The 144,179-nt window shown below is 35.6% G+C and overlaps 4 protein-coding genes, 1 long non-coding RNA gene and 1 pseudogene across 7 annotated transcripts; 2 read left to right on the forward strand and 4 right to left on the reverse strand.

Annotated features, from left to right (window-relative positions):
- Positions 1 to 17,800: 17,800 nt before the first annotated feature.
- LOC116126942 (ras-related protein RABA5e-like) lies at positions 17,801 to 20,120 on the reverse strand. The gene is made up of 2 exons (XM_031412612.1): positions 19,790 to 20,120; positions 17,801 to 18,439 (listed from the first exon to the last, which is right to left on the reverse strand). Exons 1-2 carry the CDS (start codon positions 20,118 to 20,120, stop codon positions 18,126 to 18,128), a joined length of 645 nt encoding a protein of 214 aa, XP_031268472.1. The 3' UTR covers positions 17,801 to 18,125.
- A 12,911-nt stretch (positions 20,121 to 33,031) lies between these two features.
- On the reverse strand, positions 33,032 to 33,746 carry LOC116127010 (the record flags this gene model as incomplete). The annotated part of the gene is given in 5 exon segments (XM_031412675.1): positions 33,032 to 33,141; positions 33,144 to 33,282; positions 33,320 to 33,402; positions 33,405 to 33,467; positions 33,470 to 33,746. Coding segments are annotated over 5 exon segments (612 nt in total), but the record flags the coding sequence as incomplete, so codon positions are not given.
- A 13,702-nt stretch (positions 33,747 to 47,448) lies between these two features.
- Positions 47,449 to 51,121, forward strand: LOC116127039 (GDSL esterase/lipase At1g29660-like). The gene is made up of 3 exons (XM_031412708.1): positions 47,449 to 47,818; positions 48,020 to 48,150; positions 50,381 to 51,121. The coding sequence occupies exons 1-3, from the start codon at positions 47,575 to 47,577 to the stop codon at positions 51,107 to 51,109; spliced, it is 1,104 nt and encodes a 367-aa protein (XP_031268568.1). The 5' UTR covers positions 47,449 to 47,574; the 3' UTR covers positions 51,110 to 51,121.
- A 23,766-nt stretch (positions 51,122 to 74,887) lies between these two features.
- Positions 74,888 to 99,313, forward strand: LOC116127011 (annotated as a pseudogene).
- Positions 99,314 to 104,978: 5,665 nt separating this feature from the next.
- LOC116126930 (pentatricopeptide repeat-containing protein At5g12100, mitochondrial-like) lies at positions 104,979 to 107,720 on the reverse strand. The gene is given in 4 exon segments (XM_031412603.1): positions 104,979 to 107,079; positions 107,081 to 107,339; positions 107,342 to 107,497; positions 107,500 to 107,720. Coding segments are annotated over 4 exon segments (2,394 nt in total). The 5' UTR covers positions 107,702 to 107,720; the 3' UTR covers positions 104,979 to 105,302.
- A 15,166-nt stretch (positions 107,721 to 122,886) lies between these two features.
- On the reverse strand, positions 122,887 to 125,369 carry LOC116127049. 3 transcript variants are annotated; one of them, XR_004127564.1, is made up of 7 exons: positions 125,283 to 125,369; positions 124,788 to 124,841; positions 124,484 to 124,639; positions 124,236 to 124,315; positions 123,705 to 124,130; positions 123,268 to 123,354; positions 122,887 to 123,006 (listed from the first exon to the last, which is right to left on the reverse strand). It is a non-coding gene; the product is annotated as an uncharacterized LOC116127049 (long non-coding RNA). The 3 variants fall into 3 exon arrangements; XR_004127563.1 differs by lacking the exon at positions 122,887 to 123,006 and having other exon boundaries at positions 123,173 to 123,354; XR_004127565.1 differs by lacking the exons at positions 122,887 to 123,006; positions 124,484 to 124,639 and having other exon boundaries at positions 123,173 to 123,354.
- Positions 125,370 to 144,179: the final 18,810 nt, after the last annotated feature.

A 144,179-nucleotide genomic window follows, 5' to 3' on the forward strand; every position in this document is an offset into this window, starting at 1 on the left:
TTTCCAGCATCTCCAGTAACTAACAGCACCTTTAGGAGATGGACATTTCCCTTCAACAAACTAACTTTTGACAAATTATCCAATAATATCAGCGGAGGCTTGTCAATGCTCACCTAAAATATGTCCCAACCCACATGTGTGCTCATAGGTATATGTGCTAACAATAAATTTTCCAGACTCTGCCGACCTTCTACAATAAACCCACCATTTGCACTTTCAGTCATGACATTCAACCGTCACTATCGATGAATTAGACTTTTTGGTGACGAACTCAAAATTACTCTCACAACAACAAGTTTTAGCTCCCTCACCACTTCCTCTTTGTTGTCAAATAAATACGTTATACGCAAGTCTGATCCATCAGTAAAAACATGAGCTGATTCATTACTACTTGCAATTGCCACCTTTGAACCTGCATAAAGGACCATAGTGTTCTCTTCCTGACAAACTACACCTTTTGCAAAATCTATATTGAAAAGAATCTCTACATTTACAGCATCATGTACGGCATCCTCCTCGTCAACATTTTCATTCTGCTGCACATTACCAACCTCTTCTACAGTGTCCTCCTCACCACCCAAATCACCGCCTACTCTTGATTTTTCAACTAAGAAATCAATGCCCTCGTAGTTCAAATTAAAACCAGCATTCTCTCCACCAACTTCATCGTTGTCCCCTTCCTTTGAACCAACTTCCAACGGTTTATTTACAAAAGAAACCCTTAAAATCGACCTCGAACCGTTATCGCCCACATCAATCATATATAACTTCACACCTTCATCGACTTTAATATAACAAGAAGTACCTTATAATGTTCAAGAACTCTGCTTAAAACATACTCCACAACTATATCACTACATAAGCAACTCAAATCACCTCTTTAATTATTGCATCAATCAACTCATCAAAACTAACCTCTGTGCTCATAGTAACTGGTATAACTTATTTGCTCTTCCCAATCCACTTCTAGCAACTTTCTTCTTCCACCCACTCACCAAAATATTCAACACCTAAAACAACTTGTCCCATGTCTAATAATAGCCAAGTACCTTTAATGCAAGAAAAAAAAATTATTAACTGATGTATTAAGGGTTGACAGATTTTAAAAAGCATCTGCAGAGTCGCTTGAGTGATCTGGTGTATTACTTAAGCGATCTGGTATAAATAAGCCTAATCGCTTAAGTGATCTTCTACCATATACCTGATCGCTTAAGCGATTTGCGATTTGCTGTATTATACCAGACATACCAGATCGCTAAAGTGATCCATCATATCTAGAAGACATTTTCAGTCATCTCCACCTACAATTGGTGCTACCACTCCCAGCTACTGACAATGTTAGAAAATATTCAAAATTTCACTCCTTTCAATTTGAATTACTTCAAACACAACTCAATAACCTAAACAACTAAATCAAAATCATAATCCAAACCCAATCCATCATTAAATCTTCGTAAATCAAAATATAAAATGCAAAGAGGAGATACACATACCAGGACGAAATGTTAGGAGGAGGAGGAGGCGGATCTATGGCGAAGCAGATGTTAATGGCGAAGGAAGAAGAAAGTGTTAATGGTGGAGGAAGAACAAGATTTACAGGAAGAAGAAGATGTATACGAAGAAGAAGATGTAGAAGAAAAAGAAGATATAGATAAAGCTTAGAAGAAACAACAACTTGGGGAGGGATGCGTTAATGGCGGGAGGAAGAAGAAGAAGGTGTTTGAGTTTGTTTGCAAGAATTTAAGCTCTTTGGGGACATATTATAATTTTTAAAAGATTACACAATACTTCATTAATCCTAATTAACCACTAATCATGTTTAATTAATCCTTAATCAATAATAAGGCTATTTACTTAACACTTTCAAACTACATGGTCTTTTAATTAAATTTGAACTTGATTTGGCCTTTTAATTAAATGCCCCGAATATTCAGGTACTTCATCATAACATTTAAAGAAGTACTTTTTTGGCTCAACCTGCAACAATCAAACAAATGTATTATCTTCTAAGTTAGATAGTTGGAAACTTGTATATCTTTTGAGAGTGGTTTAAGGCATACTTGCTAACCTATTTAACTATTCATTTCTTCCAGATGTGTGACGCATATAGCAATCACATCAACAAAGTTTTGGAAGTTGAATTGAGCTTGGATGGATTTTGACTTGAAGACCAAATGGGCACAAAGCGTAAGGTGGTCAGAATATTTCCTATATTAGGATAGTATTTTTGACACATAATTCATTCATCTCCTACACATTGGTTCTTTAATAACTGCTAATGTAGTATGGGAGTTCTAATTTTGCTAATACAGTATGTCCGAACCCACTTCCCATTCACATTATTGCAATTGGGACTGTATTGTGGGCTGATTAAGTTCACAATGCGTCTGTAACTTGGCCAAGCATTGGGCCATGTAATATTAAAGTTTTAATGTTGTGCAATATAATGTAACAAAGACACCCTAAAGGCCCATCTGAAAGTATGTATGTCTAAATTAGTAATGTTCTAAAGTTCAAAGAATTAATCAAATTCTTGTTCCCTTATACAACAATATGATATGCATCAGCCTGTTCTTATTGTTTATCTAACATCTTATGCATGATAAGCTAATACTATAATTGTGCTTTGAGGCTCTAATGCATTTGGAGTAATTTTTGTCTGTTACATGATTTGAATGTCTTGAAAAAGTTTGTAAACATAGGTAGACGATTATGGATGTGTTGACCTTAGTGGCCTCTTGAAAGTAACGGTTGGTTATGGAAAAATGGTATGTGTCTTTATCTAATTGCATTTTTTTGTTTTGGATATTCACTTGCAAGGACAGAAAAGAAAATGATATTTTTTTATTACTAAAGCCTAATATTAGTCCAGTGAAACAATAACATATTAAAAGCTTAGTGCTATCTAGTATTGGTTATCTCATATTTTACTGGTGTTCTATAATTTCAAGGATGTAGACATTGGTTGATGGAAAATTCTTAGTCACTCATTACTTTGTAGCTTTTGGTTTTATTTGCCTAGCTAAAAAGGAAAAACATTTGACTTTTTAATTTAGCCATCTCTAGGAACAATCTTTAGATTTTGCTGTTGTGGATGATTTGATCAATCATGAAAAGTTAAATGTTACAATCGTTAATTGTATCAAAGGAAAATTTTTAAAATACTGAGAACATAATCATGAACAGTTAAATGTTACAATCGTTAATTGTATCACTGGATTTAGGTTTGTCCAGTGATTTCATTCTAACATTTCTTGCCTTGTAGTATCAATTTCTATTTTATCTGATAATGAAATCATTTTCAATCAAGAGTTTAGAACTCAAAAAAGGGAACTGAGAATTGTATTCGGGTTTAGTATGCTTTACTTTTGCCATCCCTTTGCATGATTATTGGAAATTTAAATGTCATTTTTACTAATTGTGTATAGAATCAGGTGCCTGAATGTTGTCCAGTTGGTTCTCAACTTGAAAATATAGTTTTTGAGGTTGTTGATTGCAATGGTGATGCTGATGCAAGTATCCATGATAATGAGGAAGATGGCCAATCCTACACACTCACAATAAGGTCAAAATCTATTGGCACAGAAGATTCAGTTCGGTATGCTTTTAGGCATGGGCACTGCATTGTTCCTGCTATTCCCCTTCCTTAGTGTTGGGGATGCTTTTGCTTTGTAGCTGTGCATTCTCGTTACACCGAGCTACGTCTCAGCATCAAGGTTGCAACAAATTTTATGTTAGTGATTAAATACTATATAGTTTTATCTATTTATGAATGGGTTAGAAAATAAAAACTAAAGAAATCGGGACATAGTAAGAGTCCTGAAATCCACCAAAAACACTTAGCAAACTTCTTTAATTGAATGACTGTTGGATCCACTGTTGGGCGTCGATATCTTTAGAGCTTAGCTTTAGTATTAACACTTTATGGTGGTCATTTTTCAGTTACGAATAGTACATTGTTAACTATTGGTTTGCATGTGCAGGTTCCTCTTTTGCAAAGTCCAAAAACGGAGTCCAGTGAGATCTCTCATATTGTGATGGAAAGTTACAACTTCTCGAGGGCTCAACTCCCCTTAAACATCTAGGAAACCTTGCGGTATCCATCATGAAGACTAAAAAGGTATTGTGTCAAATTCCATCTCTACATTATTTCTAAGATGTAAATGCATTTTTGATGCTAGAATAGATGCTTCATTGTCTTTGATATATATGTTCCAGGTAGAGATTCTTTTCACTTGTTCTCAATGCCTCAGTCAAAGAAGACTTGAATTTTTCAAATTTCAAAAAGAACTTCTCCTACTGTTTTGAGTTTCAGTGTCCCTAGCTAAGTTGTTGTCATGTGCCAAATGTGGTGATGATGCTTACTAATTGATAGTTGGTTTTAGTCCGAGCTTTGTTGTTTAGACTGCTTTTGTTGCAGGAACTTCAGCATATAATTACAAATATGGTTCTAATTTGTAAATGCTTTTTGATGATGAAATATTTCTAATGTACATGTTTCTATTATGCAACTACATTTTTTATGCTGGAATAGGTGCTTCATTGCCTTTGATTTAGTTGTTCAGGCTAGAGATTCTTTTCACTTGTTTTTAATGCCTTGGTCAAAGAAGACTTGAATTTTTCCATATTTCATTCATGTAAAAGAAATTTTCCTACTGTTTTTGTGTTTCATTGTCCCCATTAGTGTTCAACATTACTACTTAGCTGAGTTGTTGTCATGTGCCAAACGTTGTTTTGTTGTTTGGATTGCTTTTGTTGCAAGAACTTGAGAGTGAAATTTGCAAATATGGATCATGTATCAGGAATCATGAAATGGTATTGAAAATTGTTAATGATCAAATGCCAGAAGTCGAGCAAGTCTTGTCTCAATTGCAAGGTTTTGACTGACATAATTTTCTTTCTCATTCATTAAAAATAATATGAAAATGAATCCTGCTCAGTATGCATGATTGAAGGTGTAGAATGATAAATTTCACTAATTATTTGTCCGTTTTAAGAAAACTGTATGACCCAAGAACTTTAATGTAACACATACTAGCTATTATTGTGTATCTTTATCAAGTTCAAGATCCAAAATAGTAATTTGCTCAATTTGGTGATAAGATTACACAATTTTAGGCAGCGATCATTTAAAGACGTCACTACTAATTTGGTTTATTTGTCATATAAATCTGTTGGAATCATATGAACCATATTGTTTTAAGATTTTCAACATTTTTTTGTCCATTCTATTTATTTGCAGCTGTTAAAATATTTTTTTGTCATGATTAATAGGTACATATTTACCTTGCAACTGTTTTAAGATTTGGTGTAGAATGATAAATTTCACTAATTATTTGTCCGTTTTAAGAAAAATTTATGACCCAAGAACTTTAATGTAACACATACTAGCTATTATTGTGTATCACAAGTTTCTTTGTTATTTTGAGGTCCTGAAGGCACATTTTGTCATTCTCTGCCATGCCACAATAGTAGGTGGTCATTACAACATTGATGAAATAATAATATTTGTTTGAGAAAAGTTAAGTTCTCCAGTAATACTTTTAATAATGGTACATGTCTATGTCATGACTTATTTGTGATGAGAATGCAAAAACATTTTCATATGATTATGTGGCAATTAAACTCTCTACGACTTGCAATTTGCAGAATATTTGTGGTACTGCAAAAAGTTGTTGGCAAGATACTAAGCTATTTAGAGTTCTATGTTGAAATTATTTAACTCTGTTCCACATGATATAAACTTCATTGGAGGAGAAAAGAATAATGATCTAATTTTAATCTTCATGTTCATGTAAAATCAAATAGTTAGAAATTTGGTTTTATTTTCTACTTTCTACTTAAATAAAAGCACTACCTTCAATGTATTTATAAATGTGGCTCCAACAACATATGCGGTGGAAAACTGAAAAATGGATCTGTTGTTGATTTGTTTACCAGCTTCAACTGAACCTCACATTTTGACTGATCCATACACCAAATAACAAGACAGATTTAAAGCGGGGGTCAATCTACCACTGTTGTTCTCTGTTGTGTTGGTAAGGAAATTCCACTCCACGAATCAAGGACTGATTTCATTGAAGATACTGTCGGCCTTGTAGCAGTTATCGGAAAAACTTGGACTAGCAAGCTTAGCAGGTCACCATTCTGTTATTTTCTTCAAATTTCTTAACTGAAATGATAACTTGCCCATTAGTCTTTTGAGGTTTATCAATCTTTAGGATGTTCGCAGAGTACTTGGGTGAAGATCAAATGCTTGTTTTGGTCTGTAGATCCTTCAGAGTGAACGAAATAGAGGCAACAACAGGAACAAAATATAACAGTAAAACAAAGCAAACAATGAACAAAGAAAATAATACGCGCGATTTACCCTGGTTCACCCAATGTGGGCTACGTCCAGCTGAGTCAATATTATTGCAATATGTCTCACCTCTCTCATTTACAATGAATGAATTACCCTATGATTTGCTATCACTCCCATAACAAAAGAAAAGTATGTTTATATATTAGGTTTAAGAGACTAAACCTAGTTTTACAAGGATTCCTATTCCTAAGCCCAACCCAATAAGGAATTAGTAACTTAAAAGAAATCCTACAGCGGTTATACATGGAAAAGCCCAAAACCGCCTACTGGCTCGAGGGCGCTGCCCTCGCGACCCCCGCCCTCTCACCGGGGAGCGGGGCACCTGCCCAAGACCCCCGAATGCGTCTGCATTACTCATTAATGTTGAAGTAGTCGACAACTCTAACACAGAGCAACTTGTGCTCTTGAGGAGTAGAACAAAATGGAGAAGTTAACTGTGCACTTGGATTACATGGAAAAGCAAGTGAACGTGGAAAGTCTATAATTGGCTGATTTCTTGTTATATGCCTTGAGGATATGAGGTGCTATGTACAGTGTCCTAGTTTCAATTTAGAAATGGTATATTGTTTTGCTTGTTGATTTTAGGTAATGTTATGCCTCAAAAGTCAAGCCTATGTCAGCACAATTAATGTCTCTCTGTACCAGCTGCTAAGCCCATATCTCCAAAGATATTCTCACCAACTTTATCTCATTTCAAAGAGATGAATGGACGAGAGCCTTCCATGTGTCAAGACAGCTTGCAAAACACTCATTGCATTGAGTGCAAATGTGAGAAAATGGGCATTTCTCTTCTCGAAGAAGAGAGGCTGGTGGCTGGGCTGAGATTTGAACTTCAATTATTTCTCTCTGTAAAAAACTGTATTTCTTCATCTTTGTATGCCTTACGGGCAAAATCATAGAAATAGTCAGAGATCAATAAAATAACAGTGGATGCAGGAGTCGCTTGTTGCATCCGAACCACTATAAAAATCCCCTCTTGCCAATCTTTTATTTATTTTTTCTGCAAAATATATAATCTCAGCTCCATATTCAAATCTCATGGATCCATCACGTATGTCTCCTGAGTCAGCTCAGCGTTTCCCACGTGCGAGTCGTTGGCGTCCAAAATCAAGCGTCAACAGTTTGGTGGCCCATGCAGGTCCGATTCTCAAGCCTGCATCCAAGTTCCCTGATGGCGTGCTCAGATCTCAAACCTGCGTCAGAATTCTCCAATCGTGTGGCCAGATCGCAGATCGCACACGTTAGAATTCTCCAATCGCGTGGCCAGATCGCACGCGTCAGAGTTCTCCGATCGCGTGGCCAGATCGTAGATCGCACGCGTTAGAATTCTTCGATTACGTATCAGAATTCTCTAATCGCGTGGCCCGATCCCGATCGGCACGCATCAGAGTTCTTCGATCGTGTGGCCAGATCGCAGATCGCACGCCCATGCCATCCTGATCCTCAGCTTCAGATCGCGATCTTTAGCTTCAAATGCGCTGGCCAGATCGCAGATCGCATGCATCAGAGTTGTCCGATCGCGTGGCCAGATCGCAGATCGCGCGCCCATGCCGTCCTGATCCTCAGCTTCAGATCGCTGATCTTAGCTTCAAATCGCTTGTTCAAATCGCTGATCACACGCTGAGATCGCTGATCTCTGTGCTCTTAGGTAGAGCCCGCTATGATCTCTCAGTTGAGCTCGTTTTGACCTTTTTAGGTCGAGCTCGTTTTGACCTCTCAGTTGAGGTCGTTTCGCTCATTGAGCTCGTTTTGACCTCTCAAGTTGAGGTCGTTTTGCTCATTGAGCTCGTTTTGACCTCTCAAGTTGAGGTCGTTTTGCTCATTGAGCTCGTTTTGACCTCTAAAGTTAGGTCGTTTTGCTCATTGAGCTCATTTTGACCTCTCAAGTTGAGGTCGTTTTGCTCATTGAGCTCATTTTGACCTCTAAAGTTGAGGTCGTTTTGCTCATTGAGCTCGTTTTGACCCTCAAGTTGAGGTCGTTTTGCCTCATTGAGCTCGTTTTGACCTCTCAGGTTGAGGTCGTTCGATCATTGACTCGTTTGACCTCTCAAGTTAGGTCTTTTGCTCATTGAGCTCGTTTTGACCTCTCAAGTTGAGGTCGTTTTGCTCATTGAGCTCGTTTTGACCTCTCAAGTTGAGGTCGTTTTGCTCATTGAGCTCGTTTTGACCTCTCAAGTTGAGGTCGTTTTGCCTCATTGAGCTCGTTTTGACCTCTCAAGTTGAGGTCGTTTTGCTCATTGAGCTCGTTTTGACCTCTCAAGTTAGGTCGTTTCGCTCATCGAGCTCGTTTTGACCTCTCATTGAGGTCGTTTCGCTCATTGAGCTCGTTGACCTTCAGGTCGTTCTACCAGATTTATGGTCGCTCCTAACAGATTTCTGGTCGTTTTCCTAACGATTTCTGGTCGCTCCTAACAGATTTATGGTCGCTCCTAACAGATTCTATAGTCGTTTTCCTAACAGTTTCTGGTCGTTCTCCTAACAGATTTCTGGTCGTTCTCCTAACAGATTTCTGATCTTCCTAACAGATTTCAGTTCCAGCTCTTCAGTTCAAGACTGCAGCAATTCAGATCAAAGACTTGTTTCTAAAGTGCAACACACTTCAAAAACTAGGGGGCTTCTGTTATGCCCACAAGTCAAGCCTATGTCAACACAATTAATGTCTCTCTGTACCAGCTGCCAAGCCCATATCTCCAAAGATATTCTCACCAACTTTATCTCATTTCAAAGAGATAATGGACGAGGATTTCCATGTGTCAGGCAGCTTGCAAAACACTCATTGCATTGAGTGCAAATGTGGAGAAAATGGCATTTCTCTTCTCGAAGAAGAGAGGCTGGTGGCTGGGCTGAGATTTGAACTTCAATTATTTCTCTCTGTAAAAACACTGTATTTCTTCTCTTTGTATGCCTTACGGGCAAAATCATAGAAATAGTCAGAGATCAATAAAATAACAGTGGATGTAGGAGTCGCTTGTTGCATCCAACCACTATAAAAACCCCCTTTTGCTAATCTTTTATTATTTTTTCTGCAAAATATATAATCTCAGCTCCATATTCAAATCTCATGGATCCATCACGTGTGTCTCCTGAGTCAGCTCAGAGTTTCCCACGTGCGAGTCGTTGGCGCCAAAATCAAGCGTCAACAGGTAATATTGGTTGATTTTTGTTGTTGATTTAGATTGAGATTTATGTTGTTGGGTTGGTTTTTTTACATGTTGATGTCGACGACGGTGGTAGTTAGCAGATCTCATTGGAGTTGGAGCGTGATTGGAGCCCGGCTTGGAGAAGAAAGGGGTGTAGAGAAGAGAGAATAGATTTGAAGGAAGTAAATGGTATTTTCGTCTAGCTCAGCTACCTCATAACATCCTTCCCTGTTCTTTTTCTGCAACTCACTTAAAAAAAAAAAAAAAAAAAAAAAAAAAAAAAAAAAGGGCGAACTTACAGCTTCACCTAAATACCAAACGTGATCCAACAAAGACAAAGTTCACAAGAAAGTAAGCTACTTTGATGAAGGAGCAACGAGCCAGAATATATGTTCTTCGACGCTGTGCCACCATGCTTTTGTGCTAATACATTCAAGGAGATGACTAAAACCCGAATCTCTCATTTTCTTTTCATCTCTTTCAGTTTTCCCTGCATGCAAAAATGGTTTTGGCTCAAAATATCCCGAGGTTTGCAAAAAAGAATAATTACTAATCGACGCAAAAATTGGGTCGTTTTATTATCAGGAACGGAGATGTTAACATTGAACAATATTCAATGTGCCAAGAAAGTACGGCCCCATGTTGCGTCCGATGATTTTATTTTATTTTTCAAGCTTTTTGTGGGGGGTTATATCTCTGGTTATATAAGCTTGATGTGGTCTTCCAATTCACATTCTCCTGTGTGTTGAATTCAAATTTTTTTTTTTTTACCTCAATGCGGTTTATGGGCAGAGGAGAGGTTATAGGTGATCGCTCTTGCTTTTTGTTCAAACAAGAGTGTGAATGGGTTTTTCTCAACTTAATTGTGAGAGTTGCATGGCTGTTGATGGAGGATTTTCTTCTACTTTTCGTTTGAACATTTGCATGAATATAATATTGCTCAATTACTTTTATGTCAAACCACTTGTACTTGTTTCCATTCTTAAATTCAGTTATTCTATGTATTATTTAATGCTATTTTACTACGATTACATGAATAAAGAATTCTTTTTATAAATTTATTTACTACTTAATATTATATTTGGTGTGATTATATATAACCTTGTTTATGTCAATTAAATTTACATTTGTAAGTGCTTAGACATATAATTAATGTGAGAGCTGGTTTAAGAACTTTACATTGTTTTAATATAAGAATAATTCTAAATGCACAAATTTTTTATAAACTCTTTCATATAAATTGATGTGACACAAAGTGAATTGATGAATTCATATACAAAACCAACTCAATAAATAATATAGATGAACGATGTGATAATAAAAGAGTTATGTCACATGAGTATATATACAAAAGTTTCTATACATAGTATATACATATAATACCACTCTTAATATAATTTATAATACAATTTTTAAATCATTAGATCAAGATAATGGGATGGGTTTTAATCCGGTTAAAATTTTTGACATTAAATTCAATTCGTGTAGTGGAAAATTGAATTGTTTACTTGGTTCATTTTAAAATTAATTTTTAGAGATAAAGAAAAAGTCTAGAATACTATTCGGATGCGTTTGGAAGATAGGATTAGATTGGATTAGTTTTGGGGATCAAGATTGAATTGAATTATCTATAATATAGTAAAACCTCTTTATAATGATATTCTATATAGAAATAACTTCTATGTAGTTATAAAAATTCTTTAAAGTTAAATAAGAATAAATTTCATATTGTAATAAAGTTATAATTTTCCAAGGTTTCGTCTTAAGAAACTAACCTCCACATAGTAATAATTATCTGTATATTATAAAAAATATAGGCTCCGTTTGGTTGGTTTTTGGGAATACTATTATTAGATATTATCCAATATTATCCAATATTATTCAACCTTTTTTAAACCCCCTAAATTTGTTAATTTAATTAAATACCCCTAAATATTTTTTTCGAAATTGTAAAAACACCCCTAAACTCACATTATACCAGATTCCGGCCACCACTGCTAGAAGTTGGCCGGAATCTGATATAATGGTGCACTACCGGCTGAATCTGGCCGGTAGTGTGCCGATCTAGCCTTTTCTGGGCAGATCCGCGGTGGATCTGGCCAGAAAATGTCAGATATAAGGCCAAAGATTTGGCCGTTGAAGCCAGATCTTTGGCCGTAACCAGACGTCAACGATGGCTAACATATGATCGTCGTTGACCATCAACGACGGTCTTATCTTTGGCCGTCGTTGATGAGCAAATGCGGCCAGATCTAGCCGTCAATGACCAGATCTAGTCGTAGATCTGGCCTTTGCCGGCCATATCCACCGTGCATCTGGCCGGCAAAGGCCATATCGGCATACGACCGGCAAGATCCAGTCGATCATGCATCGATACGGCGACTCCGGCCACCCTCCAGCGGTGGTGGCCGATTGTGATTATTCAATGGGTGGGTTGGGGGTGTTTTTGTTAACTTTCAAAGTTTTATTATAGGAGTGTTTAGTAAATAAACAAACATAAGGGATATTTTTATTAATTTTTAAATTCTACATCATAATACCCGCCCAATTCAACTTTTTTTAACTTTTTTCAAAAAAATTTTTTTAAAAAATTCATAAAAGTGAATCAAACGGAGTCATATACATTACTTTTTGAAACTGTATCTATCTCTTTTATCAATGTATATATCTTGGATTTGACATTGTTCATTAATTAATTATTAATGTAATGCATACTTTACTTCCTTTACCACTTGCACTAAGGGTAACTAAGTCAAAATATAATATTTGTAACTATAATTTTATTAAGTTATAATCTCCTCATAGTAATAAATTAAGTTTGATTATACCATTATTACTATATAGAGATTGTATTATGGAACTGGACTATGATTTTATCAATAAGTTCTCATATTTTTGTAAAGTAAATATAAATTCGTTTACAACTGAATTTTTATAGTTAATTATTATCAAATAACAATGTTGTAGTTTTTATTTGTACACAATGATACTTTAAATAAAATGAAAATATATTTTATTTTCATTAAAATAACTAAAGAAAGAATTAGAAACAATTGATTCTAAGTCAAATATAGTTCCGTAGTTAAATTTTGGAGCTTTTTTTTTTTGGCAATCCCAAGTAAACCCTGTGTATGTGTAGGATTTTTAATGCCACTCTATCAGGATTAGTTTTTGGATTTGGGACCACTAGTAGCACCACAAGAAAAAGTTTTTTTTATAACTAGGCAAAAATAGTTGCCGATATCCAACATTTAGTAACTAAATTCCAATTAGTCGGTCAAAGGGAATAAAATTTTAGGGCCTATTTATTCCCACCTTTAACATCTAAAATTAAATATTTGCGACTAAGTGATTTGTTGCCAAATATCACATCAACGACTAATTTATTTGGTTGCTAATCTTTGCGCGGACACAATTGGCAAACAAGAGATTCTGCAATAAAATTATGGTACAGAAACAATTATTTACAACAGCAATAGTTGCTAATTAGATGCAAATATTTATTAATTAATTTGTAATATTTTTTATTAGTTTACAAAATAATACAATTACCGAAATCCAAGTTTTTGACAATAATTACAAAGGGCCCATGGTACATTGGCAACGAATTATTTTGTGCATATTACAATTAGTTGCAAAACTCTGTATAGCAACTAAAATGTATTTAGTCGCTAAATTGATGAATTTTTTTTAACCAACTTTCCCGTAAATGAAAAAATATTATTTTAATTTGTGACTAAAATTACTGTTGCGTAACTAATTAGTAGTTGCATATCTTCTTTGGCAACTAAGATTTAGTTGGCAAATGTATGGTAATTTTGAGCGCCCCAAGTTCCCGCTTGAAATAAATTATCTTCTTTTGGCAACTAAGATTTCATGCCAAATGTATGGTAATTTTGAACGCCCTATGTTCTTGCTTGAAATAATTGAAATTTTGGGTATGTTATTTTGGGCAACTAAAGTTATAGTTGTTAATAGATTTTTTTGCAACCACAAAGTTAGCTACTATAATTGTTTATTAAAATAATATACTACTAGTAACCAAATCAATTTTATTGTTTGATTCTACTTTTGTTGCCTACATTACCCCATGAAGGTAACTTTTTTTTTATTTTTAGCAAGTAAAGCCATTCTTTATAGATGGTATTTCAATTTTATATTTGATTTTCAATCCATTTCTTCACAACATTTGCTTTATTTGTTTAAGCATTTGTTATTAGTGACGTTCTAATGGGTGGCTTTAATTCGTAATGGGTGATTTTATTTTTGTCTTCTCTTTCATATACACTGACACATGGTATTATAATTATAAGAGTGCTTTAAATTCGTTATTGTTATTAATAATGAATTGTGTTTGATTTTTTTTTGTCTTCTCTTTCATCTGACATTACCATTTTTCCCTAAAACTTTTGCTAACTGCTATTTCACTCATTTGTACAAACCCTCATAAAAAGTAACAATTTTTCCTTAAATTTAAAAGTAAACCAAATTGAAAAGTCCCTAAATCCTTACAATTAAAGAAAACAAAACCCCAACCCGGTTTTAGGGAACTAACATAACATAAAATCAAAAATAAAATAAAATAAAATAAAAGGGTAAGCAATTTTGCACAAAAATTTTTGAAACTTAAATTAAAAAAAAAAATTAAAAAGATGTAAACCCACTTATACAATCCCAAACCATTTTACCTAAAACGCAAACACTCTCTACTTCTCCACTCCGTCGCATCTTCTTCTCCATTTTTCCAACACATATAAACATTACAAAACCTACTGCTTTACTTCTGAACCAGAAAAGAGGCAGAGAGTTTTAGAGATTAAAATAGGTGATAAATCTTAAGATTGGTGTGTGTATACAATAATGTTGTGTTGATGAAATCTCTGTTTCTTTAACCAACAAAGGCTGATTTTCTTCAAAGAAAGATCCAAAAAGTGCTTTTGCTTCTGAAACCACAAATGAAGACCAGGAATTTGGTGTTGCTGATGTTGTGTAACGTTATAGCTCCTATTGTTCTTTATACTAATATATCTCTGCCTCTTTCAAAGCTTCTTCTTGTATGTTCTTTTTCTCGTCACATTAATTTATTTCCTATTCAATCTTCATACCTTGCTCTTCTCCTCAATTGCATTTTTCTGGGTTCGTTTCGTTTTTGCTGCTAGAAACCAATTTCTTGAAGATCTTTCAGTTTTGTAGGTTTTTTCAACTTTCCTTTTTCACCCCTCGTCTTTCAAACAGATAAGATATTAAGTTTCAATCTTTCTTCAATTTTTCTCTTCACCTGTCGGTGGTGATGCCAGCCATCTAACTCTTCTTCCCCAGGCTTGTATCCTTGTTGCATATAGGAATCTTCCACAACCCGTATTGAAATATTTGTTCAGTTGCTTTTTCATTCTTTCTCATCGTTTGTGTGGTGAATCTAGAACTGTGTTGGGAAGTTTTCAGTACTTGTATCTTATGGATTAAATTTGCTGTATGAGAGCAATCAACGTCAATAGCATAAATTAGCTAGTTTTGTCCTAGTCAATTATAAATTAGCATCAATTTGCTGTATTGCAAACTTGCTAACTGATTAACATTGGATAAAGGGAACTGAAACACAAGTAGAACTACATTTTCCTTTGGCTAAGATGCTAGAGGAGATATGAGAAAAAAGGGAACTGAACAAACAAATGGAAGAATCGAATACTGCCGCAAGATGAGAATGATGCTGAGTGAGAAAACGCAAGAGGTAGCAATTTGAATTGTATATGCTAACTTATGTGCATTATAGCCTAACTAATATGGCCTCTGCTTAATTGCTTTTATGTGGTTCACTTGATCAGTGAATTTCCTTCTATAGAAGTATATGTATTCTGTCGAAGATAGGTGCACAAAAATTATACTTTGTTGATGGCGAAAGGTGTTATTTTTACATTGTGATGAGAGAGTACACTCAATTTGTGCCCCGCTGCCTTCTGTTTACCTCTTCTTGGCAAGAGCTTTCGCCTTTCTACTTCTGCATTGGACTACTTCTGTTGCATTCTTACCTACGCATTTGGCAACATGTTTGTCACTGTGAGGCATTGATGATCTGATCTAATTATGGCGTTTCAAGTTGTGATCTTGCAGTTTACTGCTTCCTTGATAGATGACATTTTATGACGTTACTAGATCTAGTAACTGTGTTCAGCGTTAATTGATCTTGAAGGTGAGACTATGACTGTGAATCTTGCAATAACCAACTCAAAAGATATTGAAGACAAGGGTGAGACATTATGACTACTAATAGCATAGATTTTGTTTTTTATTATTACTATTGTTATTAGCTAATCTTATCAGCATTAACTGAAATGTTTTTGTTTAATTAGAATAGTTAAAGTTATAGCAAGTTTAGTGCTAGTTGCATGTCATTGACTGAGGATAAATTATTATCTTGTTATATATAATGCAGTGTAAATTAAAATGTTGTTATTTTTGGATATCTTTTAAAAGTGTTGTGATATGAGGAAATGTTGTATATAGCAGTCGGAAATGATTCAAGTTGCAGGTACCCTTTATCAGTGCATAAAAATATCATTTCTGTTGTATGTTGTGTCATGTGAGCCAACCGAATAGAATTATTGAACTTATTTTTTTAATTTTCAATATATGTGTCCTTGCTCTAACAAATTTTGGTCACCGAAAGATACATTCGTCCACTAATAAAATAGTCACGAAAACCTTTTAGATTTCATATTATGGTCTAAAATGATAGTATTAACCATAAATTTGGTCATCAAAAGATACATTCGTCCACTAATAAATAGTCGCGAAAACCTTTTGGTTTCACATTCAGCGTCTAAAATGATTAGATAACCACTAAATTTTGGTCACCAAAAGATACATTCGTCCATTATAAATAGTTGCGAAACCTTTTGGATTTCACATTCAACGTCTAAAGACTATAATAGTCACTAAATTTTGGTCACCAAAAGATACATTCGACTACTAATAAAATGGTCGCGAAAACCTTTTGGATTTTACATTCAGTGTCTAAAGTATTACAATTAATCACCAAATTTTGGTTACAAAGATATATTCGCGACTAAAAATAGTAGTGCGAAAACTTTTTACGAAATTATCCTTACATTTTAGCATCTAATTTTTGTGGCATTCGCGACAAATATTAGTCACTAAAAGGTACATTTTGCAACTAATTGATTAGTCGCGATAACCATTTTACCAAATTACCCTGAACAATTAGCGTCTAAGCAGGGGACTATTTTAACCAGCAATTAGCGACTAATTGCTAGTTGCTAAAAAAAATTTTCCGCGTCTAACCAAAATTTAGACATGCATACTTTCTACGACAGCAATTCCGCAACTGTGGCGACTACGAAATTTAGACGCGAAATAGTGTTAGCGTCTAAATTTTACTTTTGCGTCTAATTTTGCTAGACCCGGAAGGCATTTTTCTTGTAATATATAGTCCTTAGAAATCTAACCAAACATGGGACCAAGACAAAAATCATTTAAAATAGTTCAATCTTAAACTTGTCTGGACCCCAAGGTAATCCAAATGTTACCTTAGGGGCCGTTTTGTTAGCGATAATAAAAAATTATTCTGGTAATCTATTCTAAAATTCGGATATTACCAAGATTGTCGCCCCCGTCAGTAGTCGCCAAAAAGTTGCATGACTGGCCTAATCTGGCTGACCATGCTCCAATCTGGTAGTTTCCTGCCAAATCCATGTATCTGGCCCAAAATAAATGGCCAGATCTATAGATCTGCCGTTTACGGCTAGATCGACATACGATCGACCAAATTGACTGGTAATCATCCTAGGTGATTGGGGGTATTTTGTTAAATTTTAAATTTTTATTGTAGTTAGGGTGTTTTAGCTAAATTCTGAAATGTTAAGGGGTTAAAATAATAATCTTAATAATAAAATAATAATATTATTATTATTATAAAAAGGGCAATTCAGTAAAAAGATCTCCTCGAATTTTTTTATTCCACCCAACCAAACATTAGTTATTTATACTTACTAATCTAACCAAACATATATAATATAACATTTCTCTTAATCTTCAAGGTAATTTATCTCACGAGTAATTTTATATTTTTAACAATATAACATTCTTTGAACTAAACGGCCTCAAAGGGTGTAATGTTATCCATACAACTAATCAATTCATTTACAACCCCCACTTATAAGTATGTATGAATATAAATACTTATTATCAACATAATTAATATTTATTAATTTAAAAAATCATTTGACAATAATATGCTAGTTAGTGGTGCGTGTGAAGTAATATCCCCATGGTATCATAAATCTTATCTGAATTTACAACTTCATATTAGGAAGAAATTCAATATTTTTAGATTCTACAATTTTTGGTTTAATTTTCTTTCCTTTTAGAAATGCATGAAAATGCCACTAAACATATATCACATGACATGAAAAATGCTACCATAGTTTTCCGAGCACAATAATTTCCTTTTTGAATTTTATCAAAAGGGGAAAAAACAAGTATACATATATCTTTTGGTGGTTGCTAAAGAACCCCTCAAATGCAGTCACTGACTGAGGGGGCAGATATGACAGCACTTTGAGGAAGCCCTTCTTCGACTTTATACCAATTTGGAGAATTAATATCTAAACACAACATGAGTATTTGCTCTGAGTTTGCTTTGAACCATTATTATTCACAAGGCTTACCCTGTTGATACTTAAATCAGCTTTGTAGGAATCTGAATTCAAAACTTTCCTACTTACATTGTTATAGATCTCCCAAATCACAATCTCGAAAGCCGTTTCAACGTTTGTAGAATCGAGTGCAGATGTCTCAATAAAGAACAATCCCTCTGCTTCCGCAAGACTCTTTCCTTCTTCCACACTCACTTCCCTGATGCCCTCCAGATCACATTTGTTTCCAACCAACATCCTTGCGACCGTTGTATCCGAATGAGCTGCATTATCATTCCAAGAACAGTGCAACAATATTTAGAATGCCAAACAATTCAGGTTAGTGTGCTTCACAATAGGACACCGAATACACATTTGGTAAAAGCTATACAAGAATGTGAAATAGTTGTCGACAAGTATACCGAGAGAAACATGACCCTAACAAATCAATGGATGGAGCAAAGAACCAGATTCTCATCAATCAATCATTGATTACCAAATATTCAGCACTAACCACATACGGTTGTGCATTGCTATGAAAGGTTTAATAACAGAGAACCTAGCTATATTTGTTATTAATTCTGCTCCAGGGAAACAACCATCTCCTTTGACAGACCCTAAAAAACAATTAAGATTTACAAGACATAAATTGTGGCTAATCTTGGAAATGTTTTCAGACTTGCTCTTCCTACATTAATTTTCACTTCCTTGGTCAAGTTGAATATCTTTATTTTAACTATAAACCGTGCCTATATAATATATTCTTGGGAATTGTCAGTACTTGGTTTAACATTTTCATCTTTATATTGCCATCAGCCATAAACTCAGTGACAGGTTCAGCATAACAGATTCCATACCTAATGCTTCAATGTCATCAGGAATTACATACGCACAGAATCTTAACCTTTAACTACGCGAAATCTAACTTTTTGGATGTAAAATAATCTAGGATCATGATGCCTTTTCAATACCTGTTCATTATTGGACCGAAATGGAAATTGTCATTAGTATTTAGATTAGAAAAATTAATAGCTTAGGAAAGAAATTGTCCCACAAAATTTAGTTATGTTACTCCTGCCCCTGCCAGCATTGACTTTATTTAAAAGCAATTCCTGTTTCTTTAAGTTCTTACTTATAAACCGTAAACATAATAACCTTTCCAGGTTTGTACTGATTCAATTACAAATCCAATTAAAGAGTGAGAATATGCATATACTTAAAGTGAGAAAGACTTAATGCACCTTGAGCTTTTGGCCCAACGCTGTCAAGATTCCAGCGTTTCAAATACCCTCCTCAAACTAACAAATGCTAATTAAATTCTAACTTTGAAATGACATTTTTTTACAAATGTTAACATCTATTAGAATCAGGGGTCTATCCTAGTAGTTTAAATTGCAGGACCCCAGCCCCGGGGGGTAAATGCAATATCTACATACTACTCAAATACCCACCTGTCTTCCTCAAATTAGAGCATATAATTCTTACAAAACAAAATTTAAACTTGAGGCACAAAGTCAAAAACAATAAACAGATTCTTTTAACAATCCAGCGGAAGACAACCTAGTGCAGTTTAAGATGCTAAAGTTTACCAATTTGATGTCCTATAAATTCGCAGAATTAGAAGAATCACTTACTGCTGAGTTCACCAAGCCACCTGGAAACACTCTGAAAGGTAGAGCGGCGACTGATATCGTAAACAAGAAGAGCGCCAAAAGCTCCTCTGTAATAAGCAGAAGTAACGGCACGAAAGCGTTCTTGTCCAGCAGTATCCCAAAGCTGAGCCTTGACTTCTTTGCCATCAATTTCCAAGCACTGCGTCTGAAACTCCACGCCAATGGTGGCTTTTGAATTTTGATTAAACTCATTGCGTGCGTATCTGGAGAGTAAATTGGATTTGCCAACAGCAGAGTCTCCGATTATTACAATCTTGAAAAGGTACTCTTCTCCTCCTTCCTGGTCTGTCATTTCAAATGAAAATGGAAGCCTAACACTAACACATTTGTGGACGTCTTCAAATCACTGCAAATACTGGTTGTGCCAGTAGAAACTACGTCCTTCAATCCCACGCTTGCTGTCTAGCGCGTAACTCCAAACTTTTTTTATTAAAATATAACATCACTTAATTATTATTAATTATTTGAGTTTAATAATAAATAATATTAAGTCCACAATTTAATCTCATAATCTGTAACATGTGATACTGCATCTTTGGTTAGTTCCCAAAATTATAAACAAAGAATTTTTGAACAAAAAAAATTATAAGATTTATAAAAGGAAAAATAGGTATCTATTTAGGATTTTATAAAAAGCGTAAAAAAAAAAAAAGTTGAAAGGCGCGTGGTTGGGAAGTTTGAAATTTAGTAGAAACATAATGACGCGTGACATTGCGAAAACACGCGTTAACATGCAGAGGTATAGACAAACATATCACTATTCATGTCGCGCATGTAGTGCTTAGTGCTTACTTTGATTATGACTTGCACGATTTCCTTAATTATTTATTTAACATTATTAATCAGATTATGTGTCATGAAAGGAATCGCAAAACCGTTCTTTGAAAAAAAAAAATCCTCATTGTAGATAGAGATAGAACAAATAGGTCGGGGTAAATGGGTTAATCCTAATCTGATCCATAATAAAGAGGGTTTAAATCGGCCCACCTTGATGGTGGGTTAGGTTGAACCCAACCTGCCAGCAATCCCTGGGTGGACTGTGTTACAAAATAGCAACCCAACGGCCCGCAGGTTGCTATTTTGTCCTCTCAACAAGAGGCCCGCCAATCCGGTGGGTTGCATGCAGGTTGGCCCGCTAGGTTGCCTGTTGCCAACCTGCCTAGGTTGACCCGCAGGTTGGCCGAAAAATAAATTAAAAAAAAAAAGTAAAATTAATTTATTTTTTTAGATTACCCTTTTACCCTTGAATATAGCCGTTTTATAGCCGTTGGAGGAGTCTTTTTCGTCATTTTCTTTCCCCATTTTTTTCTATAAATTGGCCCTAAACTCTCATATTTTTCTCACAACTCAAATTCTCTCATTTTCTCATATTCTCTATTCTAATCTCTATTCTCTCAACTCTCAAGTCTCAATTATTCATTTATTCTCTTAATATTTTTGTTATCAATTTGCTCTTATTTTAATTTTTATTAGGTTTTGCAATTTTCAATTCATATTTCCAATTTCCATATTCCAAATCTCTTTCTTTAATTTTTATTTCTTCTACATCATTTTTTTTTTCAACTACAAGTCTACAATGGATAGATATTTCTCTCCCATCAATTTCAATGAGGAAGAAAACTATTATCCTAGTCCTAGTCCCGCTGATTTTACTATGAATGCAGGAGATTCAAATAGTCCCGCTGTCCCAATCCCAGTCTCAGAATCCGATACACCTCAAAATATGCCGTCGATTCCAACAGCGCCCGGTGGTTCTAGAAGTCGTCCTCGTAATCGTCGTCCTCGTCCAACTTCATCTCAAGCTGAGGCGGGATCATCAACTGCCGTCGAAAGCGAAGACAGACACACATCAGACGTTTGGGCGCATTTCGACAAGTTTTACGAGACAGAAAATGGCGTTCAAGTCAAGAAAGCAAGATGCAAATATTGTGCAAATGTTTATAAAGCTGATTCAGGTAATGGTACTAGTACTTTAAAAAGGCATGCTAATAAACATATTAATCAACATGGAAATAGAGAAAGCAATCAAACTCAAATAACTAATATGGGTACTACTTGGCGTTATAATTCTGATGTATATAGGGAACAGTTAGCTTTATATATTGCTGCATCTGATCAACCTATTAATATGGCAGAAGATAAATATTTTGAAAGATTTGTTCAAAATTCATTTTTTCCAGGATTTAAAAGTTATTCTAAAACTGCAACTAGAAATGATTTAATAAAATTGTTTAAAAAAATGAAATTAGAATTAAAAAATAAATTTCATACTTGTCATATTAGTGTGGCTTTAACTGCTGATATTTGGAGTGGTAGAGCTAAACAAGATTATATTTGTGTGACTAGTCATTATTTTGATAATGAATTTAAATTAAATAAATCTTTATTAGGATTTAGATTAATGGATGTGGATCATAGTGGTTTAGAAATCTATAATAAAATTATTGAAGTTTTAGAAGATTATGATATTATTGATAAAGTGATAAGTTTAACTTTAGATAATGCAAGTTCTAATAGTAAAGCTATAGAATTTTTTCAAAATAATTATCTTTTATATAATAATTTGAAGTTTTTTCACCAACGTTGTGCATGTCATGTTATTAATTTAATTGTGAAAAGTGGTATGAAAACAATTAAAAAAAATATTGATAGAATTAGGGAATCTTTAGCTTGGATTACTGGTAGTAATAAAAGAAATGCTGAATTTCAAGAAGCTTGTATAAAATCAAATATGTCTCCTAGAACTTTTGCATTAGATATGCCTGTTAGATGGAATAGTACTTATTTAATGCTTGATTCATGTTTACCTTATGCTAATATAATTAGTTATTTTGTAGCAAATAATAGAGGTCCTCATCATTTGGTAGAAAATGATTGGAAGATAGCTAAAGTATTTCATTCTTTTCTCAAATGTTTTTACCAAGCCACTTTACAACTTTCTGGTGTGTATTACCCTACTAGTCCATTGGTAATACATGCAATTATAAAAATTTCCGAGTTATTTACAAAAAACAAAGATGATGAAATTTTACATGCACCAATAAAGGCAATGGAAAATTTTTTTTTGAAATATTGGAGACCCGTTCCTTTTCTTTATTGTTTAGGTGCTATATTTGATCCTAGAATTAAATTAGCACGTTTAGAAAATGGTCTTGACAATTTAAGTGAAAATTTACAAAACGAATCATATATCAATCAAATAGGAGAGGTAAAAAATAGTCTTTTCGAAGTATATTTCCAATATGAAAACAGGTATGGGAACCCGCAGTCGCAAAGAGGCGAAATATCCAGAGAAGCTGTAGCAGAAGAAACAAATGAAGACTTATTCTCTTGGAATGCACTGAATAGGCCGAAGAGGACCCGAGTCCGAAGCACAGCCTCCTCTTCAGACGCACCACCACCACCAACAACAACAACTAATATGCTGTCCTCCATGGAGTCGCAGAGTAATGAACTTCAACAATATTTGGCAACCCCCGAAATGTTTTCAACAGGTCACTTTGATCTCTTAGAGTATTGGAGAGCCAGAAAATGTATTTTTCCGGTATTATCAAGACTTGCCTTGGATGTTTTCGCTGTTCCTGTCTCAACCGTCTCATCCGAACAAACATTTAGTGCAAGTGGAAGGATTTTAAATGAAAGGAGGACTAAACTTGCTCCAAAAATGATTGAAGTCCTCACATGTCTTCGAGATTGGGAACGATCGCGCCATCAAGATCAATACGAGGTTATCGACAATACTTTAGTAGAATCATTTCAATTTTGTAATATAGATGATACAGATGAGGGAGGTCCTAGTGAACCACCCCCAAATTAGTTGTTTTGTAAAATGTAATTTGTAAATTAATTGTCAATTATTGCACTCTTTTTTCTTTACCAAGTTTTTCTCCCATTGGGTTTTTCTTAGTGAGGTTTTTAACGAGGCAATAATTGTTGTAATTTCTTATTTTATTTTTTGATAAATGAATAAGTCTAATTTTTCTTATATTACAATTTTATTGTATTAAAATTGAATTAATATTTGAAATGTTAACAAAAAAAAAAAAAAATTGAATTGAATTGAATTATTAATATTTGAAAAGTTAACTAAAAACAATTATATTTATAATTATTCGTTTGAAAAGTTAAATTAAAAAAACAAAAAAAATAAGAAAATCGGGCTAACCTGGCCTAGACCGCCGCCTAACCTGGCGGGTTAGGGTTGGCGGGCCGGGTTGGGCTAGCCATTTTCTCCATAATGGCAGGCCTAACCCGGCCTGCCTTTGTTGGCGGGCGGGTTAGGCCCGGCTCACCAACCTTTATAACCCGTCGCGGGCCGGGCCGGGTGAGTTACTTTTCCACCTTTAATTGTGGAAAACTCTAAAAACTCATAAATGAGTTTCTTTAAGACACTTCGCCTTCAAATAGCCCGCCTTTTAGAGGTGGATAGTGGACACATGTCAGCCATTCGATTGGACCTTGAAGAATGAAACCTTTCATTTTCCGCCTCTTGCATGCCACATGTGCATCAGTGGCAGACTCAGGGTTTTTGCTCAAGGGGGACCCCATGGCTCCGCTACTATTTGTCAATCAACTAGTGAAAACATAAGAAAATAACATCAAATTCACAAGAAAATATAAGAAAATTTTTACATGGAAAAACCTCTTTAATATGAAGAGATAAAAAAACCACGGGAATCTAACAATCCACTTAAATCCAATATAATCAAAAGAGTTTACAACAACCACAAATCCACCAAAAATATTCTACACAAATTTAGAGCTCAATCACAACTCTAACAAAAGTAAAATACACAAAGGTTTATAAAGAAATGGATTACAATCACTCCAAATCCAGATCCAAACGTTAACATTCTAGCTCAATCATCTAGATTAAAGATTCACACATCCTCTGCGTATTAACCCAAAAATCAAGTTAGAATGGTATACCTAAAGATCTAAATAATATGAATATTGATTATTTAAAGATGAAAGCAAGTTAGAATAGTATACTTGAAGATCTTTAATTTAACACAATTTTCCGCTTCATTATGTTCTGAAAATGTTTAATGATATCTTCATTTTGAATTGTAGCAAAAACTTTCTTTTCAATATAAATTACTAAGCAATTGTTCATCCACTCGTCTCCCATTAAATTACGTAAAGTAATCTTAACAAGATTCATTGTAGAGAACACCCTTTCAATTGTTGTAGTAGCCATGGGCAAAACCAATGCTAATTTAATAAGCAAGAAAACTTTGTCGTAAGCAACATCCTTCTTAAACTCAACCATTTTTTTTTTGCAAGATTAGCAATCCCATCAACATGAGTGAAATTGGCGTTGGTGCTAACATCCTCATAATAGTTTTCAAGTTGATTATCAAACAACCAAATATCATGTTGAGGAAAATCGGCAGGATAGAACTTTGCAAACTCAAGTAATATGTCTTTGTTAAATGCAGGACAATAGTTACTTGGATCATGAGATGCCATACACTGAAGCAACCTCATATTTACTTTATCAAAACGATTATTGACTTCTTCTTGAATGTTATCTAAAACTTTGTACATCAATTACATCTTAAAATGATGTTTATTCGTAATTGGCACAATCCCCCGTTTTGTCCTCCCAAAATTATCTTCCATGTTCTCCGGGATTGGTATGTCATTATCTTTACACATATCATAAGCTTCTTTCAACAATATGTCGAAGCAAGTATCTTCATTTCTCAATTTATGCAATCGACGCTTTGAAATTTGTACAAACTGCATGGCATCAAGAAGATCTTGATCTTTTCTTTGTAATGCTTGTGACAGTTCATATGTGATTCCCAATATTTTCTTCATCAAGAATAACAAAAAAACGAATTCAAAATTCTCCATGATTCATAATAAACTCCTTGCTTGATTTTTGTTTTGCCAATCATCTCTTTCAATCTCAATCACTCTAAGCACACCAACAATAGAAGAAAATAAGTTTATGACACTAGGAATTGTGCCTATGTGTGAACCCCAACGTGTATCTCCTGATCATTTAATAGTGCATTCTTGATTCAAATCGCGTCTCGTCTGAATATCACCATTAGAAATCAAAGATATCACATATTCATACTGTTTATCACGTAGAAGATCTCTGCCCTTGCAAAATGTTGCTACTAGGGGTGTTCAAAAGAACTGGTTTGAACCGGAACCAACGGGTACCCTGGGTTTGGTTCCGGTTCCTAACCAGAACCAATCGTTAATGGGTAGGTTCCGATTCCAAATTTTTGGAACCGTTACTATACGGTTCCGGTTCCTATAGTTAGGAACCGGAACCGGAACCAGGAACCAGGAACCGAGACTTATATAAAATAAAATTAAATATTAGGGGGGTTAATAAAAACTTTTGTAGAAAAAGTAATGTGAATACATTTATATTTATATTTATATTTCATAACATTTAAAGTAAGTTGGTTTGACTTTTGAGAATCTACCTTTACAAAGTAATGGAGTTTGTCATTTTGAATTTATAATTTGTAATTTTATTTGTTAACAAGTGTCAAGGGGGTATTTGTAAGTTTTTAAGGGTTTTTTTGTCATTTTAAAAACTTTTGGGGGGTCAATGTAATTTTATAGGGTACCCAGAACTGGAACCGGAACCGTTGTTATAGGTTCTGGTTCTTGGTACCTAGGAACCAGAACTGTTGGTTCTAGTTCTGGTTCCAAATTTCAAGGAATCGTCGGTTCCGGTTCCTGTTCAAAAAGTGTAGGGTACCCGGAACCGAACACCCCTAGTTGCTACAGTGTTTGATAACATAGAAAGAGTTTGAAAAAATTCACCCAATGCCGAATGTTTACTTACAACTTTGACTAACCCCAGTTGGGGTTGATGAGAGAAATAATGAATGTAGAAAGTGGATTTATTTTTTCTCAATAACAAAGTCTTCAAACCATTGAACTCACCCCTCATATTGCTTGCTCCATCGTAACCTTGCCCCCATAAACTTGTCAAACTCAATCCATATTTTACAAAAAAAGGTATCTATTGCAATTTTCAAAACTTTGCAGAAGTATTCTTAACATGCACAATCCTAATAAAACATTCAATAACACAACCTATTTTGTCTACATAGCGAAAGACAATAGCCATTTGTTCTTTCACTGCCACATCCCGAGATTCATCAACTAGTAAAGAAAACGGTTGTTTATCTCTCACAATTTCTGCAATAATTTTCTTGGTCGCCAAATGAGTACAAACACTAGTTAGTTGCCTCTGGATTTTGGGGGCCATCATTTGATGGTTTTTCGGAGCTTTTCCCAGTACAACTTTCTTTATGTCGTCATTGAGATTAGATAGAAACTTCAATAGTTCCATAAAGTTACCTTGATTTTCATATTCAATCGACTCGTCATGACCACGAAATGCTAATCCTTGATGTAAAAGGAATCTAATGCAATCAATTGATGCATTCAAGCGAATACGATAGTCCAATTTGCCTTTTTTCGACACACAAGCAAGATTCGCATCGATGTGTTGCCTTTGGTTCATCAAATCAACACACTTAGCATGACATTGGTTATGAGTTCTAGAATGATCACCAACATGTTTTTTCACTTTTGCTTTATCTTTCTAATTATTAAATCCCTTATTCACAAAAACTTCACCACCTGCTTGGTCACCATAATCAGGTTTGAAAAGATAACAATTCAAACAGAAGATTGCATCTTTTGCCACTCTATATTCCATCAATGTGACCTTCTTTATACCACTCTGATGTAAACCTACGCTTTTTATCTCCAAAAGGAGTGAAAGGAAAGTTATGATCTTTAGGTTGGCAAGGACCTTTCAACAAGTAGGTTCTTTGAACTTCCTCTTTTTGTTTGTTAGTATAACAAAGCTCGTTAATTGGATTCCTCAATCCTAGGTCAATTTCAAGCTCAACTAAATTGAACACCTGGATTGAAGGTTGAGCTTCTTTTACTTAGTGTTGTTGTCACTGTTGTGGAGTTTCTTCTTCTAATGGGGTTTGATTTAACCTCAATATCAGTAGAGTCTCCATCAATATTTTTTACTGGACTTTTCTTATGTCTCTTGAAATAATTGGATATCATAATCTTATTTGTTAATGCTTTGGATTTCAAATCCAATAAATATATAATGAGTCAGTACCAAAATGAGATCCCAAAAATAAGAGACAAAGAGATTCCTAAAAAAAAAAAAAAGAAAACAAACAAACTAATTAATTTAGCAACTTAGTTAACTTTTTCTTGAATAAGATAAATGAACAAACCAATACATGTAAACAATTAAAACAAATAACATAGTTTTAGCGAATTCAACCCATAGCCCAACAAGGCAACAACTATAATGTAGATGTGATCATTAAATGCATATTTAATACGTTAAAGACATATTTTAACACACCTATCTTATTCTATTTGGTAAACTATAATAAAACTGTGTCTCACTAAAACTTTTCACCCAATACTCTAAAACTGTAGGCGTATGTCATTTTCTTGCATATTTTCCTACAGTTTTCAATATAATTTTTGTTAGGATTCATGCATTTTGGATATAGAAATGGTGTAACATGGATGAACAAGATGATGGATGCAAGGTAGAACACAAACGTAACACATAAGCCCAAAAAAATTTCAAGGTAAGGATGAAATATTACCTACTCCTTTGCTATTCAACACTTGAATCTTCTTTCTTGGAATCTTAGTTCTTCAAGTGAACTTGAAGTATCTCAAAATGTGATTCACACAAGTCAAGGAAGAGAGAGCCGAGAGAGTGAGAGAGAAAATGAGAGAGTGATTTTGCTTTAATTGATTCAATTCAATTAAAATGGTATAAAACTTAATTTATATACCATGGGCACAAAGTGTAATTTTAAATTGTTTTGGGAAGGCCTCAAACAATTTAAAATTAATTGAGAATAAACATTTATGTCAAGTCCTTGGTTTTATGGTTAATTCATAATTAGACCAAATTTTAATTCCATTAAATATTCTAACCCTTTAGAATAAAACCAATGCACTTTTGCCCCCATCATTGAATCCAATTCAATAATAATATTTAATAAATTCTTATTACCCTTGGTTAGTGCTAGCTATTCATGGATAATCATTTCTCACCAATACATTAATTCGGATGCAACCGTTTACGTCTAAACATCATTAATCTGATTAATGATATGTATTACTCTCTCTCCTTAAGCTTGGTTTTATGTGTAACCATTTTAGTTTACTGTGATCTAGCCATGGGCCCAATATCTGATTTTGATATGTTTCGTTATAATTCTTTATAATCGAAACTCCCACTGATTATGATAGACGTCTAGCAATGTTCCATAACCCCTAAACCACAATGAAGTGTAAACTCCAATGAACCTATTCTAATCGTACGTACCGTGTAGTCAAATCCCTCTGTTATCTAATCCCGATTAGGAATGGTTCATGGTATGTCAAAACCGTTAACTTAATCTTTAATCGAATTGTTAATCGATACAATGGAACTCATCAACATGAAACTACTTTTCATTTGACATTCATTATACTCTGGCCAGAGATTTCCCTTTTCCAATGTTTATTGACATTCATCTGGGAACTTGAGATTAGACTATTTTGAGTTAACAGATCCCATCTTGACCATCATTTGTCCTCGCATATGGATAACATATGACCAAACCGGTTTATTACACAAGACATGACTAGTCTCGTGCTTATACATCATATGAACCATATGCATCCTATGTTGAATCCAATTGTGATGTCTCAGGTCTAAGAATCAGTGGTACACTAGCACAATCCTACGATGCATCATTGACCATATCCATGTGATTCATCGTAATCGATCGTATTCGATAAACAATTCACTAACCGTTTGTCCATGCTAATGCCTTAGTGACATACCTCTTATAATCACCCACACTAATACCATCACATGATATTCAATGGAGACATTCAACATGCCTACTATGCAATGTTATTGCCCAATTAACATTACTTGGGTAGAGAATTCTTTGATGATTTGATTTTCTGAAGATCCGTTCATCTGGACATTTCACATGCAATATTAAATATAATATAATATAAATGAAGCAGAAAATCAACATGTGAAATAAGAACACTTGCTTTTATTCATAATACATTTACAAGATATAATGTCCTGAAACTGACAACACGATTGGTTCCTAGGGCATACACTAACAATTTTAACATCAATCTTACATACTTATTCCCTTGCCTTTTCTCCGCAATTTTATAGCTTGAAGCACCCAAAATGATTAGCAGCAGCAGCCAATTCTTCATCTTCTTCGCTGTTCATGCAAGGCTGCAACAATATAAATATACATGTTAAATTATGGATTTAACCATCTAAGGAGCTTATTTAAACTTAAAACTTCAATATTTTAGTAGGCTAACCTTCAGGAGATGTGAGTGAGAGAAGTTGAGAGGGGGATTTTTTTAATTTTTGGTTCAAATGTTTGAGCCTCGGCCGTCATGTAAAAGGGAAGATAGGAATTGGAGAACAAAAAGATGAAACAGACAAAATATAACTTTTTAATTTTTTAAACTTTTAACTTTTTTTTTAACCTTTTAAAAAAAACTTTGCAATTTTTTTTTAAAGTTGAGAACAAGTCTGTGCCTACCTTCAAGGGGCCTGGGTCGGTTTTAGATATATGTATTGCTCATTTCAATTTAGTTTATTTTAAGGTTGAATCATGGGTTTTTTTTTTTTTTTTTGAGGGTTTTTATTATAATTTGAGGGAAAAAGATATGGATCTTGTGAGTTTATTTTGTATTTTATGTCCAAGAATGTTCCTACTTTCCCAAATTAAAATCATAACTATATTTTAAAAGATATTATTCTTTACCCTTCACCCACCAATTTCCTACATTTCAAACGTTACCGTTCAACTGCTCAAAATTATTAAAGAAATTTGAGTTATTATCTATGTTCATATCAAGAAAAATCCCCCCTTTTTTAACTAATTCATATTAAAAGTCAACATAATATTGACATAATTTAAGTTTTAGTTGCCCTTAGCTTAGGTTAGGTCTAATCAAAATTATGAAAATTTATATCATAATCTTTTAAAGCCAAAAATTAAAAGAAGGTTTTGCTCAAGGTTTACTTGAAATTTTACTTCTCATAAATTTATTCAAGTAGGAAAGTAATGTGTTATTATATTCTTTTTTTTTTCAAGTCTTGATATTGTATTATTATTTTTTTGCTTGAAGTTTAGTGATTTTTTTTAAGTTTTCATTAGTTGTTTGACAAACAATGGCAGAGCCGCAAAGGTCACCTTGGACAAAAATCCTAGGTCTGCCACTGGCTGTTGTGCATGTGCTGATGTGATTTCATGGGAAAATCACATTTTTGTTTATTGTTGTTACTGTATCTTGAATTATTTGCTTTGATTGTGGTTATTGGATTTTATATGGATTTACCATTTGGTTATATTGGATATCTGGATGAGGGTGGTTGAGAATTTCTTTATGCTTACTCTTTATTAAATTTCTAGTGGATGATTAGATGATTACAAACCTCTAGGTTCTTTATGCTTGATCTTGTGAATAAAAATTAATTCCGCTTGGTTCTTTCTTGCCTCTACGTTAGTGTTAAATAATTAGTCAATTGTATAACTAGGCGGCTGAATTTCCTGTAAAAGTTTTGAGCTCTTGAGATAAAGGTTTCAAAATATTCATAAAATGGAGAAACTCAGTTAGGTTTCAGACAAGTGTCGTTGTGTATTTGGATTTGATGAATACAAATTTTACTGATTCTGCATATTCATATGCATGGGATGTGGGATTTGTCACATGCAGAATGAGGAAGTATTAGTATTATAGAGTAGTGCATGCATATGTAATTTCCTCTTCTCCTTGGGGTTAACACTCAACTTATACACTCTACCAGAAACTAGGGGTGTTCAAAAGAACCGACTGGAACCGGAACCGGTGAGTACCCTGAGTTTGGTTCCGGTTCTTACCTAGAACCAGTCGTCAATGGATAGGTTCCAGTTCTAAATTTTTGGAACCGTTATTGTGCGGTTTCAGTTCCGGTTTCGGGAACCAGGAACCGAGACTAATATAAAATAAAATTAAAGATCAGGGGGGTTAATATAAACTTTTGTAGAAAAAGTAATGTGAATACATTTATATTTATATTTCATAAAATTTAAAGTAAGTTGGTTTGACTTTTGAGAATCTACCTTTACAAAGTAATGGAGTTTGTAATTTTGAATTTATAATTTGTAATTTTATTTTTGTTAACAAGTGCCAGGTGGAGGGGTATTTGTAAGTTTTTAAGGGTTTTTTTGCCATTTTAAAAACTTTTGGGAGTCATGTAATTTTACAGGATACCCAGAACCGGAACCGAAACCGTTGTTACTAGTTCTGGTTCTGGGTACCTAGGAACCGGAACCGTCGGCTCCGGTTCTGGTTACAAATTTCAAGGAACCGTCGGTTTTGGTTCTGGTTCCTTCAAAAAGTGTAGGATACCCAGAACCGAACACCCCTACCAGAAACCCTATACTCTGATTGCTGTAGCTTATTTCAATCATCGGTTGGGTCAGTCAAAATCAGGTAAAATCTAAGGATCTGTTCTCTAACTCCCTTTTACAAATTTTAAAAATCTATCACTTATTTTAGTAATTTAAACCATGTAGTCAAATAAAAAACAAAACCGCATTTCAACTTGATTAAAAATACTGCATTATAAATCCAGTTCACACAAAATGGTTTTTGAATGTTATTTTTTTTATTATTTTAATAAGTTGGGTTAATTAATTCTTACTGATTTTATTTCTTTTTAAAGATAAAGACGTCTTTTGTCTTTAGAGTATAATTAATACATGCTTTTCTATTTTGTTTTAATTACTAAGTTATTAAGTATTCTTATGTTTATTTGTTTTTCTCTGTTACTTATGACTCATATTTCATATGTTTAGCACACAGTACAGGTTTTTAATTAATTAATTGATATTATAATCTAGAATGTATTTATCGGTTTTATGTGCACTTATAAGGTTTATTTCTATTATATAATAACATTACATTAACGTAGCATATTTCAGGATTTTAAATTTGATAAATGCAGTTCAAACGGCTCTTAATTATCTGTCTAGAATAATAATAATAATAATAATAATAATAATAATAAAGTTAAATATATTTAAGCCAACCTTATGTAAAGTAACAATTTCATTTAAAGTCATTCTTAACAATATCAACTCCAAAAATTTCATCCTCAAATTGACACATTTAGTTAGAAAATCACAAATCACTGTTACATATTTACATAAATTTCTTCCGATTAAGCACTTTCTTCAACAGTGCTTCACGTCCGGAAATGGATTGGTAATCTCCACCCTCAAATCTTTATCATCATCCCTCTCACTCTCACCGTCAATCTTATCACCATTTCTAATCTCCGTCTTCTCTTTCGCTCCATTCTCGACCTCTCTTCCTTCTCCTTTCTTCACTCTCTGTCAACATCCCAACTCATCTCTCTTTCTTCTTCACTTTAAACAACTCTTTCTCCTCATCTTTTTCACTTTCATCGTCCAAAATTCTTGGTATTCTTCCGCCTTTACTCGTCCCCAAAGCTCAAAATTAACCTGACTCCAAGCAGCCTTATTTTCATTATCCCAGCCAAACCTTTCACTCAACCTAACAACTGAGAAACTGCACCAGTATTCTTATCATTGCCTGACAATTTGACATTATTTACGTTATTTCCAATCAAGACGCTTTCTGCAAACTCCCATTCTAGTCATCTTTATAACGGGATCTTTGAGCACGTGTCGGCGAGTTTTGCCCAGTGCTCGAAGTCTCTGGCGCGGAGGTTCTTGGAGACCCATTTGAGGTAGATTGAAGGGATGGTGCCAAGCATTTTGCCTTTGTACTTGCCGAAGTCGATGACTGTGTCTCTTGGAGAGCGTTTTGGTGATTATTAGGGGGTTTCTGTGGGGTTTGAATGAGCATGAGAGAGTGGAGAATGTAGGAGTAGTGGTAGTGGTGGAATTGTGTGGAAGAGAAAGAGAGTCATGGAGGAAGAGATGGATGATAAGGTGGAGATACTGAGGAGAGAGAGACGGTGAGAGGGGATGTGTGGTAATATTCATCACACGTAGGGTATTCTCACTTGGCTACATTTATTCACTGAAAGTAATAAAAATTAATAAGGGAGACTAATTTTATAATCTTTACCGTAATTTATACAAAGTTTGTGAGTGTGTTTGGATTGTTGTAGATTACAAAATAATCACTTTATCTTTAGCTATGATATGAAAAATATTTGGAATTGATTTTGGAACCGAATTATAATCCAAGCTAATTATTTTAGAATCAAAGAGTTGATTTTCAACAAGACAATGCCAATTATACCCTTATATAAGAATAAAAATTATTATGTTTGCTTATGTTAATCTTAAGTACAATAATTAATTTTAAAACCATTTTTATAAAATAAAAAAATTGGTATTATTGTCGCCGATGGCCAAAGCCAAACTATACCTGGGCAAGGGACCGGTCCCTTGCGGGCCCAGGCCTGGGCCCGTTTGGGACTGGTCCCAAATGGTACCAGTCTCTCATGTCCCAAGCCATGAGAAAAATCAGGACCCGGACCAGGCCTTAGGCCTGGTCAGGACTGGTCCCATGGCCCAGGACCGGTCCTAGGACCGGTCCCATGGGGTTTGGAAAATTTTATTTTCCCCCCTCAATTTTTTTTTATTTTTGGGGGCAAACAAAATTTATAGGGGGTTTTTAGTTTTTTTTTTAGGGGTTGATTAGTAAGTTTCTAAAAATTTAATTAATTTTAAAAATATAAATTAATAGTTAATTTTAATTTTTAACATAAATATAATATTCACATTTCACACTTCAAGCTTCACAAATAAACAATTAAATAATTTTTTTTATTAAATTATTCATCTTCAATTTCATCGTCAACACTAGTTATTATTCAAATCTGTACTCCTAAAGAGTTCGAGTAGTTCGGGATCTTCAGGGTGCTGTTGTAGTCTTCTTTCTGCTGAGTCCATCCCGTAAACACGTTATCACTCAATCATCTCATCGGTTAAAGAACATCTTCTGTCTTCAACAATCCGACCACTCGTTGAAAATGTTGACTCGAATGCAATTGTAGAAACCGGCACAGATAAAATGTCACGTGCCATTTGGATATAATGGGAATTGACTTTCTTGTTGGTTCCAGCATTGAAGAATATCCATGTCAAGTTGCTCCTTCATTGTCATAAAGGTCAAGTCCACTTGTAGGTAGCAAGTCATCTCATTTGGTCTATGTATGTACGAGCTGGAGCTTCCGCCACGTCCCACATACGCCTACTTGCTCGATCCTTGGGGGGGCTACATCAAGGTCCTGATCGCCTCTCCTAGACGTTCCACTTCCACTTCCACTTCTACTTCCTTGTATCGTTTCTCATATAAAGAAAAAGCCTATCCAATTTGTGTTTAAAGTCAGTCAAATAAGACGTATAATCATGTCCTAAATAATGGCCTAACTCAGTAATTACACCGTTAACTACGGATTATTTAAACCTAGGATCTAGAAAAAGGCCTAATCCATATAGATGGAATATCTAACCAATATCTCTTATATTTTTCTTCCATACTTGAAACAATTTCACTAAAAATGTTATCATGTCTTATTGATAAAAAGTTTTAGCAATTTGAACTAAAATATCTAACACTAATAGTAGTTGGATAATAATACCACTTAATGTATTAGTAGCATCATAAAACATTTTAAGAAATGAAAAAAAGTTCACAAACCGCCCAATCATCATAGTTGACAACTTCCTCTGGATAGTTCTTTCGGTTGACAATCTGTAATTTGTTTCACGTTGGCAAAGCTTTTTCCAACATCAGGTAGGTAGAGTTCCAATGATAGCATGTCTGTACATAACTTCAAAGGTCGAACCGTGGGTCCTTTTGCTTACAATATTTGACGTACTCCTGCCATCTTTTATTGCTACCGCCGACGATAAATCCGATAGCTCTACGCACCCTCTCAATCTTTGAATGTATAACATCTAAACCTGCTTTAACTATCAAATTGATGATGTGACAACACATCTCTGGTGTATAAAATTGCCTTCACCAAGCGGATCCAATTTCTTTTCAAATAAAGATATTGTCGCGGTGTTAGCACTGCATTATCAAGCGTTAGCGCTACAACTCTATCAATAATAAATATTCTTGCAAAACTTCAAGAATCGTAAAATAATAGTTCAGCACTATGTTTTTCATATAATGGTTTAAAACCTATCAATTTTTGTTGTAAACCCCAATTATGATCTAAGAAATGTACTGTAACATTAAAAAATCGGTTTTTGATCTACAAGCCCATATGTCTGATGTAAGTGCAATAGTATATTCCTAAAATTTTGAAATTCGTTTTTAAGTTTATATTTATTTTGTTATAAAGTTTTAGATATCTCTTCTACTTGTAGTTCTACTAACAGGGGTTATGCTGACAAATTGCAGTTTTACCATATTAACAAAAAAATTTTCAGATAAACAAATGGGAGAGTCCGTAGCAACTATATATCTTGCTATTTCCTCCGTGCAAACATGTGTATTGTATTGCCATGTTGAGAGAGTGAGGATTGTGATTAAAAATAGTTGATTTGAATTTGCTACCTATCCGCTTGAAGATGCATTTTTTTGGGGATGCTTCTTCTCTACGTGTCGTCGCATTGTCGAAGTCCCCTTCTCAGCCCCAATAATGGTTCCACTTAAATTACATATCCCACCGATTCTTCCCCCTCCCCATTTGTCTTTGGCCGTTTTGATTTGGTGAAGATTGCCAGACATCGACACGACCCTCTTTGACGTCGGGGGGGTTGGGCTATGTCCGTGCCCGTTGACTCGCAGCCACATGTGTTTGGCTACACCACATCCGGCCGAATGTGGTTGTGGAATTACAGCTGCATCCTCTGGAGGAAATGGTGAAAATGGATTGAAGGCTTCAATTTCTTCGGTGGATGGACCGTAAAACTCATTTGGGGAAGACATTATAAATTTATGATAAAATAATAATAATAAAATGAAAAGAAATTAAATAATAATATGAAATTATGATGATATGAAAAATAGAAAAAAATTGAATAATTATATTTTAAAACTAAATATTATAAATATAACTTGAATGAGAAATTGATTGGAGATTTGGAGTAGAGAGATTGAGAGAATGAAAGAATGAGAGATTGATTGGTGTGAAAAAAATTAAAGGTTTTAGGGTTATTTATAGTGTAGTTGTGGGAGAGAAAATGAAAAAAAAAAACTTATATTATATAAATGTAACTGTTGGTGTCAGTTACCGTTGGCTGCCAACGGTTATAAATAAAAAATTTATAACCGTTGGCTGCCAACGGTTAATTTTTTTTTTTTAATAAATTTTGTAAAATTTTTTTTAGTCCTTAAATTTATACTTATTTTAGGGGATTTAATGTAATTTTACAAAAGACTAAATTAATAAAAGATAAAAAAAGTTTGGGCCCAGGCCTGGGACCAGGCCCAGGATCGGGCCTTAGAGGAGTGCCCGGGCCCTCCTCCTTAGGCCTGGTCCCAAAACTCCTAGGACCGGTCCTCCCAAGGACCAGTTTTTAGAGCTGGGCTTTTGGGCCCGGTCCCAAATGCCCAGCTCTATTCGACGGCATCTTACGATGAAACGCTAAGGTTTTATCTCGTGCTTTCACCAACATCAAATAGATGATAGATCAGTTTGTGTCAATCAATTTTATGCTAACAGTGTCATAGGACGCACCTCTAATGACTATGAACCGGTGACAGTCTCAACCAACGATGATGACAATTTTAGTTTTTGTTAATTTTCTTTTATATATTACTAAATTATTTTATTTAATATTACTTACATATTTTTTAATTATTATTAAAATACCTTAGTGTAGTCCTTTGTTGTTGTTACAAGTACAACATAAATTTGGAAATTGATTATTTTTTTAAAGTGGAAACAAAAGTCATTATCTCATAGTTATTATAATCTTAAATTAGTCCTAATCTTTCCCACTTTGCGCTTTTTGAAATTTGTAATTTTTTCCGTTTCAAGGAAATTCTCTTAAAAAAAAAAAAAATAGAGATAAACAGTTATAAACTTATGTTATTGGAAAGTTTCCGAAGAAGTAGGCGGCTGGTCAGTTCATTGTAGAATTTCCAAATTGAGATGTGACTACACACTGTTTAAAATACAGACAGGGTGTTAAATATTCTTTAAATTTTAATAATTTTTTATTAAATCTCCAGCTGATATTGTAGACTCGTAGTTGGCAGAGCTATTAAATTTTCAACTAAAATCGTAACTAATTAAATGTTTGCATGGGTGCACTTCATTCATACCTGATGGTACAAGCTAAGAATTGCATTAAATCCCCCGGACATCCTCTTTATATTTTAAAATTTTCTCAAATTTATTAACGTTTTAAAGTTCAAACAATCCTTTTGATAAATCTCGTCAACAATGCCAATAAGTCTGAACCTTTGATATGCTTGAGCCACGTTTTTGTTGATTTCCTTAGGTATAAAGATTTACGGACAAACTTTCTTTATTCCTTTTGATAAATCTCGTCAACAATGCCAATAAGTCTGAACCTTTGACATGCTTGAGCCACGTTTTTGTTGATTTTCTTAGGTATAAAGATTTACAGACAAACTTTCTTTCACAAACGTAATTAGTCAACTCATAATTAATCAGGTAAGACTCATTACGTGTTTATTAATTACGAACTATCACATTGTATTTGTAAGAAAAAATTAGTAAAAAACGTTTGTTAGTGTAGTATTACTCTTTTCTTAACCAATAATCATATGAAGGAAAATTTTTTTACGTATTATGCTACAATATAACCAAACCAATGAAAAAACAAGTGGTTTCTCTCACTTTAATCTAACATACTCTTATTGACTAATTGTAGTATTTACAACAAGATATATGGAATACTTTCCCCTTCACAAATCTCGTTGTATTTTTCTAGTATTTACTATTTACTAGACTTGGCAAAAAGGGTAGACGGGTGTGGGTCTCACGGGTACGGGCCCAAATTAGGTCGATTTAAACAAGCCTAATATTTTAGAACCGCACCCTACCCTATGCGGGTATGGGTGGACCCATGGGTGTCCGTACTGTTCACTCTAATTTTAGATTTTTGTAGTTACACCCCCAAATCTTCCTAAAATCTTGATTCTTGAGCAAAATTTGTCTTTCTCTAGTCCAAACAAAAATACTCTTATAACCAATATAGTTTTAGTTTTGAGAAAACATATCCAAATTTCTATAATCATTCAAATTATCATCAGAATAAATAAGGAGAATCAGATTAAACCAAATAAAAATCTCTAATCCTCAATTTTAGATCTAAATTAAATCTTTTAACATAAAAGAAAATAACTGAAATTCTAAAAAATTAATTTTGATGAACTTGGCTAACATAAGATTTAGATAAATCAATATGATCTCTTTTCTTTTTCCCCACAATTTAGAATCCCTTTCCCTAGTTTTCTAAGCTACCAATCACGAACCAAAACCATACACACAAACATTATTTTCTCCCAAGTTTTCTCACCAATCAAACAGAAACCCAGAACCTAATAAAGAAAAAGATAAAAAACTTGTATCAAGCTATAAGTATATTGATTTTCGACAAACTAGTATCAAGCTAAGGTCGAAGATAAATCGACTTAACCGGTATCAAAGCAAATGTCAAATTGCACACAAAAGCCTCAAGATATGGTAAGAATTTACATATCTAAAGTCATTAGGAAAACTAGCCTTCACACCCTCGGTGGTTTAGGATTTCATCCAGACCACACTTTCCTTACCCTATACTCCATTGATTCATACACTATTTTTTCTAAGGAATTACTCTACATGCTCTGCTACTCTTATGCCAGTATGATATTGGTATTTCCTTCCCTGTTGAATAGACCTTAAATTACCTCTTTGACCTTCAGCAACCTTGGACAAACCAAAAAGATGGTGCTCTTCAATGGTTTCATTCCTATCGTGGTTGTTTTCTTCCTTCAAGATTTACGCCAACCTTCAATGTTGCTAGATTGTAGCCGAGGAGAAGCTGAAGACGTCGGAGAATCGACTCCAAGAATTGGAGCCGTTGAAGAGTGAAGAGTAAAAACGAAGGAGATGAGATCAAATCGGCAACAGTGATACACATACCTTGATGCGCCAACAATGGAGACTACAAACGTGGCTGATGAGAAGCGAAGATAGAAAAAGCGGCGACGGTGGAGTTAGGGATTTCAATGCTAATGAGTTTGAGAGAAGACTGGTGAGAGAATGAGTTTGAGATAGGTTAGGGATTTTGCGATTTGAGGCAAAATGAAAAGGGGAAAGGGTTTTTTTTGTTTTTTTTTTTTAAACACAAACGGGTACTCGCAGGTATACCCGCTTGACCCGTTGGCAAAACGGGCCGGGCCGGGCTAGGTACAGGTCAAGGAAAACGGGTCCAATATTAAAGACCCACACCTTATATTTTTTACCCGGGTTAAGGGTCGACCTGTAATAGCCACTTTCTACTCAAACACTCATATAATATACATAATAAAATACATATAAAATAGTATAAAGAATTGGGCCCAAAATTTTCTTTTTAGTAAACATATACATTTTTTACACAAAATTATATCATGTACAAAAGTTATAAAAAACATGGTGGACAGTGTAACCGCTTTCCCTCGCGTGTCAACGTCCATCCAACCATGTCCTCACCTAGATCTTGCAAAACATAGGAAAACAACGGGGTGAGCACTAAAACAATGGTCAGTAAGTAAATCCTCTACTCATCTAACCCCGTAACTCTCTCTCTCTAATTTCTTTCCTTACAACTTCTCATTCACTTTCTCTTTTGTGTTTCTCTCTGTTTATCTTTCCTTAGAACTCTTTTCTATTAACTCTCTTTAGTAAGTCACGGCCCCATCTTACCGGGGGCACGGTTGGGGCTCACTCCCGCTCTCTGTGACTTCTACTCATCCTCAGCCGATCGGACTCGGTTATGCATGGATTCGGAACCCTTGGCCCTGTGAGTGTATAATTGGGTACTCTCGGGTATAGCCCTCATTCGCATGCACTCTCACGGGCTACACCACTTTTCTTTCTCATACTCGTGCCGCTCTCTCAATGCGGCGTACATGCAGGAATACTCTACCCATTACTCACGGGTTTCCCATCGCACAACCTACTCTATCCTCTTTCTCAAGCTAATACTCATCTCTTTCTCAACCTACTACTCATAGTGTAGCTTCACTCTTAGAGTAGTCTATTCATAGAGTTCTCTACTCTTTTCCTACTCTTTCTCTAATGCATAATTAATGCATAAGAATGATTCATGCTCATTAATGCACTAAGGAAATGCCAATATGCAATGTTGCAAGAATTAGGGTTCATAATTCATTCTCATACTTCTCTTAGGCATTTCATCATACAAGTCTTGTGCATATAAAACTCTACTCTAACTATAATCATTCTCCTTTCTTTAATCATCCAAACAACGGGAGAAAACTCCCTCATAATCTCTAGATTCCTGCCAAATAAACACACTTCCATAAGTGTTGCTCAAAACTCTCTCTATCTCCTATCAACCCAACTCCACATCATAGAAGTTCAACACTTCTCATATCCAAACATATTCAATAATCATACATAACTACTAATCTCATCTCATCTCATCCCAACAAATATAAAACATACATATACATACACAATCTCTACTCAATTAAATTCTCAAATCTCAACTTAGTTAGGATTTACTTACTTTTAATGGAGAGATTCCACTACCACTTTTCCTTAGTACCTTGTCCCTTCTCTACACCTTTAAACCATAAAACCATAAGACTTAAAGATACAAGAATAAGCAAATCTATATCTAAAGCAAAAATCCTTACCTTAGGATGCTTTAGATGAAATCTCTACTAAAAATTTCCCAAAAGCTCCCTAAAACTCCTTAGAAATCTTGGAAGATTAAATGGAGAATTGAGAGAAATGAGAGAATGGGTATGGCGGTGGAAATGGGTGAAATGAAGGGTTCTCTACACTTAACCCTTTTTAGCTCATATTATAATCATCATTTCCCATTTTGTCCTTACTCTTCCTTGGAAATTCCACCTATATCCTTGGATTCTTTGCAAATACACCCCCATTACCAACACATTCTCTACTAAATTTTCTTGCATTTTACTCCCCACTTTTCCTGCTAATTACGGGTAAAATGGTCATTTTCATCCCTATGAAGAATTCTCTAGAAAACTCAAGAAACTTTTCTGCCGTCCCGTCGCCGCGGTGAAGAAATTCCGTTGCCCTAGCGAAAACTTACAGAACCGACACGGCCATTACAAAGCCAACGTCGCCGCGGCAAAGACTGTTCTTCCAAAATTCCTCAAGTCTCAACCAATTTCAAGGCAAACACTCAACCAATTCAACATACCATGTAAAATAAAGGCTAACCAACCTACCATAACAACATACAAACTTAATTGAAACTGAAACAGTGAACCTTTAAGTAATACAGCAAATCTCAAGTACGTACCTCAAGTGGGGCGTTACACGACCTGCGGGTCCAGACCCGTTTTGCTAGGTCTACTATTTACTATTTACTTTCTTATTCCAACAAAACCAACAAGTGTTAAAAGGGTGTCATCTTTTGTGCCGTACAAAAACAAATGTCAAAGGGTGCTAACGGAGTATACGTTCGCGTTGATCGTCCTATGCTCAAGTAAGATATTGAAAACACAAACTCCTACTACTACAATGACAATTATATAAGAATTGAAGAGAGCGATTAGAAAATTAATCTTAATTGAGTCCCCTGAAACTAACGTACTTGAGTTCTTATGAACTCTAAAAGTTGGTTTTCTCTTTTACTAGAACTCATATTAGTAATCAAAGAATTGGGTATGATTCTATTAACGAAACCACCTTATTATGACAGGACTTATAATTGGAAACAACCTCTTTTCAAAAGAGGAAACTCACTGGCTTCCTCAACCTTCTACAGGTGGCCAAAGGGATTTTTTGAGTAAACCCCCACACGTTTGACAACGGCAAGTGTTGTACTGGCCTACGGTCTCCTGACTTAGACCATTCAAGCATTTAACGTTATTAATTTTTTTAAAATATAAAAATTTTAAAAAAAAATCTGTAATGGACGTCGTCCATAGGAATGGACGGGCGTCCCTACTCTTATGGACGCCCGTCCATAAGGAATGGACGATCGTCCATTAAGTATGGAAAAAACAAAATTTTTAAAAAAATCTAGAATGAACGCCCGTCCATAAGGAAGGAGGGCGTCCCTACTCTAATGGACGCCCATCCATAAGGAATGGACGACTGTCCATTAAGTATGGACGACTGTCCATATTTATGGACGGTACAATTTTTTGGTGCAATTTTTTCGTAGATATAGCATTTTAAAAATTCTGGTATCTTATAAAAACTACCCGAAACCGACTTGAATTTTCGAGTACCCGAAAATCTGGGTTCAGTTCGGTTCGGTTACCAGTTTTTTTTTGCACAGCCCTATCGAAAACAGCCCAGATCTGGTGAAAATCGAGACGGTGCACAATCACTGAGGGTGTAATTGAAGTAATTTCAAAACAAGATGGTTAATTTTATAATTTTAGTAATTTAGGGGCTAAAATATAATTTATTAATTTAGGGTTAAGGGCATTATGGTAATTGCACCCTCACTACCCCAAAAAATGTTAACAGTGTTATTTTAGGGGTGAAAATATGGAATAAATGGAACTTGGCATACCAACTTGGGATTTCGTCAAACATTGGGTGGGAACATGTCGTTTACTCTTAAATCCCCCGGACATCCTCTTTATATTTTAAAATTTTCTCAAATTTATTAACCTTTTAAAGTTCAAACATTCCTTTTGATAAATCTCGTCAACAATGCCAATAAGTCTGAACCTTTGATATGTTTGAGCTACGTTTTTGTTGATTTTCTTAGGTATAAAGATTGATGGACAATTTTTCTTTCACAAACGTAATTAGTCAGCTTGTAATTAATCAAGCAAGACTCATTACGTGTTGACTAATTACGAACTGTCACATTGTATTTGTAAGAAAAAATTAGTGAAAAGCGTTTGTCAGTGAAGTATTACCCTTCTCTTAACCAATAATCATCGGAAGAAAAATATTTTTATGTATTATGCTACAATATAACCAAACCAATGAAAAAACAAGTGGTTTCTCTCACTTTAATCCAACATACTGTTATTAACTAATTGTAGTATTTACAACAAGATATATGGAATATTTTCCCCTTCACAAACCTCGTTGTATTTTTCTAGTATTTACTATTTACTAGACTTGGCAAAACGGGCGGACGGGTGCGGGTCTCACGAGTACGGGCCCAAAACGGGTTGATTTAAATGAGCCCAATATTTTAGACTCACACCCTACCCTATACAGGTACGGGTGGACCTGCGGCTGCCTGTACTGTTCACTCTAGTTTTAGATTTTTGTAGTTACACCCCTAAATCTTCCTAAAATCTTGATTCTTGAGCAAAATCTGTCTTTTTGAAGTCCAAACAAAAATACTCTTATACCCAATACAGTTTTAGTTCAGAAAAAACATATGCAAATTTCTATAATCATTCAAATTATCATCAAAACGAATAAGGAGAATCAGATTAAACCAAATAAAAATCTCTAATCCCCAATTTTAGATCTAAATTAAATCTTTTAACGTAAAAGAAAATAACTGAAATTCTAAATAATTAATTTTGATGAACTTGGCTAACATAAGATTTAGATAAATCAATATGATCTCTTTTCTTTTTCCCCACAATTTAGAATCCTTTTCCCTAGTTTTCTAAGCTGCCAATCACGAACCAAAACCATACACACAAACACTATTTTCTCCCAAGTTTTCTCACCAACCAAACGAAAACCTAGAACCTAATAAAGAAAATGATAAAAAACTTGTATCAAGGTATAAGTATATTGATTTTCGACAAACTAGTATCAAGCTAAGCTCGAAGATAAATTGACTTAACTGGTATCAAAGCAAATGTCAAATTACACACAAAAGCCTCAAGATATGGTAAGAATTTACATATCTAAAGTCATTAGGAAAACTGGCCTCCACACCTTTGGTGGTTTAGGATTTCATCCAGACCACACTTTCCTTACCCTATACTCCATTGATTCATACAATATTTTTTCTAAGGAATTACTTTACATGCTCTGGTACTCTTATGCGGGTATGATATTGGTATTTCCTTCCCTGTTGAATAGACCTTAAATTACCTCTCTAACCTTCAACAACTTTGGACAGACGAAAAAGATGGTACTCTTCAATGGTTTCATTCCTATCATGGTGGTTTTCTTCCTTCAAGATTTACTCCAACCTTCAATGTTGCTAGATTGTAGCTGAGGAGAAGCTGAAGACGCTGAAGAATTGACTCCAAGAATTGGAGCTGCTGAAAAGTGAAGAGCAAAGACGAAGGAGATGAGATCAAATCGGCGAAGGTGATACACATACCTTGATGCACCGCCAATGGAGACTACAAACATGGCTGATGAGAAGCTGTGAGTCGGTGACGGTGGAGTTAGGGATTTCGATGATGATGAGTTTGACAGAAGATTGATGAGAGAGTGAGTTAGAGCTAGGTTAGGGATTTTGCGATTTGGGGCAAAATGAAAAGGGGAAAGGGTTTTTTTTTTTTTCAAACACAAATGGGTACCTGCTTGACCCGTTGGCAAAACGGGTCGGGTCAGGTACAGGTCGAAGAAAACGGGTCCAATATTAAAGACCCACACCCTATATTTTTTACCCGGGTTTAGGGTCGACCCACAAGTCCAAACCCGTTTTGCCAGGTCTACTATTTACTATTTACTTTCTCAACAATGCTACAGACACCGGGGTTTTTACACTGAAATTTTGTACTGGCCTACGTGTCTCCTGACTTAGACCATTCAAGCATTTAACGTTATTAATTTTTTTTTAAAATATAAAAATTTTAAAAAAAAATCTGTAATGGACGCTCGTCCATAAGGAATGGACGGGCGTCCCTACTCTTATGGACGCCCGTCCATAAGGAATGGACGATCGTCCATTAAGTATGGAAAAAAACAAAATTTTTAAAAAAATCTAGAATGAACGCCCGTCCATAAGGAATGGACGGGCGTCCCTACTCTAATGGACGCCCATCCATAAGGAATGGACGACTGTCCATTAAGTATGGACGACTGTCCATATTTAATGGACGGTACAATTTTTTGGTGCAATTTTTTCGGTAGATATAGCATTTTTCTTACTTTCCTGTTCCAACAAAACCAACAAGTGTTAAAAAGGGTGTCATCTTTTGTGCCCTACAAAACCAAGTGTCAAATGGTGCCAACGGAGTATACATTCGCGTTGATCATCCTCTGCTCAAGTAAGATATTGAAAACACAAACTACTACTACTACAATGACAATTATATAAGAATTGAAGAGAGCGATTAGAAAATTAATCTTAATTGAGTGCCTTGAAACTAACGTACTTGAGTTCTTATGAACTCTAAAAGTTGGTTTTCTCTTTTACTAGAACTCATATTAGTAATCAAAGAATTGGGTATGATTCTATTAACGAAACCACCTTATTATGACAGGACTCATAATTGGAAACAACCTCTTTTCAAAAGAGGAAACTCACTGGCTTCCTCAACCTTCTACAGGGGGCCAAAGGGATTTTTTCAGTAAACCCCCACACGTTTGACAACGGCAACAACAATGGTTGTAGAATGAAGGTTATGTGTTTGGGTTGAACAGGGGTCCAAGTGTAAGTTTTCTGATTATTGGAGGCTGGGGTTTGGGTTGAAAAGGGTTAAAATGGTCGTTTTTGTTGATAAATGGATGTTCAATAACACACTTGAATGCAATGGGGGCTAGCATCCTATTTTCGGCACTAGTGGGTTCTTTATGAAATTCATGAAACATATGGGGGTTTACTAAAAATTCCCGGTAACAGAACAGAAACTCTGTAATCTTTTGTTAAGATCATGTAAACAAAATTGAGCGTTAGGATTCTCATATAAACACCACGGGCATTACGATTTATTTCCTTTTCTTAGTATCTACGTGTGTGGCTGTTCCACATTCACATTCAATCAAAGTCTCTTGTGACAGCTTCAGTTAATATCAAATCCCGGATATCCTGGTTCTTTTTAAAAATAAAATCTTTATTTCCTTTTTTTTTTTCATTGGTAAAACAGGGATCACCTCAACTCCTCCCTCGTGGAAGAAGTGAGCTACTAAAATATGATAAACCCAAGCAGTTATTTTTTAATCTTCTTCTCCATTCTGAAGTAAAGTAAAAATCAAAGTTGCACGACTCATAACTGTGGCACCGGTACTATCCAGTTTGGCATTATCCTCTTGACTCCACGTCTCTTTAGTTTTATTTTGTTTTTCAATCCAACTAACAAACTCAACCCCTACAAATTATTATATTTATGAAAGAATTATTTCAACCAGAACAGTCCCGATCAGATTTAATTCTTCAAAATTTCAGTCCCACTTCTCACCGACACATTCAGTGCTATATTATTATTGCTGTAATGGATGACAGTACTTAATCTTCACATTCTCTATTTCTAATTCTCTTCCTCCTCAAAACTCATTCTTCATCTCTTATAACAACAATTTCATTTCATTTTTATCAAATTCAATTTCTCATTTCTCTTTGATCAACCCTTTTCCCCCCTCATCTCTCAACACCAACTTCAACCTCTCAATGGCATGGGGGCCTAAAAAATGGCATCTAGTGGTGTTGGTTTTGAACTTGTCGACTATTTGGGTTGTTCATGGAGTTCAAAAGGTTCCTTGTTACTTCATTTTTGGAGATTCGTTATACGACAATGGAAATAATAACAATCTTCCAACCAAGGGTAGAGCCAACTACCCGCCATATGGTGTTGACTTTCCTCGAGGGCCAACAGGAAGATTTACCAATGGCCGAAACCTCGCTGATATTTTAGGTTCAATTCTTCTTTCTTCTGTATATTTAACGGGAATAATTAAATAAACCCTCTAAAGTTTTAGAAATAAGAAAATTCCCCTTATAAAATAAAAACATCATTAATTTTACTTAGCTTGTAGAGTTGCAGGGATAGTTTTTGTTTTTTTCCTCAAATTATTATCCAACAACTAACTTACTGTCATATTTATTGTTGTTGTAGCTCAACTTCTAGGATTTGAAAATTTTATACCAGCTCATGCAACTAGTAAAGGTGATCAAGACATTCTCAAAGGTTTAAATTATGCATCTGGAGGAGCTGGAATTCGTGAAGAAACTGCAACAAAAACCCTGGTAAGTATTGGTTTCATATATAATTTGGTAAAAAGATCTAGGTAAAATCCTTTGTAGAATATAAGAATATATTATGAAATCTTTCAGAAATATTTTCTTCTGAATTCTTTTTTGAATCATCTAATTGTATCAAATTCTATAAATATTTATAATCTGTGGAAATGTACAATAACTTTCCAGAGTTTTAAATGGCAGATTGAGAGTGTTTTGATTCAAAGAAAGTAAGAGAAATGAGAGTATTCAAAGAAAATTGTCTAAACTTGTATGAAAATGAATAATGAGTGCATATGGTGCACAGCATGTCTCCGACATGGGAGGTAAAAATTTTTGACAACACTATACTTACAATCTAATCTCACAAACTTTGTAAGAGCTCGCAATTATTCTCGTTATGGTCTTGTCTATCCAATTGTGAGCTAACAAATTACAAACTATCATATCAAAACTATGAAAAAATTTGTAAGATTGAGTTGTGAGTCCTTCATTATTAAAAAATTTTAGAGTTAGTTACAAAATATCGAAGTCCACAAACCCATCTTGGTGCCATTCCTTTTGCCAAGTTAGTTTTTCTTTCTTGAAACTCTATTACATGGGCTTTGGCTTATTGGGCTTTACTTGAGCTAATTCATCAATTTCAACACTTATCAAAGTTACTTGTTTAATGGGTCAGACCCAATTTGCATGCCAAATTTCTTCTCCTACAACCCATTTTGTAATTTCATTTAGCTTAGCCCCCCAGCTTTTTTATCATTCGCTCCCATTTTTTATTTTAACATTAAATAAAATTACTATAAAAGACATTATAGATTCTAAATTATACTCCTACTTTGTTTTTTTATATTTTCCTTTTATTTATTCTTTTCTCATAACATTTAAAATTCAAAGTTATCTTTTTAAATTGCTTAAAAAACATAAAAAAAAAAAAAATAATCATTTTTCTCTTCTCAATGGTATTTTAATTTTTTCTGTTAATCCAAATATGATTTTTCATATCATCATCTTTCTGTTTTGTTTACAATGATCAACTCGAAGCATGTATGTTCTTCTTAAACTTAAGTTATAAACTAATCCATTTTTTTTAGGAGGCAGAACTTCTGATTTTACAAACTATACACCAGTTGAATTTTTTGGAGTGGTTGAAGTTCTTTTAATAATATATAACTTTATACTTACTACAGTAGTTGTTGGTTGATGGAAGAAGTATATAAAATGCAGAAAATTTATTTAGTAATATATATATATATATATATATTAGACAAAATAAAATAGAAGATGATTTAAATATTAAAAAAAAAAAAAAAGAACTTAGAAAATTGGATAAAGAAAATACTTATTTAAGTCTAAAAGGGTAATTTTGTTATTAAGTGGGGTTTTAAAGAGATTTTAAAAAGATAAACAAGGTTTATTAATAATGGGGGCTACTGATAAATTATATGCAGGTTAAAAATCACTTCCCTATTTTTTATAATTCAAATCTAACCTTATATTAAGATTACCAAATTTATATTAAATATAACTTTCACTATTAATACTTTTTACACCTCATATACATATAAAAACCCTAATTTATCATATTCTTATCATACTTTAAAGATTTAATTTAAGGTTCTTTCCACTTCTTCTGAAATTCTTAACATATGAAGTGGTCATAGAATTTGGTTAGATCACTTTAACTAATTTAGTGATAAAAAATTTACTTTAGTTCTTTTGCCTTTTTTTCACTTAGAAGAGATTGTTAAAGATCAAGACCAAGTCCAAGTTGTTTCTGTTTGAGAACAAGTCCAAGAGCTATCCACTTCTGTTGCTGCCAATCTTGAACCCTTCCTTCAGCCTCATTTGAGCTGAGTGATTGATCAGTGGTAGACTGCCAAACTACCTGTATTTGTAGGTAAGTGAACGATTTGGGCTTGACTGTGAGGGATTGAAGATCTCATATCGATTAGACACGTTCAAGCTAATGAGTTTATAAGAGTAGACAATCCTCCCACTTAATAAGATCTTTTGGGTAAGGAATTAGGCTCCAAAACCAAAGTGATAAAACCAAATCAAAACAGAAATACTACAAAATCAGGTGGCAAGTATTTCTCCAGGTGGTTTGGTGAGATTTGTTGCTACAGACATTATTTGTTAAGAAAATTTAAAATCTCTTGAAGAAGTAGGGTTATGACTTCATGGATTCTATTTATAAGATTGCTTTCATTTTTAGTTTTCATTTCTTTTAATTTGACAGGGAGCGGCAATCAGCATGAACAAGCAATTAGAAAATCATCAAAATATAGTCTCGCGCACTGAGAGCATACTAGGAGATAAGGAATCGGCTTCAAAGCACCTAAGCAAGTGCATTTACACAGTTGGAATCGGCAGCAACGATTACATTAACAACTACTTATTGCCTGAGTTTTATGATACAAGTCGCCAATACACACCAGAGCAATATGCTATTGCTCTTACTCAACAATATTCTCAACAGTTAAAGACTTTGTACAATTATGGGGCAAGAAAAATAGCCCTATTCGGATTAGGCCCTCTCGGATGTTCACCGGGCAGTGTCGCGATGTATGGCACAAATGGATCTTTATGCGTAGACTACATAACCACAGACATTCAACTGTTCAATTCCAGGCTTAAATCGCTAGTCGATGATCTAAATAACGATCTCAAAGACGCAAAGTTTATCTACATTGATGCTTATGGGATATTGGGATCTCTACTGGCTGGTATAGATGGATTCTTAGTGAACAATACTCCATGCTGTGAAGTTGCCAATTTGAAGATGCATAATGGTGTTTTAACGTGTATTCCTTCTTTAAAGCCGTGTGTTACAAGATCTTTGCGCGTATTTTGGGATGGAACACATCCATCTGAGGCTGCAAATTTATATTCAGCTGCAAGATCATTCACTGCTCTACTTACTTCCGATGCTCACCCATTTGATATTCGCACACTAGCTGAGCTTTAGTGGATTAAGTTTTGACCCTAGAGTGAATATTGTTATTATATTTTTGTCACATAGATGTCAATAATTCTCTCTCTTTTTCAAAATTTCTCCTTCTCTGCTTAATTTAACACAAAATTGTTCTTGTGTCCATGAGTGGCTGGCATAAAAGGGTTCAGCCAAATAAATATTATCTAACACAAATGTCCTTTCACCTCTAGAAATTTGCTTTTAAACTTCATGCATATATTTTTCTACATGTAAAGGAAAGGAAAATCCATCCCTTACAAAAGTCATATAGAAAAGAGTGAATTGATTTTATAAATTATAACTTAATAGAATTAATGAAGTATTAAATCTGGCAATAATAAATTTACTTATCCTATCTTTATAGGATAAAACCTAGGGACTAATCAATTTACAAAAATTATTTTTCTTACAAACAATAACAATGAGTCTTTCAACAACTAGATAGGAAAGAAGAGGGATAAGCCAATACTAACTCTACTGAAGCATTTGAGAGTTATATTCATGAAAGGCATGAGAGGGCTAAAGGGTGGAAAACAAAAATCACACCAACAGCCAGCAAGAAGTTAAGTGAAGCTGCGAAGCAGGGCACACACCTTAAACTTTCATGTGTACGAAAAATGCAGTTTGAAGTTAGGATGCCTCTAAGAGGTATATAGTTAATCTGCCTCAGTGACATTGCCCGTGGAAACTGGTAGATCAATGATATCCCTTGTAAGCATGTAGTGCATTGCATCAAGGATTACAGAGCAAATCCAGTTAATTAATTATACACATGATTCTTATACTGTTGATGCTTATCGTAGGACTTACAATGAGAAGATGAATCCCTCACCAGATGAGAGTAAGTGGCCAGTTAGGGGACCTCTGATTCCACCATTTAAGAGAATTAGGTCTAGTCGGCCCAAAAAATAAATAAAAGAACCTAGCGAACTGGCAAAACAGTCCAGAAACTCCACTACTAGATGTAGTGTTTTCAAATATGCTAGGACACAACAAGAGAAAGTCATTATATCTAGGCGAATTGTATTTTTTTTTCTGAAGTTACGTTTGACACTTAGTGGTGCCTCAATCTTAGGGAATTTCTCGGATTATCCAATTAAATGAAAGCTCTAAATATCTCTGGAGCGTTAATTGTGGTATGTATATATATAACTAATTATAATTTCATTTTACTCTTTTTACATTCGTTCTCAACCACTTATTGTTTTATTTTGCTTTGTTTTTTGGTTTTTCAGAGTTCTTTTAAATTAGAAGATTTAGGAAAAGTTGTCAATCACCATCATCCCCTTGTAATGTTGGCAGTCTTCAATTATATACAAGAGTGCCCTCATTAGAGTACTGATTTTGTTGGATGGTCTTCTCTGGATTTGTTATCCTAAGACCTTGTCTTTGCAAACATTTCCTTGTATGTATGATCGGAACGAATGTAAAAAAGAGCCAATAGCATCACTTTATTTTAAAAAAAGAATAGTAATAGAGGATACTTGTATATTTTGATGGGATTAAAAATCACTTTTCTTTAAAAAATTATTAAATGTTGTTATTTAAGCCCCACTCAAACTCTTTTTAAACCTCAGAAATAAAAATTTTTATAATTTAAATCATACTATAGAATAAGATAAACAAAATAGACGTTAACAACTTTAAAGTGATATATTGATCATTTATAGAAACTGAAAATGTCAAAAAAAAAAAAAAAAAAAATCAACCGAAAAAAAAGATAATTAGGGAAATTCTTAGATTTTAAAGACCTACAGATCTCATGACAACAAAAAATCTACAACATCATCTCAACGAAATTAGAGAGAGAGAGAGATTTTATAGAGATGGCAATCGGCCCGACGTTTTCGGGTACCCAGCTGGTCCGGCCGAAAGGGGCGGGCTTTACCCGAGGTTAGCGGGCTTGGGCTTGGGCCTGGGCTTGATTTTAAGGCCGATCTCGGATACGGGCCAGACATGGGTATATCTTTAGGCCCGGCCCATCCCCAAAAATTTTAATATTAATTTTACTAATTTACCTTTATACATATATTTAATTACAAACCCATCTAATCTTTAAAGGCAATTTTAACATGTTAAACCTTCAATATGGGATGAAAATTGAGGTAGGGTTTTATATATATGTATATCCATTTTTCCAAACCCTAGCCTCAATTTTCTCCATATTGAAGGTTTAACATTTTAAAATTGCCTTTAAATGAGTTAGATGGGTTTGGTTCAACTTTAAAGTGGATTTCCCATAACATATTATGCACCGCTGAAAAGTTATTAAATAAATATTAGGATTTTAATTGCTCACTTATTGCTTAAATTATTTGCGAAAATAGCTTCAATTAATATTTAAAAACTATTTCTAAAATTAAAAATATAAAAAAATTTAAAATTTATTAATATTTAAAAATAAAACTTATTAAAAAATGCAGGCTTGGGCCGGGCATGCGGTTATAAAAAACCCGTTGGGCCGGGCTTGGGCTTTGCCTATCATACCTATAACGGGCTCGGGCGGGCTTAGGCCTGGGCCAAGGGGTACTCAGTCCCGGCCCGCCCATTGCCGTCACTAAGATTTTGGAGGCACTCTGAACAACTAATCTAATACTAATTTGATCGCAAAGTGGGAATCAAGAAACTAACTCCTGTATAATTGAATCCTATTTCTCCATTATTTATCAAAAAAACATGAATTTATTTTCATTATTCATATATATTTTAAAATTAATAACTTCTTTATGATAAAGAATTTGAATCTCTCTATTGTATTTAGATCATGGCCGATTTAGATGAAATTGAAACAAGTTTGGGATAGTTAAAATTTTAAGGGAGAGAAGGAGAGAGAAGAAAAACGCTGAGGAATAAATATAAAATTAAGTGATGCTATTGGCGCTTACATTTTTGTTTCAAGACCGGCCCCACTTCTAAGTTTACCCAAAAAATGTTTTAGCATAATTAGGAATGTTGGATTACTGGAAAGATAGATTACCTTGGAAGATTTTGGGTATTTAGAAAAATATGTTTGGTTAGTTGGTGGATATGTTATATTATACGTTTGGTTATGGGGAACAAATAGGTGGGTATGTTATTTAATTATAAATGTTCCCTTTTCAAATATAATATAATATTTTTTATTATTTTTTAAAAAATTTCTTTTAACCCCAATATTTCAGATTTAGTTAAAACAATCACGCTATATAAAACTTTAATTATTACGAAATCACCCCACCACTGCCGCCACGGCAGACCATCGTCAAAGTCTCCGAAAGTCCCCATCAGCAACTGACCGGACCAAGAGGCTTGATATGGTCGTTTTCAGCCATATTGATGGCCGAAAACACCATATCAGGCCATATCGAAGCCTCCAGAGTTCCCACCGAGTCTCGTTCTTTTTAGGGACTCCGGTGATTTTCCGATGGGGGCCCAGGTGGGTGGCCGTTGTCGGCGGTGGTGGCTGGGTGGCAGTGGTGGGTGTAATAAATCCTTTATACTAGGATACTCATAGAAATAAATAAAGTAAAATACATTTATACACAAAAATAGATGGGCCCAAAATTTTCTTTAGTACATATAAAAATTCTTATTACCAAATAATATATCATTTTACAAAAAGTTATCAAAACAGTGGACAGTGTTGCTATTGCTCCTCATTTGCCGATGCCAATCCGACCGCGTCCTCACTAGATTTGTAACACAAAGAAAAACAACGGGGTGAGCACAAAAATAATGCTCAGTAAGTAAATCCTTTACTCGTCTGTCCCCGTAACTCTTTTCTTAATTCTTTCCTTACACACTTCTCGTCTCATTATTTCTCTTCTTGTTTCTCTTTCACACAGCTCTCTTTTATTAATTTTCATTGTAAGTCACGGCCTCATTTACCCGAGGCGACCAGGGGAGTCACAAACCCAATCCGCTCTTTGTGACTTACTCATAATCTCTTTATTCTTTCTCACTTGAAGTCACGGCCTTATTACCGGGGCACGACCAGGTGGAGTTCACAAAGACCAGCCCGCTCTTTGTGTTTTTCTCATTCTCTCTACTCTTAGAGTAGTCATTCACAAAGTTTCTACTCTTTCTCAAGATACTTCTCAATGCACCAATTTAGGTATAAGGATGGTTTATGCTTAAAATTTCTTACTTAAGGCACTTATGAAATGCACAAATGCAATGTTGCATCAAGATAGTCATTTGCATAGGTCACACTCAAAAGGGCTAAACTTGAGTTGTACACATCGAATTGTACGGCTTTGGTCTCATTTTAAAGCTTAAGACAGGGCTACAACTTTTATGTTTGGTCTTAACCCAGTTCAATCTATAAGATGCCAAAAAAACTCAGAAGGTCACGGCCGGATAGTACAGTTTTCACTTGGCTTTTCACTTAGGCATTTCATCAAACAATATGTGTGCATACATAAACTCTATTTTAACTATAATTCTACTTCTTTTTAACCATCCAAAATTGGAGTTCAACTCCTTTAAATCATAACAACTGCAAGAAAACACACTTCAAATATTCCTCTCAAATTCTTCTAAAGTATCCATACTTCTATCAAATTTATCAAACACATCCACTTCTCATGGTGGAAATCTCTCTATAAAATCAACATTGAACTCACTAAATCCATAACTCATCATCAAACCATCACATACACTTTTATATTCAAATATATTAACAACAAGCATAATTCATCACAATCTTATCTCAATTTCTCAATAACCATAACATATGCAACTTAAAAGAAATCCTACTCACTTGAATTCTAAATTAATGAGTAGATTTTGAGTGGAATTTACTTACCTTATGCTTGAGTCTTCTCTACTAAGCTCTATACTCTTGTGGATTAAACTTCTTCTAACCCTAAACATAAACTTCATAAGAACCCAACTTACACAAATAAATCATAGATAAAGAGTATGAATTCTTACCTTTTGAAGTCTTGAATCAAAACCCTTAAAATCACTCAAAGCCTCAAAATCGCGGCGGATTGAATGAAAAATTGAGAGAAAAGGGGGAGTAGTGTGGCGGTGGAATGAAGGAAATAAGGGTTACAAAAACTATCATCTTTTTTTATAAACTCACTTTCCCATTTTGCCCTCACCCTTTTTTGAGAATTCATCCTTGTCCGTAGTTAATTACATAATGCCCTCATTTTTATTGCTTTTTATGAAATTCTACCTCTTTTCACTCCCCCTTTTTCAACTAATTTTGAGTGAAAAGACCATTTCCCTTAATACAAGTTTAGGGATTTTCTTCATATTTCTTAAAGAACTTTAATAAAAATTAACTAAGGGCTATAAAACATAATTTAAATCAGTACCTCCATGTGGGGGGACATTTCCCCTTAAAAGAATTTCGTCCTCGAAATTCAAACGAACAGCTCGGGTAACGGTTTGCATGGCTTGCTCTGTCTCCCATGTAGCTTCTTCAATTTTGATTTCTCCAAAGGACTTTCACTAAGGAAACTACTCTGTTCCGGAGCTTTAATTTTTTCGTCCAAAATCTGTACTGGTTGCTCCTCATACACAAGATTCTCTTCTAAGTCTACGTCCTATGCTCAGAATATGGAGGGATCATCTATACTTGCGAAGCATCGAGACATAAAATAAATTGTGAACTGTCCATATAGGTGGTAATAATCTGTAGGCCACCTTTCCTACTCGCTGTAACACCTCAAATGGACCAATGAATCTCGGTGCTAATTTTCCTTTATACCAAAACGCATCACCCGTTTGGAGGGGGAAACTTTCAGAAAAACTTTGTTACCACTTCAAACCAACTTCCTTTCTTTTCAGATCAACATAGCTTTTCTGCCTATCCTGGACGTGTTTCATTCTGCTTCTGATCAGCTTTACATCTTCTATCATTTTCTGAGTCATTTCTGGCCCAGAAGCTATATTCAACTCATCTCTCTCGTCCATCTCATCCCAATGCAGGGGAGTCTACACCGTCTACCATACAAAGTCTCATAAGGAGCCATTTTATATAGACTGGTAGTGTTATTTATAAGCAAACTCCACCAAGGGTAACATCTCATGCCAGGATACTTTATAATCCATACAACATACTTCAACATGTCCTCAAGCACTTGATTTGTTCTCTCTGTCTGGCCATGTCTGAGGATGATAGGAGTACTAAAGACACTCTGGTACCCAAATTCCTCTGTAAATATCCAAAAAGCTGGGACAAATCTGGAATCTCTGTCTGATACTATTGTCTGGGTACACCATGAAGTCTCACTATTTCTTTAATATATATCTGAGCCAATTGATCCGAAGTGGTCTTCCTTTACTGGAAGAAAATGGGCTGATCATCAATCTGTTACTATCACCCATATAGGATTATATCCTTTCGCACCTAGGGAGAACTGTAATAAAATCCACGAAATACTTCCATTTCCCTCAGGAATACTAAGTGGTTGAAGCAACCCTGATGGCCTTGGTGTTCTGCTTTCACTTGCTGACAAGTCAGGCATTTAGCTACAAACGTTGCAATATCTTTCTTCATCCCTGGCCCACCATAGCCTTTCTTTAAGTCTTGATACATCTTGGTTGCTCTAGGATTAGCAGTGTACAGTGTATCATGAGCCTCTATCAGGATTCTCTTTCTCAACTCATCATCTTGAGGAACACACAACTGACTCCTAAAACAGAGAACATCATCCAACAATCTAAACTCTGATGTCTTGCCCTCATGACTTGTGAACTATTTCTGACACCACTCATCAATTAGCGCTTTTCTTTAATTTCTTCCAGTAAGGTAGACTGAGCCTCTAATCTGGCAATTTTTCTAGGTATGACCTCAATTTGCTCTTTACAGACCTGGCAAAACGGGTGGGTGGTCGGGTAGGGCTGGGTTAACGGATACGGGGCCTTATATGGGTCGAAATATACGGGTCCAAAATATTGGACCCGTGCCCTACCCTAATGGGTACAGGTGGACTGTTTTTTCTCTCTCTAGATTTTAGTTTTTCATTTCACCCCAACAGGTTTCAATTAGACAGTACAGCCCCAAAATTCCTGTAGTTTTAATTTTTTACATTTACACCCCTAAAACCTACTCTAAATCAATTCATTTGGAAATAAACAAATAGGAACCAAAAAAAACAAAAACACATAAACAAACAATAACATATAATATAAACTACAAATACAACCAAAATAAACAAATACAAAATCACTATACACAATTACACATAAACAAACAAAATAAGTCAATAAACTAAATGCCACCTAAAAAAAACATGTATTAACATGTCTGTCCCCCCATGAGGATATGTGATTATCACTCTTTGCTTTTACATTTATTAACATGCCCAATGAAGTGCAGTCCATCCCTTTATCCTCAAATCGATTTTCATTTATGCAGTAACAATTATGTTCTATGGCCTATCATAACCAAGAGAGCTGCAAAAGTATCGTACCTAGACCACCTTTATCCAACTTAGTAGCCCACTTCCACCCTCAACTACCTTCTGCGAGAGCCATAAGTGCAAATTCTGCAAAATTATGGAGAAGATAAAACTCTCTAATTCAACTCTCTTAATTCAAATAAGAAGCAACTTAAATATAAGAAATTAATGAAACTTTCAAAGTTGTCCAACGGAACAAAAGCTTTCTATTACATTTCTAGTGAATTTTCATCTTGTAGTTGTTCTGCAATGATTTGAGTTTTTGTCCAATTCATTCATTTACTTATATTTCTGCAAAACCGATTGGGTGGACGGATCTCACAACCAACAACTTTTCAAATCTTCTACGGAGACTTTCTTGTATTGTCACCAAAATTATCGCAGAATCTACAAAAGGGACACAGTGTGCTGCAAAATTGATGTGATGTGAAGGGAAAAGAAATATGAAGCATGAAAATAGAATTTACAACTCTCATTCCAGTCGTGCGGACCACCATCATAAGCATAACACCCATCAGCTGAAGTTGTCCATGTTCCATCAAACTAACCACAACGCTCACCTTTTCCATGCTCCTATAACATCAAGCACAAAAAAAAAACTCAATAACTTTCAAAACAAACACAAAAATAAATCAACACTCTCAAACTCTTCATCACAAAAAACTCATTTAAGTTTTATACTCTCCACATTTTTCAGCAATCAAAAAAAAATAAAACTAAAAGACACATCACATCTACAGAAATCCAAAATTTTCAATCAATTAACAAAGCAACACTTCCAAACTCGTTAGTAAAATTACAGTATCAAGACTCAAATTTATTTTATTTTTTCATTTTCCTGCATTTCTTGGCAAACAAAAGGAGAACTAAAACCACTGAACCAGATCTGTAAAATCCAAAAATACGATCCAATCACAAAATAAACACTCTCAAAAAATAAAGTCCAAAACTCACAAACTTTCTTTAACTTCCTTAATTTTCTCAGAAACCAAAGCATTCAAATAAAAATCAAAAAAGCAAAGATCGAAACCTGAAGAGGAAGGAGAACACTGAACTAGTGATGAGATGAGAGATTGAGAGAATGAATTAGTGAAGTGATGAGAGATTCAGAGGCAAGAGAGAAGAGAGAGAAAGTTTGTTTTAGAGTTAGGTGGCGTTAATGGGTTAGGGACTTAGGGTTCAGCTTTAAAAAAATGGGTACGTGTAACCCGTTAAAAATGGGTCAGTCCAGGTACGGGTGGAAATTAAACGTGTCCAACATATTAAACCCATGTCCTATTTTTTACTCGGGTAAGGGCTGACCCGCGGGTCTGGACCCGTTTTGCCAAGTCTACTCTTTACACAACTCTTTATTAACTCTTTTTGTTTTGTGAGTCGAGACAAATAAGCTTTCTGCTCAGAGCATTGGCTACTACATTAGGTTTCCCGACTGATACTAATCTCACACTATAATCTTTAACCCGCTCTAACTTCTTCTCTATCTCATATTCAACTCCTTCTGAGTAAAGAATACTTTAACTCTTATGATTGGTGCAGATATTACTCTTGGCACCATAAAGGTAATGCTCCACAATCTTTATGCGAAGACCACGGCTGCAACTCTAATCATGCATAGGGTATCTTATCTCATACCTTTCAATTGCCAAGAGGCATATGCTATCACCCTACCTAACTGCATTAACACAGTACCAAGTCCTTGCAGTGAGGATCTGTATAAATGTCTAATCTACACCCTCCGGTAACACTAATATAGGAGCTGTCGTTACTCTTCTTCAACTTGAAAGCTCTCCTACATGCTTCTAACCATGCAAAAGGAGTTCTCTGCTTCGTAAGAGCTGTCAACGGTTTAGCTAACTAGGCGAACCCTACTAAAATCGTGGTAGTAACCTGCTAGGCCTAAGAAACTTCTGACCTCTTTTATGTCTTCAGCCTTTGCCCTTCTAGGATTGCCTTTACTGTACTAGGATCCACTGAAATTCCCTCCTCAGAAATAGTATGGCCCAGAAATATCACCTGATCAAGCCAGAACTCACATTTAGAAAACTTGGCATACAACTTCTTTCTCTCAATCGTTGTAGCACAAATCTAAAGTGTTCCTCATGCTCTTCTCTGACTTCGAATAAACTAGGATGTCACAATAAATACCACTATAAACCGATCGAGACAATCATGGAACACCCTGTTCATTAAGTCTATAAATATCACTGGGGGATTAGTTAACCAAACGGCATCACTACAAACTCATAATGCCATACCTGTACGGAAGGCAGTCTTAGCCAATCTTGCTTGGCCACTCTTACTAATGGTACCCTGACCTCAAATCAATTTTGGAGAACGCGGTGCCTTTCAACTAATCGAACAAATCATCAATACGAGGTAGCGGATACTTATTCTTCACTGTCACTTATTCAATCTCTATATCAATACACATCCGTAGGGACCCATCTTTCTTATTATAACAGAATTGGGCTCCCTAGGGAGAATGACTTGTGGATAAAAACTTTTCTAGGATTTCTTGGAGTTGCTTTTTCAATTCCTGGAGCTCGGTTGGGGCCTCGGTAAGGGGCTTTAGAAATCGGTGCTGTCCTGGTGCCAATTCAATACTAAACTTAACTTCTTTTTCGGAGGAAAACCCAGTAAGTCTTCCTGAAATACATCTTGAAAATCACGGACTACGGCACACTCTGCACTTCTGGTTGTGGTACATCTCTACTTTGCACCACATACGCTAACTCCCAACTATGGATCACTACGGACTCTCCTGACAGCATCTCATGGGTCACAACACTAACCTCATCAGGTAAGTCTATCTTAATGGGTTGGCTCACTCTAGTATGTTCAAACCTAACCTCTCTATCATCCCATAAGATATAAAGAATGAGGGGCTCCTGTGTAACGCCCCATTTGAGAACATAGCCATTGTTATGGTATGGCCTCAAGGTTTACGAATTGCCCCTAAATGAGTTTGATATTATTCATGTTGTTTGGTTGGCCCTTGGTTAAGTTTATGTTTTGGGTTTGGTTGAGTGTTTACTCTGGAATTGACCAAAACTTAGCGGTTTTTGGAGTTGCAGTCTCGCCGGGCGAAGAATAGTCTTGCGCAGCAACATTGGCTTTGTGTATGGCTGTGTCGGTTCTATAATTCTTCGAGGGTGACATAGAATCCTTCGCTGGGCGAAGGGCCGACTGAGTTTTTGTTTGAGTTTCTAGAGAATTCTTTCTAAGGGCAAAATGACCATTCTACCCCTAATTAGCAGGAAAAGTAGGAAGTAAAATGCAAGGAAATTTCATGGAGAATAGGTTAGTGTGGGGTGTGAGTGTAATGAATCAAAGGATAAAGGAGGAATTTTCAAGAAAAGGTAAGGGCAAAATGGGAAAGAGTCTATATTATATGAGCTAATAAGAGTTTAGTTTCTCAAACCCCTTCATTTCACCCATTTCCACCGCCTTTCATCTCTCATTCTCCAATTCCTCACTCAATCTTCCAAGGGATTTTGAGAGTTTTGAGTGGGATTTGACAAAGAATTGATCCTAAGCAAGAAGAGGTAAGAATCCTACTCTAAATATGAGTTTTATATGTAAGGGTTAAGTTCTTACTAAGTATATGCTTAGGAAATAAGGGAAAGCTAAGGCCAACAAGAGTAGAGAGCTTTAGTGGAGAGGTAAGTAAATCCAACTCAAGCTAAAGTTAAGCAATCATTGAGTAGAGATTTCTTTATGCATGTATATAGATGCTTGTTGAGAAATTGAGTAGAGGTATAGTCACTTGTTGAGAACTGAGTGTGAGATGAGTAGCTATTTGTGGTTGTTGGATACTTCATGTATGAGAAGTGTTTTAATGTGTATTGAGAAATGGAAATTGAGATGAAGTTTGAAAGTGTTGTGTAAACCTATTTGGAGGTGCTTTTCTTGACAGGGATTATGGTTATATGAGGGAGTTTTCTCCCATTTTGGTGGCTAGAGAATGAAGTAGAGTAGTAATTATGTAGAGTGTTTATATGCACATGAGTTGCTTTGAAGTGCCTAAGTGAAAACATGTTACCAAAGCCTGTCACAGCAGTGACTTATGAGTGATTTTGGGGATCTTACAGATTGAACTGGGTTTAGACACAAACTAAGCTTTAAAACGAGACAAAAATCGTAGCAATCTGATGGTATAACTCAAGTTGCCTTCTGAGTATGACCTGCGTAGGATGCTATCTTTGATGACACATTGTATTTATGCTTTTCATAAGCGCATTAATGAGCATAAACCATCATATGCATTAGTTGTGCCTTTGAGAAGTAGCTTGAGAAAGAGTAGAGAATTTTGAGTAAACTACACTATGAGTAATAGCTTGAGAAAGAGTAGAGAACTTTGCGAATAGACTACTTTAAGAGTTAAGCTATACTATGAGTACTAGCTTGAGAAAGAGATGAGTATTAGCTCGAGCAAGAGTAGGATCTTGTGAATAAACTACTCTAAGAGTAAAAGAAGAGAATAGAGTAGGTTGTAAGATGGGGAACCCGGTGATGAGAGTAGAGTCATGAGAGTGGGTGCTTTGTGATCCCCAGCTGTGCTCCGGTCAGATGAGGTCATGACCATCACAAAGAGTGGAACATGAGGTTCCAGTTGTGCCTCCGGTAAGATGGGGCCATGACATTCGAGAGATAGAGAGAAAGAATGTACACTCAATAGCCAAGGGTTCCGAATCCATGCATAACCGAATCCGATCGGTACCGTAGAAGTCACGAAGAGTGGGTTCAGTCCAGCCGTACCTCGGTAAGATGAGGCCGTGACATTCCCATGCGTAGAATGAGAAAATAGAGAAATAGAAAGACAAGGTAGAGAATGAGTAGAAGGCACGAAGGTGGGTTGGTGCTTTGTGATCTCACCAGTCGGGCCTCCGGTAAGATGTGGCTTGAATGCAAGTGGGAAGAATGAGCAAACATGAGAAAGAATAAGAGGACAATGAGTAGGGTTACAAAGAGTGGGATGAGTACCAGCGTGCCTCCGGTAAGATGAGGCCGTGACCTACAATAGAAAGTTAACAGAAAAGAGTTAGAGAAAGAGAGATAGAAGAGGAATCAGTAGAAGTCACGTAGAGCGGGAGAAGTCCCGATCGTGCCTTCGTAAGATGGGGCTGTGACATTCAAAGAGCGAGTTAGTAGAAATGAATTATGAGAAATGAGAATGAGATAATGAGAGAATGAGAAAGTTTAGAAAGAATGAGATAAAAAGAGAGAGAGTATGAGAAGAATGAGAGAGTTTGAGCTAGTAAGAATAGAGAGTAGGAGAAGAGACAATGCAGTTCTTTTGCCTTAGTTGCATGACATCTCATACATGCATGCACCATGATTTCTTCCATGGTTAGTGAGAGTATGATGAGAACAAGAGAGAACATGATTTTCCTTCATGGTGAGTAAGAATAAGAGAAGTAGAACAGAGAGAAAGAAAGAATAAAAATAGCAAAACAGAGTTAAAGGAGAATAAAAGTATTAGAAAGAAAGAGAAAACAGTGAATTAGAAATAGAAGAACGATAGAGTAAGGAAAGAACCAAGAGTGAGTTGCGGGGACAGGTAGTAGAGGATTTACTTACTGAGCATTGTTGTGCTCACCCCGTTGTTTTTCCCTGTTTATAGGAAATAGAAGCAGCGGTCGGATGAATGTCGAGGAGCGGAGAGTATTGGCACTACTGTCCACCAATTATGAATTTTGTATTAGGTAGAAAGTTTTTTAACATAGTATTTTGTATTTGTAAAGAATTATATTTATTGAGTAAAGAAAAAAAAAAAAAAATGAGCCCACTATTCCATCGCTATGTATATCTATAATTGCAGTACGAACTATAAGAAAGTAGTAGAGAGCAGGTGTTACATCTTGAATCAATTAAGGCCTATAAAGGAATAGCATGGAATAATAACTGACCAGATAACTGCTGATGGGCTGGCCTCTGCTTCACCTTGTGCCACTGTAAACACTCTAGCATTAGTAGTACATCCAGAACTCGTAGGGTGGTGGAAGATGAGCTTTACAATCTCTCATCAAGTGCCTTGGCTGTCGGCACCTATAACACACCCTCTGGTCCCTCAGACACTTTTGGGTGGTTCCTCCCACATTTAGGACATGGGGGAAACTCTACTGTTCTCAGCGTTTATTCTGCCAACTTTTCTGTTTTTCTTGGCTGAAACTTCTCTTATTCTTCACTTCTCGTTTCTTGCACTTTCAAATCTTTCTCTCGTGGGGACGGAGATGGTTCACTTGATCTTTCTATCGAGGGACCTGCGGGGTGATTTTGTTCCCAAATATTTCTGCCCTCATTGCTCGCCTTAGGGCCTCACTATAAGTTCGAGGGGGATCAGCACCGTCATTATATCACGAGCTATCTTCGGCTTCAACCCATGGACAAACTTATCTCTTCTAATTCTAGAGTACTGACTATTTCGGGTGTGCAAACTGGTAAGGGAATTAAATCTCACTGAATACTCTTTCACTGTACTAGACCCTACTGTAAACTGATAAATTCTTGGACCTTCTCATGACTCGGTCTCTGTTCTGTAATCGACCTCAAATCGTCTGATTCTTCCTAAGTATCACTGCCACACATGGGGATATTCTATTAATTCCCACAAATTCGGGACCACCCGAAATAAGAAACTCACATATCAGTTTCTCCTGGTCGTCATGGAAAATAAGGTTGTTATACGTTCTACAGATAAAACATTCCTTGCTCCTACCGGGTCCGTAGTACCCTTAAACTCTAACGGTTGATGTGACTGCAAAGACCAATTGGTTCAATTTGTTCTGTACTGGGGGAGGTACCGGTTGTTCTTTTCTACAGTAGTGGTTGGTGGTACCTGCACGGGATTTCCAACTCTCCCTTGGCCTCTGCCATAACTTGCTGTATAATCCCCCGAACTCTAGCTTCATCCAAGGGAGGGGGCGTAGTTCTGGTGGGTTAGAAGGTTCTCCCTCATTCATCACACCCTTATCATGCTTTCGGTTACTAGCCTCATCTACAAAACAACCACATTTAATCAATTCGAGAACACTTATAGTAAGGAAAGAATTAACTCAAACAGTCGGTTATCGGACGTCATGGCGATGAGAATAGTACACTGTCAGATCCCAAAATACTGCTCTGATACCAAAATGTAATAACTCCTTTCTACTAGGATAATCATAGAAAATAATAAAGTAAATACATTTATATCAACAAAAATAGATGGGCCCAAAATTTTCTTTTAGTAATATAAACATTCTTATTATCAAATAATATATCATTTAACAAAAGTTATCAAAAACAGTGGACAGTGTTGTATTGCTCTCATTTGCCGAGCCAATCGACGCGTCCTCACCTAGATCCTGTATCCCAAAGAAAAACAACGGGGTGAGCACAAGAATAATGCTCAGTAAGTAAATTTACTCGTCTGTCCCTGTAACTCTTTTTCTTAATTCTTTCCTTACACATTCTCGTCTCATTTATTTTCTCTTGTGTTTCTCTTTCACACAAATCTCTTTTATTAATTTTCTATGGTAAGTCACGGCCTCATCTACGGAGGCACGGCAGGTGGAGTTCACAAAGCACCAATCTGCTCTTCGTGACTCTACTCATTCTTCTTTATTTTCTCACTTGAATGTCACGGCCTTATCTTACCGGAGGCACGACGGGTGGAGTTCACAAAGCACCAAACGCTTTGTGTTTTTCTCATTCTCTCTACTTTAGAGTAGTATTCACAAAGTTTCTTACTCTTTCTCAAGATACTTCTCAATGCACAATTTAGGTATTAGGATGGTTCATTGGTTTGCTGTGTAGGCAACCAAGATTAATAACCTTTCTAACCTAACTACTAAATGTAAATAGGGTAAGCAAGGGTCGATCCCACGAAGAGTGTCTAGCCGAATTTTCGATGATGTGAACACGGCTGGGGGGGTTTGAGTGAAAGAGAAAATAGTCTTAGCAAAAATCAAAATAGAACAATTTAAATCGAAATCAATTAATATAACAAAACTTGGTCTCAGACAATATCCACCATGGAATCTACAACTGATCATTGGTGCAAAATTAAATCAATCCATACCTGAATATTACCGTTGGAACTATTTTCTGTAACGCCTGTTGAGGTACGTACTTAGATTGCTGATTAGTTAAAAGTTTACTGTTTCAGTATCAATTGGTTTGTATGTTAGTGGTGAATGGTTGTCTTGAAATAGGTTGAGTTTTGGTGAAGTTTGGAAATCCAATCTTCGCCGGGGGAAGAAGAAGCTTCGCCGCGGCGAGGAGGAGTTACACCCAAGGGTAGGTTCTGCCCTGTTTCGTCGAGGCGACAGAAAGTTCTTCGCCGCGGCGACGAGCCTAATAAAAAGTTTCTTGAGTTCTAGAGAATTCTTCCTTTGGGGCATAATACCATTCTACCCTAATTAGTAGGAATAGTGGGGAGTAAAATGTAGGAATTAAGTAGAGAATGTGTTGATAAAGGGTGTACTTGCAAAGAATCAAAGGTATGGATGGAATTTCCAAGGAGGAGCAAGGGCAAAATGGGAATTGATGCTTTATATATGAGCTAAAAAGAGTTAAAGTGTAGAGAAACCCTTTATTCATTCATTCCACCGCCATATCATTCTCTAATTCTCTCAATCTTCCATTCAATTTTCGTAAGATTTCAAGGGATTTAAGAGAGCTTTGAGTAATTTTAGTATAGATTCATCTAAAGCATCCTAAGGTAAGGATTCTTGCTTTAGATGTGAGTTTTGCTTATGGTTAGATTGAGTTCTATATGTTATCATTGTTCTTGTTGTTGTTTTAAGTTGAAGAGAGAAGACAAGACAACAAAGGAAAGGAAAAGTGCTGGAGAAGTCACTTTTCACAAGGTAAGTAAACCTAACTAAATTGAGATTTGAGAATTTAGTTGAGTAGAGTTTGAGTATGTATATGTAGTTCTATTTGGTTGAGTTGAGATGAAAATTTTATGTGTGTTGGATTACTTTAATTATGAGAAGTGTTGATGTGTGAAGAGAGATTGAATTGAGTTGAAGTTGGAGGAGATTTGTATGAATATTTTTGGGAGTGGTTCCTTGGTAGGAATTATGACTATATGGGGTTTTCCTCCATTTTGGATGATTAAAGAGAAGAGTAGAGTTATAGATAAGTAGAGCTTTATTACGTACATGAGTTGTTGAGGAAATGCCTAAGTAAAATCTGCCCTGTCACAGCCGTGACATTCTAGTGAAATTTGGGCCTCTTAAGGATTGAACTGAGCTGAGACCAAAACATAAAAGTTGTGCCTCTGTTTAAGCTTTAAAACGAGACAAAACCGTAGCAATCCGATGTGTATAACGCAAGTTATGCCCTTTTTTGTGAGACCTGTGTAGAATGACTGTTTTAATGCAATATTGCATTGGCATTTCATAAGTGCATTAGTGAGCATGAGTTGTCCATACCCATTGTTATGCACTTAAGAAGTAGCTGAGACATAGTAGAGATGTAAGTAAAGCTACTTGAGAGTAAAGAGAGAGAAAGAGAGAATGAGCACTAGAGAAAGAAGAGAAAAGAGAAAAGAGTAGGTTATGCGATGGGGAACCCGTGAGTAATGGGTAGAGTTTCCGCATGTACGCCGCATTGAGAGAGCGGCATGAGTAGGAGAGAGAAGTGGTGTAGCCGTGAGAGTGCTGCGGATGAGGCTATACCGAGTACCGGAGAGAGAGAGTTATACACTCACATGGCCAAGGGTTCGAATCCTTGCATAACCGAGTCGATGGTAGTATGAGTAGAAGTCACGTAGAGTGGGAGCGAGTCCCAGCCGTGTCTCCGGTAAGATGAGGCCATGACACTAAAGAGAGTTAGTAAAAAGAGTTATGGAAAGAGAGATAGTGAGAAGTGTAAAGAGAGAGTAAATGAGGATTGTAAGGAAAAAATAGGAGAGTAAGAGTTACGGGGATAGATGCGTAGAGGATTTACTTACTGAGCATTAGTTGTGCTCACCCCGTTGTTTCATGTTTTGCAGGATCTATGTGAGGACACGGTCGGATGGACGTCGGCAAGCGAAGGAAATGGTACACTGTCCTGTTTTGTTGTTTTGTACATGACAAAACTTTTTGTATTTAAAGAATGTATATATCTAATAAAAGAAAAAAATTTGGGCCAACCTTTTATATTACTTTATATGTATTTATTATGAACATGTTTTATGAGTATTTGAGTAGAATGGAGTTATTACATTTCCTATCTCTCCTTAATGTAATTAATCAAGAAACAAGCGATCTTATTAATCTTACCACTAAACAACCCTAGACAAGCGCTCAAGATTTAATCTAGTGGCAGCCTTAAGATTAGAGAAATCGATGAAGCTAACAACACAAAACACAGCGGTTGTATTAATTTAGTTGAATGTTCTTCTTAAGATTCCAAATCTGGTGTGCTGTCGTAGGCAACCAAGATTAATAACTTTCAACCTAACTCATAAACTGTAAATAAGGTAAGCAAGGGTCGATCCCACGAAGAGTGTCTAGCTGAATTTTCGATGATGTGACACGGCTGGGGGGGTTTGAGTGAAACATAAAACAGTCTTAGCAAAAATCAAAACAGAAACAATTAAACGAAATAATTAATATAACAAAAATGGTCTCAGACAACATCCGCCATCGGAATCTTACAACTGATCATGATGCAAAATTAAATCAATCCATACATGAATATTCACCGTTGGAACTATTTTCCTACTCTCCTAATTTATAATTAATCAAGAAACAAGCGACTTAATTAATCTTACCACTAAACAACCCTAGACAAGCGCTCAAAATTTAATCTAGTGGCAGCCTAAGAATTAGAGAAATCGATGAAGCTAAACAACACAAACACAAGCGGTTGTATTTAATTTAGTTGAATGTTCTTCTTAAGATTACTAATTCCTGACGCAACGAATTATTAACCCTAAGTTCTTCACAAGTTAGAGGGATCAAACAATTACGGATTTGATATCAATCTAGCAGTAGCTTGCAACAATTAATAAACTAGTAGGCCTCCTAGTAATTAAACGAAACAATCATAAAATTAGGCATAGAAAAACATCCAATACTCAAACATGAAAATTGACACCTAAGAAAAATATATTAGATCTCATAGTTAATGATTCAGAGGCTTCGTTTCCTTCGACCAAGTTACAAAAGTTAGCCGCTCATGGCCATCAACAAAAACTCCAAAAAGAAAGAAAAATTGCAAACAAGAAAAAAGAGAGAGGCGTGGTTCCCCTCAAAAACCCTAATCTGTCCCTTAGCAAAAATCCAGTTCAAGTATTTGAATCCCACTCAATCTCCTAAAAGAAATATTCTAATATCCAAATAACACTTATCCTAATCTGATTAATTGGAAATAAATAAAAATAGAGTCCTAATAAATAGGAAAGTGGTGTTCCAGCTGTATTTCATGGCATGGATGTCTTAGAACGTGCAATAATAGATGACTTGCATGACAAGTCGGAACGCTCCAAGACGTCGGCAATGCAGGTCGTCAACTTCAAGCTCGATTACAACCTTTATTCAGCCAGTATCTCTAAAAACTCAAAACATGAAAGTTGTAGATCTCTTTCTTAGCATTCCACAGCATTTTTAATCATCTCAATCGGAGCCTGATGAAATAATATGCCCAGATTACAAAGAAGTGGCGAAACTGTCGAATTCCCTAATTAATTCCGTTTTCAATTAACACCTCCATTTGCTTCCTAAACCAAAAAAGTAAAAATGAGTACAATTAGGAAACAAATATATATAAAAGACAAACATTAAGGGGGGTAAATATGACATTTTGCATTCCCATCATCATGCTTAAAATTTCTACTTAAGGCACTTATGAAATGCACAAATGCAAGTTGCATCAAGATAGTCATTCTGTACAGGTCACACTCAAGAGGGTATAACTTGAGTTGTACACATCGGATTGCTACGTTTTTGGTCTCATTTAAAGCTTAGAGACAGGGCTACAACTTTTAGTTTGGTCTTCACCCAGTTCAATCTGTAAGATGCCAAAAAATCACTCAGAAGGTCACGGCCGTGACAGGGCAGGTTTCACTTAGGCATTTCATCAAACAATATGTGTGCATACATAAACTCTATTTTAACTATATTCTATTCTTTCTAACCATCCAAAATGGAGTTCAACCCTTTAAATCATCAACATCTGCAAAGAAAACACACTTCAAAATTCCTCTCAAATTCTTCTAAAGCTATCCATACTTCTATCAAATTTTATCAACACAATCCACATTCTCATGGTGGAAATCTCTCTATAAAATCAACATTGAACTCATTAATAAATCCATCAACATCATCAAACCATCACATACATTTCATATTCAAATATATCTAACAACAAGCATAATTCATCATCAATTATCTCAATTTCTCAATAACCATAATATATGCATACTTAAAAGAAATCTCTACTCACTTGATCTTAAATTTTAACTTGAGTGGATTTGAGTGGAATTTACTACTATGCTGAGTCTCTCTACTAAATCTCTACTCTTGTTGGATTCAAAACTTCTCTAAACCTAAACATAAACTTCATAAGAACCCAACTTTACACAAATAAATCATAGATAAAGAGCATGAATTCTACCTTTTGAAGTCTTGAATCAAAACCCTATTAAAAATCACTCAAAATCCCTCAAAATCCTTGGAGGATTGAATGAAAATTTGAGAGAAAATGGGGGTGAGTAGTGTGGCAGTGGAATGAAGGAAATAAGGGTTACAAAACCTTATCATCTTATTTTATAAATTCACTTTCCCATTTTGCCCTCACACTTTTTTTAGAAATTCTATCCTTGTCCCGTAGTCAATTACCATAATGCCCTCATTTTATTGCATTCTTTATGAAATTCTACCTCTTTTCACTCCCCACTTTTTCAACTATTTTGGTGAAAAGACCATTTTACCCTTAATACAAGTTTAGGACATTTTCTTCATATTCTCTTAAAGAACTTTATAAAAATTAACTAAGGGCTATAAAACATAATTTAAATCATGTACTTCCATGTTGGGCGTTACAGGTGGTCTACAAATTATTTTAAATATGGAACATATTATCCAAAATTTTAATTAAACAGAGGCAAAATTGAATAGGATATAATGTAAATTTGTTTAAAGTAGGCTGGTATTATTGTCCAAAATTTTTATTAACAAGGGATAAAATTGTAACAAAAAAGATAACCCTGGTAATCTCAGAATACCTAAGAAAATTGAGGTAATCAGATTACCTCTGATATTACCAATAGTAACCACTATTAGTATTTGAAGATTACCGGTATCTTATATTACTTGACAACCAAACATGGTAATCAAGTAATATAAGATGACATTAACCCAGTATTCCCCTATAACCCCTAACCAAACGCCCCCATAGAATTATCTTTATGAACCCCACCTATTTTCAAAAATACCATTTTATTTATCTTTTTTAATTTTTTTATGATTCACAAACAAAATCCATTATCATGTTTTTAATTCCAAAATTCTAAGAATAATAATTAACAAATTTGAACGCACCACGCTAACTTTAAATTTTGGAGAATTGTAGAAGAAAGAAGAAAATTTTCCATTGTACATATATGATTTTGATCAAATTCTCTCAATTGCACAAATTTCATCTTCATTGTTAGAAAATAGAGTTAGGATTTATTGAATTAGGGTTTATGATTGAAAGAGGAAATCAAATTTTTAATTATATGTGACTCTTTTATATGTTATTTAGTAATTTTAATAGGGGACAAAATTGTAATTAAAAGTTTAATAATAATTGGGTTTTAGAAATTGGCAATTGGGGAAACGATATATAAGTTGAGAGAAAGACTTGGTTCATATCAACCAGAAATTAAGTACTTTGTTATAGAGGATAATTTCATACATTTCATCATATTTTAAAACTGGACATGAGGCTCACGCGTTATGCAAGTATGTTTATTTAATAGTTTTAAAATAGGTTGTAAACAAATTTATCCTAACAGAATAAAATAATTAGATTAACAGATGAAAATTGTTAAATTATACAAGTTTAGAGTATATATAACTTCTATATATGTACATAGTTGTGTTAAGCTAAAATTAATAATTGTACCTTTATAAGTATTAATATAAATTAATATTATGAAGATTAATTATGTAAATTTAAAATTTATTTGACTTCATTTTCAGGTTTGACATTGACTGTTAAATTTTTTTATTTCGGCTCTAGTTCCGGTTCCAAATCAAAGGAATCTGTAGGTTCCGATTTTGGTTCCTTTGATTTTGGGACCCAAACCTACCCACTCCTAGTGATTTGGGCGATTGGTTGGGAGTTAAAATAGCATAAGTGACAAGTTTGCGGGCCATTTGGATAGTTTCATTAAATTTTGAGGACGAAACGTTCCTTTAGGAGGTAAGGATTGTATAACTCATACTTCTTTTTCCTTTAAAATGGCCCAGCTTTGTTTTTCTTTTTTAAGGCCTAAAGCTCAGTAAGAACATATTATATCGTACAAACCCAAAGGCCCAAAGTCTACAAGAGATAAGAAAGAAGTGGAAATGGAAATGGAAGCGAAAAGTGATATAAAATAAATCCTAGCTAAAGTTTTGAGAAATTACATAATTAAGAGGAATACTTTTAAAATAAATTTGAATTATGATAAATTTTAGATTTTGATTTAATTCCCGTCTAAAAAAAATTTAAACCAAGGAAGGGACTTGCACAGTAAAATATATGCTAAAAGGGATTGTAAGATTAATCAAAGGGCCATTCATAATTGTATATATAGCAATTTAAATTTCAAAAGTGAATTTCATATATATATACTTAAAATATTTATTATATTTAAAATGTTATTTAATTAAATGATATAATTTAATTTTACAAAAAGAATATCTTAATCTTATTAAATAATATTGATCCACCAATTTTGTTTACAAAAGAATAAATATATAAATTACAATTAATAGAAAAAACGTATATTGTTTGAATTCACTCATACATCTTTTTCTTTTTCTTTTTCTTTTTTCATTTCTTAAAGTCCATTGAATTAAAAATAATTTTATTTCACTCTTTGACAAAATTAAAATAAGTTCAATCTATCATGTAAGGACTATCTTCGCTTGTCTTATTTAATTAATACAATTTCTTATTGTAAATTTTCTTGAAAAATTTAGCCCTTCTAGAAAGTAATTATGGTTTCGCCCCTGTTTAGTACCAGCCAAATTAACCCTAGTTCATAGGCTGATAATGAATCATATGCCAGTAAAACATGTAGAGTAAGATGGATTGGGAAAAAAAAGATATAGATGATATCGTCTACAACACGACACCTAAACTATGTATTAGAATAAACAACATAATGAAAGTTTGAAATTTTAACATGATGGAATTCCTATCTAATCTATTACTGAACGTAGCTAACCTTATGCAAATGCACATATGTTGCAACTTTGCAGTATTCCTTAATCAATATGTTATATAATGTTACTGAAATTTACACTAACAAAAAATACATAAGATCGGCGGTGGAATCTATGTAAGAGTTTATATGAAACCCGCAATTTCGATGCTAGATCGATAAATGAGTAGGAAATCAAATAATATCGCAAAGAGAAGATTTTTAAAAGTGATTCAAATGCTCAGTGCAAATCTTACATCGATTGTTCTTGTATTACTTTTTTGTGTTGAAACGATAATTTGATTTACAAGAAGTTTGCAATTGAGCTTTTGTGATTTATTCTCTCCCTCTTATAACATATTACAATTGGGTTTATATAGTACCAGTTAACACTTGAGTTAGAGATGAACTCAAATTCAATAAAACGGAGAGTAGCATAATCTTCCTTGATCTTGAGATCTATATTGTTAGATATTTACATGCTAAAAAGAGGAATTATCTGCTCCGAATCTAATAATCAAGCTATTATAAATCATCTTGTCTCAACTAATTCATTGGTGGTCTATCATTTCACTATGCCTCTGCCTTTTGAAGATCACGATCTCTTATCTGTAATAGTGAATAGGTAGACCAGGAGCCAAATTAGTATGTAAAGCTTCATTAAACAATCATTTTTCTACAGCTATCCTTCCCTCTTAGCTACATCCGCTAATTAGAGGATAAAATTGTTTAATTCAAAAGTTGCTAGAGAAACTCTACTTTAAGAGTTTCCCTGGTCTTTGCCATAGCTGAACCTGAACATTGTTACTTGTATATTTCCCAAAAATAGAGAGATTGTCGTTTTAATTTGTGGTTATAAACAACTAAATAAATTGTTCCCACTCTGTATTCCACACCTTTCATTTTGTTTTCTTTGACAGATATTTTTAGGTCATCCATCCCACGTATATACATATCTCAACTTTAAAACTTTCTACAACAACTACAGCCACTCGAAAAATGTGGCATCTGGTAGTGTTGATATTGCACTTGTCATCAACCTGGGTTGCTGGACAAGTTCCTTGTTACTTCATTTTTGAAAATTCGTTACTCGACATTGGCAACAATAATGACCTTCAAACCAAGGCTAAGGCTAATTTTCCTCCATACGGGATCGACTTTCCNCCATGCTTCTGTATTCTGCTTCAGCAGATGATCTAGCTATAGTACTCTGTTTTTTTGACTTCCACGATATAAGAGACTCTCCAAGCTTAACACAATATCCACTCACTGATTTTCTACTCATCTGACAAGCTCCCCAATCTGAATCACAATATGCAACAAGCTTCATTTCATTACTTGAGGGCATTAACAACCCCATACCAGGACTTTGTTTAATATACCTAACAACTCTTAATGCTGCTTCTAAGTGGGACTCTTTAGGTGCATGCATGTATTGACTAAGTGTTTGAACTAAAAAGGCTATGTCAGGCCTTGTCATAGTCAAATAAAGCAGCCTACCAATCAACCTCTTATAAATGGATGAATCTTCTAGCAGCTTATCCTTTGATGCAGGTTCAAACTGTTGATCATATTCGTATGAAGTAAGTTTTGAATTCTGTTCAAGTGGAGTCTTGGCAGGCTCTACATCGGCTAGTCCAGCTTCTGATATGAGTTCCAACGCATATTTTCTCTGGCTCATAACCAATCCTTCCTTTGATCTAGCAATCTCAATGCCAAGGAAGTACTTCAGCTCACCAAGATCTTTTATCTTAAAGCTCCTTTGTGGAACAGATTTCAAGTCTTGTAGCATCTCTTGATTATTTCCAGTGATTAAAAGGTCATCTACATAAACCAGTAAAATCACTATCTTATTGCCATTTCTTTTAGTAAATAGAAAGTAGTCATATTTGCTCTGCTGATATCCATGTTTGATCAATGCTTCTGTCAGCTTGATATTCCATTGTCTGCTGGCTTGTTTAATCCATACAAGGATTTGAGCAATCTACAAACAAATGGCTCCCCCTGATTGTGAAAATCTTTTGGTAATTCCATGTAAACTTCCTCAAAAAGGTCCCCCTGTAAAAATGCATTGTATACGTTCATTTGCATAAGTGGCCAACCCTTAATGGATGCTAAAGCCAAGACACTCCTCATGGTTACCATTTTAGCAACTGGATTGAATGTGTCAGTATAGTCAATGCCTTCCTGTTGGCTGTATCCTTTGGCTACAAGGCATGCCTTGTACCTCTCAAGGCTGCCATCGGAGTGATACTTGACCTTAAATACCCACTTGCATCCTATGGCAGATTTGCCTGGTGGAAGAGGAACTAAAGTTCATGTTTTGTTAGCCTTCAAAGTAGCTAATTCTGCCTGCATGGCAGCCACCCAATTGGAGTCCTGAACAACTTCTTCATATGTAGTAGGCTCATGTATGTGAGAGATAGCACTAAGAAAACACTGATATGAGTGTGTAAGATGTTTGTAAGAAACATAATTGGTGATCGCATAATGAGCAACAGCGGAGACATAATCAGTAAGCCAAATTGGGGGTTTAACAGTCCTAGAGGATCTTCTAAAGACTGGAGGAGACATAGTAGGTGAGGAAATAGCAGGGGAAGGGACAGGTTCAGAGGACTCAGATGAAGTAGTTGGTACAGGTGAATTTTCAGGTAGAGAAGGCTGTTGTGGTACATCAATCGGTAAAAGGTTGTAATAGAACTCATGATCATTAGGATATGCAGGTGAAGGAGAATGATAAGGAGGTAAAGCTGTTGAAGAAGATTGAGAAAGAAAAGGGAAAATATGCTCAACAAACTTGACATCTCTACTGACAAAGAACCTGTTAGTTTCCAAAATCAGCAATCTATAACCTTTTTGAGTTGCTGAATATCCCATGAAAACTGCTGGAATGTCTCTCTTAGCAAACTTATCTGTGGAGGTGAAATGAGTTGCATAACTAAGGCAACCAAATACCCGAAGATGAGCAATTGATGGTAATGTGCCATGCAACATTTCATAAGGGGATTTGTTGCCTAAAACAGGAGAGGATAACCTGTTCACCAAATAACAGGTAGTAAGAATGCAGTCTCCCCAGTATTGAAGGGGAATTCCAGCTTGAATTTCCAAGGATCTTGCTACATCCACAGGCACCTGCTGGATGTACTGAAAGTAAATGAAAGAGAAGACAACAAATTATTTTCTTACTTAATCAACGTTTACATCCATATACATATATATACAACTTGTAGAATAACTGTCTAACTAACTCTAACTAGAAAAATAACAAACTCTTAACTAAAACATCCAGCTCAGCACTCAGCATAACTGATTCTCACAGCTCAGCTTCTTCTTCATCAACTTGCTTCTTCTTTCGTCAACTTGTTTCTCAACAAACTCAACATATATTGGGAGAGTGTCCCGCATGTACGCGCATTGAGAGAGCGGCATGAGTATGAGAGAGAGAAGTGGTGTAGCCCGGAGGTGCATGCGGGATGAGGGTATACCCGAGTACCCGAGAGAGAGAGATTATCACTCACATGGCCAAGGGTTCCGATCCTTGCATAACGAGTCGATCGGCTAGTATGAGTAGAAGTCACGTAGAGTGGGAGCGAGTCCCAGCCGTGTCTCCGGTAAGATGAGGCCATGACTACTAAGAGAGTTAGTAAAAAGAGTTATGAGAAGAGGAGAGTAGTGAGAAGTGTAAAGAGAGAGTAATGAGGATGTAAGGAAAAATTAGAGAGAGTAGAGGTACGGGGATAGATGCGTAGAGGATTTACTACTGAGCATTAGTTGTGCTCACCCCGTTGTTTTCAGTTTTGCAGGATCTATGTGAGGACACGGTCGGATGGACGTCGGCAAGCGAAGGGAAATGGCTACACTGTCCACCTTGTTTTGTGTTTTGTACATGACACAACTTTTTGTATTTAAAGATGTATATATCTAATAAAAGAAAAAAATTTGGGCCCAACCTTTTATATTACTTTATATGTATTTTATTATGAACATTGTTTATGAGTATTTGAGTAGAATGGAGTTATTACATTTCCTATCTCTCCTTAATTGTAATTAATCAAGAAACAAGCGATCTTAATTAATCTTACCACTAAACAACCTAGACAAGCGCTCAAGATTTATCTAGTGGCAGCCTTAGAATAGAGAAATCGATGAAGCTAACAACACAAACACAAGCGGTTGTATTTAATTTAGTTGAATGTTCTTCTTAAGATTCCAAAATGGTGTGCGTCGTAGGCAACAAGATTAATAACCTTTCTAACCTAACTACTAAACTGTAATAAGGTAAGCAAGGGTCGATCCCACGAAGAGTGTCTAGTGAATTTTCCGATGTGAACACGGCTGGGGGGGTTTGAGTGAAACAAAAACAGTCTAGCAAAAATCAAAACAAACAATTAAATCGAAATCAATTAATATAACAAAACTTGGTCTCAGACAACATCCGCCATCGGAATCTTACAACTGATCATTGTGCAAAATTAAATCATCCATACATGAATATTCACCGTTGGAACTATTTTCCTATCTCTCCTTAATTATTAATAACAGAACAAGCGATCTTAATTAATCTTACCACTAAACAACCCTAGGCACGCTCAAAATTTAATCTAGTGGCAGCCTTAAGAATTAGAGAAATCGATGTGAGCTAAACAACACAACACAAGCGGTGTATTTAATTTAGTTGAATGTTCTTCTTAAGATTACTAATTCCTGACGCAACGAATTATTAACCCTAATTGCTTCACAGTTAGAGGGATCAAACAATTACGGATTTGATATCTAACTTAGCAGTAGCTTGCAACAATTATAAACTAGTAGGCCTCCCTAGTAATTAAACGAAACAATAAAAATTAGGCATAGAAAAACATCCAATACTCAAACATGAAAATTGAACACTAAGAAAAATATATTAGATCTCATAGTTTAATGATTCAGAGGCCTTCGTTCCTTCGACCAAGTTACAAAAGTAGCCGTCATGGCCATCAACAAAAAACTCCAAAAAGAAAGAAAAATTGCAAACAAGAAAAAAGAGAGAGGCGTGGGTCCCCCTCAAAAACCCTAATCTGATCCCCTTAGCAAAAATCCAGTTCAAGTATTTGAATCCCATCAATCTCCTAAAAGAAATATTCTAATATCCTAAATAACACTTATCCTAATCTGATTAATTGGAATAAAAATAGAGTAGTAATAATATGGAAAGTGGTGTTTTAGCTGTAATTTGCAGCATGTATGTCTTCAGACGTGCAATAATAGACTGACTTGCATGACAAGTCGGAACGCTCCAAGACGTCGGCAATGCAGGTCTGTCAACTTCAAGCTCGATTACAACCTTTATTCAGCCAGTATCTCTAAAAACTCAAAACATGAAAGTTGTAGATCTCTTCTTAGCATTCCACAGCATTTTTAATCATCTCAATCGGAGCTCGGATGAAATAATTATGCCCAGATTACAAAGAAGTGGCGAAACTGTCCGAATTCCCCTAATTAATTCCGTTTTTCAATTAACACCTCCATTTGCTTCCTAAACCAAAATAAGTAATAATGAGTACAATTAGGAAACAAAATATATAAAAGACTAAACATTAAGGGGGGTAAATATGACATTTTGCATTCCCTCATTCATGCTTAAAATTTCTACTTAAGGCACTTATGAATGCACAAATGCAATGTTGCATCAAGATAGTCATTCTGTACAGGTCACACTCAAGGGGTATAACTTGAGTTGTACACATCGGATGCTACGTTTTTGGTCTCATTTAAAGCTTAGAGACAGGGCTACAAACTTTTGTTTTGGTCTTCACCCAGTTCAATCTGTAAGATGCCAAAAAATCACTCAGAAGGTCACGGCCGTGACAGGGCAGTTTTCACTTAGGCATTCATCAAACAATATGTGTGCATACATAAACTCTATTTTAACTATAATTCTACTTCTTTCTTAACCATCCAAAATTGGAGTTCAACTCCTTTAAATATCACACATCCTGCAAAGAAAACACACTTCAAATATTCCTCTCAAATTCTTCTAAAGCTATCCATACTTCTATCAAATTTTACAACACAATCCACCATTCTCATGGTGGAAATCTCTCTATAAAATCAACATTGAACTCATTAATAAATCCATCAACTCATCATCAAACCACATACACTTCTCATATTCAAATATATCTAACAACAAGCATAATTCATCATCAATCTCATCTCAATTTCTCAATAACCATAATATATGCATACTTAAAAGAAATCTCTACTCATTGAATTCTTAATTTTAACTTGAGTGGATTTTGAGTGGAATTACTTACTTGCTTGGTCTTCCTACTAAACCTCTACTCTTGTTGGATTCAAAACTTCTTCTAAACCTAAACATAAACTTCATAGAACCCAACTTTTACACAAATAATCATAGATAAAGAGCATGAATTCTTTTGAAGTCTGAATCAAAACCCTATTAAAAATCACTCAAAATCCTCAAAATCCTTGGAGGATTGAATGAAAATTTGAGAGAAAATGGGGGGTAGTGTGCAGTGGAATGAAGGAATAAGGGTTACAAACCCTTCATCTATTTATAAATTCATTCCCCTTTTGCCCTCACACTTTTTTAGAAATTCTATCCTTGTCCGTAGTCAATTACCATAATGCCCTCATTTATTTGCATCTATGAAATCTACCTCTTTTCACTCCCCACTTTTTCAACTAATTTTGAGTGAAAGACCATTTTACCCTATACAAGTTTAGGACATTTTCTTATATTCTCTTAAAAGAACTTTAATAAAAATTAACTAAGGGCTATAAACATAATTTAAATCATGTACTTCATGTTGGGCGTTACAGGGGTCTACAAATTATTTTAATATAAGACATTATTATCCAAAATTTTAATTAAACAGAGGCAAAATTGAAATAGGATATTAATGTAAATTGTTTTAAAGTAGGGGTATTATTGTCCAAAATTTTATTAACAAGGGATAAAATTGTAACAAAAAAGATAACCCTGGTAATCTCAGAATACCTAAGAAAATTGAGGTAATCAGATTACCTCTGATATTACAATAGTAACCACTATTAGTATTTGAAGATTACCGGTATCTATTATATTACTTGCAACCAAACATGGTAATCAAGTAATATAAGATGACTAACCCAGTTTCCCCTAAACCTAACCAAACGCCCCCATGAATATCTTTATGAACCCCACCTATTTTCAAAAATACCATTTTATTTATCTTTTTAATTTTTTTATGATTCACAAACAAAATCCATTATCATGTTTTAATTCCAAAATTCTAAGAATAATAATTAACAAATTGAACGCACCACGCTAACTTTAAATTTTGGAGAATTGTAGAAGAAAGAAGAAAATTTTCCATTGTACATATATGATTTTGATCAAATTCTCTCAATTGCACAAATTTCATCTTCATTGTTAGAAAATAGAGTTAGGATTATTGAATTAGGGTTTATGATTGAAAGAGGAAATCAAATTTTTAATATATGTGACTCTTTATATGTATTTAGTAATTTTAATAGGGGACAAAATTGTAATTAAAAGTTAATAATAAATGGGTTTTAGAAATTGGCAATTGGGGAAACGATATATAAGTTGAGAGAAAGACTTGGTCATACAACAGAAATTAAGTACTTTGTTATAGAGGATAATTTCATCATTTCATCATATTTAAAACTGGACATGAGGCTCACGCGTTATGCAAGTATGTTATTTAATAGTTTTAAAATAGGTTGTAAACAATTTATCCTAACAGAATAAAATAATTAGATTAACAGATGAAAATTGTTAAATTATAAAGTTGAGTATATATAACTTCTATATATGTACATAGTTGTGTTAAGCTAAAATTTAATTGTACCTTTATAAGTATTTATAATTAATATTATGAGATTAATTAGTAAATTAAAATTTATTTGACTTCATTTTCAGGTTGACATTGACTGTTAAATTTTTATTCGGTTAGTTCCGGTTCCAAATCAAAGGAATCTGTAGGTTCCGATTTTGGTTCCTTTGATTTTGGGACCCAAACCTACCCACTTAGTGATTTGGGCGATTGGTTGGGAGTTAAAATAGCATAAGTGACAAGTTTGCGGGCCATTTGGATAATTTCATTAAATTTTGAGGACGAAACGTTCCTTAGGAGGTAAGATGTATAACTCATACTTCTTTTTCCTTAAAATGGCCCAGCTTTGTTTTTCTTTTTAAGGCCTAAAGCTCAGTAAGAACATATTATATCGTACAAACCCAAAGGCCCAAAGTCTACAAGAGATAAGAAAGAAGTGGAAAGGAAATGGAAGAGAAAATGAATTAAAATAAATCCTAGCTAAAGTTTTGAGAAATTACATAATTAAGAGGAATACTTTTTAAATAAATTTGAATTATAATAAATTTTAGATTTTGATTAATCCCGTCTAAAAAAATTTAAACCAAGGAAGGGACTTGCACAGTAAAAATTATGCTAAAAGGGATTGTAAGATTAACAAAGGGCCATTCATAATTGTATATATAGCAATTTAAATTTCAAAAGTGAATTTCATATTATATATTAAAATTTTTATTATTTAAAATGTTATTTAATTAAATGATATAATTTAATTTTACAAAGAAATCTTAATCTTATTAAAAAATATGATCCACCAATTTTGGTACAAAAGAATAAATATATAAATTACAATAATAGAAAAAACGTATATTTGAATTCAATCATACATCTTTTCTTTTTTCTTTTTCTTTTTTCATTTCTTAAAGTCCATGAATAAAAATAATTTTATTTCACTCTTTGACAAAAATAAAATAGTTCGATCTATCATGTAAGGACTATTTCGCTTGTCTTATTTAATTAATACATTTCTTATTGTAAATTTTCTTGAAAAATTGAGCCCTTCTAGATAGTAATTATGGTTTCGCCCTGTTTAGTACAGCCAAATTAACCCTAGTCATAGGCTGATAATGAATCATATGCCAGTAAAACAGTAGAGTAAGATGGATTGGGAAAAAAAAGTATAGATGATATCGTCTACAACACGACACCTAAACTATGTATTAGAATAAACAACATAATGAAAGTTTGAAATTTTAACATGATGGAATTCTATCTAATCTATTACTGAACGTAGCTAACTTATGCAAATGCACATATGTTGCAACTTGCAGTATTCCTTAATCAATATGTATATAATGTTACTGGAATTACACTAACAAAAAATACATAAGATCGGTGGTAGAATCTACGTAAGAGTTATATGAAACCGAATTTCGTGCAGATCGATAAATGAGTAGGAAATCAAATAATATCGCAAAGAGAAGATTTTTAAAAGTGATTCAAATGCTCAGTGCAAATCATTACATCGATTGTTCTGTATTACTTTTTTGGTTGAAACGATAATTTGATTTACAAGAAGTTTGCAATTGAGCTTTGTGATTTCTTCTCCCCTTATAACATATTACAACTGGGTTTAATATTATCAGTTAACACTTGAGTTGGAGATGAACTCAAATTCATAAAAAGGAGAGTAGCATAATCTCTTTGATCTTGAGATCCATATTGTTAGATATTTACATGCTAAAAAGAGGAATTATCTGCTCGAATCTAATAATCAAGCTATTAAAATCATCTGTCTCAACTAATTCATTGGTGGTCTATCATTCACTATGCCTCTGCCTTTGAAGATCACGATCTCTTATCTGTAATAGTGAATAGGTAGACCAGGAGCCAAATAGTATGTAAAGCTTCTTAAACAATCATTTTTCTACAGCGTATCTCCCTCTTAGCTACATCCGCTAATTAGAGGATAAAATTGTTTAATTCAAAAGTTTCTAGAGAAACTCTACTTTAAGAATTTCCCTGGTCTTTGCCATAGCTGAACCTGAACATTGTTACTTGTATATTCCCAAAAATAGAGAGATTGTCCTTTTATTTGTGGTTATAAACAAATAATAAATTGTTCCCACTGTGTATTCTACCTTCATTTTGTTTTCTTTGACAGTATTTTTAGGTCATCCATCCACATATATGTTAAGAATATATCTGGAAGTACTGAAAGTAAATGAAGAGAAGAAAACAAATTATTTTCTTACTTAATCAACGTTTACATCCATTAACATATATATACAACTTGTAGAATAACTGTTCAACTAACTCTAACTAGAAAAATAACAAACTCTTAACTAAAACATCCAGCTCAGCACTCAGCATAACTGATTCTCACAGCTCAGCTTCTTCTTCACAACTTGCTTCTTCTTTCGTCAACTTGTTTCCAACAAACACACACTCCCCCTCAAGTGACACTTGTAGATACCTTAATACCCAGTTTGGCTATAATTTCTCATGCTGTTGTACACCTAACTTAGTTAAGATATCTGCAATCTGATTTCCAGTTGCAATGTACTCTGTGCGTATGATCCTGCTGGATTTTTTCCCTTGTAAAATGGCAGTCAATCTCAATGTGTTTTGTTCTCCATGATACCTTGGATTGGCTGCTATTTGTAATGCAGCTTGTTATCACAATGTAACACACAGGTTTTATTTCTTCTATTTCTAATTCATTAAACAAAACAAGTAACCAGACTATGCGCAGATACCATGTTGAAAGTTCTTCGCCGCGGCGACGAGCCTAATAAAAAGTTTCTTGAGTTTTCTAGAGAATTCTTCCTTTGGGGCATAATGACCATTCTACCCCTAATTAGTAGGAATAGTGGGGAGTAAAATGTAAGGAAATTAAGTAGAGAATGTGTTGATAATAAGGGTGTACTTGCAAAGAATCAAAGGATATGGATGGAATTTCCAAGGAGGAGCAAGGGCAAAATGGGAATTGATGCTTATAATATGAGCTAAAAAGAGTTAAAGTGTAGAGAAACCCTTTATTCATTCATTTCCACCGCCATATCCATTCTCTAATTTCTCTCAATCTTCCATTCAATTTTCGTAAGATTTCTAAGGGATTTAAGAGAGCTTTTGAGTAATTTTTAGTATAGATTTCATCTAAAGCATCCTAAGGTAAGGATTCTTGCTTTAGATGTGAGTTTTGCTTATGGTTAGATTGAAGTCTTATATTGTTATCATTGTTCTTGTTGTTGTTTTAAGTTGAAGAGAGAAGACAAGACAACAAAGGAAAGGAAAAGTGCTGGAGAAGTCACTTTTTCACAAGGTAAGTAAATCCTAACTAAATTGAGATTTGAGAATTTAGTTGAGTAGAGTTTGAGTATGTATATGTATGTTCTATATTTGTTGAGCTGAGATGAAAATTTATTTTAGTGTTGTTGGATATACTTTAATTATGAGAAGTGTTTGATGTGTGAAGAGAGATTGAAATTGAGTTGAAGTTGGAGGAGATTTGTATGAATATTTTTGGGAGTGTTTTCCTTGGTAGGAATTATGACTATATGAGGGAGTTTTCCTCCCATTTTGGATGATTAAAGAGAAGAGTAGAGTTATAGATAAGTAGAGCTTTATTACGTACATGAGTTGTTTGAGGAAATGCCTAAGTAAAATCTGCCCTGTCACAGCCGTGACATTCTAAGTGAAATTTGGGCCTCTTAAGGATTGAACTGAGCTGAGACCAAAACATAAAAGTTGTAGCCCTCTGTTTAAGCTTTAAAACGAGACCAAAACCGTAGCAATCCGATGTGTATAACGCAAGTTATGCCCTTTTTTGTGAGACCTGTGTAGAATGACTGTTTTAATGCAATATTGCATTTGGCATTTCATAAGTGCATTAGTGAGCATGAGTTGTCCATACCCATTGTTTATGCACTTAAGAAGTAGCTTGAGACATAGTAGAGAATGTAAGTATAAGCTACTTTGAGAGTAAAGAGAGAGAAAGAGAGAATGAGCACTAGAGAACGAAGAGAAAAGAGAAAAGAGTAGGTTATGCGATGGGGAACCCGTGAGTAATGGGTAGAGTTTCCCGCATGTAGCCGCATTGAGAGAGCGGCATGAGTATGAGAGAGAGAAGTGGTGTAGCCCGTGAGAGTGCATGCGGATGAGGGCATACCGAGTACCCGAGAGAGAGAGATTATACACTCACATGGCCAAGGGTTCCGAATCCTTGCATAACCGAGTCCGATCGGCTAGTATGAGTAGAAGTCACGTAGAGTGGGAGCGAGTCCCAGCGTGTCTCCGGTAAGATGAGGCCATGACTACTAAGAGAGTTAGTAAAAAGAGTTATGAGAAGAGAGAGTAGTGAGAAGTGTAAAGAGAGAGTAAAGAGGATTGTAAGGAAAAAATTAGAGAGAGTAAGAGTTACGGGGATAGATGCGTAGAGGATTTACTTACGAGCATTAGTTGTGCTCACCCCGTTGTTTTTCATGTTTTGCGGATCTATGTGAGGACACCGGTCGGATGGACGTCGGCAAGCGAAGGGAAATGGCTACACTGTCCACCTTGTTTGTTGTTTTGTACATGACACAACTTTTTGTATTTAAAGAATGTATATATCTAATAAAAGAAAAAAATTTGGGCCCAACCTTTATATTACTTTATATGTATTTATTATGAACATGTGTTAAGAGTATTTGAGTAGAATGGAGGTATTACATTTTCCTATCTCTCCTTAATTGTAATTAATCAAGAAACAAGCGATCTTAATAATCTTACCACTAAACAACCCTAGACAAGCGCTCAAGATTTATCTAGTGGCAGCCTTAAGAATTAGAGAAATCGATGAAGCTAACAACACAAACACAAGCGGTTGTATTTAATTAGTTGAATGTTCTTCTTAAGATTCCAAAATCTGGTGTGCTGTCGTAGGCAACAAGAGTAATAACCCTTCTAACCTAACTACTAAACTGTAAATAAGGTAAGAAGGGTCGATCCCACGAAGAGTGTCTAGCTGAATTTTCGATGATGTGAAACCGGCTGGGGGGGTTGAGTGAAACATAAAACCGTCTTAGCAAAAATCAAAACAGAAACAATTTAAATCGAAATCAAATAATATAACAAAAAATTGGTCTCAGACAACATCGCCATCGGAATCTACAACTGATCATTGATGCAAAATTAAATCAATCCATACATGAATATTCACCGTTGGAACTATTTTCCTATCTTCCTTAATTATAATAATCAAAAACAAGCGATCTTAATTAATCTTACCACAACAACCCTAGACAAGCGCTCAAAATTTAATCTAGTGGCAGCCTTAAGAATTAGAGAAATCGATGAAGTAAACAACACAAACACAAGCGGTTGTATTTAATTTAGTTGAATGTTCTTCTTAAGATTACTAATTCCTGACGCAACGAATTATTAACCCTAATTGCTTCACAAGTTAGAGGGATCAAACAATTACGGATTTGATATCTAACTTAGCAGTAGTTGCAACAATTAATAAAATAGTAGGCCCTAGAATTAAACGAAACAATCATAAAATTAGGCAAGAAAAACATCCAATACTCAAACATGAAAATTGAACACTAAGAAAAATATATTAGATCTCATAGTTTAATGATTCAGAGGCCTTCGTTTCCTTCGACCAAGTTACAAAAGTTAGCGCTCATGGCCATCAACAAAAACTCAAAAAGAAAGAAAAATTGCAAACAAGAAAAAAGAGGAGGCGTGGTTCCCTCACAAAACCCTAATCTGATCCCCTTAGCAAAAATCCAGTTCAAGTATTTGAATCCACTCAATCTCCCTAAAGAAATATTCTAATATCCTAAAATAACACTTATCCTAATCTGATTAATTGGAAATAAATAAAATAGAGTCCTAATAAAATAGGAAAGTGGTGTTTCCGCTGTAATTTTCAGCAGCATGTATGTCTTCAGAACGTGCAATAAAGACTGACTTGCATGACAAGTCGGAACGCTCCAAGACGTCGGCAATGCAGGTCTGTCAACTTCAAGCTCGATTACAACCTTATTCAGCCAGTATCTCTAAAAACTCAAAACATGAAAGTTGTAGATCTCTTTCTTAGCATTCCACAGCATTTTTAATCATCTCAATCGGAGCTCGGATGAAATAATTATGCCCAGATTACAAAGAAGTGGCGAAACTGTCCGAATTCCCCTAATTAATTCCGTTTTTCAATTAACACCTCCATTTGCTTCCTAAACCAAAATAAAGTAATATGAGTACAATTAGGAAACAAATATATATAAAAGATAAACATTAAGGGGGGTAAATATGACATTTGCATTCCCATCATTCATGCTTAAATTTCTACTTAAGGCATTATGAAATGCACAAATGCAATGTTGCATCAAGATAGTCATTCTGTAAGGTCACACTCAAGAGGGTATAACTTGAGTTGTACACATCGGATTGCTACGTTTTTGGTCTCATTTAAGCTTAGAGACAGGGCTACAACTTTTATGTTTTGGTCTTCACCCAGTTCAATCTGTAAGATGCCAAAATCACTCAGAAGGTCACGGCCGTGACAGGGCAGTTTTCACTTAGGCATTTCATCAAACAATATGTGTGCATACATAACTCTATTTTAACTATAATTCTACTTCTTCTTAACCATCCAAAATTGGAGTTCAACCCTTTAAAATCACACATCCTGCAAAGAAAACACACTTCAAATATTCCTCTCAAATTTTCTAAAGCTATCCATACTTCTATCAAATTTTATCAACACAATCCACCATTCTCATGGTGGAAATCTCTCTTATAAATCAACATTGAACTCATTAATAAATCCATCAAATCATCATCAAACCATCACATACACTTCATTCAAATATATCTAACAACAAGATAATTCATCATCAATCTCATCTCAATTTCTCAATACCATAATATATGCATACTTAAAAGAAATCTCTACTCACTTGAATTCTTAAATTTTAACTTGAGTTGGATTTTGAGTGGAATTTACTTACCTTATGCTTGAGTCTTCTCTACTAAACTCTCTACTCTTGTTGGATTCAAAACTTTCTAAACCTAAACAAACTTCATAAGAACCCAACTTTTACACAAATAAATCATAGATAAGAGCATGAATTCTTACCTTTTGAAGTCTTGAATCAAAACCCTATTAAAAATCACTCAAAATCCCTCAAAATCCTTGGAGGATTGAATGAAAATTTGAGAGAAAATGGGGGAGTAGTGTGGCAGTGGAATGAAGGAAATAAGGGTTACAAACCCTATCATCTTATTTTTAAATTCACTTTCCCATTTTGCCTCACACTTTTTTAGAAATTCTATCCTTGTCGTAGTCAATTACCATAATGCCCTCATTTTTAGCATTCTTTATGAAATTCTACCTCTTTTCCACTCCCACTTTTTCAAATAATTTTGAGTGAAAAGACCATTTTACCCTTAATACAAGTTTAGGACATTTTCTTCATATTCTCTTAAAAGAAATTAATAAAAATTAACTAAGGGCTATAAAAAATAATTTAAATCATGTACTTCATGTTGGGCGTTACAGGTGGTCTACAAATTATTTAAATATAAGGACTTATTATCCAAAATTTTAATTAAACAGAGGCAAAATTGAAATAGGATATTTATGTAAATTTGTTTAAAGTAGGGGTATTATTGTCCAAAATTTTTATTAACAAGGGATAAAATTGTAACAAAAAAGATAACCCTGGTAATCTCAGAATACCTAAGAAAATTGAGGTAATCAGATTACCTCTGATATTACAATAGTAACCACTATTAGTATTGAAGATTACGGTATCTTATATTACTTGACAACCAAACATGGTAATCAAGTAATATAAGATGACATTAACCCAGTATTCCCCTATAACCCCTAACCAAACGCCCCCATAGAATTATCTTTATGAACCCCACCTATTTTCAAAAATACCATTTATTATCTTTTTTAATTTTTTTATGATTCACAAACAAAATCCATTATCATGTTTTTAATTCCAAAATTCTAAGAATAATAATTAACAATTTGAACGCACCACGCTAACTTTAAATTTTGGAGAATTGTAGAAGAAAGAAGAAAATTTTCCATTGTACATATGATTTGATCAAATTCTCTCAATTGCACAAATTTCATCTTCATTGTTAGAAAATAGAGTTAGGATTTATTGAATTAGGGTTATGATTGAAAGAGGAAATCAAATTTTTAATTATATGTGACTCTTTTATATGTTATTTAGTAATTTTAATAGGGGACAAAATTGTAATTAAAAGTTTAATAATAATTGGGTTTAGAAATTGGCAATTGGGGAAACGATATATAAGTTGAGAGAAAGACTTGGTTAATCAACCAGAAATTAAGTATTTGTTATAGAGGATAATTTCATAATTCATCATATTTAAAACTGGACATGAGGCTCACGCGTTATGCAAGTATGTTTATTTAATAGTTTTAAAATAGGTTGTAAACAAATTTATCTAACAGAATAAATAATTAGATTAACAGATGAAAATTGGTAAATATCACAGTTTAGAGTATATAAACTTCTATAATGTACATAGTTTGTTAAGCTAAAATTAATAATTGTAACTTTATAAGTATTAATATAAATTAATATTATGAAGATTAATTATGTAAATTTAAAATTTATTTGACTTCATTTTCAGGTTTGACATTGACTGTTAAATTTTTATTTCGGCTCTAGTTCCGGTTCCAAATCAAAGGAATCTGTAGGTTCCGATTTTGGTTCCTTTGATTTGGGACCCAAACTACCACTCCTAGTGATTTGGGCGATTGGTTGGGAGTTAAAATAGCATAAGTGACAAGTTTGCGGGCCATTTGGATAATTTCATTAAATTTGAGGACGAAACGTTCCTTTAGGAGGTAAGGATTGTATAATCATACTTCTTTTTCCTTTAAAATGGCCCAGCTTTGTTTTTCTTTTTTAAGGCAACAGCTAGAAGAACATATTATACGTACAAACCCAAAGGCCCAAAGTCTACAAGAGATAAGAAAGAAGTGGAAATGGAAATGGAAGAGAAAAAGATATAAATAAATCCTAGCTAAAGTTTTGAGAAATTCATAATTAAGAGGAATACTTTTAAAATAAATTTGAATTTAATAAATTTTAGATTTTGATTTAATTCCCGTCTAAAAAAAATTTAAACCAAGGAAGGGACTTGACAGTAAAATATGCTAAAAGGGATTGTAAGATTAATCAAAGGGCCATTCATAATTGTATATATAGCAATTTAAATTTCAAAAGTGAATTTCATATTATATACTTAAAAATTTATTAATTTAAAATGTTATTTAATTAAATGATATAATTTAATTTTACAAAAGAATATCTTAATCTTATTAATATATTGATCCACCAATTTTGTTTACAAAAGAATAAATATATAAATTACAATAATAGAAAAAACGGATATTGTTGAATTCACTCATACCTCTTTTTCTTTCTTTTTCTTTTTCATTTCTAAAGTCCATTGAATTAAAAATAATTTTATTTCACTCTTTGACAAAATTAAAATAAGTTCGATCTATCATGTAAGGACTATCTTCGCTTGTTATTTAATTAATACAATTTCTTATTGTAATTTTCTTGAAAAATTGAGCCCTTCTAGATAGTAATTATGGTTTCGCCCTGTTTGTAACAGCCAAATTAACCCTAGTTCATAGGCTGATAATGAATCATATGCCAGTAAAACATGTAGAGTAAGATGGATTGGGAAAAAAAAAGATATAGATGATATCGTCTACAACACGACACCTAAACTATGTATTAGAATAAACCAAAATGAAAGTTTGAAATTTTAACATGATGGAATTCCTATCTAATCTATTACTGAACGTAGCAACCTTATGCAAATGCACATATGTTGCAACTTTGCAGTATTCTTAATCAATATGTTATATAATGTTACTGGAATTTACACTACACAAAAATACATAAGATCGGTGGTAGAATCTACGTAAGAGTTATATGAAACCGCACATTCGATGATAGACAGATAAATGAGTAGGAAATCAAATAATATCGCAAAGAGAAGATTTTTAAAAGTGATTCAAATGCTCAGTGCAAATCTTACATGCTTGTTCTTGTATTACTTTTTTGTGTTGAAACGATAATTGATTTCAAGAAGTTTGCAATTGAGCTTTTGTGATTTTCTCTCCTCTTATAACATATTACAACTGGGTTTATATAAATCAGTTAACACTTGGGTTGGAGTGAACTCAAATTCAATAAAACGGAGAGTAGCATAATCTTCTTTGATCTTGAGATCCATATTGTTAGATATTTACATGCTAAAAAGAGGAATATCTGCTCCGAATCTAATAATCAAGCTAATATAAATCATCTTGTCTCAACTAATTCATTGGTGGTCTATCATTTCACTATGCTCTGCCTTTGAAGATCACGATCTCTTATCTGTAATAGTGAATAGGTAGACCAGGAGCCAAATTAGATGTAAAGCTTCATTAAACAATCATTTTTCTACAGCTATCCTTCCCTCTAGCTACATCCGCTAATTAGAGGATAAAATTGTTTAATTCAAAAGTTCTAGAGAAACTCTACTTTAAGAATTCCGGTCTTTGCCATAGCTGAACTGAACATGTGTACTTGTATATTTCCCAAAAATAGAGAGATTGTCCTTTTAATTTGTGGTTATAAACAACTAAAAAATTGTTCCCACTGTGTATTCTACACCTTTCATTTTGTTTCTTTGACAGATATTTTTAGGTCATCCATCCCACATATATGTTAAGAATATATCTGGAAGTACTGAAAGTAAATGAAAGAGAAGAAAACAAATTATTTTCTTACTTAATCAACGTTACATCCATATACATATATATACAACTTGTAGAATAAATGTCTAACTAACTCTAACTAGAAAAATAACAAACTCTTAACTAAAACATCAGCTCAGCAATCAGCATAAAGATTCTCACAGCTCAGCTCTTCTTCATCAACTTGTCTTCTTTCGTCAACGTTTCTCAACAAACTCAACACTCCCCCCAAGTTGACACTTTGTAGATATCCTTATACCCAGTTTGGCTATTAATTTCTCATGCTGTTGTACACCTAAACCTTTAGTTAAGTATCTGCAATTGATTTCCCGTTGCAATGTACTCTGTGCGTATGACTCCTTGCTGGATTTTTTCCCTTGTAAAATGGCAGTCAATCTCAATGTGTGTTTGTTCTCTCATGATACATTGGATTGGCTGCTATTTGTAATGCAGCTTTGTTATCACAATGTAACAAACACAGGTTTATTTTTCTATTTCTAATTCATTAAACAAAACATACCAGACTATCTCAGATACACATGTTGCCATGCTTCGTGTATTCTGCTTCAGTAGATGATCTAGCTATAGTACTCTGTTTTTTTACTTCCACGATATAAGAGACTCTCCAAGCTTACATAATATCCACTCACTGATTTTCTACTCACTGACAAGCTCCCCAATCTGAATCACAATATGCAACAAGCTTCATTCATTACTTGAGGGCATTAACAACCCCATACCAGGACTTTGTTAATATACCTAACAACTCTTAAGCTGTTCTAAGTGGGACTCTTAGGTGCATGCATGTATGATAAGTGTTTGAATAGAAAAGGCTATGTTAGGCCTTGTCATAGTCAAAAAAGCAGCCTACCAATCAACCTCTTATAAATGGATGATCTTCTAGCAGCTTATCCTTTGATGCAGGTTCAAACTGTTGATCATATTCGTATGAAGTAAGTTTTGAATTCTGTTCAAGTGGAGTCTTGGCAGGCTCTACATCGGCTAGTCAGCTTCTGATATGAGTTCCAACGCATATTTTCTCTGGCTCATAACCAATCCTTCCTTTGATCTAGCAATCTCAATGCCAAGGAAGTACTTCAGTCTACCAAGATCTTTTATCTTAAAGTCCTTTGTGGAACAGATTTCAAGTCTTGTAGCATCTCTTGATTATTTCCAGGATTAAAAGGTCATCTACATAAACCAGTAAAATCACTATCTTATTGCCATTTCTTTTAGTAAATAGAAAGTAGTCATATGCCTTGCTGATATCCATGTTTGATCGATGCTTCTGTCAGCTTGATATCCATTGTCTGGGCTTGTTTAATCATACAAGGATTTGAGCAATCTACAAACAAAGGCTCCCCCTGATTGTGAAATCTTTTGGTAATTCCATGTAAACTCCTCAAAAAGGTCCCCCTGTAAAAATGCATTGTATCGTTCATTTGCATAAGTGGCCAACCCTAATGGATGCTAAAGCCAAGACACTCTCATGGTTCCATTTTAGCAACTGGATTGAATGTGTCAGTATAGTCAATGCCTTCCTGTTGGCTGTATCCTTTGGCTACAAGGCATGCCTTGTACCTCTCAAGGTGCCATCGGAGTGATACTTGACCTAAATACCCACTTGCATCCTATGGCAGATTTGCCTGGTGGAAGAGGGAACTAAGTTCATGTTTTGTTAGCCTTAAAGTAGCTAATTCTGCCTGCATGGCAGCCACCAATGGAGTCCTGAACAACTTCTTCATATGTAGTAGGCTCATGTATGTGAGAGATAGCACTAAGAAAACACTGATAGAGTGTGTAAGGTTGTAAGAAACATAATTGGTGATCGCATAATGAGCAACAGCGGAGACATAATCAGTAAGCCAAATTGGGGGTTTAACAGTCTAGAGGATCTTCTAAAGACTGGAGGAGACATAGTAGGTGAGGAAATAGCAGGGGAAGGGACAGGTTCAGAGGACTCAGATGAAGTAGTTGGTACAGGTGAATTTTCAGTAGAGAAGGCTGTTGTGGTACATCAATCGGTAAAAGGTTGTAATAGAACTCATGATCATTAGGATATGCAGGTGAAGGAGAATGATAAGGAGGTAAAGCTGTTGAAGAAGATTGAGAAAGAAAGGGAAAATATGCTCAACAAACTTGACATCTCTACTGACAAAGAACCGTTAGTTTCCAAAATCAGCAATCTATAACCTTTTGAGTTGCTGAATATCCCATGAAAACTGCTGGAATGTCTCTCTTAGCAAACTTATCTGTGGAGGTGAAATGAGTTGCATAACTAAGGCAACCAAATACCCGAAGATGAGCAATTGATGGTAATGTGCCATGCAACATTTCATAAGGGGATTTGTGCCTAAAACAGGAGAGGATAACCTGTTCACCAAATAACAGGTAGTAAGAATGCAGTCTCCCCAGTATTGAAGGGGATTCCAGCTTGAATTTCCAAGGATCTTGCTACATCCACAGGCACTGCTGGATGTACTGAAAGTAAATGAAAGAGAAGACAACAAATTATTTTCTTACTTAATCAACGGTTAAATCCATATACATATATATACAACTTGTAGAATAACTGTCTAACTAACTAACTAGAAAAATAACAAAATCTTAACTAAAACATCCAGCTCAGCAATCACGCATAACTGATTCTCACAGCTCAGCTTCTTCTTCATCAACTTGCTTCTTCTTTCGTCAACTTGTTTCTCAACAAACTCAACATATACATATCTCAACTTTAAAACTTCTCACAACAACTACCGCCACTCGAAAAATGTGGCATTGGTAGTGTTGATATTGCACTTGTCATCAACCTGGGTTGCTGGACAAGTTCCTTGTTACTTCATTTTTGGAGATTCGTTATTCGACATTGGCAACAATAATGACCTTCAAACCAAGGATAGGCTAATTTTCCTCCATTCGGGATCGACTTTCCAGGAGGGGCGACAGGAAGATTTACAAATGGTCGAAACATGGCAGATGTTTAGGTTCTTTCTAACGAATTTCTCTACACAATGATAATGTAGTTTCATATATAAAGAGAAACTCAAAATGTTATATTTATTTTTGCATATTAATTTCTCATTTATGGAGTTAATTAGTACCAACCTAATTCATTGAAGCATTGTTCTTGCAGCTGAACTTTTAGGATTTGACGGCTATATGCATCTTTTGCAAGTACTGAAAAAGTTCAACAAGACATTCTCAGAGGTCTAAATTATGCATCTGCAGGATCTGGAATTCTTAATGAAACTTCCAAAAACCACCTTGTAATACAAACATTCACTGCCCTTTTCCATTATGTAAAAACTATTTATTATGACATTGCCAAAATTATCAATATTAATTGGCATAAAATGACCAATTTTCAGATAATGTTAATTAACCATGTTCTTTACATAACTAATCTTGAATTTAATTAGGAATGGAATAACACATTCTCTTTGTTCTTTCATCAACTTTTTACCCATATTCATGCATTGTAGGGAGAAGTAATTAGCTTGGCCCAGCAGTTACAGAATCACGGAAAAATTGTCTCAGAAATTATGAGAATAAAAGGAGACAAGAAATCAGCAGCAGATCATCTAGGACAGTGCATATATACAATCGGAACGGGCAGTAGCGATTACATGAACAATTACTTCTTGCCTGTCTTTTATACTACAAAGAACCAATATACACCTGAGCAATACGCCACAGTTCTTGTTCAGCAATAATCACAACAACTAAAGGTGTGTTTGTCGTCATCTCTCTAATGTTTTTAAAATAAAAGTTTGATTAATGTTTTCTCAAGTCATGTTTTCAAAATTACCAGGATTTATACAACTATGGAGCGAGGAAGATAGCCATATTCGGTTCAGGTTTAATTGGTTGTACTCCAGGAAGTTTTGAAATGGATAACACAGATGAAATTAAATGTGTAGACTCCATGAACTTGGTAGTCAAAATATTTAACGATAACCTCATACGGCTAGTTGATGAACTCAATAACAATCTTCCGGGTGCCAAATTTATCTATGTCAACAGGTTTGGGATTTCTTCTACCCCTATACCTGGTATGAACATAATTTTTAATGGTTTTAGCTTTATTATGTAGTTGTTCATTTTTTTTTTTTTAAATTTAAATGCTCGGCGTATTCAACTATAAAGTGAATGGAACACATAGGACTCAGGTTCTTTAACGGTTGTATTAATTGTGTTTTGTTAACATTCATAAGAGTTAACGGCTTTTCCTACCAAATAAGAGTTTAATAATATTTTCTCACTCACGGACTTTTAAAATACTATTTTACTACCCAAATTTATATTTCAACAGCAGAGAGCAAATTTGGTTTAAGCTATTGGGGCTTTTGAAAAGAGGAGGTTAATGAGTCTTTTGATGATGGAATGTTGAATTTTGGTGGTTGGGATTGATCAGAATTTGACTTGGAAGGGACGGCTACATAAACCCTAATTGCTCGATTGTCGGCAATTGACAAAGTCGATAGGAGTAGGGTTTGAGAGGTTTTGGTAAGTGATGATCGGGAAAAAGAATGGTGGTAGTGTGAGATGTAACAATGTTGGAAATGAAAACATAATATAAATTTGAGAAGAAAAATAGTATTTTAAAAGTTTATGAGTGAGCATGCGTCATTAAACCATTATTTGGGTGGGAAAAAAAGTCTATGAAATATGCAATAAGCATATCAATTTCACCCCTTAAAAATGTAGTCCCCACCCCCCCTAAGCATATGATAAAATGTAGCCGTTATTTATCAAACTTTAAACTTCAGTTTAAGAAATACAATTTCTTGGCTGCATCAATGTTTTTTTTTAATCTTCTGGGTTTTCATTATTTCAGGAGTTACGGTGATAAGGACTCCATGCTGTGAAGTAGAAAATTCGAAGATGAACGTGGGGTTTTGACATGCACTCAGTTTGGTGCTTCATGTCCTAATAGAGCTAACCACGCATTTTGGGATGGAGTGCATCCAACTGAAATTGCTCAAGTCTTTATGGCAGAAAGAGCATACGAAGCTCAATCTCCTTCAGATTGCTACCCATATGATATTCATCACCTTGCTCAATTTTAAATTTTAATGAATAAAGTTCGAGGTTCACCCAATTTTATTTTCATTATCTTATATAAGAGTAGGATTTTCATCGAGTTCATGTTGGTTACCATATCAGCTTTTCTCTCTCTCAGGGGTGGAGGGAGAAATAGGCTCACCCAGGCTGCAACCACAAGATATAATATAGTAATATACCAATCAACATAATTTAGTTTTATTTAAAAAAAAAAAAAAAATCATCTCAAACCTAGTAAATTATGTAAATTTTTGTAAATTAAAGTTAACAAAACTCATACGTACCCAACACAGTACCAGCAACCATCCCAATAACAGTTCCAGCATCCAACACCGTCAAATTCTAATGGCCAAAGGTCAATTCTCCAAACCCAAATACTACACCAGTTTTGACCACATCTAATATAGATTAACCGTATCACCAATAGAGCAACTATAGACACTCAAAGCGCAAACATTCTTCAATCGACCGCAAGTTCATGTTCATCTTGTAACCGGACAACAAGTAAAAACAACCATGGAAACTTTGGCAAAGGAAACTCAAATCTCATTAAATTAAATTAAAGAAAACTCCCTCCTGTAAACTGAACTCCCCTAAGACTATGGGTCAGATGTGCCAACAAAACACAACTCCATCAGAGAAAATGGATCACTTGCTCTTTAAGGGTATTGGTATTTTTCTTCCAGAGGCAATGCATAGTCATAGAAGAGGAGTTAAACCTTAACAATAGCAGTGGAAGTCTGCCAACACAAAAAACATGAAATAAAACAATGGTGTCAGTTATAGTTGAGGATCAATACCAGAATCCAGCCTTCAATCTGAAGATTCTCAGATGCTCAGATGGCATCTTTAACCTTGTGAGAGTCTACTAGTTTCTCAGTGAAGATCCTTTAATTATTCTACCAGCCTCTAGCCAGCAAAGGTAAGTTTGTCTGACGAAGAAATGACAGTTGAATTACCAGCAAGAACACTGAAAAACATATCCCAGAAAGGTGAAAGAAACTCAAGGACTTTTTAGCAAGCAGCTCTCCACCTTGGAACTTGATGGACTCTCGATAAACAAATGGTATAACCGAAAAGGGCAGAACAGGAAAAGCAAGGATTGACAGGTGGCACATCAGTACAATAAGTGCAAAGAGTTAGTTAGAGTGGGAACCTGGTAGACTAAAAGAGAGGAGGCTGGATAAGTGTGATATCATGGAATTTATGGAAATGGTAAAGGAGGAGTTGACCCTCGAAGATCAAGCTGCTATCTGTTTCTTTAATGTTCTTTTATGTTCTCCAATTGTAATACAGTCTATTATTCTCTTAATACAAATATCAGTTTATTTGATTGAATATTGAGTGTTGGCATGCTTGTTTGTTGTTTATTGGCCATTGTAGTGAACTTAATGTGTGACTGATTGAAGAATTAGAGTCAGGTTCCAACAAACTGGTATCAAAGCTAGACGAATTCAAGGTATAGTTGGTACAAGGATGGAAAATAGATTAGACAACATTGAGAAAGATGTTGCAAAGGTAACAAAGACGGTGAATGCAATGAAGGAGATATTGATGGATATGTAGAATTGGATGCGTAAAAAAGACGAAGAAGAGGAGGAACGTAGAAGAAACTTAACTGGGAACTCGAGTCGTGGTAGGGAAAGTCACAGCAAGCCAGAACTCCAGGAAAATTTGGGAAATCAGGGTGGAGCCAATGGAGGAGGTCGACCAGAATATGGGCTTCACGGAAACTAGGGACATCAAGGATAGAACCCATCAGGGGATGGATGGAATCAAGGTGGAAAGGGGTGGTATCGGCGTGACTGGAGTGGCCAAAAGCTGGAGTTACCTATCTTTTCCCGCGAAGACCCGTGATTTTCAAGGTAGAACTCTATTTCACAGTCAACCAAATAGCTGACAAGCATCGAGTGTCAGTGACAGCGCTGTGTATGGAGGGAGAAGCCCTCCACTATTACCGATGGATGAAGACTCGATTGGCGATGACCAATTGGCAAGAATTCAAGGTAGCCTTCTCTTAAAGATTTAGTGGAACTTAAGAGGTGAGTCCTTTGGAGATGTTGATGGCAACGAAGCAGAATGGCACGATGCTGGAGTATTGTCGCCGATTTAAGGAGGTGGTGGCGTCAACTGTTGGTGAAATGGAAAAGGTGTTGATTGCTGCGTTTTTTAATAGGCTTAGGCCAGAAATAAAAGCTGAAATAAAGCTTCAACAACCCAATATAATTGCTCGGCCCAACTCTCTAACTTATGTGACCTAGTTAGCCCAAAGTGTGGAAGAGAGAAACCAAATCGTGGATGAGGCCAGACTTGGATCAGGCTGGTAGAACAAATGGGCTTAATCATCTATTAGGCCATAGACTTATAGCTACCTGACCCGACCCAAAGAAATCAATAAGACCCAAACCCCAAACGATCCAACCAGATATTTAACCCCAAATCCACCCCTATGAAGAAATCAGAGTGATGCTTATTCTAGTCCCAACTTATCCTCATCGGTCAACTTCCGACCAAATCCATTTCGGCGAGAGTTTCCTTACAAGAAAATGACCAAAGCCGAGTTCCGAACAAAAAGGGAGAAGGGTTTATGCTACTGATGTGACCCCAAATACTCGCCAAGCCATCGATGTGGGGACAAGCAATTCCAAGTGCTGTTAGTGGAAGATGATGATCCAGAGATAAATGAGATGTCCACGAGGGAAGACACACTTGAGGAAGTAGTACCAAGGACCCTTGAACTTTCAATCAGTTTGGTGGAATGCATAAATGGACCCAAAACCTTGAAACTAAAAGGTGAGATTGGAGGTAAGGGCGTTATAGTGTTAATTGACAACAGGGCCTCTCACAATTTCATCAATCGGAAGGTGGTAGAAGAATTAAAAATCCCAGTGGTCCTAACCAAACCTTTTCGAATTAGAGTTGGGGATGGTTACAAAGTGAGTTGTTAAGGAGAATGTCGAGAGGTGAGCTTGAAGCTACAGAACATCACCGTGGTTCAGAACTTCTACCCTTTCAACGTGAACAACACCAACGTCATTTTGAGCATTGCATGGCTTGAAACTTTGCGGGAGACTACAATGAACTGGAAGGAGTCGGTGATGAAATTTAACCAATTAGGGAAATGGTAGCGTTGGTTGGGGATCCGTCACTGAGTAAGACAAAGGTGTTGTTGAAGAGGATGATTAAAACACCATAGACAGAGGGACCAGGGTATTTGCTGGAATTTGGAGATCTACAACTGCAGGAGGTGGGTGAATCGGTAGTGGACAATAGCATTTTTTAATTGCTGAGGGAATATGAAGCTCCGTTTGAACCATTACCAGGACTCCCACCAACAAAGGCGCATGATCATGCCATTAAAATAAAACATGGAGCTCCAATCCCTAATGTCAAACCCTACTAATACCCATATTACCTGAAGAACAAGATAGAAAAGATTGTTCACGAGATGATGGCCTCAGGGATTATCAAACCAAGTGTCAGCCCTTTTTCTAGCCCGATACTCTTGGTAAAAAAGAAAGATGAAGGGTAGTGCTTTTGTGTGGATTATCGGGTGCTTAACAGGATAACCATACCTAACAAGTTCCCCATCCCAACTATAGACAAATTATTCAATGAATTGGGAGGAGCCACGATGCTTTCAAAACTCGATCTCTAGTCGGGATATCATCAAATACGGGTCAGGGAGGAGGACACCCATAAGACGGCCCCTTGGACACATCAAGGACACTATGAATTCCTCGTAATGCCCTTCGAGTTATCGAATGCTCCGTCAACCTTTCAAGCTCTCATGAACAACATATTCAAGCCTCACTTGCATAAGCTTATCTTGGTTTTTTTTTTTTTTTTTTTTTTATGATATTTTGATCTATAGCACTAACCTGGAAGCACATTTACATCACTTGAGGCTCACCGTTCAAATATTGTTAAGGCATCAATTGGTAGTCAATAGAAAAAAATGCAACTTTGGGCAGACTCAATTGGAGTATTTAGGCCACCTCATTCCAACCCAAGGCATTGCGGTTGATCCCTCCAAGGTGGATTGTATACTAAATTGGCCAATCCCAAAAGATGTCAAGGCACTCTGTGGGTTTCTTGGGCTAACCGAGTACTATCGAAAATTTGTCAATGAGTATGAAAAAATTGCATTGCCTTTGACCAACCTTCTTCGCAAAGACGCTTTTGTTTGGACTAAACTAGCACAAAAGGCATTTAAAGAGTTGAAATGAGTCATGACCACAACACCCGTCCTAGCGATGCCTAACTTTTCGAAGACTTTGATCATTGAGACTGACGCTCCGGGGCAAGGGATTAGGGTTGTCCTAATGCAAGAAGGCATGCCCCTAGCATTTCTTTGTCAAGGTCTTTCTACACGATCGTGGCTAAGATCAATCTATGAGAGAAAGTTGATGATAGTTGTATTAGCCATCTAGAAATGGCGGCGTTACTTGTTGGGTAGACACTTCATCATTAGAACTGATCAACGTAAGCTCCACTATCTGAATGAGTAAAGGTTGCAAGAAGAAGAGCAACAAAAGTGGATTATTAAACTGCTTGGATTAGATTATGAGATTCAATACAAGCCGGCGTTAAAAAATAAAGCAACTGATGCCTTATCTAGGCATGATGGGACAGTTGAGTGTAATGCCATCTCAGTATGTTATTTTGCCAAAAGAGAGGACTAGGAAGAGGTCATTCAGCAAGACGGCAAACTGAAGAAGATCTACCAAGATTTGATTGTTGATCCTAGTAGCCACCCACATTTCAGGTTAGTTGGCCATCAATTATACTATGAAGATTGTATAGTTTTGCCTAAATCCAGCCCCCAAGTTCAATAGCTTCTACACGAATTTCACTCTTTCCCCGCAGGAGTTCATTTCAGATATTTTCAGACTTACAAAAGATTGGCACAAGTGTTGTTTTTAGAAGGAAAGCGACAGGACATCCAAGCCTTTGTCAAAGCTTGCTCAATCTGCCAATTGAACAAGTATAATGCCTTGTAACTAGCGGGATTTTTACAACCACTACCTATCCCCTCTCAAGTCTAGGAGGATGTATCCATGGATTTCATCAAAAGTCTTCTTAAGGCTCATCAAGTAGACACTGTTTTGGTGCCAGTGGATCGCCTTACGAAATACAATCATTTCCTTACTTTGCGGCATCCTTACACAACCTAAGAGGTCGCCAATTTATTCCTTAAAGATTAAGTTGCATGGGTTTCCCTGCACCATAATATCTAATTGGAACAGAGTTTTCATGAGTTTTTTTGGGGGAGAAATGTTTAAACAATCAGGAACATAGCTCCACATGAGCACTGCCTACCACCCTCAAATGGATGGGCAATCGGAAGTAGTAAACCACTGTGTGGAGACTGATTCATGTTGTTTTGTGGCCACCAGCCCCAACATTGGCCGAAATGGTTGGCTTGGGTGGAGTATTGGTTTAATACAACATATAATCACTCTTCGGGAATGAATCTATTTTAAAAGGATAGGGACCCTCCCATCCTTTTGAAATACGGTGAAAACAGTTCGGTTGTGGATGTCGTTAATCAACAATTGGTTGAGCGCAATCTCCTCTTGGAAGAATTGAAAGTGAATTTGGCTAAGGCCCAGGAAAGCATGAAGCTCTATGCCGATGGCAAAAGGTGGGAAGTTCATTATGCAGTAGGTGACTCAGTCTATTTGAAGCTTTAGCCATACCGTCTTAAGTCCTTGGCTGGTAGAGTCAATGAGAACCTTAGCCCTCGCTTCTGTGGCCCCTATACAACGCTGAAAAAATCGGTCAGATTGCTTATAAACTCACTCCACCTCCCACAGCCCGCATACATGATGTTTTTCATGTGTCCCAGCTTAAGAAAGCAACCCTTGGCAGCACAACCTCTTCCAGACATCCTCATGGGTGATATGGTATTACAAGTGGAACCTGAGCAGGCCTTTTGAAAACGACGTCTATCAGATGGCAACTATGAAGTGTTAATCAAGTGGAAATCACTTCCAACCTGTGACAACACTTGGGAAGCATATGACTCAATGTGCCGCCAATTCCCTTCCTTCCACCTTGAGGACAAGGTGGCACTCCTTGTGGAGTATAATGATGGACCCTCGGTAACCAAATGGTATAACAAAAAAGGGCAGAAAAGGAAAAGCAAAGATTGATAGGTGGCACATCAGTACAATGAGTGTGAAGAGTTAGTTAGAGTGGGAACCTAGTAGAATAAAAGAGAGGAGGCTGGATAAATGTGATATCATGGAATTTAGTGGGAAATGATAAAGGAGGAGCTGACCCTCGAAGATGAGCCTACTATCTGTTTCTTTAATGTTCTTCTATGTTCTTCTCCACTTGTAATACAGTCTATTATTCTTTTAATATAAATATCAGTTTGTTTGATTGAATATTGAGTGTTGGCATGCTTGTTTGTTGTTTATTGGCCATTGAGGTGAACTGAATGTGTGATTGATTGAAGACTTAAGAGTAGCGTCAGGTTCCAACAGAACTTCAACTTCAAAAGACCAAAACTGCTGCCAGAAATTTAACAATCAAAGATAAATGTAAAAACATAACTATATATCTTCCTAATCAAGAAGATAGAGATCAAATATACAACTTCCATAATCATATCTCTACATGAACATGCAAAAAGAAAAAAACAAAGGTAGGTTTGTCATCCCTGAATATTATATATATATATATATATATATGATCTTGAGTAGATCTGTCATCTAGCACTTCCTACCCAACAAAATTTAGAGGCTTGGCAGCTTCTTCAGCAAATATTGTTGTGCATCTGTTACCAAATTAATTGCCTCATTAAGGATTCATTTTTACCTGGCTCATTCATAGGTAAGTGATGCACCCAAGGTGTCTCAATGTTATAAAAGAAAGGGGCAAAAAGGGCATTTGCTAAAGGTGACAGGTGGCTGAGTTAGAAGAGAATCTGAAAATGTCAGGAATAAAAGAGGGACGTGAGTGTGTCGAGGGATATTCAGGAAATTCATGTGGGTGTGTCTGGTTGGTACTGGCCCTCGGAGACCAGGTGTTATTTTGCTTATTTGGGTTGCTTGAGTCCTGCTGAGTCCACTGTTTGATTTAATATATATATATTCATTCATTTCCATTAATGCTTGTTAATCAGCTCTTGTATGTTTACTTGGCTGGATTGTTGTTGGGATATTGCGTATATTGAGTTGTTGTGGTGACTTAAGGTGGTGAGCGTGGGTCTGTTGCATAACCAGTTTTCATCAGTAAGGTCCAAGTTGTGTTTGTTGATTGTCACAATGAATTAACCACTATCATCAGACAATATCATAAAGTTTGGACATGATAGATCCATGAGATTGGATCCACTTTGCCCTCAACAGACTGACTGATACAGTACATATTTACCATACAAACCTGAAAAAGAAAAGAAAGAATTGCTGACGACTAAACATTGATTCAGGTATGTGCAACAATACAAAGAATTCCAATGATTTTGAAAACACAAAATACTTGACTGTGAATTAAGCAAGAATATTCATACCAAAATTTCCAGCTAAGTCTGAACCAAAAGAAATTCTGGATTGAGAACAAGAGAGATGGTGCACCAGAGAAAATCAGGGCCAGGTTGGGCATAAGCATCAAGAATTTCCAAGTAATCATAGTGCTTTATGCAGCTGCATTTCCTGCTTTCCTTGAGAGCTTAATAAATCGAGGTCATGAGTACTAAATCACACCAAGTATCACTCTACATTTTGGCAGCAGCAGAAAGATCCTCAGTAATGTTCCAATCATCAATTCCTTTAGCACTCATTTCAGAGCATATAATCTGGACCTCTTCCAACCTGCCATCCCGTTTAAGACCACTGGTAAGTTCATTGCATATACCAAAACTGGGGAGGAAACCATTCTCAAGCATCTCTCTGTACCAAATGTATGCTCCACCAAAATCCTTAATTTCACAATATCCCTTAATCAGTATGTTGTATGTGTCAGCTTTAGGGATCAATCCTCTGGCCTTCATGGAATTGACAAGATCTTTTACTTCAGATAATTTTCCCTCTTTTAAGAATCCAAAAATCAAGCTATTATAAGTCAAGTTGTCTGGACGAATTCCTTGGTCCACCATTTCACTATGCAATGCCAATACCTTTTGAAGATCTCGATGCTGTACATAACAGTGAATGAGTGCATTATACACAGGTAGATCAGGAGCCAAATTAGTCTGTAACATTTGACTTAATAGTTTCTCTACAGCTACAGTTCCCTCTTTGCTGCATCCACTAATAAGAGGATGATAAGTCTTTAGAGTAGGTTTAATGCCCAACTTCTTCATATTTTCGTATAGCTCAAGACATTTTTGAGCATTTCCTGTAGTAGAATACCCTGAGATCAGTGAGTTATATGTAATCACATCCGGACTAAGACCACTTTTACTTATTTGGAGAAGCAAGTCTTCAGCTTCCATTAACCTTCCCATTTTGCAAAGGCCATTAATTAGGGCATTATAAGTTACAAGTGTTGGACCAATTTTACTTTTCACCATCTCATCAAGAAACCTGAAAGCATCTTTAATCCTCCCCACTGTGCAGCTACCATCAATAAGCATGTTATATATTTGAGCATTAGGAAATGTCCCTCTGCCTTCCATATCCCTGAGGACTATTTCAGCTTCGAGAAGCTTCCCATCCTTGCACATGCAATTTATGAGAGAACCGTAGCTTACAACATTTGGCTTTAACCCATTATTTTCCATTTCTTCAAGAATCTGGAAGCACCTATCAGAAAGGCCCGTCCGTCCATAGCCATTAATCAGGGTGTTATGTGTAACTAAATTTGGAGAAACACCCTTATCCACCATTTTCTTCACCCATATCTCTGCCTTATCCATCTCTCTCATTTTACAAAACTTGTCAATCAAAGAATTGAAAGTAATGCAATTCGGTCTCAACCCACGATTTTCCATCCGTTCAACGGTCAAATTAGCTCTATTCATGTCGCCCCTTTGACAATACCCATTCACAATTTTGTTAAACATAACCTCATCCGGAACAAGCCCATTTTCCATTTCCTTCTCCAAAATTTCCTCCGCCTTTTCAACCTTGCCTTCTTTACATAATGCATTCAACAAAATGCTACAAGTATAACTATCAATCCTAACACCTCTCCCACACGCTTCTTCATACAAAGCCATCACACCCTCCCCATCACAACTCCTTAATAACCCATCAAAAAGGATCCTACAACTGTGCCCATCAGGCACAAAACCATGATCTTTCATTTCCTTGAAAACCCTTTTCGCCTCTTCCATCTTCTTCGCCCTGCAAAGGCCACTAAGTAAAGAATTGTAAGTAACCAAATTCGCCTCCACATTCTCAATCTTCATTCTTTCTCTCAGTTCAAAAGCCTTCTCCAACTCCCCAACTTTACAATACCCATCAACCAACGTATTATAGGTAACCCTCGTTGCCACCAATTTTCTCCTACACATTTCATCAAAAAACCCCGCATCCCGCATTTTCTTCTTTACACAACCCACTAATCAAAACATTATAAACAAATACATTAGGACTCACTCCTTCTCTCATAGACTCAACAATCTCAAAACCCCTATCCAAATCACCCAATTTCACCGCGGCTTGAACAGCTTTACCATAAGTAAACCTATCGGGTCGAAAACCCGACCCTACAATCTCCCCAAACAATTCAAGAGTCTTATCAAATTGATTACAATTCACCAAACATTCAAGCAAAGCACTGAGAGAAGCTAAAGAAGGAAAAATACGTCTTTTCGAAGAGAATAGTAAAGTTGTGTAGCTTCAACGGGCATTTTAGCGGAGGATAGAACTGACAACATATTGGAGAAAATGGGTTTTAAGGGGGGCGAAGAAATAGAGAAAAGAGAGAAGAGTTCATGAGGCGAAGAGAAGGGAGAATCTTTGAGAGGAGGGATTTAAGGAGATTTTGAGCGGTTCCAGTGCGGTTTTGTTGGAGGAGGATTCGGAGTTTGCGAACTACTTCATTGCGTTGTTCTTGAAAAAGGTCGTTGCCGTTTGATGAGTCCGTACATAGGGAGAGACAGACAGTCAAGTGGTTGAGTGGAGGAGTGACTGGCAACTTGGAAAGAAGATGGAGTTGTTTAGCCATGGCTTTTCTTCTCGATTTTGGATAGTGGCCCCTGGTTTGAGAAAATTTAGCTGACCGGCCATCCAAGTTTCGATTTAAGAAAATGGTTTTGAAACTTTTTTTTTTTTTTTTTTTAAATTTAGAGAAGCAACGTGTCATAATTAAGATCAATTAAATATAAAATTAGTTAAAATAAAAAGATTAAAACATATAAGGACAAAATTATATTAATAAAAGTTTTTAAAATTTGAAATTTAAAAAAAAGTACTACCCATTAAATCACTTAATCGAAATCGATTAAGGCATTAATCGAAATCGATTAAGGCAAAAATCGATATTTTCAATCCTAAATATATCTGTGCAATTTTCGATGATAATAGTCCATATTTTGCAAATTTCACACCCAAATTCAATCCTAAAGCTTCTTCCTTTCTTAAAACCATGGCTGACATTCACAATGAGGAGGAAAACCCAACGCCTTTTCGAATCATAGAGTTCGGCCGCGTAAGCAGTTCAATGGCTGCTCTGGTGGGTCCTAATCAGTGAAGGGGTTCCAGCAGCGGAGACGATGGCGGCACAACAAGAGAGAGAACAGGAGCAAAACGGTTCTGAAGGGAAGAGGAGGCCGGGCAGAATTCAGGCCAGGAAGAGGAGTCCGGTGAGAGTTCAAGTGAGGAGGAGGAGGCCGTGAAGAAAATGTATTGTATGTCAAGACCGAAGATCGCTTAAGCGATCCTTTGTATCGCTTAAGCGATTGATGGCTTTTAATCTTGGTCGCTTAAGCCATACAGATCGCTTAAGAGATCTTGTAAGAGGCAGAATCAACATCGTTTTACTTTGGTCGCTTAAGCGATTTAAGATCGCTTAAGCGATCTCTTTCAAGACAGAATCAAATCTGCCCAGATCTATAATCGCTAAGCGATTTGTATCGCTTAAACGATTTCAGATCGTTTAAAAGTAAAAGTGTCGAATCGCTTAAGCGATATAGAAGATCGCTTAAGCGATTTTAGATCTTGGGCAGATATTTTCTGCCTCGGAAGAGACGCTTAAGCGACCAAGAGTAAAATCGACGAATCGCTTAAGCGACTTCTATATCGCTTAAGCGATTTGTCGCTTAAGCGATCTTCTATATCGCTTAAGCGATTTGTCGCTTTTACTCTTAAGCGATTTCAGATCCCTTAAGAGACTTGTATGAGCAGAATCATCTGCCCATCGCTTAAACGATTCTTCCGGAGGTATTTTGTTTATATTGATTTGTTAATTTTTTTGCTGATATTTTGTTTATATCGATTATGCAGATTTTCCGGAGCGTAAACTATAAGAGGGTAAGGATTGAAGGTTGTAAGCGATACGGTATCGTACTTCCCTATGAGGGTGACAGTGGGGTCAAGTGGGATGTTTTAACGAGAATAACAGGGATTTAGGGACAGTGGAGGAATGGTGAAAGGAGATTCAAAGAGACTTGTTTCAGTATTTTAGGATATGGATACAAAATGGAAAAAGACATCTGGGGTCGGGAGTGCATTATATGTTGCTGCACTCAATAAAAAGCAACAAAAGCTGAAATGTGGTTCGTGGTGGATGGAAAAGCCATTACGTTTCGGGATGATGGAATATGCGTTGGTGACGGCTTAAGATGTAGGGAATTGCCAGGTGAGGTTAAGGAAAAAGAAAATAACGGACAGTACGAGAGCCAAAAGGTGGCTAACAAGGGTTTGGCGGGGAACAAGTCTATTAAGGCGCAGGAATAGAGGACAGGTTAAAAGATGGTGAGTTTAACGATTTAGAGAGTTCAAATTGTGCTTTGTATTGTTCTTACATTCGATCCTAATGGCTAGTGACTCAACAAAAGCTGTGATATTGATTGGGTGAGTTTGTAAGCAATACTAAACTTCTTTAATGCTTATCGTGGGGATGGGTATCATTTAAGCGAACCATGGACTCCCTGCAAAACAAAGACCTGGCGTTAAAGCACTCCAATGGGCCGAGAAGAATAGAGCGGCGACGTACAATTTGTTTGGCTTCCCATGGGCAATACAAGTAAATATTAATAGTTTTTGTTATATTTTTTTAATAATGTGTTTGAATTATGATATTGACTGTTTTTTTACAATGTAGGATTAGATGTATGAGGTCATCCCTGTCGGCTAAGGCAGTGGGGAGGTTAGGGCTTTGGTTGTGCAACAGACATTTCCTAGGAGTGTGCGGTGGCACGACCAGAAGTGTACCCATTCGGATTATGAGCAAAAGAGATTGAAATTCAATCAGCTCGGGTAAGATTAAGGTTAAGCTTTGAATATGCACTTACTTTAAAATGTCGCTTAAATCTGATTGATTTTGTTTCTATTGCAGGGGGTTGTCCGTCCCTCACCGTACTCGGGGTGAAGCACAACAGCATTATGTCACATCTTTCGAGCACTGGAGGATGAAAGGGATAAAGGGATAGACGCCGACGGGGAGCTATAAGGACTCACACAAGTAAGGGCAGTTGTAAGGCCACGCTTGAAAATGTGGTTGACACGAGGAGGATGAAGCCGTAATCGGTGGGAGGGAGGAGGAGGGGAGGGAGGGAGGAAGATGTTTGTATGCCTCAGCAAACTGTACAACAAGTACCGCTTTGCCGAGGCGTCGGGGTCGGGAGAGTGAGGTGATTGACCTCATAAACAGGTTGTTTGATAGTTTACAACAGCTGTTTATGGCAGGTTTGATAAGATGGAAGAGCAGTTGAAAAGGGTGGAGGAGAAAGGGATAAGGTGGCAGAGAAAGTAGTAGGGGAAGATAGTAGGTGGCAGAGTAAGAGTGGTTAAGTGTGGATGAGGGTGAAGGAAGGATGGAACAGGGATGCTAGAGAGACCTAGATTAGCTAACCTATACCAGTATTGCTGTAAGTAGTGACACGACAATGTATATATTGGCAATGGAGTTAATGAAACTAAATAGACTAAGAGCAAATAATGAAATTGAAATTAAAGCAAATAAAGAATTTATAATAAAAATATTGCTGTTATGGTTTGGTTCGAAACGAGACCGACTCACACAATTCTCTCCACCCTCACGATCCCTAAACTTACAGGCAAGGTAAATCAATGAAATGGCTTCCGACAGTCTAGGTATAATCTATCATGTCTCACCCGATCACTCAAGTTCGATGGTTAAAGACTATCATTGAACGTCGATAAACGCTACAAGGCAATACCACTAGTTGGTACGCAATTAACAAATACAATTTGTCAACACGTAATATCCAATCAACCAACTTCACAATAAACGCAAAAATAGTAGAAATTAAATTAAATCCGAACACAACTCAATTACAATCGATGCAAAGTAATGAAAAGCAATATTCATCATTTAATTATTCCAAACCAACGTTTATCATTCAGCAAGTTCTATGAAAACATTAAATCATAATGGACAACAATATTCATCACAGTTATGCTCAAATCATATTAAAGTATCGAAATCAATCATGAAACGAAAAAAAAATAATCCGAAGCACCATGCTACCAAATGTCCTACAATCGCGCTCATCCAAATAGTCGAGAGTGATGAGGAGAGTCGTAGAGTCAATCCCAATCTCGCCTATGCCGTAACACAACCGGGAGCTAGCGCTCATGGTGGTGATGATGGAGGCCGAAACGGTGGAAACGGAGCTGACCTGGCGGAGAGGAGGTAATAAACCAAATACTAACCGGGGTGATTTACTTACCTACCCTCCCCTACAAAACGCGATAGTGTCTAATCTGACAGAAGGGGCTATTGCAAAACGTACAATCACCTTCTCTACGGATCATACGGACATACATGAACAGCCGCAAACCTTCGTGAAAATTATTTTTCCTTGTATTTTTGTTCGTGTCGGGTACTTCCAGAAATCCTATCTCCGGCTGCGCGGATCCATCCTTTTCACATTGCGCGACTCTGATTATGGTATCCGAATTTGGCCCCCGAAAGCTCTGGTGATAGCGCAGTTCAGATTCACGGTCCCGGGAGTTGTGAGAAGTCCCGGAACTGTACGCCAGCGATTTCTGGCCGGACACTGATTGCAAGAGGTGTGGGTGGTCAAATAACGGATTCTCGTTGCGTGTTTTCGCCGTTTGCGTGATTAGCTAGGAAGGTAGATCCGGTTCGCTGGGGCAAGGCCGTCTGTATATGACTTGGGGAGCTGGAACCGTTCGTCGATAATTCCAATGGACCCAACAAATCGGCTTTGTGGATATGACAAACACCGTACGGTGGCTGGAGCGAATGCTCGCGGTCTGTTTGCTTTGATGATTTCCCCGCCGGCTGGTTCAGGGTCCCGCATGGCTTTTCGTTCACTCCGTTTTCCGTACGGCCCTCTCCCTGTGTCACACAAAGTGTTATTCCAGCACGACAGCCCGATTTTGTTTCCGCCTCGTTTTCCCCGTCATTTCCGTTCGCCGTACGCCCGTGATCCTCTATCGGCACTTTATTGTGAAGGTGTCCCTTGTTTCTATGTTATATACAACCGAACACAACGTTGTGGCTATCTTGTTTCATACATGTCCCCCTGTGTTTTTTCACTTGCGCCATACCTCTGTATCTCTGCATTTTTTTCTTTGTTGTATACGCACACATTATATTTTATACAAAATATTCTTTGTTTGTGTTCCTTACCACAACATTATTGAACCCAAAAGTGTGACTATCAAGCTCTTTTTCCACCCCTTCCAAAACCATGCATGGGTTACATAATACTTCGCCATAAATGAGACATAAAATACCTCGCCTAATATCTACTAAAATTACCACTCAACTAATACTCAATTCATTTTTTGTATAGCGTTCAGATAACATGATTTCTTTGACCTAATATTCTATTTTTCCCGGTAAATTTTAATTATACGAACCAAATGTATCGTAGGAAGCCGTTCCGATTGCCGCCTGAATCCACAATGTGATATGTAACCATTCCTTATTAGTCCTACTTTCAATATACTTCTACTTATTGTATCACACATGGGTACGTTATCACCTACAATAGAGTCATCACCTCTCCTGGGACCCCTCTCACAACCAGTTGCACTAGATGTGTTTTGTGTCTTGCGAGATTTTTGTTTATACGTTTGCGTTGTGCACAGGGCACCGGGTTGAAAAGAATTGTTGAGCGCACAGAGTTTAGGCTCTTGCTAAATCGCTCCCTAGTACACCCATTACTACACATAAAACCCACGTGGATTATTCCGTATTCGAATATCCACAAAGAAATTAAAAAAATTGAGGAAGAAGCCAAATTTAGTTGAACATCAGGGGTCTAACAGATCCGGGCTTTTTCTTGGATTCGGAAGTGGGCGGCACAGGTATATAAAGTTATACGATGCGCCAGGTTGACGTCCGTTCGGGTACGGCGAAGGCAAGTCTGGGATGTACCAACTTGGCCGTGAGCCGGTCTGACCGCCCGACCCCAGCTCGGGCAAGCAAAACTTGCGAGTCCACTGTCGAGTTGTAGATGGCCAGACTTAGCAGGTAGGAAACTGAAATCATAAGCCCTTCTTAAATACCCTTTTCTTGCCTATTTTACCAAATGATTGCATGGACCGTGATGTCCCCTGTGTAAAGCGTTTTTAAGACCAAGATTTATTATCGCGCGATTGTTTTGACTAAATTCGATTTTTTCGCACGCACTGGGCCTAGGCCCAGCGGCCTTCACGACTTCGGTGACGTTATTTTATGCTTAATCTCCGTCCTATTTCTGCTTCGTGTTTCTCAGCACCCCGCGTCTTCATTGTCACCTACCCTATACTGTTGTTTTTTATTTGTACTTGTAGCTTCCTTATTAGTATCCGTATCTGAGTTATTGGTCATTTTGCATGGAGCTTCTTACGACCATTTTTTAACCCCCATGCTAATCTGGTGAATGACTGTCATCCGCATTGTGTGCATATCCTTGTATGGGCCCTCTGGCCATAACCCTACCGGCTTACTTGCCGTTACCACTATCTGCCCAATTTTAGATAACGAACGCGCCATGTGGTTACCCATTCTGCTAGCCCAGATTAGGACGCCCAAGCACCCAAAACACGTTACTTCCGGCACAGAACGTACTTGGACTGCGTTCCCTCTCATGCAGTTGTAGGTGATGCATGGGATGTTTTCCGTTATGCATATGGTCGGCTATCGGCTCCAAAATATTTGCCATTCAGTGGGCACTAATTGGTTACATATGGGTCTATACCAACATCCTGGCAGGTACCAGTCCCTACGCGGCCTACGCAGTACCGTTTTTTCTATAGCTCTTGCGGGACGATGGTTGTCGATTTAGGATCTTGGTATGCTACCTACCCAAATATTTTGTCGCAGTAATTTTTATTTCCCTCCCCTACACCATCCCCATCCTTAATCACTCATTCCCCCCTTTTTTTGCACTCTCCCTTCTTTACTCAACCCCTTTATCTTTTATTCCCTCTTATTAGCGGGAAGGTTAACGCTTTCTTTTTTCTTCGGACTGTGCCGAGTGGAGTACTTTATCGTCGTGTTGTCCTCCCGTGGCTGTTACTGCATGAGTTACGGGGCTTTGAGCACCTCGCTTGACTGATGACAGCACACATTGTATACTTGATGATGTGAACCGTCTGGCCACTCTTAAGCTTGTTGTGTTCCTCGTCCCTCATCTTATTCCTATATAGTCACATGCCGTAAATTGTATAAATTACTCACTTACATAATTATAATGTTCTCTATAATGTGTTCTATACTTGCTACCAGTGTCACTCTTCGCTATGCACCCAGTCGACTGATCTGTGGCTCTCGGGCATTGCCACCTGCCCTGAAAGTATGCACGTTGTGACATGACCTGAATATTTGCTCCGTGGGTTTTTTTATGGATGTTGAATCGACGAAACCAATAACCAGCTTCGGATTTTTGCGCCTGGGCGGTGCGTGCCTATTATACTCTTTGTGGCGAACATTGGAGTCTGGTCTTTGACCCCGTACCCCACAATACCCCATATCAAACGGTGTGGAACTTGTACTGGTAATGTTTTGTCCGTTCTTCCTATGTGATGTGCATGTTGATCCAGTCTACTTGGGTGTGGTGCTTGATGCGGCAGGTGTCAGCCTATACATGTAGTTATTTCTACAGAAATTTTATCTTAGTCCGACATCAGTGAACATTGTGTTCAATCTTGCACTCCCCCATGTCTTAACCTTAGGGCGTGTTGAAGACGACGAGTAATATTTTACTTCCCCGAACACGTCCTTAATTTCCACTGTCTTACACAACATTTGTGTCCATTGAAAAAATTCTTTGTTTGTCTGCGTTTGTGTTTAATTCAGAAAAGCGGAGATGGCTATTCAGGATGCCAGCCGTTGCATTCCCAATTGTGCTTCTTTCGGTTGTGGACAACACACCATAAGAGGGAACTCTCAGAGAGGTTTTTATGTGTAAGGACATGTTTCTTAATGAGTAGTAGTTCTCGCCGGCGGTTCCCGGGGGGTTTGCGGTGCCACGGGTTACGCGTAAACAGGCAATCTGCAATCAAGGGTGGTGGCTTAGAGGATGTGCGTCTGCAAATTCCAAGGCTCGCTAGCAAGCCACGGTACCAGAAATGATCTCTAAGCAGTGATAGTGACCGATTTTGAAATAACTTGTCGCAATAAGGCCCGGTTACCTGCATCAAGGCCATTGGGCAAGGCCCAGTGGTTCAACGCAACAGAGCTCAGTGCTATCTCATGACAGTGTATTTATACTGAAATTCCCAAACTTTCCAATAGATGGCTTAGGATATTACTGTATTGGCCATTTATGACTGATCTTTAGATTTTAAGTTTTTAACGACTTCTATTATTACGATCTGATGGCTCTCTCTTTGATGCTGTGAGTTAGATTAGATCTGATGTAATGACTTCATTTGCCTGTCTTATTCTTTCGAATTTGGGAGGAAAAGTAGTTATCGAAATTAGCTCTATAAAGACAGTTATAAATTCAGGGATGAAATTGTAGGATTCTTCTTTTTGTCATGATCCTTAAGTGAATATATGAGCGACCACATATACTCTATTAGCGACCAAGATTTTTTCTCAAATGACGCTTAAACAATCTGAATCGCGTAAGCGACCAAGAGTGAAAGACGAAGAATCGCTTAAGAGATACCAGAGGATCGCTTAAGCGATCATAGATCTGGGCAGATTTTTTCCGCTCCGAAAGAGACGCTTAAGTGACCATGAGTGAAAGGCAAGAATCGCTAGCGTATACAAGGATCGCTTAAGCGACCTCTATCTGGATATTTTATCTGCTTGGAATTGAGATTCCGAAAGTATTGCATTACAGCGACCAAAGTAAAAGCGAAGATATTTGTTAAGCGATACCAGAGGATCGCTTAAGCGATCATCTATCTAGGCAGATTTTATTCGCCTCGAAAGAGATCACTTAGCGATCTGAAAATCGCTTAAGTGACCAGAGTAAAAGCGAAGAATCGGTTAAGCGATACCGAGGATCACTAAGCGATCATCTATCTGGGCAGATTTTATTCTACACTCGGAAAGAGATCGCGTAAGTGTTCTATGTATTCCGATATTATTTATTATTTCAGAGCATCGGTTAGGTTTGATACGCTATGCTAAAACATATGGGTTACAATCTTCGTGTTGCAGTGTCTATGATTCTTATTATATTATATAAAATATAGTTCTTTTACAAATGTATGAAACATAAGGGTAGAATGTTAGTCTATGCTAAACATATAGGGTTACGATTCTTGTGGACTATGACCGTGTTATTATATTATAAAACATATAGTTCTTTTACGTCAGTATGAAACATATAAGGTGTAGAATGTTTACGTCTATGTTAACATATAGGGTCTACGATTCGGTCAGTGGACTATGACGGTATTAATTATTATTAATATCATATAGTTTTTACGTCAGTATGAAATATAAAGTGTTAAATGTTACGTCTATGCTAAACATATAGAGTTTACGATTCTTCTTTGTTAGAACATAAAGGGTGCGTTTGATTGAATATCTATAAATATAAAATCATATTCCCATAATATTCTTTTTTAATTATTTGAGGAATATTTATTATTTTTTAATAAATTTTAGACCCATTAACTGAATTTTTAATTTAAATACGCCTGAAAAAGTTTAAAAAATAACAAAAACACCCCACCACCAACAAACTTCCAGATTCCGGCACACCGACGGCTACAAACGATTGGAATGCCGGTAAATCACAAATGTGACATCATTATGCCAGATCCACTAGGATCGGCCGGGAAAAGGCGCATCATCGGGTAGACGGCCGAGTCTCCCTTCCGTTAGTCGACGGCCAGATGGCCGCTGATCTGGCCTTTCCGGCAAATCCATGGCGATCTGGCCAGAAAAGGCCATATCGACACCTATCAGCATGATACAACCGCTATGCGTCGTAACGCCCTTTTCGGTAGGATTCGACGCGGGTGCCGAATCTGGGATACTTGGGTAAGTGGGGGTGTATTTGTTAAATTTTAAATCTTTGTTGGTCGATAAACGATTGTATGAAAGATATTACGGTACACAAGGTCGTTAAGCATCGCCGTGAGATCGCTAAGCGATTTTCTTTTCCATGGCGATAAGCGATCATTGTGATTAGAAGAACAAATCTGCCAGGGCATGATCGCTTAAGAGATCCGACGATATCGCTTAAGCGAGTATCTGTCTTTTTGTCTTAGCTAGATTAAGCAATGCCCAGGTGCACGACGCTTAAGAGTTCCGGGATATCACTTATTGCGAACATCTGTCTTTTGTCTTGTCGATTTTATAGCGATCGTGGATCCGTTTAAGCGATCCGTGATATCGCTTAAGCGATTCTTCTCTTTTGTCGGTGTGATTAAGCAATTGGATCGCCTAAGCGATCTTGTTTGAAAAACCTTTGTCGCTTAACGCGATCATGGCAATATTATTTTTCCTGCTTTCGAATTTGATAAACTAAAAATATACCAACACATATTAATTCCTCTTTCTTCTCCTAATTTGACAAACTAATTCCAAACTACAAACACCAACAATATTTAGGCCAGTAACAAGAAATATATAAAGAATTGATTATAAGGTAACAATAAAATTTATAACATCAATAATGAAAACAATAAACTCATCAAGGTTGGCCTTGGCAACTCCCTGAATTCATCGTTCTTCGAACCTAATTTTCGATCTGCATGTAATTTCTTTTGGCAACTGTTCTCTTTGTGGCCAGGTTGCTTGCAAATTGAGCACTTATTATTTCCGGGGAACCTCAAAGGTTGATCGAATACGCTTAACTCTTTTCTCCCATTGTCTGTCTTTTGAATGGAGTGGATGATAATTTAGCATCTTTGTGCTAGGCACTACCCATGCTCTTCTAGAGGCACCGGATATATCGTTTATAAAGCTAGAATGTAGTGATCTATCATATAGAGAGGGGAGGCAAAGTTCCTATATATATTTGAATCAAAATCGGCTTCCGTTGGTGTCAGGCTGCTAAGCATGAGGACAAGGTAAACGTTGAATGTCAAACACTTTACAGCTGCAAGTTTTCTAACAGGTTAACGCAGGCATTCGGCCATAGCCGCAAACAGTGAACTCTGAGCATTAAGAGGATAGGCAAACAGTGCATTGACAGTTTATATAACTCTCACTCAATAATTTTTAGTCGACGAAACAAAGGTGTGTATAAAATTATCTGACTCCGTACGACGCTCATGGAACCACCGCGCCAATGTCCTTTGGATTGCATCAAAAGTGCAACTATTGGAACTCTCTTTCTATTAACAACTTGAATTTATGGACTCGGCCTATGTTTGTGGTCATGACATCAAACCTTCTTTAGGAAAGTAAGCTCTACTCATCACTCGAAACCAACATCATGTTCAAGATACTTAGCAACTCTATCATCCTTGATTCGGATTTGCTGGAAGTGCCTCTCCTCGAACGCATCAACGCAAAGCTCTCGCACTATGCTATTGTATGTGTAAGGAGGCCAGCACACTTAACTTTGTTTATGTTCCACAAGTGCCTCAAAGAATCTGTGATGTGTTTGACGGTAAATAGTGGCAATCCTCTTAAGAGTGTGCCTATCGGATTATTATCCAACTCGTCAGGCAAGCGCATATGTACGTAATTGTTGAAAAAACCAAGTCCCACGACTGTCATTCCAAAGTCACACCACAACTCATGCCAACTGATATGTGTGATTCTCGTGCTCTGTGCAGTGGCCACCAACAACGACCTCCATACTTTCCGTCAGAAAGCAACTATCAACAGCCAACACTTCTTCCATGTTTACAAAACCCCTTATAGCAAAACGTAAGCAACAAAAAAATTTAAATCATATTCCTGTCCCACTTCCAAGCCGTCTTGCTACTGTTGTTTGTCAATCAAGCTATACGCTTCTAATACTGGTCCCATGCTCCGCGTGCCCTACCAAAATTTGTGCATAGTCTCCCTTTCTAGCATTTCCAGTAACTAACAGCAATCCCAACTCTGTGCGCACAAGTTCTGAATGTTTTAGGAGATAGACCTTCCCTTCAACGAACTAACTTTTGACAAATTGTCCATAACATCAGCGGATGCGTTGTGACTCACCTGAAATATGTCCAAACACAAGTGTGTCACGGATATGTGTAAGAATAAATTTTTCCGACTCCGCCCAACTTCTAAAATAAATCTGCCACTTGCACTTTCGGTCACGACACTGCAACCGTCACAGCACATGAATTTGACTTTTGGTGATGAACTCAAATTACCTCACGGCAACAAGTTTTAGCTTCCTCACCACTTCCTCTTTGTTGTCAAATAAATACCCTATGTGCAACTGCGATCCATCCGTAAAAACATGAGCTGATTCACTACTCACTCCATTACCCTCTCTTGAACCTGCATAAACGACCATGGTGTTCTCTTCTCACAATCTACGCCTTCTGCATAATATGTATATAAAGGAATCTCTACATCTGTGGGAACATCTACGGGTCCTCATCCTCAACATTTTATTCTGCCTCCTCACACCACCAACTCTTCTACAGTGTCCTCCTTACCACCCAATTCACCGTCTACTCTTGATTTTAACTAACAAATCAATGTCCTGTAGTTCAAATTAAAACCGGCAAATCTCCGCCTATCCTCGTTATCCCCCTCTTTGAACCAACTTCGAACGATTTTTCTACAAGAGAAACCTTAAAATCGACCTCGAACCATTATCGGCCTCGAACCATTATCGGCCACCAATCAATATAACTTCACACTTTATCCAACTTTAATATAGCAGGAAGTACCTATAATGTTCAGGAACTCTGCTTAAAATATATTTCACAACTATATCACTACGCGAGCAACTCCAATTACCTCTTCTAATATCATCAATCAACCTCAAAACTAACCTCTGTGCTCACAGCAATTGGTACAACTTCTTTGCTCTTCCCAATCCACTTCCAGCTACATTCTTCCTCTACCCACTCACCAAAATATTCAACACCCAAAACAACTTGTCCTATGGTAATAGCCAACTACCTGTAATGCAAGAAAAAAATTCTTAAATGTTGTACTAAGGGTTCAAAATTAAAAGATTGCACAGTCGTTATAGGTCTGTTGTATCGCTTAAGCGATCATGGTTATTATACTGGATCACTTAAGCGATACAATGATCGTTAAGCGATCTTATGCCTTACTGATCGCTTAAACGATTGCCTATACACCAGACTTACCAGATCACTTAAGCGATCTATCTGCTGCATTACCAGACCTACCAGATCGCTTAAGCAATCCATCATACCCAGAACACATTTTAGTCATCTCCACCAATCGATCATCCTACCCTGAACAAATTTTTAACAAATTTCACTCCTTTCAACTGCATTACATCAAACACAACCCACACACCTAAACACTAAATCAAAATCTAACCCAAACCATCCATATTAAATCTTTGTAAAGCTAAATATAAAATGTAAAAAGGAGTACACATACTTAGACGAAATGTAGGAGGAGAGGAAGAGGATCTTTGTGGAGAAGATGTTAATGGTGGAGGAGAAGAATTTAATGGCGAAGGAACAAGAAGATATAGAGGAATGAGGAAGAAGAAGATGTAGAGGAATGAGGAGGAAGAAGAGATGCAGAGGAAGAAGAAGATGTAGACGAAGCTAAGAAGAAGAGAGAAGATGCAAAGGTAGAGATGGTTAAGGCGAGAGGAAGAAGAGGTGTTGGGTGTTTTGCAACATATTCGAGTTTGTGGGAATACAGTTAATTTGAAAAGATACATAATACTTTATTAATCCAATTAAGAACTAATTACCCTTAATCATAATATGGCATTTAGTTAACACTTTAAAACTTGATGCCTTTTAATTAAATGCAAATCATATGGTCTTTAATAACTTCCCTCTCCCACCATCTTCTCCCCCCCCCCCCCCCCCCCCCAAAAAAAGTTTGGTATTTTATTGTTTGAAACAATGACACCTAGGGTTAGTTAAATACAAATACTCCTGAATTTTTTGAAATAATAGATATCCCTATGATTAAGCTTGGAGGTTAAATTAAACAACCGAGTGACAATTTGGTAAAATAATCTTGATTAGACTTATAGTTTGGGAAGAGTTAATTTAGTTAAGTTTGGTTTTATATTGATTTTATTATTTTAGTTTGAAATAAGTTCAACTAGATGAAAGCCCACGCATTAACCCGTGTTTGATAATGAATTTTTTAATTGGTTGATATCTATATCAAAGTATCTCTATAGTCATAATTATATTGTTTCTTGTGGTAAAACATAATAGTAAATAGTTGTCAATATTATTGTTGAATTTAAGTGATAGTATTATGTGAAATAGGGTTAAAGTTTATTTTGTTATATTTCAAATATTTTCAGATTTACAACTAATATATAATATATTTTAACATGGAAAAACCAAATGAAAGAGGAGGGTGTGTGAAACCTGCCCATGTATGTATACAAAATCAAAACACCTGCAGAGTTGTCAAATTGGAGGTTCCAGACCAAATACTAACACCATTAACCAAGAGTATAACATCCATACTATATTGGTACGTAGATAAACAGTAATGCTACAAAAATATCACAGATAATGCAACTGATCTAGTGATCTTGAGACTACGAGGGTGCTATTGCCAATGCCATTCATGAGTAATCTTAACAGAACCCCTTACTTTTGTAATGAGAAACATCAAGTAAATGCTACAAACTATTTATCAAACACCCAGTTGAGAAGTTTAAGGATGAAAAACATACATTGAAAGTAAACATGAAAGAAATGCAGCAAACTTTATCAATCTAAGTAAATAACCTCAATAGCAAAGTGTTTTGATTATAAGAGACTTCATAATATAGTAGCGTGTCGTTAAGGGTGTTCGGTTTCGGGTACCCTGCACTCTTGAAGGAACCAGAACCGAAACCAAAACCGACGGTTACTTGAAATTTGGAACCAGAACTGGAACCGAAGGTTCGGTTCCTAGGTACTCAAAACCCGAACCGTAACAATGGTTCCGGTCCGGTTTTGGGCTACTGTAAAATTACATGATCCCCCAACAGTTTTAAAATCGCAAAAAACGCTTAAAACTTATAAATACCCCACCTGGCACTTGTTAACAAAAATAAAATTACAAATTATAAATTTAAATTCAAAATACAAACTCCATTACTGTAAAGGTAGATTCTCAAAAGTCAAACCAACTTACTTTAAATGTTATGAATATAAATATAAATGTATTCACATTACTTTTTCTACAAAAATTTATATTAACCCCCCTAATCTTTTATTTATTTTACTTAGTCTCGGTTCCTGTTCTTGGTTCCGGTTCCTAACTATAAGAACCGGAATCGAAACCGCATAGTAACAGTTCCAAAAATTTGGAATCGGAACCTACCCATTGACGTGGCCTGGGTAGGAACCGGAACCGAAACCAAACCAGGACACCCGCGGTTCCGGTTCAACCGATTCTGTGAACACCCCTAGACTGTCGTAGAACATCTAGGTGCTTTCAATGTTGTCGTATTGAGTTATGTTTGCCTGTTGAACTCATCATGAATATTATTCCACGTTTTCTTGTCGAAAACATTATTTGGTCTTTTTACCAGTTGAATCTGCTTGACTACCCGGTCTGCAAATAAACATAGCCCATTAAAACCACTGATTATCACTACCCTAAGGGGCAAAAAAATTAAAAAATATAAATCCTTCACAAGATAATAAGCAGAAGATATAGATAATTACCTGGATATCAGGTTTAGCAACAACAAATTACTTCAACATACGGTTACCAAATGCACATGACATAGCTAGAATACCTCCAACTCTCCAAGTGCCTGACAAAACAATAAGAGGAACAACAGTCTAACAAGGCACTCATTAGTGGTTTCCAATCCCAAACCTTGTCACTCCAAGACTTATGTCAAACTGTTTCTGACACAATAGAAGAATGTAATAAGCAACTAAAATTAGTTAATAAGCACAACTTTTACCAACTGTAGGCTTTGAATTATTGCTCAACCCCACAAATCAGTTACACTATATACTCATTGCTTGGAAATTATCATGATAGCAATTTGCATCTTCTTACTTCAATAATAAACGTTATACAGTGAATAATTTTACCTGCCCACATTACGACGCTGCCAACATTTTCAATTCTTTTCCCCTCATCACTTCTGTTGGGTTTGTGATCCTCAGAGAGAGGGATAGCTATAAGAGAAAATAAAAAGATAATGCTTTAAAGAACGGTTACACAATACTCAACATTCATTTTCATATGCAGTAAAAAGTAGATAATTAATACAATCATGAGCCTATTCACTAGTTAAAATGACCAACAACCAATAGAACCACCAGCAAAAGTAATTTAAACCAATAAAAATTCTGAGTATTGAAGTTGTCATTTTAAAACTGTGAAAAAAAAAAAAAAAAAAAAAAAAAAAAAAGACTTTTAACAACTTCATAGTCTAATTCCCTTCTGGGTGAAATAGTTTGTCACCACTGACAACTGGGAATCATTTATTGAGTGAATTTGAGAATTTAAACAGAAGTGTCCTTACAACAATAAGTTTGCCTTTGTTCTTGGGCGTTTGAGCGAGTTTTAGTGCTGCAACTGTATTTGCACCTGAGAATATCCCTACCTACACAAACCAGAAGGTTGACATCAAGCTTAAAAGAATTTGAAATTCACACATTATTCTTAAGAGCAGAAGAACTTGAAAGTTGGAGATCTAATAATTGGAACAGAGTCTTTAAATATTTCAGCCCAAAAACCTGATTACAATGCTCATAACAACTTCAGACGAAGTCTGATCAAGGTCTAGAGAAATGCCCATTAAGAGAAGGTAAATATCAACGGTATAAAAACTCACAACACACACATATTGGTATAGATAACTGAAATTTAAAAATCATTTGAGTTTTACCATAAGCTCCTCTTTCAAGGCCAACTCCCTAGCCATTTTTACTGAATCTTCACTGCCAATCTGTCATAGAAATTTAAGTAAAATTCAGAAATTTAGCCTACAGAGTTTGTTTGTTTTTGTTGGCGAGGAAAGGGTTTGAAAAGATAGTACATAAGCAATATTTACCTCAAGAACTTTTTCCATTACATCCATGTCCAAAATATCTGGTTTGAATCCAACCCCATTGCCAGTAATAAGATGAGGACCTGTTTTAATTGAATATGTCAGACTATAATAAAAGTCTCAGAAATATAGGAATAAATCAAAATTAAAAAAAACAACGAAATCATCTATTGTTCTTTCTTTCCTTTTTCAAATCATGGATAAATCTAACAATAGAAAATCTGCATAACAAAAATGGAAGAGAGGGTTACATTCATCAAATACACATACTCCCCTTCATCAACATCACCAAAACACAAGAACCCCTCAAAGCCAATTCAGGATTCTCCCTCACATATCTTTAACCGAGGAGCCGGGCTTCCATCCAACAAAGTGTTTTCCAACTTCAAGTCCCGGTGGCAAACTTGCTTTATCCAGAAGCACCAAAAGAAAGCAAATGAATACTCAAATTTGGAGACCCAAGATACAAAATGATATATTTTCTAACTGAAAAATGGGTTTATCATTAAAAGAATAAGATTAAACAGTTCATACACAATAGAAATTATGGCTTACCATTGCATGGCAATAGCTGACTCCAGATATCAGCTGCTGAAAGAAGAAGCGAGCCTGCACCAAAACAAATTCCCCAAGTAAATCAAACTCCACTAATTTACAATAGCACTATGCTTAAACAACAACAAGAACAACAAAAATCATGCTTTAATTAGATCCAAATGAATCTTCAATCTTTCATTCCCTCTCTTTACATTCTTTCTTGAAGCAATGAATTCATCAAACTCTAACAAATCACACAACCCTTCTCTCACTAAATTTCACAAAAACCAACCAAACCCACATCAAATTTCCAACAATATCACCCATCTCAAAGATCAAAACCTAAAATTTCACGTAACACTCAAATTCTAGATCACCAACCCCAATTAAAGAGATCTATCATACCCACCAAAACCAATCCCCAAATCCAAACAAAAGATGGGCACTCAAACCTGATGCAAAAAAAATAAATTTAGGATAAAATTTGTAAAAGAGGAAGCTTTTTTAACGTACCCCTGAACATTCTTGAGGGTTTGGTTGAATCTGGAATCCAGGGTACTTGACCTTTTTTCTTTGAATCAAGAATCCCACAAAGCTGCGCCGCACCTGCAAAAGGAAATGACCGACAAAACAACCTAGACCCAGAAGATGAAATTCACGATAAAGTTCATAAAATCCTTTAGAAGCGTTTGGATTAGGGAATATTGAATTATTGGTACTTGATTACTGGAAAATTAGATTAATTGTTGGAATAAATTATCAGATATGTTTTATTAATCAATAATGCTATGGACACTGGAATTTTTGCATCGAAATATTATACTAGCATACGTGTAACACGCCTCTGATTTTTTTAACAAATTTTTTCTAGTGAACGGCCGTCCATCAAATTTGGACGGTCGTTCACTCACATGGACACCCGTCCATGTTATATGGACGGGTGTCAATATACAAGGGACGAGCGTCCCCATTTAAAGGACGCTCGTTCATAAATAAAATATGAAAATTAAAAAAAAAAAATTTGGGGACGGCCCATAAATTTTAGACGGCCGTCTCGTCCATACTTTAAAAAAAAAAATGTTTGGACGGAATGGACGCCCGTCCATTATTTTGGTTTCTACAGATACTGCACATCGTCAGCCAACTTTTTGAGGTCCTCCAGCCAGTCTAGTACGTTTGCATCCTGGTTGAAGTTCTGTAACTTATCCTTATTCTCTTCATCGCTACTGACTTCCCCGAAAATCTTAAACTCTTACCTCCATGGAATTACCTTTTTACAAAAATCATTAGGATTTTTGAGGGACCTCAACCTGGAGAATAGCGTCTCCAGTTACTCCAACTTGCTATGCAATTCTTGAACCATGATTAACTGCATGTCACACAAAAGAGAAGGATGAAACGGAGACTGAACCGGAGCTTGATCCTATTTATGGTCATGGATGCTTTAAAATATTCAAAACTTCTCGTTCTCTTACCCTAAATTAAAAATATAATTATAAACTTTTGCTAAAAGCATGGAAGATGTAGGACTCTTATCTACTTCATCTCATCGTCTTTTATAAATCATTTTATATCTTTTTTCTTTATAAATCATTTTATGTCTTTTTTCTTTAGTATAGTGACATTCTTATTTGATGGCATGTTTTAGGTTGATCTTGAAAGAGTTGCAAGAGATACCCATGGTTATGTGGGAGCAGATCTTGCTGCTCTCTGTACTGAAGCGACCCTTTAGTGTATCCGGGAGAAAATGGATGTCATTGCTTAGAGGACGAGACAAGTGATGCTGAGGTGTTCAATTCAATGGTTGTGAGTCGCACATATTTTCTTGAAGGGACAAATACAAGCACAGGTTTTCCATTCTTGGCATGTTGGACAATTGTAGTATATATGGGTTTCGTCATGGCTTGCATCCTTGCATCAAAATTGGATATATCCACTCCCTGAATATATATTTCCAGAGGCACAGGACGAACCCCAGGAGGAAAATTGAAAAGGCCATGAGAGGTAGCCCTTATCCATTCGTCATGGCTTTTCTATTGCGATCCCATGAAAACTTTGAGGACTATCTTAGTGGTATCAGTGAAGAGATGTTAAGAGCTACTTTACGTCATGGAGTAAGCTGTTTCAGAGCTATTCAAAGGTGGATATGAAGACAGAAGAAAAAGAGAGGAGGTGGGGAATGAAGACGAATTTTTTTTTTTTTTTTTAAAGTATGGACGGGCGTCCAAAATTTATGGACGACCGTCCCCAAAGTTTTTTTTTAATTTTCATATTTTATTTATGGACGGTCGTTCTTTAAATGGGGACGCCCGTCCCTTGTATATGGACACTTGTCCATATAACATAGACGGGCGTCCATGTGAGTGAACGGCTGTCCAAATTTGATGGATGGCCGTTCACTAGAAAAAATTTGTTAAAAAAAATCAGAGGCGTGTTACACGTAGACGGGTACAATATTTCGGTGCAAAAATCCCGATGTTCGTAGCATTATCGTTTATTAATATGTTTTGTTAGAAGGAATAAATTGATGGATATATTATTTAAATTACTGAGTTTTCCTTTAATTAAATATTATTATTTAAGAACATCTCCAATTGACACTTTATATAACTCAAACTCTTTATTATAAAGAATTCAATAATATTATACTTACAAAGATTTCTATACAAAGTGAGGTGGTAAAAAATAAATAGAAGAGTGAAACAAAAAGTCAAACTCATTAAATTTACTCTTCCATTCATTTTTTGCCATATCACTTTGTATGGAGATCTTTGTAAAATTTCTTTATAAGTGTAGTATTACTCTAAAGAATTTGTTCATAAAAACAAGAGTTCAATAGACTCTTTATTCTTTAAATATAAATTAAAGAGTGAGTTTGGCTCCCTATATCTAAAGAGTTAAATTTCACTCTCTATCCCAATTTTATTTAATAAATTACAAGTTTTTATGCATTTTATTATTAATTCTCTATCGTATTTATTAAATATAATTTAAAGAGTCTATTGGATTTCAATACAAATTTTGTTCTTTATATTTAAAAATTAATTAAGATGCTCTTTATTTATGTTAAATATATTCTTTAAAATAAAGAGCACTATTAAAGATGCTCTAATATTGTTATTCAGATTATTATTTGGATTATTAATAACCCCATACGTTTAAAAACTTAGCAAAAACAGCCCTATAATAAAAGTTTGGAAAATCCACAATACACCCCCACCAACCCAGCCACTGCCAGCCGCCGGCAACCATCGCTGGCTGCCACCAGCTGGCAACCACCGTTGGTCGCCGACAGTCGATAACCTAACGGCGCACGGAAGGCAGGAAATAGTTTCCGTGCGCTGTATGGCCACTTCCGGCCAGTGATCCAGCCGGAATGGCTAGATTGTGACAAATTTGGCTAGAAAACAGCCAGATCGATGACGGTTAACAACTAGAGACATGGCTGTTAACCGCCATCTATTTGGCCAGAAATGGCCATATCGACGCACGACGGCTATTTCCAGCCTTCCGTACATCGTTCCGACTGCAGCTACGGCTAGCCGGTGGCGGCGACATGTGGGTGGGGGTGGTGGCTTTGGTGGGTTGTAATTTGTTTTGAATTCAAGGGTAATTTTGTCCAAAAAGTTAATTAATAGGGGTGAAATAGTAAAAGTTATATTCATGTAAATTAATTAAAAATTAAGAGTATTATTGTCCTAAAATTTTATTAATAAAGGACAAAATTTTAACAAAAAAAAAGATTACCTTAGTAATCTTACAATACCTAAAAAAATGAAGGTAATCTGATTACTTTTAATATCACCAACAATAACTACTATTGGTATTTGAAGATTACCAGAATCTAATATTACTTGACAATCAAATATAGTAATCAAGTAATATAAGATGACATAACCTCAGTACTGCCACATAACCTCCAATCAAACGCCCCCTTAATACAAATCAAAATGATCGACAAAATAATAAAAGTTAACACTTTAATATGCAGCAACCGTTATTAGACATGCCCATATATAAAATTCGACAAAATTCAAAAAAGCAAAATTAATAAAATATATCATAATAACAATACAAAAGTATTTACTTCAAATGTCCACAAAAATCTAACAAAATAGGCATACTATAAATTGAAATTGAAATTGTTATGCCTTAAAAATAAGGGCTAATGTAAGCTTATATCAGCTAGGTCAAATCAAAGTTCAAGAAGGCTTTATGCCATCCAGATGCTGCCACGTTGCCCCAAGATAGAAAGAACACGGCTGTCACCAACTTGGCAGATTCAGGTTTTGTCTCTGAGTGAATGGGAGTCGCACACCTGTCTAAGCCTTAGGTAATTTGAGGATATATCCCAAGTTATCAGCCAATGGGAGGTAAGGAAGGACTTGCACGACATCTACCTACTTGCAGATTTGTAATCATTGTTAGAGTAGATGCCCTAAAGCCAATCAATTATTGTAGAATTGACTCTTTGTAATAATGTTCATTAATCAATAAAAGACATTTTATTCTATATCGCGTAAATAATTATTATTGCAATATGTATTGATATATGTTCTTAGAATGGTAGAACCGTGACAAGGGTATTAAGTGTTTCAAATCTTGATAGTGAGAACCCTATGAGTAGGGGTGAGCGGTTCCGGGTATCCTACACTTTTTAGGGGAACCGGAACCGGAACCGCACAGTGTAGGTTCCCAAAAAAAGGAACCGAAACCGAAACCTAAAATGCAGGTTCGGGTTCCTTTCCTGGGTACCCTGCAAAAAATCAATTACCCCCCTATTAGTTTAAAAAATGACAAAAATACTTTAAAAGTTTATAAATATATCCCTAACAAATTTTGATTATTTATTCATTTGTGTCCAATGTAATTCATATCCTGTAATCTCTAGGCAACACTTGAATTCAATCAATTCATCACAATTCACATAAAATTCGTCAATCAAAACCAAAACACAAACAATTATTCATCACAATTCACATCAAATAACTTCACCAAAATCATTCAAACATTACATTATAATTATTAAATTATAATGTAATGTTATAATTAATTAAGTGATCATACTATAATGTAATGTTATAAATACTTATAATTATTTAAGTAGTTATTTAACAATAATGTAATGTTATAATCAATTAAATTTCTAATAATTTAATTAATTACTTATGTTTAATGTTTATAATATAATGTCATAATTAATTAAGTAATCATTTAATTGTGTAATGTTATAATTAATTAAGTGATCATACTATAATGTAAATTGTAATGTTATAATTAATTAAGTAATATACTATTTAATTATAATGTAATATTATAATTAATTAAATTGTTAATCATTTAATTAAGTATTGTAATATTGTTTATAATAGAATGTTATAATTAATTAAGTAATCATACTATAAATTTATAATGTAATGTTATAATTAATAAAATTCTAATCATTTAATTAAGTATTGTGTAAATTAGTAAATTACTAATGTTTATAATATAATGTCATAATCAATTAAGTAATCATTTAATATTTTAATTATGTAATGTTATATTAATTATATGATCATACTATAATAGTATAATGTAATGTTATAATGAATTAAGTAATCATACTATAAATCTATAATTTAATATTATAATTAATTAAATTTCAAATCATTTGATTAATATACTAATGTTTATAATGGAATGTTATAATTGATTAAGTAATCATATTATAAATATATAAGGTAATGTTATAATTAATTAAATTTTTAATCGTTTAATTAAGTAATGTAATAATATAGTAAATTAGTAAATTACTAATGTTTATAATGTAATGTTATAAATTCATAACTAATTATGTAATTATGTAATCATTTAACTATGTAATGCTATAATTAAGTAAGTGATCATAATATATAATGTAATATAATAATATTATAATTTAATTGAGTAATTATTTAACTATAATGTAATGCTTAATTAATGTTTATAATGAAATGTTTATAAGGTAATGTTATAATTAATTAAATTTCTTATCATTTAATTAAGTATTGTGCTAATGTTTATGTAGTAAATTAGTAATTACTAATGTTTAAAATATAATATCATAACTCATAATCAATTAAGTAATTATTTAATTATGTAATGTTATAATTAATTATATAATCATACTATAATGTAATGTTATAGTGAATTAACTATTAAATAATCATACTATAAATTTTTAATGTAATATTATAATTAATTAAATTTTTAATCATTTAATTAAGTTTGTACTAATGTTTATAATAAAATGTTATAATTGATTAAGTAATTATACTATAAATCTATAACGTAATGCTATAATTAATTAAATTTCTAATTATAAGTCAATTAATTAACTATTTAATTATGTTATAACTTATAAGTCAATTAATTAAGTAGTAATCAATTAATGTAATGCTATAATTAATTATACTATAAATCAATTAAGTAATGTTATAAAATTATAATTAATTAAGTAATCATTTAACTATAATGTAATGTTATAATTGATTAAGTATGATATTTAACTAGTAATTAAATTTATTAATGTTTATCAATTTATCATATATAATTAATTAATTACTAATTTATTATAGATATACTTAGAACTTGATAATTGAAGTAAATAACTAAATATATTATTATTCAATCAAATATACTATTTTATTCAAAAATAGTTCTTTTAATAACATTAAAAATTTAAAACACTTTTAATTAGATCATAATTCCAATTATTCACTTAATTAATGAAAACTTTAATATTAATATATTTATGATATATTAAAGTTTTTAATATGGTGTAATTTATATGTAATAAGTATAATTGTATTAGTATATTTATTTAATTAGTTTATTCTAAAAATTTAATTTTTTCTATTTTAATTTTTTTTATATGTAAAATAATAGAAACCCCCCATTATTCACATTTCACAAATATTTCATTGCAGTCCAGGTTCTAAAACAGGTTTCAAACAAGGTACCAGTTACAGGTTCCAAACAGGGTACCCTTTTTAGGTTCTTTTTGCAGGTTCCGGTTCCGCGGTTCCTCCACACACAAGAACCAAAACCGAAACCGAAACCGCATAGTGTCGGTTCCAAAAAATTGGAACCGGAACCTACTCGCACAGTGCTGGTTCTGGGTAAGTTCCAGTTCCGATTTCGGTTCTACCCCCAGGTTCCAGTTCTACCCGCTAGCCATGCTCACCCCTACCTATGAGCACATATGGTGGCCATTCTAGAAACGTCTATAGCCCTAGTATTATTCTGAAGTAAGTGCACAGATAATACGGTAAGACTATCATAGTGTTGAACGACCCTGTCAAAAGGTAGTGACTGATCTCACTTGTTAAGGTTGTTTGGTGACAACTTGGTGCAACACATGGGTACTTTCTGTAGGCAAATACACCGCAGCAAGTTCACTGGACAGATCCACCAGAGGATTCCATATGGATGGCAACCTTAGTGTCTATAGAACAAATCCTCTAACGAATGGTGGTGCATGTGATCCTTAGACTTGAGATCATCGGAATGCCTTATGCACCGATTGGTTCAGTTTGACACTAGCCTAACACATTTTAATTCAAAGCTGTCAATATAGTGGTGATTGGCTACATCAAGGAGTGTATCAAGACTATGGTGGATTGACAAAGGATTCATCACTCCCGGGTACGGGAGAAGTTATCTCACGACGCAATTCAGTATATGGCAATGACACTAAAACTGTGGCCACAGTGGGATTGAGTTATTGCTCTATCTAGATTATAATACAGGTTATTGGTCTAGAAACTAAATACATAATATCGAGAGGAACCGAAGGTTGACACTATTTCTATGCTTTCGTCTCGTCGAGATAACGTATGATGAAAGGATCGAATTGTACGGTAACCATATCGTTGACATGTAGCTACTTTGCTGAATCCGAATCTATCGGGTGACCATAATGCCTTGCTAGGGCCCAATCTTGGTCTGTGTATTAGTGAGACGATTAATTGGTGTTAATCGCGATACTATGCACTACCGGTATGATAAGGAGCCTATGGGTCACACACATAGAAGATAATTTAAGACTCAGGAAGAAAGAAGGGCATTTTCATCTTTTTAGGCGAAAGGGTATTTTGGTAATTTCACAGTGCAATTAAATTTGCTGAGGTTGTAGCCTTTATTTAGTTTATTAGAAAAATTAAATAAGTGAAATTACGTTTAGATATGTATTCGCATATATTTAATTAAATCATCATTATTGTTAGATGTTAATATATATATTAAATATATATTAATTGATTTTGATTGAGATAATGATGAAATAAAAAATAAATATCTAATTGGGAGTGTTTGGTAACATGGGGTGTTTGGGTTGGAGCCCAAGCCTATTCCATATGGGAATAGGGCAACTAAGTTTTCAATATAAAAAAAAATGTTATTTGTAAAATTAATTAATTCATTCACTGTTCATTTTCTCTTTGAAAACAAAACACAGCAGCCCCATATTTCCTCTCCTACGGTAGTATTCAATTTTGCCCAAAATCAATTAATTTGATTTTTCTTCTTTAATCTTAAAGCTAAGGAGGATCTGGCAAATCCCTCCTTAGTTCTTTATGATTGTCTTCATGTGGACTACGTGGGTACGATCCTACACTTGGGTCGGTAGCAAAAACGTTTACTGACAAATTTGGAAGAGCCTCCAAACGTGCGTATGTTTTTCTAAACACATGATTAATTTCTGCAGATTTCTATTTTAAAATAAACTGTAAAATTGTACCTTTGATCTTGGCTCAATGGGAACAATCCTTGTTATTATGATTTTCATTTTCCGCTGCGTATATGGACCGTTTCCTAACAATCATTACCTTGAATTCCTCTACAATAAATACAGGACTCCCCCTCTCATTTTCGAGATTCTGATATAAAAAACTCACACTTTGATTGTAATATGTATTCTCATAGCAAAGATAACTTACGAGAAAGAGACTAACTTGATATTTTATCTGAATAATCAGTTATTGTACCTCTGCTCGCTGTTCGCTATATGCGACCTCTTGTAATCTCTCATATATAAAAGAACAGTGGACATAGGGCTTACGTTAAGCATCCGAACCACTTTAAAAATTGTCTTTAATTTATTATTTAGTCTTTGCATTAGATTATCATATTTATTGATGTGTAATTTCTAATAGCTACTTAGTACTTTACACGTGCGAGTCGTTGGTGTCAAAATCAAGCATCAATAGTTTCACGCTAGAAGAAGGGCCTGATTTAGTATCCGCTCTTCATCAGAAATCTCTGATCAACAAATTCTATTCGCAAACAAATGGTTCATGGTCTTGAAGCCAAACGAGCCAGCACCAGGAACAAGGAGATCCCCCAGGTATAGAATGGTACTTCTCTTGAAGTGCCTCCAATTCCATAGGGTACCGTGGTGAATATTCCATCGAGCTCACAGCTCGACCCAGCTATGATGAATTACCTGGAGAAGTTCAACAATACTCTCCAAACGGTCAATCGAAGGCTAGATTGTTTGGATCGGGTTGTACCGCCCAATTCTAATAAAGCGATGCCGCCACCAAAGACGCCTATAAGTCGCGCCAAAGCGCAAAAACGAGCCAAAGTCCATGTCGTGTGCACTACAGTGCATAAAGATAGGGGAAGCAGGTGGCCGATGATGGGCCAAAAGGCTCTAAGGGACTAGCGAATACCTATCGTGAAGCAGGTAGAATACGTATGGCTTTTTGACTTAGCAGTATGTCGCATCATGAGCTGTCCCATACCACATCGCACAAGCATCGCCACAAGAGTGTAAGGCAGAGAGAGTCCCATTATCACCAGCGTGATTGTTCTAACCATCATCTCGAGGGAAATGCCCACCATAAATAGGTTGGTTCTGACCACTGTGGAGGTCGGGTTAGCTCCTCTGGCCATTCATGCCTTCACATAGCTCCAGCCAATGTGGGTTAAGGTATGTTGGAGAATCCTGCCTTGGTGGGGAAGAGTTCGACCTGCGGTCTCTCCTCAACCACAATTGTGAGGGGTGCTAATGCGTGCAAATGCAACACCTAATTTTATCTCACTAAATTCTAATGCAATGTCGTGTAGTAGCAAAGAGCAAGTAAGGGTCTTTCCCACAGAGGATTTGTGAACTCAATTAATTATCTACTTCAAACAGGGTTTGTCACGAATTATAAAAACTCAACAAAAACTATCAAACTAAAATAAAACAAAATAAAACAAGCAGACAATCACGAAAGAGATAAATAAGAGAAACTAGATTGAAGGTTTATTCGCCACCACTAGACATGAATTATATATAATAAAAGCACTCTTTAACTTTTTACCCTCTTAATCACATCAGCTCAGAAAATACCAAACGTTGATAAGTTCCATCTCTCTTTACTAAGTCGTTGGATTAGACACGGTCATAACCCAATTCCCTATTTATTGAATAACCTAGGATACGATCTCTAGATTCAAAGTAATAAAAGCATTAAGTTGCGAGAGACCTACTAAATCAACGCTAAACTCATATGGTCGATTTAGTTATCTTGAGTGATTATCCCCCATGTATGCAGGCATACACTTTGCCACTAGTTATTTAGGTTAATAAAGTGATTCCGTACTAAACAACCTAAATTGGCATTAATAAATTAATCCTAACTATTTAATTGCGCACTTAAACAATTAAGACAATCTATCTAAACCCTATTCATAGAGAAATAATCACATAACCAAGAGGGATCATAAGATAAAAATATACAGATTTTATTGAACATAAGACATGTCTAGGGTTTTGAAATCACCCTCAATCACAAAAGAATTAGTTCTTCATGAATAAATATGAGAACATCATTGTATTATTCATAAAAAATAATAATAACAAAGAAGAAGAAAAACTTAGTGAAACTTGGTTGGATTAATGAAGTTGATGATGATCTCCTCTAATTCTTCTTCTCCAAGCCTTCTTTAATGTCCCTTTTTCTTCAGTTCTTGAATAATCTTTGTTTCTCTTTTTTATCTCTAAAAGAATTCCCCTAAAATAATGCTAATAGACTTCTATTTATATCCCACAAGGGTTAGGGTTTTGTTTTCCTTAATTCTAGTTAGTTTAGGACTCTTATAACCCTATTTTCCTAGTCAAAAACGGAGGGAAAGTTCCTAGCTATTGTGACTGTGCTGCGGCACTGTGCTGTGGTATAGTAGATACTGGAAAAAGTGTGCCGCAACACAGTAGCTACTGGTCTTCTTCCCGCATCATTCCACTATTCTTCAGAGATGGTGATTTTTGAACTTGATAATGATGGAATTTGGAAAAGTGGTAAACATATGAAATGTAGCCCTTTGAATCAGCTTTCCAACAGTCCAAGAATCGTCTCAATCCAAGTTTTAAAGCTCAAGATATTCTCAAAATACAAAGGCATGCTCAAGCTGGAACGTAATCTAGAATCTTCTCTTTATTTCAACTTCCATAACTTCTTCAATTCAACTCCGATTCTCGATCCGTTTGTTTCAAGTCGTCACAAATTCTCTCGCCAGCATCATGTCTCATCCGAATATTATTTTTGAGCCTTATTCCCTGAAAACACAACAAAAATACCCGTGATCCTGAAAAGTGTGTTTATGAAACAATTAAGTTAATTCATGCGAATTAATCCTAATTTCCCACAAATGATACCTATAAACCACTAAGTATAAGTGTATTTTCAAGCACTTATCACAACCCCCAACCAGCTTCTTGCTAGTCCCTAGCAAGCTAAACAATAAAAATATGTCTTCTAGCTTGAAAATTAAAATAAAATAAACATAAATCTAATCTACCCCAAATCACTTCCGTAGATTGTCACGGTTGCATTTAGCGTATGCAACAAGCCTTTAAACCCCTAGGTGGCCCTAGTTGGACGAGTTGCAGTCTCGTGAGGGTTTCCGGCGATGATACCCACAAACATCCATACTAAACCTAACCTAGACTTGAAAATTAAAACAAACAAACAAAACAGTAGTCTCCAGATATACATTCGTCTCAAAAATTGCATACAACACATAACATAAAGAATAGTTAAACATCACCTAAGCCCAAAGGTAACTCAAAAATCAATTTCATTTTCATTATCAACTCTCACACATCAATCATTCCACAAACCCGTTAATCTCAAACCCGCATGATCACATGCACAAACTTCACAAACAAAGAATTGATTTCAAAATTTTAAAAATATAATATAATGTATAGATCAAATTCCATAGGCTCACTTTTCAAACTACTCTCCACTAATGTAGAATGATCACACTATCTCGGATCAATAGGTCTTTATCAAGCTTGTTACGTTAGGCTAGGTTATGAGGTTATGAAAGAACGGAAAAGATAAGCAAAAATAAGAGACTCATCCTATTTCTTTCAAACACTTTCATTCAAGCACCACCATTCTTCTTTACACCCCACTTTTTCCATCCTTTATCAAAAATAATTTCATCGCATCATTTACACTTTGTGATGTTCTCAATACTTTTCCTTTTTTCTTTCTTTCTTTCTTTCTTCTCTGTTTTTCTTTTTTTTTTTCTTTCAATTTTTTTTTTTTTTCACTCAGAAGAAAGAAAAGAAAGCTAAAAATGCTACCCCACATCTTGATTAAAAAGCCTTCACAACCCCCAACCTATTCTTTTGAGCACATTTGAAATAAATTGACAATTTTCACAAACCTTCACCCTCACTTCTTTAATTGCTCTCACGAATCTTGAACTTAGATTAAGTCTCTTAAAAATTAAAGGGTAGGAATGTGTTTTTGGCTCAAAATAATGGTGGGTTAATGAAGGTTACATGAAAGGAAATCAAGGCTAAATGTGCTTAATAATGGCTCAAAGGGGTAACTAGTGATAATTTAAATAAAGGGTTGGCTTGAAAGGCTCAAATGATCCAAAGATAGCCTAAATCATATCCTAAGTAATGTGCATTTGAGGATTTCGTCTCAAGTAGTTATCAAGTGAGTTCTAGAATTTGTTGAGATCGCAAAAATGTCTATGAAAATTCATACATAACAAACATCAGTAAGCCTTAAGACTAACCAACCAAATCATACCACATAGCATGGGAGTCTCAAACTAGATGAAACTAATTATTCAAAATTACCCCTAAACCTAAACAACATTTAACATCTTCTAAACACCACATGTTATCACAATTATAATCATATCATTGACACATAAATTAATCCGAAAAACTAAACAAAACAATTTAATCCTAAAATCATGCAAAAACTGAAAAAAAAAAAAAATCACCCAATTTCGTGAATTTAACAAAAATAAATAGGAACCTTCCCTCACCCCCAACCTAATATCTACATTGTCCCCAATGTAGCAAAAGGAAAAGGAGAAGGAAAAGAAAAGTTACCCCCCTTTTTAATATTGAAGTGTGAAGACGCATGAAAGTTCGATCACCACTCTTGTTTCATTCCATCAACTGTATCAAATTCTATCAAAACAAAGAAACTCCTGGTGTACATCATTGGCAATACACATCACTAGTTAAATATATGAATTAGAGTAACAAAACACAATCTAAAAAACATCTAAAAAAAAAAATGAAAATGAAAAGGGAAAAGAAAATGAAAAAAATAAAAATAAAAAATCAATGGGTTGCCTCCCATATAGTGCTTGGTTTAACGTCCTTAGCTTGACGTTGTCACTTTCTCAACCATATTCTCCCTTGTATTTAAAGTGTTCCGGAGGAGGTCTAAGCTTCAAAGTAGGTTCCTGCACAATGAGAGGTAGAAGCTTCTCATTAGATAAGAGAAGAGAAATATAAGAAAAAGCATACCTTGGATTTTTCTTTGGAAGAAAATTAAGTGATGCAATAATTTCATCTAATTTCGCTCCCACATCCAGAACTTCTTCAAAGTTTCGAGGTTCCTTGGTCGCCAAATCATGTCTTATTGCAACTTCCAAAGGATCTTTACTCTTGAGCTTGAGCATTTGCTTGGGTGGCTATTTTGCTTCTTTGGAGTCAATCGCCCTATCTCCCTCATTACTAGACCGTTTTGCTCCATCTTGAATTAACTCATCTTTAGTTTCGTTAGTGTTTATTGGTTTCATATGAGCTTCTTCAAGTTGCTTCCCACTTTTCACTATTATAGCACTAACATTCTCCCTAGGGTTGATCACGAGTTCTTGCGCCTCTAGTCTTCCAATGGTAGTAGCCAATTGACTAACTTGGCTCTCCAAATTCTTGATTGACATTTTCATATCTTGTTGGAACTTGAGATTCTCTTGCTGACATTGAAGAGTGCTAGTGGCTAAGGAATTTACCAAGTCCTCCAATTTTGATGCCTTTGTGTCTTGTTGGAATTGGAGAGTGCTAATAGCTACGGAATTTACTAAGTCCTCCAAAGACATGCATTGAGATTGGGGAGCATTTTGTGGCCTTGCTTGATATGGTTGTGGGACTCTTGGGTATGGAAAACCAAGTGGATAGTTATTGGTAGTATCTTGGTGGTTTCCTAAATAGTTTAGGTCGGGGTGATCCCTCCATCCTGGCTGATTGTAGGTGTTGGCGAATGGGTCATACCTCTGCCCTTGTTGACCTTGAAATCCTCCCATAGCAAAACCTTGAAAGGTAGGGCACATGTTGGTAGGATGACCAACGTTAGAGCAAATGTCGCATGTTTTAACTTGTTGAAATGCCAATTGTTGCACAAGTGTAGTCAAGGTGCTCAATTGCTGCTCAATATTAGTAGCCATCTCCTCATGATCAGAATAAAAAAAATTAAAACTAAAAAAAAAAAATAACAAAAAGTAGATAAATAATTAAGTTAATCAAAATCCTCGGCAACGACGCCAAAAATTGATGCGTGCAAATGCAACACCTAAGTTTACCTCACTAAATTCTAATGCAATGTCGTGTAGTAGCAAAGAGCAAGTAAGAGTCTTTCCCACAGAGGATTTGTGAACTCAATTAATTATCTACTTCAAACAGGGTTTGTCATGAATTATAAAAACTCAACAAAAACTATCAAACTAAAATCAAACAAAATAAAACAAGCAGACAATCACGAAAGAGATAAATAAGAGAAACTAGATTGAAGGTTTATTCGCCACCACTAGACATGAATTATATATAATAAAAGTACTCTTTAACTTTTTACCCTCTTAATCACATCAGCTCAGAAAATATCAAATGTTGATAAGTTCCATCTCTCCTTACTAAGTCATTGGATTAGACACGGTCATAACCCAATTCCCTATTTATTGGATAACCTAGGATATGATCTCTAGATTCAAAGTAATAAAAGCATTAAGTTGCGAGAGACCTACTAAATCAACGCTAAACTCATATGGTCGGTTTAGTTATCTTGAGTGATTATCCCCCATGTATGCAGGCATACACTTTACCACTAGTTATTTAGGTTAATAAAGCAATTTCGTACTAAACAACCTAAATTGGCATTAATAAATTAATCCTAACTATTTAATTGCGCACTTAAACAATTAAAACAATCTATCTAAACCCTATTCATAGAGAAATAATCACATAACCAAGAGGGATCATAAGATAAAAAGATACAGATTTTATTGAACACAAGACATGTCTAGGGTTTTGAAATCACCCTCAATCACAAAAGAATTAGTTCTTCATGAATAAATATGAGAACATCATTGTATTATTCATAACAAATAATAATAACAAAGAAGAAGAAAAACTTAGTGAAACTTGGTTGGATTAATGAAGTTGATGATGATCTCCTCTAATTCTTCTTCTCCAAGCCTTCTTTAATGTCCCTTTTTCTTCAGTTCTTGAATAATCTTTGTTCTCTCTTTTTCATCTCTAAAAGAATTCCCCTAAAATAATTCTAATAGACTTCTATTTATATCCCACAAGGGTTAGGGTTTTGTTTTCCTTAATTCTAGTTAGTTTAGGACTCTTATAACCCTATTTTCCTAGTCAAAAATGGAGGGAAAGTTCCTAGCTATCGTGACTGTGCTGCGGCACTGTGCTATGGCACAGTAGCTACTAGAAAAACTGTGCCGTGGCACAATAGCTACTGGTCTTCTTCCCGCATCATTCCACTGTTCTTTAGAGATGGTGATTTTTGAACTCGATAACGATGGAATTTGGAAAAGTGGTAAACATATGAAATGTAACGCTTTGAATCAGATTTTCAACAGTCCAAGAATCGTCTTAATCCGAGTTTCAAAGCTAAGGATATTCTCAAAATACCAAGGCATGCTCAAGCTGGAACGTAATCTAGAATCTTCTCTTTACTTCAACTTCCATAACTTCTTCAATTCAACTCCAATTCTCGATCCGTTTGTTTCAAATCGTCACAAATTCTCTTGCCAACATCATCTCTCATCCGAATATTATTTTTGAGCCTTATTCCCTGAAAACACAACAAAAATACCCGTGATCCCGAAAAGTGCGTTTATGAAGCAATTAGGTTAATTCATACGAATTAATCCTAATTTCCCACAAATGATACCTATAAACCACTAAGTATAAGTGTATTTTCAAGCACTTATCAGTTGCACCCACGTTGCGGAAAGTGATTCCCAAGTAGCTCTGCTTCCTCATATTGAAGAGTTACAATGAGCTTGGATCAAATTAAAGCTCAACAGAATAAGCGAGGGTAAGTTGTTGAGGCGTTTCCCTTTTCTCCAGTAGTATTGATTGCTCTTCTCCCTTCAAGATTCAAAATGCCCAACATGCGAGCATTCGATGGGAATTCTGATCCATAGGATCATCTCTATGAGTTTAACGACCTCATGGAGCTTCAACAAGTTTCTAACTTAGATAAATGTTGCTACTTAGTAGTGACTTTGACTACCCATGCCAAGTGCTGGTTTAGATAGCTTCCACCAGGATCTATTAATTCATGGCAGTAGATGAGTTTGCTATTTTTGAGACACTTCTAGGCTAACAAGAAGTTCTCAATGTCGTTGAGCTACTTGAGCAACATGTGGTAGGAGAAGAATGAGTCCCTCCAGTCCTATATTGACAGGTTCCACAGGGAGCCGCATTAGGTGGCTAATACGCCTGAAGAGTCAGTTCTGGCTCTTATTATTACAGGAGTTTGCCCGTAAATCGGCTTATGGAAAAAGCTGTATCTGAGGATGATATTTCTCTCACCTGTTTCTACAACCTTACTAAAAAGTATCTCCGAATCGAGAACTCTGTGGTTGCTCTGAATCGCCACGACCCTGGTCTTTTGACCTGTGCTCCTAGTTGGGAGAGGAAAATCGAGGGGAGAATAGTAGAAAAGCTGACACAAATGGGCTAATGACGATTAACGAAAGGGAAAGAAGTAGGCATTTAAGCCTAAGAAGTCTTATGCCCAAGTCCCTCATCGCGATCACGACAAGAATTAGTATACTCCGCTTAATACATCGATATCAGCTATTCTGGATAAATCAGAAGAAGCTAATCTACTCGGAGAGCCAATGCCCATGAATAATCCCCTTTAAGCTAGAAACAGCAAGAAATATTGTCATTATCATTGACATAATGGGCACCATACCGATGAATGTCGGGCTTTTAAGTAGGCCATTGAAGAGCTCATTAAAAAGGGGCACTTCAAGGAGTATGTTGATGGTTTAACTCTCGTTCAAGAAAATGATCAAGGGGACCAAGGGAAGAAGTGCCATGGTCCGAAGGGCCTCTATCTTGTCGGAACCATATTTGGAGGGTCGCACCTTATGGGGAATTCTCGAAGTGCTCAAAAGAAGTACGCTTGAGAAGCTTGCCGTGACCTTGTGAGTATGATAAGTACGATGTCATGACCTGCAAAGGTGCGCAGAGAGGAAGAGACTACCTTCTCAGAAAAAGACGTGATACGATTGCATCACCTCCATAAGGATGCACTTGTTATCACACTTGAAATAGGTCGGTGCGAAGTCCACAGGATGTTGATGGATAATGGTAGTGCGTGAATATCCTATTTCAGCGAGCATTTGAGGAAATGCAGTTGGACGAGGCAGATCTGAAGCTTGCCTCTATCCCCCTCTATGGTTTACTGTTAGGAAACGATCAAGTTTGGCAGTGGAAAAACAAAAGAATTTACAAAAATGGATCGTTTTTTAGAACCAAGATCAGGGTAAAAATTTACAGTTTATACATGAAATAAGAATTTGCAGATTTTAGTTTAGAGTTTTAAGACATCATACGCACGTTTGGAGGCTCTTCCAACTTGTCTCTGAACGTATTTCGTTACTGACCCAAGTGTAGGATCAAACTGATGCAGTCCACACGAAGATAACATCAAGGAACTAGAGAGGGATTTGCTAGATCCTCTTTAGCCTTTAAGAACCAAGAAGAAAACAAAGTGTATTTGATTTTAGCAAAGAATGCAATCTGGCGTGAGAAGAGAAAAAGGGCTGGAAATATTTCTTTCAATGATTGAATGAGTGAATTTAAAATATTTCACAAAGTGTGCACTTATCTAGTGCACACTATACCCTATTCCATCATGGAATGGGCTTGGGCTCCAACCCAAACACCCCTTGTATCATGGCCACGCAATAGATTCGGATTTAGCGAAACAGCTAACTGTCAACGATATGGTTATTGTACAATCCGATCCTTTCATCTTCCGTTATCTTGACAAGACCGAGGTATAAAAATAGTGTCAACCTTCGGTTACTATCGATATTATATATTCAGTTACTAGACCAATGACCTGTATAATAAACTGGATAGAGCAACAACTCAATCCCACTGTGGCCACAGTTTTAGTGCCATTTACTGAATTTCGTCGTGAGGTAACTTCTTTGTTCCTCGGGAGTGATGAATCCTCTGTCTATCCACCATAGTCTTGATACACTCCTTAATGCAGCCAATCACTACCGTATTGACAGCTCTAGATAGAATTGCGTTAGGCTAATGTCAAATTGCACCAATCGGTGCACAAGGCACTCCGGTGATCTCAAGTTTAAGGATCATATGCACCACCATTCGTTAAAGGATTTGTTCCATAGACACTGGGGTTACCATCCATATGGAATCCTCTGGTGGGTTAGTCCAGTGAACTTGTCTACAGCAAGCACCTATGTGTTACACCAGGTTGTCACCAAACAACCTTGACAAGTGAGATCAGTCACTTCCTTTCGACAGGGTCGTTCAACACTATGATAGCCTTACCGTATTATCTGTGCCCTTTACTTCAGAATAATACTGGAGCTACGGACGTTTCTAGAATGACCACCTTATGTGCTCATAGGGTTCTCACTATCAAGATTTGAAACAGTTGATACCATCATCACGGTTCTACCATTCTAAGGACATATATCAATACATACAATGATGATTTACACGATATAGTATAAAATGCCTTTTATTGATCAATGAACGTTATTAAAAAGAGTGAATTCTACAATAATTGATTGGCTCTAGGGCACCTACTCTAACAATTACAGGGGATCATCTGATTCCCAAGG

Source organism: Pistacia vera, unplaced genomic scaffold, assembly GCF_008641045.1.
Source record: "Pistacia vera cultivar Batoury unplaced genomic scaffold, PisVer_v2 Contig188, whole genome shotgun sequence".
NCBI lineage: Eukaryota > Viridiplantae > Streptophyta > Magnoliopsida > Sapindales > Anacardiaceae > Pistacia > Pistacia vera.

Excerpts from the sequence above, each read along its gene's own strand:
- LOC116126942 (XM_031412612.1), bottom strand. The coding sequence starts at position 20,120 with ATGACAGACCAGGAAGGAGGAGAAGAGTACCTTTTCAAGATTGTAATA. Across the intron at positions 18,440-19,789 it reads GTGGCTTGGTGAACTCAGCA|CTCATTCGGATACAACGGTC; the intron begins GTAAGTGATTCT and ends ATGATAATGCAG.
- LOC116127039 (XM_031412708.1), top strand. The coding sequence starts at position 47,575 with ATGGCATGGGGGCCTAAAAAATGGCATCTAGTGGTGTTGGTTTTGAAC. Across the intron at positions 47,819-48,019 it reads AAACCTCGCTGATATTTTAG|CTCAACTTCTAGGATTTGAA; the intron begins GTTCAATTCTTC and ends TTGTTGTTGTAG. Across the intron at positions 48,151-50,380 it reads AAACTGCAACAAAAACCCTG|GGAGCGGCAATCAGCATGAA; the intron begins GTAAGTATTGGT and ends TTAATTTGACAG.